The following is a 144179-nucleotide window of genomic DNA, read 5'->3' as shown; positions in this document are numbered from 1 at the left end:
TCAAGTTGCACAGCTGCATTAGAAGCCGCTCTGCACTGTCATTAACATAGATATCTGAAATAGCTACTAAAGATTACCCCGTGAAAAAAAAAAAAAAAAAAACTCCATAGAGAAGGTCTCAAAGGCACTATATATATAGTGAGCTCAAGTTATGTTTGGATACCATGTGTATTTCACCATTGCGGCGCAATTAGTTTAGAGGCTCATGGATTGTTTCTTTGGCGTATATCGTTGGTTAACAAGTGAATAGTGCTTGTTTTCTGTTCTTGTTATCTGTGGACATGGACAAGCTGTTCTGATTGTACACCCTCGATGTTGCCCCGTCAGCCCGAAGCTATCAACGCCGGTACCACTGCAGCCTTCATTACCAGTGGCAAGCAGCATCAATAGGATGAGGTGCTAACAGAAGCGACATCAGCTGGAAGAAGCTTACTTCACATCAAATTAGGTGTCAAGTACGAATACGCGAAAAAACAAGACAACCGAACACCAAGAAAGACTCCGCATGTGCACTCGTGGATACATCGCACAGGAGGACCAGAATACGTAAAGGGAGTGATGCCTGTGCCAGAAACTGCGTCATGAGCCACCGTGAACATGATAGCTCCAGAAGTTCTGCAGCGTTGCATCATTCTCCCCCGGTGATGTAGAAGTGACGTCATGCTGTATCCCAGGATCGCTACGAGGACGTATACATATAGTATCGGGGATGATCTTGTTGATGCTCGTCAATCCTTCACGTCGGGATGGTCATGCAGCCGCGTCAACAACAAAACACAAACACAACATGCGCTGTAGAACCGAAAAGGGTTATGTATATCACTTATGGTCACAGAGAGGGCAACTACAGTCATTGTTGACATGCCGAAGGCTTTCTGTTGAGCCTCTGTGGACTTCAATGTCATGTAATAAGAGAACTGCGTTTATTTTTAATAGGAAACATTTTATTGAGCTTTTATTGCATCGAGTTCTTGTTTGTTTTACTGTCCTATATAGATGGCCACTGAGAATTGTTTTGAAAAGATATTCAGCTTCGTCGTAAGCTTCTGCGAGACTCTTCCCGAAAGTCAGTCTAAGGGGACGAAGCGAAACCATTTGACAGCTCCAGAGTCCAGCCAAATTTCCAACATGATAGAATAATCGATTCGGCATCGTGTGGGCATGCAGTGTATTTGCGTATTTTGCGTATTATTCTGAATCGTGTATAAACGAGCACCGTTCCGAATTTCAGGCAGGAATAGCCAATAGGAGTAGACGAGACAGACAGAACAAGAGCCCTCTTAACTGGGATTATTGAGTCATGTCACAGCATGCACATACTGTTAAGGCCACGTTAAAAATATGTTTACATTCACATCCTTTCTCACAGCATTCTAACTCGCGTATGCGGCGGCACGCTAAATGTGGAACACGGATTGTTTCCTTACAATAGCACAATCGTTCAACAGAAAACTTACAACGCGGCGAGTGTACAGGAACGTGTAACATATGTAATTATTATACATATATGTTTAATAGATTGCATATATATATATATATATATATATATATATATATATATATATATGACATATCATCATCAGCCTATGTTTATATCCACTGCAGGACGAAGGCTCCCTGTGATCTCCAATTACCCCTGTCTTGCACTAGCTGATTCCAACTTGCGCCTGGAAATTTCCTAACTTCATCTCCCCACCTAATTTTCTGCCGTCCTCGACTGCGCTTCCCTTCTCTTGGTATCCATTCTGTAACTCTAATGGTCCAACGGTTATCCATATGACATATATTTAACCTTAACTCGCAGTTGTTGATTTGCATAACTCTCAAATAACAATTCAACAATCACAGAAGATAGATGCCGGTTATAACAAAGGCCAAATTAAATTCATTCATGAAATGAGGACCATGCAATGTTCCTATTTCTATTTCTAAATTTTCTACGTACCTCTTGCAGTTATTTTAATTTAATCTTTTTTTCCTGTGTTTTGTATGAGATCTTTTTTTCTTAGTCGGTTGACTAACTGTCTCCAAAGCAGTGGTACTTTTTATTTTGTTGTCCTTTGATAGACACCAACGTTACAATGATACCTGCTGCATCGTCATCAGAGGTGTCACCTACGGACATGAATGGTTTTACCGTCTCTTGCTGCTGCTGTTAGTTATTTAATCGTATGCAAATAGTGAGATTGCACATTAGAACATAACGCCTTCAAAGTTGTCGCACGCCAGTTCGCTTAGATCACAATGACGCGTTCTGCTACTTTTGACACCGCAGTGGTGTTCCTGTCTCGCTCCCTATATGAGTAGTTCTCTCCTTTTCAGCGATATGTACCACTGAGGCCACGCCAAGGACGTTCTACAGTAAAATACTTGCCTTCAACGAATGACAGAAATTTCGTTCTTTTTTTCCCCGCTTTCTTCTTTTGTTTAGCGTGACCAGCTGTAACCTGTCTGCGAAATGTCTGTGAAGACTTGAAGGTGTTTTTTTTTAGAGTCCATACGACAGACTGCGAAGAATCCTATATATATTCTCTCTATTTGCCATTTATTTATTATGGTTATTATTTAACTGCAATGAACTGGCCCGTGTCTGGCTGTGAACTGCTACATTGTTGAAATGCAACACTTCCAATTATCATCTTTCATTTAGCAATTTATAGCTGTGGGGAATCCGGCGTCATATTGCGCTTGTTGGTAACATTTCCAATAAATAAATGAATGAATAAGTTAATTAAATAATTTAATCAGCACTCTCGTTGACACACGCGAAAATCTGTTCGAGTCGCTTCCTTCGAGTCGCTGAATATTGACCATCAGCAATTTTATTTAAAAAGCTATGGTGGCTAAGCTAATGCTGCTTCCACAGGTGGTCTATCGGCTTTGGTGGAACAATTACAGTAAACAAATACGCCATTAACAAAAATTTGTTTTGAGTTTCGCGACTGCGCAATGTACTTATGGTACTTCCAGAGCACTTCTATTTCGAGGTATTCATAAACAAATTTGACAATCGATACGCTAATTATGCATTCACAAGCAGCAGTTTCGGCACAAAGACTAACTTCCCATGTGATGTATAGCTTATTACATATAGGAGACTAATCTGGAAGCCGGAGCGCTTAAAAACAGTAGTGTTTTTAAGCGTGTTCAGGCGGGTTATGATTGATCCGCGAGCTTCACCAACCACGTGATGTTGCAAAGCACTGCACTTTTTAAGTATCTACCTGCGACCAGACCTTACAAGACGGGGAAAAGTAGCAGGAGAAGATGGAATAACAGCCTATTTAATTAAAGATGGAGGAGATATTAGGCTTGAAAAGCTTGCGGCCTTTTATACGCAATGCCTCACTACTTCAATTATTATTAGCTTGCTTTCAGTATCGTATAAAATATTCACCAATGTAATTTCCAGTAGAATTAGGGCAACACTTGACTTCAATCAACCAAGAGAACAGACTGGCTTCAAGAATGGATATTCTACAATGCATCACATCCATGTCATCAATCCGGTAATTGAGAAATATGCGGAATATAATCAAGCTCTCTATATGACTTTCGTAGATTATGAAAACGCATTTGATTCAGTAGAGATACCAGCAGCCATGGAGACACTGCGTAATCAAGGAGTACAGGAGGCATACGTGAATATCTTGGGAAATATCTACAAAGATTCCACAGCTACCTTGGTTCTCCAAAAGAAAAGTAGAAAATTACCTATCAAGAAAGGGGTCAGGCAAGGGGACACAATCTCTCCAATGCTATTCACTGCATGCTTAGAAGAAGTATTCAAGCTCTTAGACTGGGAAGGTTTAGGAGTGAGGATCAACGGCGAATATCTCGGCAACCTTCGAATTGCAAATGACATTGTCCTATTCAGCAACAATGGAGATGAATTGCGACAAATGATTGAGCACCTTAACCGAGAAAGTGCTATTGTGGGGTTGAACAATAATATGCAGAAGATAAAGGTAATGCTCAATAGCCTGGCAAGGAAACATGAATTCGTGATCGCGCCAGTCAGCCTCTAGAGTCTGTACAGGAGTATTACGTTTATGTAGGTCAATTACTCACAGCGGACATTGACGATGACAATAAAATGTACAGAAGAATAACAATGGGTTGAGTGCATACGGCAAGCATAACCAAATCCTGACTGGGGGCTTACCACTGTCGGTGAAAAGTGTACAATCATTGCATTCTGCCGGTGCTGACATATGGGGCAAAACTTGGAGGCTAACAAAGAAGCTTGAGAACAACAAGTTAAGAACCGCGCAAAAAGCGATGCAACGAAAAATCTTAGGCCTAAAGTTAAGAGACAGGAAGAGAGCGATGTGGATCGGGGAGCAAATAGGGATAGCCGATATTCTAGTAGACATTAAGAGAAAAAATGGAGCTGAGCAGGCCATGTAATACGCAGGCAAGTTAACCGGTGGACCATTAGAGTTGCACAATGAGTGCCAAGGGAATGGAAGCGCATGTCGAAGACGGCAGAAAATTAGGTGGTGTGATGAAATTAGGAAATTTGCAGGCGCAAGTTGGAATACGCTAGCGCAAAATAAGGGTAATTGGAGATCTCTGGGAGAAGCCTTCGTACTGCAATGGACATAAAAATAGGCTGATGACGACGATGATAATGATGGCCTCCGACCAGGCAGCCGAAATTTAATCAATCGATCAGTCAACCAATCAAAAGTTTATTGACCAGACATATATAGGGCTAAAGAGCCAGTTGAAGAGACTGTGGTAAGACTGTGGTATTTTCCGGCGGCATGGCGAGATTCTGGTCAAAATAGGCGACAGAGACGCAATAGCTCCCACCGATCTAAAACACTGCGACATTGAATGACACGTCTGCAATCCTGTACCTGACAGTTAGGCATAAGTTCTGCAGCTGTTGGGGCGTCATCAGCATGGCCATAAGGCAAGAAATGGGTCTTGTACCGCGAGCATACAATAATTAACAAGCAAATGCACAAAATGATTCTCCGCCATAGCAAAGCAGTATGTTGCGTATTTTGGACGCCTTTCCACAGTCTCTTCAACTGGCTCTTTAGCCAAGCTCAACCCTTTATATGTCTGGTCAATAAACTTTTGATTGGTTGACTGATCGATTGATTAAATTTCGGCTGCCTAGTCGGAGGCCATCATTATCATCGTCCTCATCAGCCTATTTTTATGTCCATTGCAGTACGAAGGCTTCAACCAGAGATCTCCAATCACCCCATCCATACGTACATTCAAGTCGCCGCTTTAAGGATGCACATCAGACACTTCGCCCGACTTCCATCGCATCATCTAACCTCCCTTGCCTGCCGCTCGACCTCATTCAGCGTTTAGCAGGATTATTGCCGCCAGCCATGGAACTTTACCATCGAACTTCACGCCTGCAGCACGATCATCTCTACCACTGTGGTGCCTGCATCCAATCCAAGCCCTTCTTGTAATTCCCGGTATCAAAAAGAAAACGGAGATGTCGTCATTCGCCCTCAAACAAACCGTGCTTTCATTCATGCATGAAAAGCACAGAGAACGCACCCACGTTTACACGGATGGTTCTGTCTCCTCCAAAAGTTCAGCTGGAGCAGTGGTAATTCCCGTGAAATCTGTCACCATCAAATTCAAGACGTCTCACATTACATCATCGACGGCTGCAGAACTCGCAGCTATCCGAGCTGCTCTGGAAGTTATTGGTCCCAAATCACCACAATCATGGTCCATCTTTTGTGACTCGAAGGCAGCTCTCCAGTGCCTGCTGTCCCCTTTCAACCACGGACCTAACGCACAATTAGTCGCAGACATCCGGCTACTTCACCATCACGCAACCGACAAGGGGCACAACATCATCTACCAGTGGATACCGGGTCACTGCGGAATTTCGGGAAATCACAGTGCGGATGACGCTGCCCGATCGGCCCACGATGGTGCCCCTAATGTATCGATACCACTGTCGAGAACAAACGCAGCCACAAAACTTCGTTCCCTCGCACGCGAGCTTACGCAGACTCTGTGGAACACCAGTGACTTCAGCAACGCACGCCTCCACAGATTGGATCCACGTCTGCAACTCCGTCTTCCACCCCACGAGCGGATGCAACACTTCTGTGCCGCCTGTGGCGCTCGGCGTGGCATTCACGAACGCCTATTCCTTCCGCATTGGAATGGCTGACAGCCCTACTTGCGACAACTGTGGCTGCGAGGGACAATCAAGCACCTCCTCTGTGACTGTCCCCGCTACAATGTGGCAAGAAAAGAGCTCGCGACTGAACTTGAAAAACTGGACAATCGCCCCATCACCGAGGAAAAGTTTTAGGACACTGGTCTAGACGGGCTTCGGCACTCAAGGCCTTAAGGGCTTTGCTGAAGTTCTTAAGGGCTTGTGAATTGTGCGACCGGCTTTGAACGTTGTAGCGCGTAGGGTCGCGTTATTGCGCGAATTTTCTTTCAATTTTTTTTCTTCTATCACCTTTTATTCCCTTTACCCCTTTCCCCAGTACAGGGTAGCAAGCCGGTATTTACACTGGCTAACCTCCTTGTCTTTCCTTTCTTTCTTTCTTTCTTTCTTTCTTTCTTTCTTTCTTTCTTTCTCTCTCTCTTTCTTTCTTTCTTTCTCTCTCTCTCTCTCTCTCTCTTGGACGCCTTTCTAAAGTAATTTTGGCCTGGCCTCGCACGCCATCGGCCTCTTCATTTCAGGCCGTGCTGTAACAATGCTGTGATCGTGGCCGAAAGCAGTATAATATTGCGTTTACAATTCCCTCCTTATTTTCACTCTGAACATTCCGGCCGAAACGACACTGCACAGTCATCACGCAGCATACAACAGACGCATCGACGCGGACATACGTCGGAAACGCGCTTGATTCCTCAGAGCGACTTGGGATATAACCACACGTTTCTGATCCTATGCGGAGCTCGAAGCTTCCATCCCATACGCTTACTTCAATTACTTCTGTGCGCTAAAAACGACACCATTAGAAAGGTAAAAGTTGCCGAAGCGTGTCAGGTTAGGGTGAAGACACACTGATCCCGTGACTTGGCTTCGCAATAGAGAAGTTGCGAGCCTCCCAAGAAATCCGGATATTAAATATTTTAAATGTTTCATTTCATTTCATTTATTCCACCTTAAGGGCCCATAGACATTACACAAGGGGCTGCTTAAATTTGTGGTCCAGTCATGGCATAACGGCAAGAAAAAAAAATAAGATAGCTGTCCCCGCCTAAGAATGTTTGCTGCAAAAAGTGTTTCACTTTCAAAATTTCGTTGAAATTCAGGGAAATCAAAAGACAAGTATGCAATAAATCGACCTAGTTGGTTTAAATTAAACCGCTAAAGCGCTCTGAACCGTAGATCGGAACACGAATAACAGTGACCGAAAAATGTTGACCGAGGCATAGTCGTCTCCTGGGCCCGTGCTTCGATCTGTCACTGTTTTTCGGACTCTCATCTAGGCTTAAATGGGATTTAAGAAATTATCAAAGGACAGTTACAGTGATCGGCGTCTCCGTGGCATTCAAGCCTGAGCCGACGGCAAACAATCTGGCCACACTACGCACGACACAAGTATCGAAAGTACAGGTAATGACAGCACCTAATGCTAAAAAAATAAAAAAATACCAGACTCCCCAAAGAGTTCAGCCTGCGATGAGAAACGGGAGGCCTCGGCCGCACGTCAAAAGTGATGGATCGACCGAGGCACGCAGATCAGCACCGTGCTCGGGTCATCACCACGGAAGAAGACGATTTTGCGGCTTAAGGACGCCAATTGTGACCCACTGCACCACTCGTCGAACGAGAGGAAACGCGTCGCTCGAGGGAAACGTATAATCACACGCCGAACAGCTCGCGTGTGTACGGCGAAACGCATTTATGCTAACGGCGCATGGTAATGCAAATTGTCGCCGTGCGCCTAACGCTATCCCAGCCCCAACTCCTCCTTCTAAGTGGACTGTACGAAGCACGTAAAAGAGATGGGCACGAAGCGAGCTGCTCGGAAAAGAAAGCCTCCCGAGTGAAGTCGAAGATGTTGTTTTCATTCTCATTTTTGGTGCAAGCGATATATGCTTCCTCTTGAGCGAGACCTTTTACGCCCGCGAGTTTTGGCGCACGCTGTAATTCACCGCCCTCAAAGTACACCCCGCGGCAAACGAGGGCACAAAAAGCGGATATTACACCGTGCCATCCTCAGTGGTGTCGTTTTCTCTTGAAGAGTCTTCCATATAGCAGAGCGTGTTAGGTCGGGTATAGTTGGCCGCCCTCTGTATTATGGCCATTTCAGTGCGCGGTGATCTACGGATGCTCTGCGAATGTGCAGAAGGATCTGTTCCTTCCACAAAAAACATGAAATCCTGGTAGCGATTGTCTGATGTGTCTGCGTGGTTGAATCGTGGTGAGTGACTGACTGAGAAAACGTGTTACAAGAGAAAGAGAGATTTTATTTACAGTCATGTTACAAAGTCAATACGCGAAGGATTGATTCGATAGGTGATATATAGGCAGCGAGAGATGCTGTGCGTCAGCGAAGAATGCCATCTCGTGAGTGCGCAAGTGATGTAGGAAGTGAGAAGTTGAACGAGACGCTGTGTGAATACGTAAGCGTGAAGGGGTCAATGACCATTCGTGATTGCATGAGTGATCGAACTAGTGAGCTTGCGTGTCATTGTGCGAGTACAAGAGTGCGCGAGGCTGAGTACAAGTTATCTGAACGAATCGCTGGAATGGGTGACTCTGCGAAATCAGTGAGCTAGTGACGAGCCCTAGTTTTCATGAAGTTGCAAATGCAAAGAGTGAGTGAGTGAGTGAGTGAGTGAGTGAGTGAGTGAGTGAGTGAGTGAGTGAGTGAGTGAGTGAGTGAGTGAGTGAGTGAGTGAGTGAGTGAGTGAGTGAGTGAGTGAGTGAGTGAGTGAGTGAGTGAGTGAGTGAGTGAGTGAGTGAGTGAGTGAGTGAGTGAGTGAGTGAGTGAGTGAGTGAGTGAGTGAGTGAGTGAGTGAGTGAGTGAGTGAGTGAGTCTGCACGAGATGCTCGTTAAGTCGATGTGCGAACACGCGAGTGAATGGCAAGTTGTATAAGGCGCATGCAAAGTATACACATGTAGTTTGAGTGCGTGTATTAGTGAGCGAGTATGAGTGTGCGAACGAGAGAGAGGCTGCGTGGTCCTGCATACAAGCGAATAAGGACGAAGAGACCAAATGAGTGAACTAGGAAGTAATGAACTGACACATCAGTTTTGTGTATCAGTGGGCGAGTAAAGGAGTGCTTGAGGATGATCGCAAGTGATATAAACTACCGCGTGAATAGATGATTATGTAAAATCAACTTTTTTTCCCCAGGGGCGTTAACAGCGCTTGCGCGGATGTGCTAACGTGGGCCACTAGCTCACGTGGTGACAAATCCGATCGAGAAGCAAGACATGTCTTCGAGCTAGAAAACATGAATTAATCAAATAAATAATTAATGGATTTAATGGATTATTTACAATTGAATGTTTATTAAGGATGCTTTATTGATCACCCGAGTCACTACCTCAAATTCAAACATGACCACACGTCCTTGGACCACTTTGAGTGCCAAGGTAAGCCATGTGAGGGCACGCTGTGCCTACGCAGAAGCGATGTGGCACTTTTTTCCGCCACCACATCTTTGGCGTCATTTCTCATAAAAAGGGCTCAATGTGACAGCCCCGTTGGCGAAGCAGGGCTGACGCTTGCATTGCTTGGAAAGCGATAAACTGCGTATTTTTTGATCACTATAGAGAATTTATTGCAGTGGGCACTGAACCAGTGTGTTATCTCTGGTAATGGCAGCGCGGATGAGGCTGCCTGACCTGTCCTTTGTGTACCAACACCAGTCAGGAACAGATCTGACTATACAAGTCATAGCTCGCTATCGCGCGAGCTTACAATGGTGCATTGGAGCTAGATAGAATTTGCCACCCCATTGCTAAATCTGCATCTGCAAAAGTTTCTTCCACCTTGGATACCACGAGCTGGAGCAGCACTTCTGTGCCGCCGGTGGCTTGGTGTGGCATTCGCAAATAATTATTTATTCCCTCATCAGAATTACTGTAAACCTTGCGTGCGACAACAGCGGTTGCGAACTGTCATCTCCTCTGTGGCTTCCATCTCTACAGTGTGCAATAAAAAAGAGCTCTAGACTGCGCTTTATAAACTTTACTCCACCCCTTGCCGAAGGAAGAGATTCTGGGACACTGGCGCAGACAGTCCTCAACATAGAAGACTTAAAACGCGCTGCTACTTTCCTTGAAGGTCGTGTAGACTGTGTGTTTATGTGCACACCTTCTTTCTTTTACTTTTTATGTTATTTCGTTTATCCTTCTATTATATTTATTTCTAATTACCCCTTTTCCCAGAACAGGGCTGCTAGACACTTGCTAACCTCCCTGCCTTTCCCTCTCTTTTTTCTTCCTCTTCAGCATATATTGCGCAGCTGTGCTCGTTCTTACCCCGTTCCGCCATTCTTCTTTCGGAATAAACGCCCTAGCAGTACATATTTAATTACATTATGCTGAACGATCCTAACACGTCATCGCTGCCCGTATCGCTGTTTTGATAGAAGCATTTAGCGCACCTGGACACCAGCAGCATAGAGCGTGGGACCTATTGCTTTAATGTCGCTTGTGTTGAAACTGTTAGCGAATACTAAAAGTTATCCCGCCTGCCGTGCACGTCACTATACATCTATGCTAGTTGAGCAGTAGTATCGTCTTGCACTGGTTTCTTGTTAAGAACCAACCGAGATCTTAGTGGTGGTTCTCATCAACCACAGGGGTATTGTTACTACTAAACAATTAAATAACGCCGGACAGACACCGCAAGAATCTTAGACGTCATCAGGAGCTATATAGAGGTGGAAATCCGAGGTTATGTCGCCACCAGATCTGCATTTCTGCGTGAGTTTTGGCTTATGAAGCCTCCACTCACGATAAGAATGAATCGTGTTCGTTATTCCAAAAGTTTACTACCATGATTAGTTAGCTGAACAATTCAGCTTAGATTCAGAGCATTTGTGGAGTGTTGACAACTACCCTTTGCCCGCAAATGCTCTCTCAGTACTATGGAAGGACCATCGTCGTAGACGGGATGTTCTTAATGTCATTGGCGAATTCCTGTACGAGTGGGGTCTCGATTTAAGACCTCGAATAGACTTCAGAGTTCATGCTAATTCAAAACAGTCATTTCTGTCCACGTCGTAACCACTTCTCTCTCTGTCTCTCTCTGTTCGTATCTTATAGGAAGGATTTAACAATGGTTTCTTGCATGGGACTTGGCGCCCAGCCCTTTTAGAACGCACCTTTGTTGAGAGCCAGGCGACGTCCCTGACTCCGCGGCGGTGGTACTGCCCCGAGGCGTTGTCGTGATCGCTGCCGCGCCAGCTCCTTCCCCCTCTCCCTCCAATAACCGTGAATCAAATCTCGCGAGCAGCACATCGGCCCCGGTGTGCCTTGGCGAGAGCGAGCCGCGTCGCTAATATCGCTAATATGCCTTCGTGACGCGCCACCTGAGCCCATCTTGCGAACGCGCAGAGTTGCTGCCGTCGAGGAATGCTTTCGCTGAACTGGATCGGTCCTTTCCCGAGAGCCTGTACAGTCGCACGAGGTCTCTCGCATTACTTCGTCCGCGTAACTACACCCTGTATATGTATATATATGCCCTGCCGCGACGTCACAACAAAACAACAAGCGAGATGAGGCACCATATATACCGAGCGACCGACACGACGCGGCTACGAAACGACAGCACGGGCAAAGCCGCGCAATTTAAAGAAGAACCGAAGCCGCAGATGGAGCGAAGAGGCCGGAGGAGAGAGGGGAGTGAAATATACCCGTGCGACGAGCCACCGCAGCGAGTTAGACGTCGCAAACGAGATCGTGTGCATCGACGGAGACGACTGCACGGTGTTCGGGTCACGCGTGCGAAGCTCGGGATAGGTCCACTGTGTATAGTCGCGAGGCATGCGTGGCCTTCGCTCTATTATCGCACATTACTCGCTGGCATCCCGCGGAGCTCCATCTTTGGGATCGTTTCCACGCTCGGTCTCGGTGGATGATGCAGCACTTTAGAGTCGTCTCGTCGAAGAAGCATCGGTCAGCGTGTGTAGCGTGCCTATTGTTGTGTTCGCCAGAACGTGCGAGCAGGATGTACGCGATGCGGTGCATCTGTCGCGACTGAAATTATCACGTTCGTCGGAAGCCCGGCGGATATAATCGCTGCTCGTGCGTGGAAGGTCGGTGCGAAATTTGTCTGGGACGTGCGCGTGGCGGTAAAACGTGCTTTAGGTGTTCGCGCGGCTGCCATTGCGACGCATTGGTCAAGGCAGCCGATAGGCGCTCTCGAGCGAGACACTTGTACTCTTTTGATTACAGTGAAAGTGAAAAGATATTTAAATAGTATAGTATTAGCTGATCCTGCTGCTGCTGCTGCTACTACTACTACTACTACTACTACTACTACTACTACTACTACTACTACTACTACTACTACTACTACTACTACTACTACTACTACTACTACTACTACTACTATTGGTACTGCTGACACTACTACACTCTAAGAAGTATTCCGGGGAAAACGGGAGTAACTGCACAGTTAGTCCAAAAAACGGCACTTTCGTCCCTCAAAGGAGTAACTGCAGGAGTGTGCGTGGCGTGTGCAAATTTTGGAGAGTAAGTGTACGATCCCTGGTCCGAAAGAGAGCAACGGCGAGGACGAACTGCAACAGTTACTCCCCATGCACTTTGCTGTTTTCGTCCGTCTCGTCGAGTGATGCGGCGAACGCGGTATTGTCTATATATCATGAATAGTTGGAAGTTCGTGTACTGTCTATCTGAACTAGATGTAAAGCAGCACTTTGCATCTTCGTGAGAAAATTGCCTGAAATTTAAAAGGTGGAATCTGAAGAGCCGTGCACTTCGTGTGCGTGCACACCATAAGTGAACGATACGCATTAAGCGCGCAAGTCAAATGGATTGCCAGATTTTCTTGGCCAGTAGTACCTAAGGAGTTCCTTTCGTTGCAAGGAGATTATAAACTTAACTGAAGCGATGTGTAGCTCAAAAGGGGCACGCTAAGCGATAGAGAAATTGTCCTCTGTCGTCTTGCGTGCCCCGTTTGCGCTCGCTATATACACGAAGATCACGTAATGTCTCAGTTTAAGTCACCGTAAGAATAATCGGGCAGCTTTCTTTATGTAGTCGCTTAGATTTGTAAGTATGCGCAACGTTAGACTCTCCCGGCATAGCATACACCAAATGCCGAGTCTCTTCTGTTATTGCCGCACCTGCGTTAAGCTGGTTAACCTCGACTCGGTAACCTGACTTGTCAACCGAGCTGCCATGGTGAAGTGGTTAGAGTACTTTACTTGTAAGCGAGAGGACGTGAGTTCGAATCCTACTTGCCGGTGCGTTTTTTTTTTTCGCCCAGGTAATTTTTTTATTAGCGAATAAATGGTTAATTTAATTAATTCCATCTTCGAGTAGCACCGGAACGAATAACCGTTACTCCCTTGAGGAGCATCGGAAAAGAGCAACTGTTAGTCCTCCGCATGGGGAGTAACAGTTCATCCCCTCTCACTTACCCCCTAAAGGGAGGAATGGTTGTGGCAGATCAGTTCCTCCCCTAAAGGAGTAACCTCAATACCCCATTTCCTCCTTTTCTTCTTAGAGTGTACTACTAATAATAATAATAATAATAAGAAGAAGAAGAAGAAGAAGAAGGAGACGAAGAAGAACAACAAGAGCAACAATGCATACATTCCATCAATGTTATGGAGAAATTTGTGGGCGAAAGCGGTGCTTTGCGTACCAAATGCCTGACAAATGTCCACAACCATCTCCATACACGGTGTGAAAGAGAATAAGGGGTCAAATTATATGAAACAATAGATTTGCAGAAGAAAAACTTTTAAAAGAAAATCGATATATGGTTCAACACCGCAGATCTGGGATGGTGCTGGTCTCTGTATGGACGGCTAGGTAATAACCACGCGTATTTCCATCACGTTCGGTGGGCTCGGATGCTTCGGACCACATCAACCCATCCTGTTCTCATACGATGAGGGAGCTTAAGAGAGAGAGAGAGAAAGAGAAAGAAAGACAAGGAGGTTAGCCAGTGTGAATACCGGCTTGCTACCCTGTACTGGGGAAAGGGGCAAAGGGAATAAAAGATGATAGAAGGAAAAAAAAAAAAACATTGAAGTAAGAAAATTTGCGCAATAACGCGACCCTACGCGCTACAACGTTCAAAGCCGGTCGCACAATTCACAAGCCTTTAAAAACTTCAGCAGAGCCCTTAAGGCCTTGAGTGCCGAAGTCCGTCTACACCAGTGTCCTAAAACTTTTTCTTCTGTGAGGGGGCGATTGTCCAGTTTTTCAAGCGCAGTCGCGAGCACTTTTCTTGCCACATTGTAGCGGGGACAGTCACAGAGTAGGTGCTTGATTGTCTCCTCGCGGCCACAGTTGTCGCAAGCAGGGCTGTCAGCCATTCCAATGCGGAAGGAATAGGCGTTCGTGAATGCGACGCCGAGCCACAGGCGGCACAGAAGTGTTGCTTCCGCTCGTGGTAACCCTGGTGGAAGACGGAGTTGCAGACATGGATCCAATCTGTGGAGGCGTGCGTTGCTGAAGTCACTGGTGTTCCACAGAGTCTGCGTAAGCTCGCGTGCGAGGGAACGAAGTTTTGTGGCTGCGTCTGTTCTCGACAGTGGTATGGATACAATAGGGGCACCATCGTGGGCCGATCGGGCAGCGTCATCCGCACTGTGATTTCCCGAAATTCCGCAGTGACCTGGTATCCACTGGTAGATGATGTTGTGCCCCTTGTCGGTTGCGTGATGGTGAAGTAGTCGGATGTCTGCTACTAATTGTGCGTTAGGTCCGTGGTTGAAAGGGGACAGCAGGCACTGGAGAGCTGCCTTCGAGTCACAAAAGATGGACCATGACTGTGACGATTTGGGGCCAATAAACTCCAGAGCAGCACGGATAGCTGCGAGTTCTGCAGCCGTCGATGATGTAGTGTGAGACGTCTTGAATTGGATGGTGACAGATTTTACGGGAATTACCACTGCTCCAGCTGAACTTTTGGAGGAGACAGAACCGTCCGTGAAAACGTGGGTGCGTTCTCTGTGCTTTTCATGCATGAATGAAAGCACGGTTTGTTTGAGGGCGAATGACGACATGTCCGTTTTCTTTCTGATACCGGGAATTACAAGAAGGGCTTGGATTGGATGCAGGCACCACAGTGGTAGAGATGGTCGTGCTGCAGGCGTGAAGTTCGACGGTAAAGTTCCATGGCTGGCGGCAATAATCCTGCTAAACGCTGAACGAGGTCGACTGGCAGGAAGGGAGGCGAGATGATGCGATGGAAGTCGGGCGAAGTGCCGGATGTGCATCCTTAAAGCATCGACTTGAATGTACGTAGTGATAGGGTGATCATGCGCGATGGCTATTGTTGCTGCCGTGGATGCACACCTGGGAAGGCCAAGACATATTCTCAGAGCTTGAGCTTGCACAGACTGGAGGACCCGGAGGTTGGTCTTACCGGTCCCACTCAGTACAGGTAAGCTATAGCGTAGGAGACCCAGGAAGAGTGCATTATAGAGTTGGAGCATCGCCCTCACAGATGCACCCCATGACTTTCCCGCGAGAAATCTGAGAACATGGGTTACCATGGTCAGCTTCTTTTTTAGGTAGGAGATATGAGGACTCCAGGAGAGGTCTCGATCGATTGTCACTCCTAGAAAACGGTGCGTCTTCTCGTAGATGATTGGCTGTCCATTAATTTTGACAACATACGGTCTCATTGCTTTGCGCGTGAAAGCGACCATGGAGCACTTCTCCGATGACACCTCCAGACCTCGTGCTCGGAGATAACCTGATGTAACTGTGGCCGCTTTTTGGAGTCTGGCGCGCACCTGGGGACGCGTAACTCCTGATGACCAAATGCATATATCGTCCGCATAGATCGACACGTGGACGGATTGCGGAAGGGAATGAACTAGGTCGATGAGCGCTAGATTAAATAGAGTGGGGCTCAAGACTCCACCTTGCGGTACGCCACGGTAGGTGTTGTGCTGCGATGTCATACCATCCTCTGTTTGCACAAAGAATGACCTGTCCTTCAAATAGCTGATAATCCATCGAAAAACAAGGCCACCCAGGCCAACATCGCCCATAGCGTCCAGGATGGCTCGATGAGTTACGTTGTCATAAGCGCCTTTAACGTCCAGGAACATCGCCGCTGACAGTCTCTTTAGGGTTTTTTCGTGCTGAACCGACGAGACAAGATCTATGACGTTGTCTATAGAAGAACGTCCGCGTCGGAAGCCTGCCATAGCGTCAGGGTATATCTCGTATCGCTCTAAGTACCACTCCAGACGTGTAAGCACCATCCTCTCCATCACCTTTCCTAGACAACTGGCCAGAGCAATGGGACGATACGACGCCACGTCTAGAGGTGATTTGCCTGGTTTGAGCAGAGGCACAAGGCGGCTGGACTTCCATACAGCAGGAACCACTCCTTCACGCCACGAATTATTGTACACGTCCAGAAGAGCTTGCCGAGCTGTTTGACCGAGGTTGGCAAGAGCTGCGTACGTCACCCCGTCAGGTCCAGGCGATGAGGAACGTCTGCACGCTGCCAATGCCGCTTGCAACTCCTCGGTCGAAAACAGATTGTCCATACGAGAATCCCTCGAGATGGGAACGTCATAGGAATCATGCGCGGTGAACGAGGACGGTTGGCCGGCAACCTTCAAACAGAAGTCCTCCGCTACGTCGATCTCTCGGCGACCTTGGTAGAGAGCCAGGCATTTGAAGGGGTGGCGCTGTTGCGGCGATGTTCGAAGACCGCGCACCGTCCTCCATATATATGACAGGGGTTTATGGGGGTCAAGAGAATCACAGAAACTCTTCCACCTTAGAGACTGCAGTAAGTTGATCCGACGCTGGATCTTCTTCTGTATGCGTCTCGACTCCCTTAAGTCGTAGATGGACTTGGTGCGCCGGTAGCGTCGTTCAGCGCGACGGCGAATTGCTCGGAGGCGTTCCAATTCCGCTTCGAATTCACAAAATTTTGGTGTAGGCCTAAAAACGCTTGTGGCCTTTTGAGCAGCGTCATTAATTAGCTCCTCGATGTTTCCAGGCACACAGTTCTGAGAATTTTCACACATCTGCTCCATGAGGAGCGTGTACTTCGGCCAGTCGATGCGTTGAACTGTGGTGCAGTGTGACTTGCCGATGCCTTCGACCTTAACATATGTTGGAACATGGTCACTACCATGCGTTTCGTTGTCCGGGAACCATTTCACACTGCTACTGAGGGATCTTGAAACAAAAGTTAAGTCCAGGCAGCTGCTGTAAGTCAATCCCCGCAGAAAAGTGGGACTTCCATCATTTAGGCAGCAGAGTGCATGGTTCGACGCGAAGGCTAGTACATGTCGTCCTCGGCAATCCATCTTTAAACTTCCCCATAGCGGATGATGCGCATTGAAATCGCCGGTAATAATCCACGGTCCAGGTGTCGATTTTAAAATTGCACTTAGTCTTGCGTTGTTAAATCGGCTCGAAGGTGAAATGTAGGCACCTACGAGCGTGAGTGTGACGTTCTTGCATTTTACGGTCAAGCATACGTACTGGTTGTCGTCATCAGGTGCCACTGGGTGTAACACATAAGTGAAATCACATCTGATGTAAACGATGACTTTGCTGCGGTCGCTACAGGTGCCAGACATGAAAGCTTCATATCCTGATAAACGTATCGCGCTATCAATGTTTGGCTCACAAATAACGATGATTGGAAATTTGTTCTTAAAAACAAAGGCACGAAAGTCCGAAATGCGGGACTTAAGGCCACGGGCATTCCACTGGAAGATAAACGCTTCCTTGACTTGTTTAAGGAACGAGTGCAGAGGAGCAGCCATGGTGCTTCTCAAGACTGGCCAGTACCGGATTCAGCGCATCCAGTATCTGAAGCGCACCTCGAGCCGCCGGAGTGTGTATGGACGTCAGGAGAACACGGAACGTGTTCATAAGGGCCCTTATCATGGTGACAACTTGTTTGTCGTCTTCGTGGCTGCTGTCCGAAGGTGAAGTATGATTCGGCGAGCGTGCGTCATGTAGCTTCTCCGCTGGTTGGTCTAGCCTCGGCAACGGAGGCCACTCTTCGCGTGAGGCAATGACAGCTTAAGTAGGCTCGCGTTGTGTACGTGATAATTTTTGTGGTTGTTTGTTTGCTTATTTTTCTTTTTCATTTTATTTCTGATATTTTCGTTTTACCTGTATCCTTAAAGGGAAAGCAGTAGCCATCACCACTATACAGAGATTACACCTCCCTTTATATTTTCGTTGCAGCAAAATGGCAGAATGTAGCGTAACATCAACTACGGTAGGGGTAAGAAACGCAAGAAAAAGAATAATGCAGGAAGCAAACTGAAAGTCAGACGAACCCAATATAAGCTAGCAAGAGATATTAAAGAGAAACTAAATAGAGAGATAAGTTAAGATGTTTAATTACTAATTACTAGCTAATTACCCTTCTATAATACAAGAAACAGCCATTCTTTCCCGGGGAGGAAACCAGAAACTACACAAGAACCAGAGACGGGTGGCGTCGTTGCCTTCAAGTTCCCGAACCAGTTCACCGTGACGTCATGGCTTCTGATTGCGTCTGCCCGGCCCTAGCTAGATTTATTATGGGTAAAAATGAACGACATTGCATTTTATAGAAGCCAAAGTCTGAATTTCGCAGGTTTTCAGAACATTTACTGAGCCAAAACAATTCAAATACGAGAAAATATATTTTAATCAGGGACGACACACCAACTTAACGACGATGTGATGGTTCAAGAAAATTGAACTTTGGCCTTCATTACCTTTCTCTCTCTCTCTTCCATTTTTTTTTTCTTTTTCAAGAAATCGACGCCTTGAAGCTAAGTTAACGAAAATGGAATTGCGAGAGAATACCTTTGACAGCCTACATTGATCTTCTGTTTCTCTTTAGTGTCCGTTTAAAGAATGGGAGGTAATTAGAGGGCTGTTTCACTAAATACGCAATCGGTGCTCAGTGTGCAGGCAGGCCTTCCCGGTTGTCCGTACATACAGGCAGCGACAGCGGAGTTGCCGCTCTGCAGCGCTGAGCGTCCGCCGTCGAGTTGCAGCGCAGCGGTGGCAGCGACACGAGCGGGCCACCGGCGGCACCAGCAGCCACCACGGGTCACCGGGGCGCGGCCATGGTCCAGGCCTGCAGTGCTGGGCCGGGCCACCAGGCGGAATGGGACATCAACGACAGCCACGTGCCCAAGGTGCGTGCTACTTATATATGCACACTCGCTATATACAACTATACCATACGTGCTCGAGCAATACGAAAGAGAACACCAGAATTGCTGTCGAAAGGTTATACATGCCTTGCAAAACGGCTGTCGTGCAATGGGAAAGCTACTAGATGAGATTTGATTTAGATTCAAGAAATGATATTTTCGTTTTACCTGTGAACAGCAAATAATGTCCTCCTTTAAATGTTTGCAGAAAGCTACAGTGCAGGAATATTTCCTAACAATAAGTGCAGGACTCTCCAATGTTCTAACTTCACGCACAGGTACTTGTTACAGTATGGTATTAATTAACATATGTGATACTCGAGTCCGCACATCACGAGTAACCGTTGCTTAATGGATTCAGTGTTCCCTCTGATATTGCTTACGACTGCACGCTGCTGCGGTCACCAAAGACGACGTCATCTAACGGAGGCGAAGAAAGACCTGTATACTACAAACTGAGTACGCAGGGCACCCATGATCCATCCAATGTCACTTAGTATGGTGCTTGAACCAAGGCCCGTTACAGGGCTTTAAAAGACAGCTTTCATTGCCTTGAAAGATTCCTCTCTCAATGCGCACATTGTTCTGTGTGCCACGGACGAGCCTGGACAATGTTACTCGCGTTTCTTGCTGTTCCGAGACCTCGAATGAACGCAATTCCTCTTGTCGAAACATTGGCCCCAAAGGCATCCCTTGTTCGACCATCTGCTGGGCACTTCCACCTTCCTGTGTACCTCTGTCCCGTTTAGATAGGGAAGGGTTATATCAAAGAATAAACTGGGAATACCTCGCCGCCCTATGGTTTGCAGATGAAAGCGTCTCTTTGGTAACGCTGGGGCCAATTTGTAGTAAGCATCTGAGGACCTTAACCGACAAGTAGTAAGGGTAGGGTTAAAGATCAATATGCAGAAAATTACAGTAACCGTCAATGTTTTAGCAAGAGATCAAAATCGCGTGGTTAGTAGTCAGCCTCTTGAAGTTGTGCGACAGCACATTAATCTAGGCTAAGTATATATAACATAGTCACAGTGGCACCTGAACAAAGAACAAAATTTGCAGCCGGAAAATTATTTACCTGGTATAATACGTCGCTTAGGGTAATTGCTACAATAAAAACGTGTTAATTTCTATCTCGCATAAGCACCGAAGAATTGTAGCGAATAAAATGAAAACAGACTGCGAGCGTACACTCGCCTCCGCCGTATATCCTCCCAGACAAACATTCACTTACTCATGAGCCAGCTCTCTTCTTGAGCACATTTCATCTGGCTCCCTTGCTTCGCACGCTTCATCTCGCTTTTCACACTCGATCCGCCGCAGCGCTCTCCTGCGGCGCCTCAAGTGAAAACCAGAAGCGCGAGACGGTCTCGAGCGGCGGCGGCGCGCCCCGGCTTTCTCGAAGACCTTAGTAAAGGCGCGATGAGCGGCGCACCCCAACCCGTCGTCGTCGGTGGCAGCGCGTATACCGGCTTGGCCTCAAGCGTGCGTACGTGTGTGTGCCCAGGGGTGGCCCGAGCGCGTAATGGACGACGCCGCTGTCGACAACCGGTCGTTACGTCTTGTGTACGTATGTGCATATATCCACGCGCCCGGCCGGGCGGCACGGCGTGCCGACCTCCCGAGTGTTGTAGCCATCGCCGCCGTTTTGCAGCGGCTACGTGAACGGCCGGAGCGGGAGAAGCAGCAGGGCCACTATGGGCGCGACCGCGACAGCCAGCTGAGCTTGACCACTGACCGCAGGAGCAGCAGCAGCTCGGCCGTCGGCAACGCGCGGAATGATAGCGTCCGTCGCTTCACGGTTAGGCTTAGCTGTCTCGCGCGTGCCGCGTTCCTGGACAGACAAGCATGCAGCTACTTTGCGCTGCATACTCCCTCGAACCATACGGAGGCGGGAGCTCATGCGGCGGGTTATGACGCATGGATTCTGCGGTCTAAAAGAGGGAGCGGGATTTAAGTACCATTCCGAAAGGGTAGGCTTCGCAGGGCATGTCAGTCAGTCCATGACAAGTGGGAGGAACCGAGCTGGCCGCTGACTGCGCGTCGTCGACGATCGCATGCGTGGAACGGAGCCCAGCTATACAAGTGCGGAGAGAGCGCGCACTCTTATTGCATGGTACTTTGCGTTGGGTGCGTGCATGCATAAGACTTGGCGGATTCCGTGAACGCCTCTAAAAAAAAAAAAAAAATACGGCCATTTCACGCGCGGATGCACTTCGAAGATGGCGCGATAACATGGCCCTGTAAGTTGTATGGCGAGAAACAGCGTGTATAGTATATGTATGAGCGATTGGCGCACGCTCCTCGTCTTTCAACGCGAACTTTCGACACGCTCTTTGGCTTGCCGAAGCGGAAGACGCGTTAGAATCGTGGCTTCAGTTTCCGGGCACGGCTCTCTATACGATGGTGAAAACAATCGTTTCGGATGCGTGTGCGTGCAGATATTCTGTTGCCACGACGTAGTGTACCTTGTATCAACAAGGCCATGATGGGGGCCTAAAACCAAGATCAGTAAACACATTTCTTTTTTTTTTCGTATTGTTGTTTTTTGGGAGTCGTTCTTCGTGAATATTTTTGTGCTTTATAGTTTATAAAGAATGTAGCGGGTGAAACTTGTCTTCGCAACAGTCTCGTCAAAGCACCAGACACTCTTTTAAGAGGCAAAATACTTTAAGCAGTTGAACCCGTAGGATCGCATTCCGTGCATGCATGATTGCAAGCAACGCACCAACACTCGTGTTGCTAATTCTATTACGTCCTCGTTTTGTTTAGCGCTGTTTTCTTTCATGCGTTCTTGTCAACTCGCCATATTTGTCTTATTCAATGTTTTGTCTTGCGTTCCTGTGAAGACGCTGCATTGTTATTGGAATCACACAATGAGCATGCCTTTATTAGCATAATTAATTCTGAAGTGGATCAAATCCTCTGTCAGAGAGCACCGCTCTCTGATCCGCAAATTGATTAATCTCACCACCCCACCTAGTTTCTAGAACGCCTCCGACTGCCGTCTGCGTGTATTTCCTTGACACCCATTGTATCGCAATAACAGGCCGCCGGTATGCGTTATATATTACCTGCTCCTCTCAACTTGAATCTCTTCTCGCGTCCCAGTGAAAACCCATGAGTAATCTGCCCCTTTGCGTAATGCCTGTTTCCTTCCCACCGATCCCTGCCAAGTCAGTTTATGTTCAATGTTATTCTCATGTTCCAATTTTCAATGTATGTGGTTTGTTATGGACTTTTCTTTCCAAGAATGCTCGTAAGCCGCCGTTGATAACTTCTTTTGCAAGTTTGTACAAAGTAACATCGTTCGTAGTAGGTCGAACCAGTCTGTCACTTAGTTACCGCGCAACAAGAGCATTAAAAATCCGCATGGTCCTAAAACATATGTAATCTCGCCTTCCAGCAATCAGCCGGCTATTATGACACGTTCGTTTATTACATGTTGTGACTGACTAACTACACATACTGACATGCAGAATATTCGTGTTTACTTGCACAGCAGATGTCGAGAACGGTTCTTCTCGTCGCTGAAAACCTCGTAGCCATAATAGTCACCAGCAAACTGGATATCTATCTTCCGGTTAACCTCCCTGCCTTTCGCATCTCATTTATCTCTCTTTCTCTCTCTCTCCCACATTCCTGGGCAGCTATACCGACAACGACAAGTCTTATATATACACAAGCAGGCCAACACTCCATGCACTGACCAAGGACCAACACTGACCAATACGGACATGCAAATAACAAAAAAAGTCAGCAACGACGATTCGCATGCCGAGATGTACCGGCGACAGCGAAGTTCGGTGTGACTCTGTGAATGTCAGTATACGACCTCCAATGTGCGGCGACCCCGGAGGAGAGGCGAGCGCACCGAGGTTTTGGGTGACAGTTTGTCGACGGCTCTCCCACTGCTTGTCGCGCCTCGTATCGGACCATTCTGTTCGTGCCACTGATGGCGCGATTCCCATCGCGCGCCCACGCATTGTTCCGATCCGCCGCCACCGTTTGGCGCCGCGGCGGACGCTCCCCGCACTCCTCTAACAATGGGGTCTGACCCCGTCAACCTTGGTCCTTTCCACACTGCTCCCCTCCGAGCTTCCCATTGCCTTATATAGGTTTAGTGGTTGGAGGACCGGTTGTAATCCCTGGGGAGATCATACGATGAAATCACCCGGCAGCTTCGTTTTGCGTCACTGCGGGTTGAAGGGGGATGACGTTAAGCGACAACTTCGGTGGACACCGAAACAGTCCGGGAACTGTCGGTGACGTCGGGAGTGCGGAAAAAAAAAAAAAACAGCCCGCCACAACGCTTACACGTGTCTTTCTGGAAGCTTCCAATTGATGCTCAAAGTTTAGAATGGGAAACAAACGCGGTTCGCCAATGTCATGCCAAATGTGACGCGTAAACATGCTTCTGGTGCGGCAAGAAGTTGTTAGCTTTGATTGAAGATTCCCTGGAGCAGGAAAAAAGGTTTCTTCGTCGCGTTGTCACTCTTAACTGGTGTAAACTCTCTTGACTGGTGACTCTTAACTGGTGTAAAATCTTGTCAATCTTAACAATCGGCGCTTAACGTCCGGGAGCAGCGCAGTACTATGAGGGACACCGTGCAGAAGACATTCTAATGAACATTCACAACGTGTTATGCTTCAACATCCACTTACAGCTACGAGTGCATGTATGTATACAGCGCTTCCACCGACATGTGGCCTCCGCGGCCGAGAACCGAACCCATGACCTCGTACTCAGCAGCAAAACGTTATATATATAGCCACTCAGTGACCGAAACTGGTCGATGAAGTCACGTTCTCGGTTGCGATTTGTAATTTGGGAAAAGAGAGTACTCTATTGCGGATTAGTTGGTTCATGCTCAACAACGAACTGCGTTTTAAATGCAAAGAATGTTTAAAAATATAACGAGAAAAGGGGCATAGGACAATGCAGCGCTTTCTCCTATCTCTCTCTTGCACTTTTCGTTGAATTTAGTGCAGTATATATCATACTTGTTTTGGAGAAAAAGAAGATGCGTGATCTCTTTTTTAAAAGGAGCCGCAAACGTTTTTGCTCAGATTCTCAATTTTTCATTACCCCCGAACCCCGATCAGCTGCCGTGAGCTGAAGATGTTGACAAGTCCTCTTGAGATTTTTGGCGGATTCGCACCAGTTGGTAACGTGCACACCAATCTTGTGCCGTGCTATGCACGTTTACGTGTGAAGCCATTTACAATATTCACACAAATTGAATTAACGGGCCTTCAAGTTAACGCTATATAAACGTCTCCGTGCTTTTGCACTCATCGAAGTGGCCACAATCAAAGGTCCACACTCCCATAAATGTGAAGGTGCTTCAGGCGAAAACCAGCAACATGCAGCATGAAAGTGCCTTAAAGCCCTTAATGACAGCAAAATATGGCTGTCACATTGATCTGTAGCAAACATAAGGTATAAGGTAAAAAGATGCCTCAGTGAGGTATCAAAGTTTCGCAGCCTTTTCTCCACCATTGGCTGCTGTGTCATCTCTTGCGATGAATTCATGTCACTTACCTCGCGCTCCTCTCTCTCCCCAGCATAGGGTAGCAAACCGGATCTTCCCCTCTAGTTGGCCTCCCTGCCTTTCCCCTTTCTTCTGTCTATCTCTCTCTCTCTCTTGCGATGAATGATCGCTGTAGCCTTATACGAAGACACCTTATTTTACCCAAACATAGTCAACGGAATCTGAGTTCCCCTTCCGCTGTTCTCTTGTGTTTCCTATGCAAGCCTCCATCTTCTAATACCGTTTATGCTTTAGATAAAAATAATTAGTCACATGATGACACACGTCGAATGCAAATCGCAGCGGAATTCAGATTCGAGGTGCATATACACAATAACAAATTGAACGGCAGCCATACATAAAAACCATATAAATGACAACTACATTATTTCCGAAAAAAGTCGGGTACAAGACATGTCGACTAAGGATGTTATCATACAGTCGTTAACGGTGAACCAGTAACAATACGATATTGCAGGCGTTGAAAGCAAATAAAGTCGCGACTGCTGCTATACGCGCGTTTTTGTGCCATCTTCAACTATGCCTTTGCCGGTCCGTGATCGAGTCCCCTTTCTGGCTACCGCAAATCCGGTTATTGTAAATCCGGCAATTGACTACCTTGACGCTATTTAAACTCAATGAATAGTGCAAACATCTCAGAGGACAGGAAAGGTGGGGCTGCGGGCTCCGCGGTTTGCAAACATCGTGCGATATCTGTCCAATGCCTTCTATGGACCGGCTCTATCCTGCCGGTTTTGTCAGGCGGAGCGACCCAGCCGGTGATAAATACGCATTTGACAGGAGGCTTTCGTCAAAGCCGTCATACGTTCAAGGCGACGAGACATCGACTTCAGATACTGCCTAACGACAAGTCGGTGAAAACACACACACACACACAATGCCTGTTCTCCGTTTGATCGGTGCGATTTCTGCGTTCCATACATTTCACCGTTCCGTGCTATTCACTGATCCATTCATTGAGCTTGTTGGCAAACTCGATGCATCGTTCGCTTTTTACCTGGCCGCATTCTGCCGAGTGCTTTGTCGGCTGTTCCAGCTTTCTCTTCCTTGGCGCTGATTTGACTGCATGGAATGACCAAGATCGCATTGAGGACAACTGGGAATGGGAGTTAGAAGACGAACATTCAAAACGCTAAAGCGCCGTTGCCGCCTTCATAGTTAGCAATTATAGACACGCGTAGAGAATTTATGCTGGCTGTAGATGGTCTATAAATTCATGTTAGAAAGAGGAAGCGTGATGACACGGACACAAGTAAGCGGAAACAGAAACGTTTCCCTCTATACTTGGTGTCCGTGCCTGCACGCCCATCGTTTTCTGAAATGAATCCCTCTGAACTAGTTCACCTTTCTATCATTCCAGTCTATAGACGTAGTGTAACTGCTTGGCCCTCCTATAGACTTGCCCTTTTAGTCAAATAATGCGCCCAGGCCAAATAATGTGCATAGAGAAAAAAAAACCCTGTCTATAACTTCAAAGGTAACTCTATTTCAAACACTGTTACATTTTAATAACTTGTGGCACCGCATGCATTGTTATAGTACATTACAACTAACGTGACGATACAAGACAAATCTGACAAGAGAGGCTACAACATTTCCATAGCTTCTTTCAGGTTGGGTACACAAAACAATGATTAAAAGAAGCACAAGCGGATGTTTTTCTTACACAGCCGCACCCTGGCTCATTGCACTTCCCTCTTTTGTTATCGCTAGAAATGTGCTCATTTTCGATGCTTTCATGTTTTGACGTTTTATTTCAAGACGTAATAATCGCAGCGCATAAATGGAAATAAAGCCTGATCACTGATGTTGTGAGTGAAATGTGTCACAAATATATCACAAAATAAAGTCAGTCAGCATTAACACAAAGCTTTGCACATGAGTCTGGGAACCCACATAGGATGAGCATGTAAACACTTCTACGCGTAAACACAAGTACTTCAATTTGTCCGAGAACACACACCGTATTTCACAGTTTCACAGACGAGTGCATGGATGGTATTACAGCGAAAGCTGTATATGGCTAGGAGAAAGGAAAAAACACCGCCTAAGCAATCCGTACAGATGGTTAACCAGCGAAGCTGAAACGTGCGGCCCCGGTGTGGAGCAGTGGGTTAATCCCGACGCTGTACTGAAGCGTTTCTCAATTATTGGTTACATGCTTATGTTTCTAGTGGAACGCAAGCGCTAATGAAGGGCGGATGCTGCTAACCACGACGCCTAGCTTACTCGAGATATCGAACGCATGCGACAACGGCGACGCCCACTTTCGGCGGGAGTTTCTCGACTGGCACTTTGGCTTCGGCTGCGACGAAACGTCCACGTTGAAATCGCAAAGTGGAACGCAAGGTCATATGGCGGGCGGATGCTGCTAACCACGACGCCGAGCAGTTATAACTCGCGAACGCATGCGACAACGGCGAGCCGAGGAGGCGGCGTTGCGGGCAGAACAGCGTCAACGTGGCAATGGTGGGAGCACGTTCACTGGGGCCAACGCCGGCTTTCGGCGGGAGTTTCTCGAGCGGCACTTTGGCTTCCTGGGACGAAACATCCACGTTGAAATGGCGAAGTGGAACGCAAGCGCCAATGTTGGGCGGATGCTGCTAACCACGACGCCGAGCTAACTCGAGATATCGAACGCATGCGACAATGGTGAGCCGAGAAGCCGGCGTTGCTGGCATAGCAGGTATGACGCAGAGAACGACGTCACTAACAGTGCTGCCAATGGCGCGCGCGCTAGAGAACGACGTTCGCCGGGGCCAACGCCCGCTTTCTCTGGGAGTTTCTCGAGCGGCACTTTGGCTTCGGTTGCGACGAAACGTCGCAACCGTCGCAGCCCACAACGCCGCCTCCTCGGCTCGCCGTTGTCGCATGCGTTCGATATCACGAGTTAGCTCGGCGTCGTGGTTAGCAGTATCCGCCCGCCATTGGCGCTTGCGTTCCACTAGAAACACAAACATGTAACCAATAATTGAGAAACGCTTCAATACAGCGTCGCGATTAACCCACTGCCAAACACCTGGGCCGCACGTTTCAGCTTCGCTGGTTAACCATCTGCACAGAGTGCTTGGGCGGTTTTTTTTTTTTTTTTTTTTTAAGTATACCCGTACAGTCAACCACACAATATCACGGACCATGAAATCTGAGAAAAAGCTGCATATATCCGCAGCCTCATAGTGCAGCCTGGTATTTGCATTTCGGGTCTCGACTACAATATGCTAACAACATTGTCGTATGCAGTTTTACTGGCTACTGCTACAGGTTGCGCGGAAATTGAACGGTTTCTGAGATCCCCTGGTCCGTAAACTTTTGGGGTTGACTGCATAACATACTACATAAACATTTGGGAACTATCTTTTGCCTATAGTACCCTACTAGAAGAAGCAGTATCTGGTGCTGCGCAGGTGAGCCGCTTCGACGAGTACCAGGAGTGGGCGGACGGTCACTGCCGCTACGTGTACCGGCCCGACTGCGACGAGGCCCGGCGACACGCTTCGGGCTGGGCCATGCGCAACACCAACAACCACAACGTGCACATCCTCAAGAAGTCCTGCCTGGGCGTGCTCGTGTGCAGCCTGAGGTGTTCATCCGAGACTGGTCACCGCGTTCACCTGAGGCCCGCCATCTGCGACAAGGCGCGCAAGAAGCAGCAGGGTAGGTACTCAACCATGTATGAAAAAGGTCATGCTTAACAAAGCCGCTGCTGTGCTTTGGGTGTGCTTTAAGAGGAAGGTTTAGCTCAAGCTCGCCGACTCTGATTTCCCTATTCAAATAGATGTGAAACGCAGAAATGCTTTTATGAGACAACTGCTTGTACTGCTGATTGTATACTGCTGCTTTTGTAATTAGGAGGTGAGAGCTTTGTCAAGATGCATAATGAGCAGGGGTTTTCTTTTTTTTCACCTCCTTTGTTCTGTACTTTCAGAACACAAAATAAACTATTTGTCCATATAACTATTTGCTTAACTCTCCTCGGATCCACCAGCATGTTGCCCATTTCCAGTGCAGTGCATAGTGCAGCTTCCAGTGCAGCTTCGACACCAGCCTTAGAGCTATTATTGAAAAGATGTGTCAAAGAAACGTTACCTGCAGCCAAGTTGTGGCTGCACTAAGTGAAACATTCTTTATAGTGGTCGACATTTACATATATCAATGGTACAACGATACGCGAAGTGGTCGCGCACTAATATCATTAAAGATTCCTGGTGAGTAATTTTATTACCACAAGTGTTCGTTGTCCTCTGATACTTAGGGAATGAGGCATGTTTGGTTGCCTAAACTTAAGCAGAATGAGTGGATGTGATATAATACAGAAGACGAGACCAGTACGTTTCCTGTGCTCTGTTCGTGAACATATCAGTGCAATAGTGCTTCACCCAGTGACGTTTCTTCAGTTATACATTTCTATTCGGTGTATCGTTATGGCTTTCTTCCAGTTCATTTAGACCTTGAACCAACTACGCGCACTATATAAAATCAGCAGCATCGGCAACACGCAGAACTGTTGTCGACGCCAACGGCGTTTTGCCCGCGTTCGCTCAAAATGCGTGCGGCGTTGGTGACTGTTGCCGGAGCCTCTGATATAAATAGGCACTGCGTTCCGCAGCTAAACGTCGCCTCCCTTCCCTCCCCCTCCCCCACGGCCTCTCGCTCGTCTGAAGAAGGCGCGTTTGCTCTACATACATGGTGATTGTGAAGGAGAACAGAGACGCCTACTTCTGCAGCCCTTAAGCGAGCACGGCGCAGAACGCGCGTTTGTTCTCCGCCGTGCGTTCACTCCCCGTGAAAGAGGCGCCCCTCGCGCCCTTTCACTCGCACATACAGCGTTCGGCGCGCGGCGACGATTTCTTCTCCAAATGACGTCATACGGAACCTCACGGCGACGGCGACGGCGACGGCGACGGCGACGCCGACGGCAGAAATCTGCTTTTGAGTGTCCATATAATTGCTATCGCAATAAAATACCATTAGCCAGTTCCTCGACACTGAAGTCCTTCTGCTTTGACCATCAGAAGCGAATAAGACACACGAAGGTTAACGTCTTACTTCGACATTAGGTTTAGTATCACTGCAGTATAGACTAGTCCCTGCAGTACACTACTCTCCTAGCTATAGATTTAATCACTCATTTGCTTATTTCACTTCAGTGTCAGCTGACTACATAGTTTATTGTGCAAAACTGAGGACAGGTTATCTAGACTGAGATGAGCGTTGGCACCACGTGAAGAACCTCGTTCAGTGTCACTAATCATCGTTTGGCTGCCTAACTTGTTGGAAAATCTGCTTGCGAACGTACTGGTGAAAAAGTGCTTCAAACCGCAATGTAACCCTACATAATAAATATCGATTCACGTCACTACGCAGGCAAACCTTGTCCAAACCGTCGCTGTCCTGGCCGGTTAGAGGTGCAGCCGTGCCGAGGCCACTGCGGATACCCAGTGACTCACTTTTGGCGCCACACCGAGCAGGCGGTGTTCTTCCAGGCAAAGGGTTTGCACGACCACCCGCCACCCGAACCTAAGGCGACGGCCGAGGCTCGCCGAGCACTCAGGGCCAAGCGTGCGGGACTGCCTGACCCCACCAAGGTGAGCCATCGGTCCGTAATGTATAGCGTGGAGACACACGTTCACTTATAGCCTCGGTTTTCGTTTCGACACCGAAGTGTCCTTGTACTTCAAAGGAATCGTCCCATCCGCGGTCAATCTTTATAACATTTGCATGAGGCGCACAATTTCTTGACTTCCGTTGCACCGGTGTGCATTGTTGCTTCGTTGCTGATGAATCCGCATAAGTCGCAGTGCTGTAACATGCAGTTGCAAGGCGGAAGTTGTTGTATTCTTATATGATAATGATTTAGCCTTGTTTATAAAGGGTATTGAATAAAATATGTCTCCAAAGAGATGAGCACTGCGGTAAGGATATATATATATATATATATATATATATATATATATATATATACATAACTGTTGTTAAGACATTTTGTGTAATTTGCAGCCACTGGTGCTATATATATAGACATACACTTGACTACAAAAAGGTGGATGGGTAGAATAAGGCTCTAAACCTGCAGAAGGATCAACCTGCACTGACGTACCCTTCGTTATTCGCACAGGCACTGACGGGATTACCACGTTTCTTTCTTTTTTCAGGATATCTGTGCTCAAAAACTCACCAGTGGCTGCAAATTACACCAAATAACATAACAACAGTTCGCGTAGCCAGTATGTAACTAATTTATGCCAGAGAGCTTGCTCGCCAAGTAGCTTGATACGTCATATATAGCAAGTGCAGGTCAGTGAAGTGTCCTCGGGCCTCAAGTATATATGACGTGCTCGTTACCCTTGTCTCCTTATTTGACGTGTGCAAATATGTGTCACTGTCGTTAACATGCACTTTTCTGTGTCTATATTATTTTCTGCTGCATCCATACTTATGAAAAGAGAGCGTGTGCTCTGCGAATTAAGTCTCAGTGACTCGTCTCTTTCGATTCATTATAAACGCCCATTACGTTTTCCCTCCACCTTTAAGCGGAATCTCTGGAAAGAAGAAAACAAGCAAACAAGCAACACCTCCCAACCCCCTCCCCGTAGTCTACTTTGTAGAAATGCTTCCGGCAAACTGTAACTGCTAGAAAGACACCGCGATTTGAACAGCTAAGCCCGTCCGTGTGCTCACACAAGCCTTTCCGAAAGCACGTGTCATTACGGGCAAGTGTCCATTACAGCGATTTTCGAACGACGCCACAGATCTGGCCCCCGAAGAAGACCGTCTTCGACTTGGCGCGCAGTAATGGTGACCTAGCCGGCGGATATCGACCGGCGCGCGACCTCCGCTCAAAGTGGGCAAAGGGCGCCGCCGACGCCGTCCCGGGTCCAGGAGACCTGTCCTGGATGGGCGAGGGGCAGTCGGCGCCGGCGTTCGAGGAGATCGCGCGCGAGCAACTTGACTTTCGAAAGCCGCGGCGGCGGTGGCTGGATGGGCGCAGCTGCTTCGGTCGCTCGGGTATATTACTCCACTTCAGTAGATACGTGCAGCATTGCGAATGTTACTACAAGACATGCTGAGGCAGTCACTCGCTCGTGGGAGAAAGTAACATGCATAGTATTGTAGAAAACAAGTCAGGCATTATACTGTCCGAGCTTCTTTAATGCAAGCGTCTGTACATGCTCTGCACATGCTTAATGCAGCTGAAGGCACTAAGACGCAGTTTTTTCGGCTACGGGTATCGCTCACTTCTGATTTCGTTGTTCGCGTATGAAGTGTCTCATTTGTGTTTCAATCGTACTTAACGAGCCATACGTCCTCCAAGCGGGAATAGAACATAAACAATATGCGCTCGCATACGCATATCTCTACGGGCTTCTTAAGAACAATGTGATGTAGTTAGGATAGTCGGTGCGAAAGAATTTTGAGGGAGAACGTCGCAAATACTGGGCTCGAGGAGAGAAGGGCACAACGCAGTGGTGCTGTGTACTTGTGTTGCGTACTTCCGTCCAAAACAGCCCTTCTTGCCCTCGGGATCTAGTCTCTCTGTGTCGCTCGTCTTAAACATGTTCCACAGGCTCTGCAGTACTGCACGATTTTACCGTGACGACGCCTTATAGGTCTCCACCGCAGCGTATTTTGTTGCTGCGAGGAAGCTGCGGCAACAGCTCGTCGCCGTTCGTCGAGCGAGCAGCGATCGGCGGTGGTCGCCCGAGCTCCATTTGTCAGGAAGGCGGGAGGGGGGGTTCGGCCCGTCTCACGCGCGGAGGGGGCAGACGACGCGCAAACAAGCGCCCATTTGCCTCTCAAACGGAGCGGCTCCCGTTGAAAAATGACCGCCTTCCCATTCCCGGTATAAACGGCCTGCCGCCGCGTCCTCGCTCTCGCCTTGTCTTCGCCGAATAGGCCCGACCGGAACGTCGTCAGTCGATCACTCGGCCTTGCCTACCGACGCGATCTCGCCCCGCCACTCACGACCCTTCCCCCCATCGCTGCATATATGCCCTCTTGGTTCTCTCCTGGTCTCGCATCTCCGCTCACGCCTGTTTCGTTGCAAAAGTGGCGCGTGTGTGCGCTGACGAAACTGGGCGGCAAGGATAGAAAAAAATAATTGTCACGGTCTGTTTGTCCGCGCATCAGGATGGTGAAAAGAGCGGGAAGGTGGTGTCGTGCCTGACGACGTGCGTTTCGCTTCGAGCGTATTCGTGGGAAGGGAAGCCCACTGAGGTCGCAGTATCAATCTGCGCTGATCACTCTGCGCGGCTGTTTCCGTATAGTGACGGACGTCGCCGCGCGCCCTCACGTTTGTACGCTATACGGTGATGCCGATTCAGGGTCGAGTTCCCTACCTCTGCTTGCGGAAGTAAACGCGTGTCCCGTGATTTATTTCATTTTCGAGAGTCACATACTCCCCTTTCCCGTGCATTACATTTACTTTGATTGGGCACGAGCAACTGCCGAAACTGTCATTCATTGGTCTATCGTCTTGGCTTATTGCACACACACACATATACAAGACCAAGGAAAGCCTGTAGGAAATTGAACTATTTTTGATTCGAAAGCATCAAATTGAGCAAAAACTCCGGCGTCTGTAGCAGCGAAATGGCACCTAAATTCCCATTAGCTGCGACGCCACGTCACAAGCGCGCCTCGACGGAGCAGAGCGGGCGAAAGGGAACACCTGCTGGGTTGTTAGCGCGCCAGGTGTTGCGCGAGGGGAGAGGGCATCGCCGCGACGCCACGTCACCCTTGCACTCGCTCTCGGAAGCCAGCTCGCGGTCCGTATCTCTCGCTCCCCTACTGGGCTTAGCTGGTTCGTGCGCCAGCCGGCCTTGGTGACCGCTGCGGCTTCCTCGGTCTCTCGTCGCGCAGGGCGACGGTGCTATGCGGCGTTGGCAGCGCAGGCTGCTTGCTGGCTAGGGGAGCACGTACTGCTATGGTACATTATACTCGCAGCGCAAAGCTCGAAGGACTGCTCAGCGGCGTTCAATTGGACATTAATGCTTTCACATTCACAACTCATAAATGCTTACGTGACCGCGTATTTCTTTATTTTACCGTCTAATTAATTGTGCTATTTAAGTTTGCGATAGGCTTTATAGAATTAAGAAAGGAAAGGGGAAGTGAACGCACCAGGCTTGCGGCGTGCGATACTCCGCCAATCGAACTACTGCGATGGTTTTCCTTCCTTTAAAATTCTCGAGTGCTTATGTCCTAGGAGCATAAATACTTATGTGTACTCACTTATGTAGCTTCCTTGTGTACTTAGTGCACTTGTGCACTAATTAAAGATATTATATCTTTTTTTACTGCGTAGAGAAAGTGATGCCAGCTGGAGAGTCCCAGGGTATCTTAGCTACCGTGGGCCAAGCTATTCAAAAAGCTGGATTTTTTGCACGAGCGAAACTAAAGACGTTTTTTTTTACGGACAAATTAAGGAGCCACCAGTATATTTTTGTTGACCATACTCAATTAGCTAAGTAAAGATAATAATCTAACACGTTAGTTACTGTCCTGATTGAGAAGACGTCAATTAAGTAGCTATAGACAGCAATAAGATAGACCGGACTGTGATGTTTTCAGAAGCATACAGCACACATACAGCAGCATACAAGCATCATGATTAATTTCTTTCAGCTGAAAAAGTACCCCGGTGAAACATGAAAACTACCACGTTACACGGCCACGCGCTCTAGAAAGCAGCGCCCTAATACAGGCTCACTGGCTACGAAATGTATTGCGAAAGGCAATGCGGCGTAAAAGATAACTGCGCTCGCACTCTTTCCACGACGCACGAAGAGCTATCGCGGCGTTCTTCCGTCCAACACCAAAGCGAAGCGCTATCTCTGGAGGGACGCAGCAGATAAAGCGGTAATTCTCCCACTGAGGGATAGAGGTTCAATTCCACCACCTTACTTAAGTATGAGCTATTTGGCAAGACAGCAGCAACACCTAGCAGCCCCCGCAGCCCCGGTCAGGAAAGTCCGAGAGGAGTAGGAAAGAAAGGGAGGACGCAGAGATGTTAGCCAGAAGAGCGTCTCGTTGGCTACCCTACCTTGGGGATGACAAAAAGGGAATAGAAAGATGAGAGAGCGAGAGAGGTGGGGGAGAGGTCCGGGAGGGTTCGCAAAGAAAGCTTCGCTTTAAAATACCAAGACACATACAGGATGATGCGCAATGTGTGTGATCGCGCTTCTTTGTTCCTTGCGTGCTACGTAAGAACTTCGCAGCACAACTTAGTCATGTTCAGGAACCAACTAACCTACACGCAATCGTTAGCCAGTTGTGGGCGTGGCCACAACTTTGGAAACAGACTCTCAAACAGACTTCGCACTCGATAATGCAGAATGCAAGCTTTACCTTACAAAAGCCATTCCGATACGAAAGGAGTACGCATTTGAAAATGCTACTCCAAGCCATAGACGGATTAGAAGTGTGCAGTCCCGTCGTGGAAGGTTGAATGGAATACGAAGCTGTAAATTAGGGTCCAGGGCATGAAGGCGTGCACTTGTGAAATCGGAGGAATTCCATTGCATCAATGTTAGTTCACGCGCAAGCGCGGAAAGTTTTTTCGCTGCGTCGGCTCTCGAAAGAGGAATGGCAACGCAGTTGACACCGTCATGAGCAGATCGGGCCGCTGCGTCCGCTCGATCATTGCCATGTATGCCACAGTGACTAGGCAACCACTGATATATTATATTGTGCCCTTCATCAATTATGCGATGGTGTACTTGTCTTATCTCTGCGACGAGCTGCTCATGTGATCTATGGCGCAGTACTGAGAGTAAACTCTGTAGGGCTGCCTTGGAGTCACAGAAGATTGACCATGGATGGGGTGGTTCCTCCAGAATGAAATGAAGAGCCGCACGGAGGGCTACCAGTTCAGCAGCTGTTGTTGATGAGACTTGTAACTCTCCCACTGAGCGATAGAGGTTCAATTCCGACACCTTATTGAAGTGTGAGCTATTTGGCAAGACAGCAGCAACACCTAGCAGCCCCCAGCAGCCCTGGTCAGGATGTCCGAGAGGAGAAGGAAAGAAAGGGAGGAGGCAGAGATGTTAGCCAGAAGAGCGTCTCGTTGGCTACCCTACAGTGGGGATGACAAAAAAGGGAATAGAAAGATGAGAGGTGGGGGAGAGGTGCGGAGGATTCTCAAAGAAAGCTTCGCTTTAAGATACCAACACACATACAGGATGATGCGCAATGTGTGTGATCGCACTTTTTTGTTCCTTGCGTGTTACGTAAGAACTGTGCAGCACAACTTAGTCATGTTTAGCCTACACGCAATCGTCAACCAGTTGGGGGCGTGACCACAACTTTGTAAACAGACTCTCAAACAGACTTCGCACTCGATAACGCAGAGTGCAAGCTATACCTTACAAAACCACGGAAATCGCACTTAATTTATGCTCCATCTTTCTTAAAGTATTTCGTTAAAATATGGACGGTCGAAAGCAAGATTAGCCTTGATTTAGTATTGCCTTCGACAGCCTCTGCATGTTAGCAGTTCTGTTAGTAATGTGCGTTTGTATGGGTTGGTATATGCGTTGTATGGGTAAGCTTGCCACCTGGTTTTCGGCGGAAGTTCCTCGCATGAATAATTGTGAAATCCGAGGTCAAATGGAAATCTTAGCGAGCGAAAAGGATCGCGATAGTGCGAATACGCACGAAAGTCACTTTTTTGTTGTTTTAAACGGCAGCGCGACCACAAGCTACAAGCATGTGACATCGCACGCTGTTGCACTCACCGTGGGGCTTAAAGTGGGGCTTAATAAAGAAATAGATTGTAAGCATCAATTATCTTTTAAAGATCGTATTATTTATTTTCATTTTTATTTTATTCGCTTTTATTTTCTCAGTCAACGTTGAATTAAATGCACACATTTGTAGGACCAATAACAAAATTTTATCTTAATGGTCCAATCAGGAGGACATGATACAGCAACTTCTGTAGCTTTAACAAAAATGTGTAAAGTTATTACAAAGCCATTAATCAATTACGTCAATGAAAACAATTCGCACAATTTCTAAAGAATAACAGCGTAGTGAAAGTAAAATAATATACCACTGAAAACGACATCTGCCATCAAAAACAGATCACTACTGTGTAGTGAACTGTAGTATAGGTGTGTATAGATGAAACAAGGAAAAAAAAAACGCACTGCGTTGAAGGTTACTCCAAGATTGTGGCGAAAGTAGAACACGCGTAAGGACAAAAGGAAGAAAAAGAAATGCAAAAGGGTAAAAGCTATCTTAATCAGAATGAACATCATTATAACTACGCCGCTTCTTGAAGATAGCGGATCTCGTTGTTGCAACACCGTTTTCTGGATCTGAGTAGCTCTAAGTTGTATACGACCTGTAACTCTGTACATGCGCAGCGAACAACAACAGGCGCATAACACAAGCGCTGGGTAAAAGCTAATAACCGCGCACTATAATGTATTTTCCTTCTCCCGGACTTTCAAGATCAGCATAAACATGAAGTTTGAGAAAGCAAACGCTTCTGGGAGCGCGATCTGTGTGCATGTTGCTCGAAGCCGCAAAGAGGATGGAAAATTGGGCGCGTCAGACTGCGCACAAATGGTGTGCGCACTTTACATGCGTAAAATGAAAGCGCGTTGTACTAGAAACTGCGAAACGCACAGACTGGGCAGTAGGACTTATTACTCGTGTAGTTGTTCCTCTCGTTTCAAGTTGATTATTTGCGCCTTCTTGCGTGTGTTCCGGCGCTCTTAGACCGCATTCGAAGCCTTTTGAAAGACGGCAGCAGCGGTACACTTCGCCCATGACAGAGGATTCACGATCGCGGTGTTCCGTGAGCGAATTCCTCTGTACGATGCGCACGCACACACAGGAAACGCTTCTGCCGCTGTTCTCGCTATTGGGAGCTGCGCGGACGCACGCGGAGACGGCGGGAGGCAGAGGGCAAACTAAATTGCCACCCATTAGCATTATTAGGTTTCGGTCCGGTCCACCCCCCCTTCCACCCCCCACCGGACCCCGCGACTAATGACGCCAAAAATGGGCCACTTAGCAGCGAATGCGCGCCACGCAGGCGCCGCGGAGCGGCCGCAACCGGCGGCGTCGGCGCATGCGCACTCCGGTCCTCCCGCAGCGCCTCCCGCGGCATCTACGTGCGTTTGGTTCAGAGTCGGGCTGATCGTTGCAGCGCTTGGGCGTTACGTGGGCCTATACTGGCGTCTCTGCCCTATCTTTCTTTTATATGCAGGCGGGAAAAACACAGTGGGGCGAGCCTATTTGCGCATGGGGTGCAATTAGGAGCCGAAAATTGACGTGTTCTATGACGCTTAGATCAGGCCATATTGGTAATTTATCTGCGGTGTTCGGCAACGTGACTCATAATGTTGGGTTCAATATGCGACACAATATGTAACCGACGTTCAACCAATGATTGCTTCATAAGTACGAGTCTGGACTAGAGCACTGCACGGGCCGATTTTTGCGGCCCGGGCCCGGCCCGGGCCCGTTTTTACATTGGGCGGCCCGCCCGAGCCCGATCAAAACTTTTATGGCGAGACCCGGGCCCAGGCCGGGCCCGGAAATAATCTACGTTACCCGCCCGGCCCGGCCCGCCACCCCTTTACCTTAAGCCCGAGCCCGGCCCGAGCCCGGCTCGAGACCGGCCCGAACCCGGCCCGAGACCAAAAAATACATGTTTTTCAGAGTTGAGAAGCCCGAGAATAACTCGCAGAAAGCCCGAGCCCGGCCCAGGCCCGCGTCAAAAAACCCGAGCCCGGCCCGGGCCCGGGTCAAAAAGCACACGCCGTGCCCGAGCCCGACCCGAGCCCGGGAAAAAAACTGCTCTACCCGGCCCGGCCCGGGCTTTCGGGTAAGCCCGAGCCCGTGCAGTGCTCTAGTCTGGACTTTTCTTGGCGATGATCACTACGAGGTTTGCTTTGTTGGAGGATAATGCTCGTAAGAGCATTCGATTCAGTGGTTAGGCCAATTCTGGCTCTTGAATTCAATCCTGGTCACGACATGTTAAACTGAACGATGAAGCTCTGGAGACTGTTTATTACGACTGTGGGAACAGGACTGGTGCATGCGCACCTGGTGTGAGCCTCCTCTCCGGCTCGCCGTCTTCTTCCCGTTGTCTCCAACGATGAGTGTTTCTTGTCATATCTTACCTCAGTGTACCAAACCTTGTGCCTCTTTGTCTCACTGCACACCACCATTACCATCGTCGTCATAATCGCAATCATCATCATCCCAAATCCAATGCTGAACGAAGGCATCTTCTCCAAATGCCCAATGGTGTATGGACTGTTCGCTTCACTTTGCTGAGCGCTTGTAGCCTTAGCCTTACGGGGGAGGGGGGGGGGGGGGGGAGCCATTGAATTTTTACTTGCTTAGGGTCTTATGAGCCACTGCTGATGATGGAAAATTTTGTTCACGGACAGGACACGATAAATGCCGACCGCCGAGAGGCCAACAGCTTCGCTGTAAAACTGCAAGGCCTCACACAACTCCTCTAAAGAGATAAAACACCAATCCGGGGCTCTCATTTCAAATCACCTCAATCAAAGTGCCGAAGTGTCTCGGTGGAACCGGGCGAAAATCATGCCGCAATAAAGCATACCGAGCGAAAGATCGCAAAATGCCACTCCAGTGACTAAAGAAAAGAGCAGAGTAATTTATCGACTCAAGCGTGGTATGGATGTGCTTTTGGAGCAGTGATTTCTCAATTTCGAGGCCTTTCTACTGAGATGAAATTAAATAAAACGCGCCGAAGCGGAGGACGAAGCATCGCCCGTCCAGCTGTGCTTCTCACAGACATCGTGCACGCCGCCGCTCCATGTGAACTTCAGAACACACAGAGCGGCGTCTGATCGCTGATGAGGTGCAGCGTTACTGAAGCTATGAGGTACGCCGACGCGGTCTCTTCAGCGCGCAGAAGAAAATAGCGCCACATTTCGGAGCGGGGTCTTTAATACTAAATGGGAATACTCGTGCCACGCTGTTAGCTGTTCTTCCGCACTAAAACCTCCCCAGGGATGAAAACCAGTTGGGGAAGGGCGAAAGAAGATCGTCAAATACAAACAGTGCAGAAGGAACCGTGGACGAAAGATCTTGTCAGCTGTGTTGTCTCGCGTTGCCCGATTCTTTCGTCCACTCTTCTTTTCGTGCTGTTTGTTTTCTACGATGTTAGCCAAGCGACTCGAACAGCTTGCTGTTTTCAAAAAGAAAAGAAAGAAAGAATAAGGTCCAGTTAATACAGTTAAGCAATTTCTGAAGGTTATGGGACGCATACAGTTTGTGTGTAGAAGCAGCCATTGGTCGCCAAGCTCGCGCCGCCACTCGCAAGCTTCAGCTGCTTGTTTATCGGGGATGATGCGAGGGTTTGTAAACTCGACATCGCAAATTTCAACCCGCTCGGGTTGGCAGGGGCAGTCCGCGACAGGGTCTTTCCTCTCTTATAACTAGAGAGGAAATCTCGTAGTTCGTGTAATTCGCTTGCAAACCACAATTACTCGCGTGCGTGCGCGTACTCTCTATTATATGTCGCACTTACGTATTGACTGCATTTACTGCTCTTAGCGACAGCAGACGAAGTAACACACAGCTAGTTCTAATAGCCCCCGCTGTCTTGATTGCCCTGCATCGGGTACAGTTTTCGTACCGCTGCACGGAATAAGCGCGACCGAGATGGCGCGCTGTGGTTCGGCGCGCTGCCGCTTGCTGCTTGCAGTGCGGACAGCGTCAGCGTCGTAGCGTCGCAGCGACCGATGGGGTCGCGCGAGCGCTTTGATCTCTCGAGCGCCCGCAGGGTTATGTTTGCTCAGCCTGATGAGCTGGCCGTGTCTCCTTTCTCCACGCCGACCGAAGAGTATAGCGCTCCGCTCGGCTCTTTCCCATAGTACGCTCGGCTACACCGCACAGCTGACGCTGCCGACGCCCATACGAGGCCGCTGCTGTGTAAGCGCCCACGACCACGTATAAGCGGCAGAAACCACATGGAACGCCGTTCGCGACGTGTAATCGGTACGGCGTCTCGGCGCGTCCATTTTTACATTGAGCAGTGGTTATCGTACTATAGGCTAAGCGCGTTGTGTACAACAAGGTTCACGCTTAAATCCATAACCACATAGAACTCATTTCAGCCGCGATCAGAAAAGCGCCTGTCCCATCACAGAAAATGGTGGCGCTCAAGTCGGATGACGTCACGCGGGAAATACGCCACAAGTGCATTTCTTTGATGCCTTTTGCAAATTATTTTGTACATATGCCTTGAGGCAAGTCCGCCGAATAAAATTAACGTACATTTCTATATGGTTGGCTTTCTATTATGAAAAAGAAAGTAGTTTATTCGATTCCAGGTTGTTACGGTACAGGCAGACCATGACATTTTCGAAACGTATTCAAGGTTATACTAGAGTCCTTCGATTTTCACTGCGCGCCGAAGCGGACTGAAATTTGTCTGGAAGGACTCTGGTTATATAAAGCAAATCACACGAGGCATTACTACAATAGTAGCGAACAGCGATAATTGGTATTGGTTCATTTGGGAAAAGACCAGAATCGCGTAATACTGTCTGCATTATAACATTGGTTAATTGCTTTCTAACGCTAAAGCACACAGGGCATGAAATTTTTGGGTGTGTGGCATTTCGCTATACGGTTTACCAGGTGCAATCTTGCGTAAATCACTGCATCTATGCACGCAAAGCGATTAAGGCGGTGCGAGCGACGGCACAGAAAGGCTTGCAAATATAAATTTGTTGCCATTTGCAAAAATGTGGCTAAATCACAAATACACTGTAAATGCATCTTACGAGTCCTGGATTGTCTAGGAACTAGAAAACAGTCAACGTTCAAAAATTAAATAGAGAGAGAGGAAAAAAAGGAGGGGGGGGAGGGTGTCACGGATTTATCCATGATTATGCAAGCAATAGAACTATAGCTGCGGGAGAAAACCCCGTATTTTGTGGTTTTGTATTTTCAGTTAAGGCGTTTTCCAAGACTGCGCTTGAATATAATGCCGCACTTGCTTCCTCATGAATCACGTGACCTTCCATTTCCAACGCGGGGCATGCAGGTCCAGCGCTCGGCGAGGGAGTGGCGCAGCCCGCTGGACGGGCTCCTCAAGGTGCCCAAGCCGGAGACCGCAGTGCAGCCATTCTTCCACCGGCAGGCAGCGCCCATTGGTTAGTGGATGTACTCACGCCATTTATGGACGCACATTTCACAGGCCGATAGAAGAAAGACTTGTCCGAATTGTATTCGGTTCTACAATCGCATATTCGAAATATTCAAATATTCTTTTCTAGCAAATATAGCACAGGCTATCTGTGGTTTTTGAAGAATTTTTGGTGAAAGACCTCTGCGGGTGGCGACTATATTGACACGCGTACATTATCTTTTTCCAGTGACACTTTTTCACCGGCTGTGGTAACTGCTGCAAAGTTATCGCTCAGCGCATGCAAGACGCGCCTTCATGTATCGGAACTCTCTCGAACGCGATTCTATGCATCCATTCTCTCTCTTCTTGTATAGCGAGAGACCCTTCGACAAATCAGTAAGCAAGAAAGCTGTTGCATGTGTTTTCCTATTTTTAGTTTTCTTCTTTTTTTAACACGCATGACAAATACCCGAAGTAGGCCTCTGTCACTCTGAACAAAACTGAATGCCTTTCCTCGGCTGTCCTATCACAGATATGTCTTCCTAGATACTTTGCGACCTTTTTCGTTATTTCTTTCTAGTAATACAGTTGTGGATTTCTAATGCGTCTGGTCCTTCAGCAAGAACGGTAAGCAAACAGTGCTGCTGTCGCGCTTTCCAACTCATGTGCGTATATAGTGCGTAGCGCTATTTTCTCGTAGTGATCGGTAAGTCCGCGTTGTGCCACGTTAGGGAGTGTATACTCACTGCCAAAATAATGTCGTACTGAAGTGTGTGGGAAAGTGGCGGTCCCGAAGACCCACAGAGGGTTTCCTGCTGAAATTACTAAGGAATCATTGCCATGACGCTGCAATCGTTCAGCTACCATGGCAATGATGGTTATTACATGAATTTGCCTGATCTTCGAGCCACCATAATTTAGACGTTATTGTGGCCTTGTTTATTAAGCTTTATCCGCTGTTGGTCTGAAATTTCGAAGCAATCCTACTTATTGCGCACATGTATAGCCGAATTGTGGCATTTAAAACTCACTATATCTTGCTGAAAATGATGAATTTGCAAAGTCACAAAGTCGCTTGAAACCGTAAGGTTAAAGTTTAGGACAAGTACGTGTACTAACAATTTCACGCGGGCTGAATCGCCATGCTTACAGCACTCATGAATACTATAGCGCCGTCTAGTAATTTTTTGCCGGACAATTTGAAGACCCAGCCACAAGGCCCCAATCCTGGCTAAGCGTTCTTCTTTTTGCACGTGCCACAATACCACTGGGGCTGACCGCTCTAGCAGAACGTAGCACCTTATTCCTACAACTGGAATGTGCAAGTAATGCTCGGGCGCTCGAGAGGTAGTGAGCAGGGCACACTGACTGGGAGGAATACGCGGCGTAGGGTGCAAGTGGATTCTCATGATCGCGCTCCCGATTGGCCAATGCCAGCTGTATGATTATCATCATGTAGTTTCCTACACTAATTACTACAGGGAACTCTAGCGCTAGTGTCTACGGAAGCTGCAAGCATATATGACAGTTATCCAGCTTACGAATGACAGGTGGTACACGGACCTGCCTATAATTATTTTTTCCTTCTGGTCTCAAACAGCTTCGTCACTGTGCTTTTAACTGTGATCATTTCCAACAAAATATCGCATTATAAACGCAACACTCTCCAATAATTATGCATAAGGTGCAGAAACTTATGGCCTTCATACGTTAGGGAAAGATATATCTCTTTGAAACTTACAGAGATAAAGCATATCAAATAACGCTACAAGAACATTTGGAGCTACAAGCATGAACATTAAACAAATCCATCACCAACTCATCATTCGAATGAGCGCTGAATGATCGCTCCGCTAGAGTTCACTCTAGTAATTTTTGTAGGAAACTCTATATGGGTTCCACTCTATGCCCAAACATTTTGAAACCGAGCCTGGAGAAGTGTTTCGTCCTGACTCCTACGAGAGGAAAATACCACTTGTTCATGTGGCATTGCTTCATATATCTCGCTTCCAGTGACGTCACCCGTGGCCCCAGGAGCAGGAAGTGCCAGCCCTGCGGCTAGCGTGTGGCAGTGTTCGTGCCCTCCGTTCGAGTGCCTCTGCGGTGTCTCTACGGCAACGGCAGCGGCTACGGTGGCTTCGACGCCAGACTACCGGCAGGTACGTCACGACATCGTGGGTTCAGGAAAGTAAAAGGTTACATACGAAGGAGTTGAACGCATACTCGAGAAATACGAGTGACTCAGAAACAGCATCATTGGAAGCAACATCTCATTGGGAAGCTATGTTTTCTGTAGGTAGCCGAAAGTCATCATCATCAGCCTATTTTTATGTCATGCACTGCAGGACGAATGCCTCCCCCAGCGATCTACAATTATGACATGTCTTGCGCTGATTGATTCCAAGTTATACCGGCAAATTTCGTAATTTCATCACACCATCTAATTATGTGCCGTCTCGACTGCACTCCCCTTCTCTTTGCGCCCATACTGTAACTGAAACATACCATCGGTTATCTGCCCTACGCATTACATGATGTGCCCAACTCCTCCTAATCTCAACTAAAATAACGGCTAGCCCCGTTTGAGCACTGTCTAATCCACACCGCTGTATTTCTGCCATTTAACTTAACACTTGCCATTTTTTCGCTCCATTGCTCGTTACGCGGTCATTAACTTCTTATCAAGCTGCTTTGTCAACGTCGAAGTTTCTCCCTGATGTGTTCGCACCGGTAGAATACTAGCTTACGGAAAGTAAGTAAGTACTACAAGCTAGTACTATCGTAGTTCAAAGTGGTCCTTTCAGTTCTTTAATTAAACACACATATTTATCGATTGGGTGCTTGGGCCTGCTTGTCTCTTACGGTTGCATGCATAGATATAAAGTTTTTCAAACTTCAGTGTAAAAGACGTAATTTTTCAGTTGCTGCTTTCGTCGCTTGCTTCTGATTGAGGGTCTCCAATGCTTCTGTTATAATACGGCAGGCGCCGGACCCGTGCAGTATGGCGACCATGATGTCCTCGGCCATAGAGATGCATGCGGACACGGTCTTCCAGGTCATCGACAAGATCCTCTCGGTCGACGGCAGGCCGCCAGAAAATCGCCACAGCAGGTGGGTACCGAACGCACGCTTTATGCATGCGACATCCCGAAGACTACATATTTCACGAAAATGACGACGTGAAGGGCACGTACACACTTACGGGAACATACGTTTCTTCCCAACGTTCGCTCTCATTTTGGATGTTGATTAGCTATAGAGGCGTCAACGGTGAGTTAGACTTCACGTGTAAGTTGTGAAGCGTTCGAGGCGCACATCGCCATGCGGCCTCAGATTAGATTTATGTACCTTTTTGTTAACTTTTAAGATGACGTTAGCCTTCTGCTTGCAGTTGATTCGTTGACCGCGGTCCACGTACCGAATTGACCCGCAACACGCGCTCGGACCGCGAAGCCTGACCCTCGCTGTGTCACAATCTCCGCAGGCAACCGCCGGACGCGCCGCAGCCGCAGCCAGCGCTCACCGAAGCTGGAGAGGAGGACTACGTACTTACGTCGCTGGACGACCCAGATATTTCCCAGAGGTTTGTGAGAAGATCACATAGATGTATATTTATTCCGAAGAAGCGATCAAGTTGTGTTGTATACATGCAGTCGTGGACTAATGTAGCACGAAGAGAATGAATACAAATCTTTGTGTTCTTTCTTGTATTATGAGCGCATGTGTGCACGTCATCTCTTTCGCGTGTAGCTATAGTTCATCGTTTCGGGTCGAGTTGACTTCATTGTTTTCACACTTAAACGCAATCATTATCGCTCCTTGCCTTCGTTTTCTTCGCGTTCCTCTCGTGCGACATTTACCGATAGAGCGAGCGGTCGGCTATTGTCTTGCAAGTGGTGGAGGTGCGGGAGTTTTAACGTATGGTCCATTCTTCTGATAAGTTTTTTCCTGCTTCTGCATGTGTCAATCGCTGACTCCTATTGCCAGCACTTTGACGTGAAGTTTTCGCTCAGTCTTGAAGCAAGAACATGAAATATTTAAGAGTACCACTGAGTGTTGTCGCTTCTGCCACTGACGCGTACAGAACTGTGTATGACACGAGAAAGGTCGAAGAAACAACATTAACACTGATTTATTCATTGTTCGTAAAAAAAAAAAAACGCTTAACCTTGCACTCGGGCGCGCAACGCTTCAAAACAGTGAAGCTAGGCGATCGTAGCCCAGCATTTTGCGGAAGTGCGCGGGAACTTTTCATCTTATTACTCATGATGATGATCAGATCGTAGCCCAGCATTTTGCAGAAGTGCGTGCGAACTTTTCATCGTATTACTCATGATGATGATCATTTCTTTTCGCGCGTCTCGGACTTAAGGCCGTCTCTGCGCGTTGCATAGCGCAGCTTGCAACACCGCGTTGCAATGCCGACAAGACGTTCCAGCAGACCCACTCCGTGAATGCGTCTCTCTCTCTCGCTCGCTCTCATAGCGCGCAAAACCTCTTCTTCACCTCGCAGAGCACGAGCGTACGAACACGCCAGCTGTGCACGAAGACGACGACGCTCGAACGCAATCATATGGTTCGCATAAATGCATGCACTACAGGCGTGGTTGTATAGTCTAGTGGTTACGACGCTCGCTTTGGGACCGGGGGCACGCGGGTTCAAATCGCGCCTCGGCAAGAAAGTTCATTTTCTTTTCTTTCTTGGTATGTTTCTTACTATGCACCACAAATTACGGCTGGCTTAAACAGCTTTGCTGTTCAAAAACAAATATATATATGGAGCAAGTGGGTGTAACAACGACGGCTACTGCGGCTGCGTCGTTGTAAATCGATCGAACTATCTCGCGACCAGAGAGGAAAAGGAACGAGAAATCTTGCGGAGGCATACGGCAAATGAAAACAGAGTGCAGAAAAAGAGGTTGAATATGTTATGTATACATAATGATTCTGCGCATTACGGACTCTATTCGAGGCCGCCACCTTCGAGCGTGCCTGGCTGCATGACCTCGGTTCTTGCTGCTGCTTTGTCTGCCACCACTGAACCAAACCCAACTACCACAACTCGAAGCCTCAGTCAGCTCCTGTGTCCTTTGTACGCAGGTTCTTCGCAGCCATCGACAACATCCTGCAGGATTACGGCGGTGGCAGCAGCAGCAGCACGGAACACGCTGGCGGAACGCAGCACCCCTACCCGTCGATGGCCGTGAGCCACGGTGTTGCCGTCAGGGTCAGGGAGCCGTCGTCGTCCTCCGACTGCTTGCAGCATCATCACCACCACCACCACCACCACCCACGACCTCCATTCTGGCCACCTCACACCACCGGTTACCCGGGCTCGCAGCTACAGTGACGGCGACCGGTGCTTCCCGCCCGGATCCCCCACCTTAATTCCTGAAGCCCGTCCTTGCCCACCTCTCTTGTCAGTCAGCAGCGCCTGTCATATTGCGCCTCAATAAAGATGCGTTAAGTTTGTTACGAGCGGCCGTATACAGGAACAGTCTGGAGGAATCGCTGGAACACTTAAGCGGGTGCTCCAACCGACTCTGCAGTGTATAGCCAATGGTATAGCTATGTTTGCGCCCACCGAAGTGGCTCAGCGGTCACGGCGTCCGGCTGCTGAACACAAAGTAGCGGTTCGACTACCGGATAATGCAGTCACGTGGATGGCGGTGATGGAGTGCAATAACGCCGACGCACTGAGGGTTCTGCCCTTTAGATGATACCCAACTCAAAGGCAGTATTTCAGCGCTTAGTAGGGACGAGGACAAAGAAGGAGACGTACAAACACAAATAATAGAAGCCTATTCACTACAAAGCACCTTATGACATGGGCACAACTTGAGGACGCGGGAAATCATCAGCGATAATGTATAGGTCGAAAGAGCAAAGCTTTTCATTGGCTGCTCAACTTCGAACGTATCATAGCGGAGTCTGGTAGCTTGGGTTTTGTTACATTCGCCGCCCTGTTAAGTCAGGCTCACCAAATTTATCAGATGTGTTCGGCCTCTACATATCTAGTTTTGTCTTTCGTGTCTTGCTATGCTAAACGTGTTACCTGATAAAGGCTCAGTTTATCGCAACTAGCACATTCACAGAAAGGAAGTAAAAGGCATACGCATAGCGCTATCATAGCGTATCATGTTCTTCCTCTATCTACGTGCTAGTAGCGTTACATCGAACGCCTTCGCGATAACATAAGCGCAAGTCACAACCCTGAGCTGACAAAGTACGAAGATTAGTGCCTACTGGAAAACCTTGCACCGAATGCGTACAACTATACTGCCTGTTTATCCAGGTCTGCAACTATTACACTTGAGCCTTTTGTTTAGTTGCAATTTATCTATTCGCTCAATAACAAGTTTCACATAGAAGGTAGCAGTGAGAAGCGCTTCTGCGGCGCTGGCATTTGTTTCTTTCTCTCTCTCTCTCTCTTTTTTTTTTTTTTTGAGAAGCTCTTCGAAATAGAACCCCCCCCCCCCCCCTCCCCAGAAAAAGACAAAGACAAAATAAAACGCTGTCCCGGCCATAAACAAGCCACGATAAATTTAACTCGTGTGCAATACTGATTCGAGTGCTTCTAAAACGTACTATTAATTTTTGCATAAAAAGAACTTGCAGTAATCTTAACAGAAAAATTTCCCGTCAAGTAACCATTAATTAAACCAAAAAAATTCGTCGGCCCTTCCACTCCGTGGAGATGGCTAACCAGCGAAGCTGAAACGTGCGGCCCCGGTGTTTATCACTGGGTTAATCACGAGGGTTCATTAAAGTACTTCTCAATTATGAGGTTACACACACGTTCTGATGCGACGGAAGGACGTCACTGAAGATATGCCTGCAGTTCGCCGTTGTCGCTTGCGTTCGATGTCTCGAGTTTGCTCGGCGGCGTGGTTAGCAGCATTCGCCCTCCCATTGCCGCTTGCGATTCTTCGAAATTAAACTGCTTCAAAACTAAATCTGTCCGTTACGCAAGACAATGAATGGCTCATACCCCCGTAAACGTGGCCTCCCCATTACGCCGACAGAAGAGAAGTGAAATTCTACGCTGGAATGATGAGCGGCAACGAAGCCAGCTGTGGAAGACGACGACGATGAACGCGGGAGCAGTGGCACGAGCGCGTGCCGAGCACGAACACGAGCGCAACCCGAGGGGCGCCAACGAGCCAGCTGCGGAAGAAGACACTCGAGCCAATGCTGATGATGATAGTTTTCTGTACACAGGCGATTTCGCCTGGCCATATACGATCTCGCCTAGACATATAAAGCTTCGCTTTAAAAAGAACACCGATGACAAACTCGCAGCGAAAGTAGTTACTTTCACTTGCCGCTGAGCCAGCCTTCAAATATTTTTAAAGCGCGTGTACATACATACGTAGTTTTGATGCACGCAAAGCGAAAGCAAATCGTAGCGTGCACTAACTCTCGCGCCGCCAGCTCCTTCCGAAGCCGGAAGCGCGCACGAGTATCGGGAGACCCGGTGATGACATCTTCGAAAAATCCGTAGGAACCCTTGGAGCTGAAGGGTGTCGTGTTACTCGTATGCGGTGGCAGTGACGCGTGCGCGCGCCATTACTGGACACATCGAAGCAACGAGCCCGCCAGCGCGACCAGCAGCTGTAACCTAGGTTTCGCAATTTCTGCTTTAGAACGATAGTTACGTCTTCCGCTTAAATGTACACCCGTAAGCAAAAGTACACGGACCAGGGATTGCGCGAAAAAGCCGATTTTTTTCAACTGCCTGCGAATGAAACTTGAAATCAAGGACTGCAGTCTAAACTTCGCATTGCGAACTTTCCAGTGTACTCGTCAATTTCAGTTTATGCGTGTCAATTACGCAGAAATTCAGTTTTTTCGGCGACCCTGTGGTCCGTATACTTTTGCTCACGGGTGTACATCTTAGTTTTTTTTTTCTCTCTCTCCCAGAATCACATGCGTGGATCAGAGCCGGAAATAAATTGAAAGCGGAGTAGCTCTGCTGCCTACATCACTACGACAGTCAGAATGCGGAGAGCACCTTAGCTAACTGCTCGATACTTTTGGAAACTCCGGCTCTTGGCGGTGCTAGAGAAAGTCAAGAAATTTAAGATTGCACCTCGCTTGCTACCCTTTACTGAAAAGGGGGAGGGTGGGGGTCGTGAAAAGGAAAAGTGTGAAGAAATGATGCGCGCGCGCCCACTACGTCACTGCGCATTCAAAGATGACCGCGCAACCAAGTCTTTGAAGGGTCTTGAACCGTGCAATTTTTTCACCACCATCTTCATCCTCATAATCAATGTCTTCTCTATTCTTTCTTTCCACACCCATTCCCCTTCCCCCTAACGTCGAGTAGCAGGTCAGAATATTGATTCAGGCCGACCTCTTAGCTTCTCATAATATCTATCTCAGTCATCTTTAAATCGCAGCAGGGGTCTGGTGGCTTTTTGCTCAATGTCTGTCGAGTCCACAGTAGCGACATCGCTTCTTTGAGCAGCATCGTGTCCAATCGGGTTAGGGTTGCACGCAGAAATTGCAAAGGTTTAGCGACACAATGGTCATTATTCCGATAAGGAAACAGCAGGCAGGCGTTCGTAAACGCGACACTCTGCCACAAGTGACAGTAATTTTGTCTGGCCACGAGACAAACCAGACGTCAGAACGGCAATCGCACTTCTCGCCAAGAAAATCAAATGAACCGGTATACAAGAAACATAAAAGGTGAGCATGGTTTATTTCACACAATCACGTACTGCGTTGTGCACAATGATGAGGGCATTTGATTGGCATGCCTCTATATTATACAATCAATGATTCGTGAGCTAAATAAACGTCAACAGAACAAAGCACATGAACAAAAAAAATATAGAACATATCACACCCTCAATCCTCCCCCACTCGCCCTCGCCGCGTAGATTGACCTCGTTCTACAGGAAGACAGGCATGCTGTGGGTCTTCTTGCATTATAGACTCATTTATACGGTCTTAAGTTGCCGTTATAAAACATTCTAAAACATTCTAAAACAAACAACTCTTTCCGAACGAAGGCAGATGATTCTCGCGTGCTATAGTGTACAAGATGTACAATCTAGCCCACTCTTAAAGGTAACAGCCAACTATAATTTGTCGCAACCAATTACAGCGGAGAGTTGGCATAAAGATCTGCAGATTGTAGCATATGCACGCACGTATAGTATGCTGTCACGTATACGAGACATTATTTTGCAGCGAATATGATGAGCATTTGCAGTTACATTGACTCAATTGACATTCAGGCGTTCCCTTTAAAAATGGACTATCCTGTACTTTCCAGGGTGGGCTGTGGACTGTTCGGCTGGCTATATACATGTATATGCCACGGCAATGACACTTTGTAAATGCTCTCGCCTGGCGCACTTGAGCACTCAAGTTACGCAGCCGGTTAAGCGTGAAAGTGTGCGTAACACGCCGCAAGCGGCTCTCACTTCGCCGAATCAAGCGGCTTTGAAGACGTGCCTCCTCCGCGCAGCTGGACTCCCTGAACTGGCCAATCTGCACAGATGGGGTAAGTAGCACTTCTCCGGGAGAATCGCGAAGTTTTGACCACCACTGCTGCCATCTATTTACATGGGCAAGCAACGGACGTCGCTCTGCCCTTCTTTATCCGTTACCTGTAAGTAGACGGGACAAGAAAGGCCCGATTAATCTTCCGCACATCATGGAGTCCAAGGAGAGAATTTTGTTGCAGTACACACTCAGTTTACTCGAAAAACTACGTATAATCTTCGTATACTTGTGGCTTGATGTGATTAACGATGGTAGAACAAGGAATGTCTCTGAAGCAAACGTTTCGACAACGGCACTTGTCTTCGTCAGGCCAGCAACGTCCTGACGTTGCCTTCTACCACCCTTAATCTCATCAAGCCTACATCTTCTGTGAACAGCGCTCTGGTTTTGGGCTTTTGGACGTTCTTGTGGAGCTATTTATTACGCTTTCTATTTCTAAATTTCCAAGCAATCTTGCGTTTTACAAACACAATGATATAAGCTTCCATTCGCATGTGTGGTCACTGGAAATAGTTGCATTTATAATGCAGTATTTAGTTGAGAATGATCAGCTTGAAGTATCACAAAACCGTACAACACCAGAAAGGTGAAGTTCAAGAGAACATACATTTGGGCAAGTTGGTTAAGCTTCATGTTAAGAACAGCGCAAAACACATGGACAGAAAAAAAGACGACCACGGGACAGGACTGCGCCCGTCCTGTCGTGTTCCTTTCCGTCCATGTGTCTTTGCGCTGTTCTTAAGACAGAAGGACGAAGTTTAGGTTAATGCATGTACTGCTCATCATTCCCATGCTGTCAGAACCGCCATACTTTCAGCTCAAGTAGATACTAGCACCAGAATTCCCTCTAGCAATTCTGGTGAGAAACGTTACTGAGTATACATCGTGGCCTCCGATATACGCGCGCACCTTTGTTTTCGCGATCTCGGAGGTCACGAGTGCACTGAACTTCTAGCAGACGCTTCCACGCTCTTACCCTTTCCTCCTCAGATGCGCGACGTCTCGTCTTCCTCCTCGCGCAAGATGGCGGGCCGCACGCTGGCGCGCGACATCCGCCTTCTCGGCTCGGCCACGGGAGACACCGAGAAGCGAGACGGCCAGTAGGTGCTGCGCTGCTGCACCGATGACCGGCGCCGGGACAACTGGTGCGGCTGGCCGGGCATCGCACTAGAAGGCGGGCTCAGCGCGTCCCGCACGGGGCTCGGATTGTCCTGCGGGCACGGGACAGCTTTAGCGCTGCTCTATTTTCTTGTGGAGAGCTCACGTGGCCATTACACTATTCCATTCAAATAATTTATTTTTATTTGTTATTTGCACAATTTCTGCAACGCCGGAATGGCATTTCTACAAGGGAAGGGGGGGGGGGGGGGGGTTAAACATATTACTTTAAACACATTGCTAGAATATAATACGAAAAAGAATACACAATATAGCAATAATAGCATATCACTAAGCATTTGTACAATACGCAAATGGCAAACCAATTAACACTTATATTACGCGTGTCACAAATCACAAAGATGAATAAAACACGCTGTCATTGGTGATATGTTTACTGTGTCTTTATTTTATTAATGTTTTTAGAATCGTTCCGAGACTCTTTACCATTTCTTTTTCGACCCAGGAAAATTTAAAGTGCATTGCACTATTCCCGGGAGTCTACAATAAACTTCAAATATTTCTATCTGGTAAGATGCACGTGCAAGAAAGCTGTGGATTAAAGTGTTACCAATTAAAATTACAAATCGACATTGCAGGGCGATTTAGTGAGCGAGTTGATCCACGCCGCATTACCATACGGAAACGGTAATCTTACGATATGGAATACGATTAAACGTTAGCGCATTAGGCATATGTGAAAAAAGTGATACTGGCTGCGCAGGAACACAGCCCGCGTTTGGTTTGGTCCCAAATAAAGATAATCAATTTAATAAAGGTTGACAAATGTCTAGCCCTCAAAACAAGTCCGAATAACTGACAAGCCTTCTGTATAAACATTCTAAAGCAAGTGGTATACTTAGTCCATGGCGTCCATTTAGAACTACAATTTGTACATTTGTTTGATATATGCTCGTGGGAAAATGTACGACTTTGTTTAGTATATTGGAAACGTTCGAAGTGCTCTAACGGTTTTATTTTTATTATAATCACTTGCAATGATAACGTCGATCTACGTGCAAAAAAAAAAGTGCGTGTTTGCGGCTACATCACAGTGGATTCCCTACTTTAGGATAAAAATTTTTGCAGAAGGCAGGTTCAGATGCGAATATATGAACAGACGTTTACACCACCACTGAGCAAAGGTGAGGCCTCGATTATTTGAACTAACAGCGCGAACGCAATACTTCGCCACCAGAGAAGAAAAGGGACTAACACGGTGCGGACTTTCGACTGGTTTATTCTTTTTGAAAGAGGTGCTTTTATACGGTTCACGCCAAAACTACAAAAAGTCGTGAAAAAAATGGAAAATAAGTACCATAGCAACGCACGCGTATCATGTCGAAATTTTTGTGCCTTTCGTGCAGATTTCGTTCATATCGTTTTCATACTTTTCATTTTACTGCTTAGTTTTCTTTTCACATTCTTTTAATGCGAAATCATTATCTGCGCCATTAGGCGAAAATTCGGCGCCATCGTCGGTGGCTTGACCGAGTGATGGTATTAAAAATGTTCCGACCGAGGGAGGTTCCCGTAAACAAAGTAAATTAATGGCTTTGAATGAGCCAATTTTGCAAATTTCGGTCTAGGTGGGAATCGAACCCAGGCCTCCCTGGTGCGAGACAAGCAAGCACGCTTCCCCGATGCCTCGGCGGCTCCACGGTTCTGGCTGACTGAAGGTGCGCCTAGTGCGTGCGTCATTGCACACGTCACGTCAAAGCCATCAGGCTGACTAAAGGTGTGGCCTATTTCCCCAAATTGACCATAAGGCCTTCTCATTCCCATACGTAAGAAGTCTTAAGTGCCTCTGCCGAATTTTCTTTTATTTATCCTATTATATTTATAAGAACAACTGTTTCGAAAAGAATAAACCAAGTGGTAGTCAGCACTGCGTTTGGAACTTCTCATTTCTGGTTTCGAAGCCTTGCGTTCGCGCTTTACGTTAGTTAAAATTTCTGCAACCAACTAGCCCAAACGCATTCTGCTTCCATTTAGTCCGCACTGCCAAAGGGAACACCAAGCACTCGCAACAGCTATAGGGAAGGCAGGCACGACTCAAGATCGTGTGACGACATTCAATCGTATAGCATACTCACGTAAGCGTACACGCCGAGGTTTTTGCTGCTGCGCCGTTCGAAGTTGTGCAGCATGTTGGACACGAGCTGGCTGTTCCGACGCCACCGCAAGCCGGACTCCGGGTCCGCCGGATCGGCGCAGGGCTGGAGGCCACCACCCGGCAAGGCTGCCATCGTCAGTCGCCGTGCCAGGCTCTGCGTATGTAAGTAAATTAATTAATCAGTCGTTGAATCTTATCGCCCAACCGATAACTAGCTAGTAAATCCTGTCATTTCTGGGTTTCACACGTGTAGGAACTGAAACGGTGTGTGTGGTCCACAAGCGTGCGTGCGTGCTTGTGCGTGTGAACAACGACAAGATGTCAACATGACGACGATGGCGACGACAATTCTGTAAAAGTCCAGTGGGGTAAGCTTTTAGGAAAGCAAGAGTATGCTTTACGTGTGAACCGTATTTCATTTGATTTTTCATCGAAACACCTCAGTGAGTGACGGTAATTTCAATGGGGAACCCCGGAATGAAGCAACATCCTCAGTAATTTCTCCCTTTCAATCCACTAACCCTCTTTCTCATGAGTAGGGTAGCAAACCGGACGTGCATATGATTGACCGCCCTGCCTTTGTTTCTCTCTCTGCGTCTAACGTTTTCGTATGAAGTGGTAGACAGCAAATAATTATCAAGAGAGTCAGCTGTATCCTACACTCAGCATTGCAGCATCCAATTGATATAGAAACATGTTACCCTTCTTACAGTTACATCGTTTCCAGTTAGCATCAAGGCCTGCTTTATGAGATTTCCCCACCGCTTAGCTGCAAAAGAGTACGAAGGGGAAGAAAAAGAAAGCAACAGGACACAATAAACGTTGGACGAGCATCCAGCATTCCTTATGTCCTTGCTTTCTATTATTTTGCCTTCCGTCCTCATTTACACTAAGAGGTAGAAAAAGTCTCTGAATGCCACTGTTCTAACTAGCCCAACCTTTTATAATATAAAGACCTGTAAACGCTGTCGCGATTGAACCCTTTTAGATTGTCATAGAGCTGGCCGGTGTTCTACAACTAAGCGACTTTTTTTTTTCAGGTTACCAGAAAGTGCACACTTACAGCCGGTTGGTTACCCAAATGCCTTGTGACCGTCTGGTAGACATCGTCGTCCTCAGCATCCTGTGGAAGAAAACGATCCAGGAAAGAACATGCATATGATTTACATTATTATACTATAAAGGAATAAAGTAATTCTTTGGATCCAGAGTTTAACAAGTCTCAAGTGCAGGCGCACGCACAAAAACAGCCGTTTTGGTTTGTTTCATCGTAAATGGCGCTGCTTTTTACCTTAACCACTGATTTAACTCTGTGAGATGGCTACCATTGACTTGTGCAAAAGAATTCATTGAAACAGTGAATACCATTGGATCAACCAGTGAAGCCATAATGGTCTTTTTAGCGTTAAGACATTGCAACAGCAACACAGTATGATCAAATAAAAAATATAGCAGTGATTGTAAATACTTAAGAAAACGAAGAACAAGCAAAAACTGTGCATGTTTTCCAAGCACGAGCACCCACCATAAGGATGTCTTGTAGCGTTTGGAGCTGCGCCAGCCGTGACTGCGGGTCACTCGACGACATTAGCTTGGGATCCACGCCGCTAACTTTCTGCGCATTCACAAGAAACCACTTTAGAAACAATGCGCATAGGATCACCGGGACCAGAATCACTGCGAAGGTCGAAATTTAGGATGCAGTGTTAATGCTACTATTTTTTGCTTATTTCTACAAATTTCAAGTGCAAATACAGGCAGCCAGCGTGACTATAAATCTGCAGTTGAACCATCAGTGACAGGGGATACAACTGAAATTATTGGTTTAATTTGAGCACACCCTATACTTAGATTCTTTCACAGTGCATGTAATACGTATACTTTGACGCGGTTCGTTTCGCTATGCACACTACGTCAAAAGTACGCGGGCCAGAAAACGCGTTACCAGAGCCAACTTCAGATCCCTTAATGACGCTGGCCATATAAAAATATAAATAAGGAGGTCATTTGATCAAACAAACAGCTTTTATTTTTTTAAACTTACTCAGACCTGCATGAAGACAGCTCAGGGGCGTGATTCTTTTTATTGACCGGTATGTTACGAACGGGAGAAAGAAGCTTTGTTTAAATATGCCGGTTAAATGCTGAAGGCAGCATCTCCATGGAAATGGAGAAAGTGACGGTCTCATGATTCATATTATAAAAATCGTTTTATTGGCCTAAACAGAGACGCAAATGTAACATCGCGTAGTAAGCTGACACATTGATGTTGCATCCTGAATTTTCACGTCAAATGCACTTCGCAGGTTCTCTTCGTCGTAGGGGACGACGCAATGGCCTAAACCAAAGTGCTGTAAATGTTTATGAATACTGACGGCAATAATGTGCTTAGACTACTTCCATACAGTTGAACACACATCCGACTTTTTATTCGGAATGAATATGTTACGTAATCGCGTCCGAGTTAATTTTGAAAAGAATTAGAGCAGTGCGCTGAATGAGGTAAGCAGACTGAGGAGGTTAGGTAAGAAAACGCGCAAGAGAACGAATGAAATTCATTCTCATGAATGAAATTCCTTTGTCATCATCCGGCTGTTCTTCAATCTGCACCTAAATTAAGCACAGAAGCATTTTTGCATTTCGCCCCCGTGAAAATGCAGCCGCCGTGACCAGGAACCGAACCCACGACCTCATGCTCGACAGCAGAACCCTATAACTACTGCAGTTGGTAAGAAGTGATCGTATAGTAGTTTGCACACTGTTCAGAATGGAGAAAGAAAAAGATAAGGGGCATAAAAATTATGCGTACACACACTGATCGCAAAAGATCTGTTTGCGAAACACGTTACTCGCACGTAGTCGGTTGCTGCTCATCTAACCCCCAAAAGCCCAATGCTTAGTTTGATACCTCACAATTACGATTTAAGGGATTCCGCAGAACTGACTTGGCAATTACGATATAAATGCGGGAAAATAACGCACAGCCCATAGTAGCGTTTTTTGATATGGTGGAGAGAGTTTTCTGTTGTAATAGGTAAGGGAACTAAAGGGAACTACGCTATAGTGCATAATTGCTGAAATAACGTTTTTTTTTCGATTCTAATTTTCGAGGCTAGAAAAAAAAAACGAAGTGAACAAATTGTTCTATTTTTTCTTAGTATGGAATGGTGTTTTGGCTTTGTGTAGTTAGCAAACAGCATACGCATTCCTTGCGTCTGAAATTTTCCGCACAGCAGCACTGCGCTGTCATAAAGCCTGATGGTTCCTTTCTACGCAAAAAATGAACCTCGCCTGTGTAACACGCCACGTGTACAGAATAGAGCGCAGCGCTTTACCCCGAGAAAGAGATTAGCCTTTTCAGAAGCGGCCGCTGTTGAGCGACCTGCGAAACTCACCGCCCATTCTTGGAGGAACTCCTGTCCCAAGTCGGACTCGTGAAGGGTCCTATTGTAGTCGCGCGCAACCTGCGAGGAAACGTATGGAGGGCACCGGTGGCGACATTAATGAGACTTCGTCCGCACGGTATGCAAGTCTCATATTCAAGATGACACTGCAATCACAGCTCCCATCACAGCTCCGCACGTAAAACTTGCTTCGCAACCCTTTCTCTACCGCAGCATCTCGGGAAAGCATTGAATTAATCTAACCAGAACGTGTTTTCTTTTCTCATAAAAATTAGCGCTATGTTAAAAACGTGTTTACATAGGTCGGCTGGAAGTTTCAAGTCTTTAAATAAGTTCTTAGGACGATGAAAGCAGTTCCAGGTTCGTGCTTTAAAAATCCGCGCCACCGAAATCCGCATCGACAGTTGGAAGAAGTCGATAAGGCAGTTTTCTTTCACTGTAGAGCGGCGCGTCACTTACCGCAATGTTATTATTATTTGTTTAAAAACATATATACACTAGAGAATAAAGGGAAAGCCAGGAGGAGAGAGAGAAGTCATGAGGGAAAGGCAGGGATGTTAACCAGGCTGAGCCCGGTAAGCTACCCTGCACTGGGGAAGGGAGAAAGGGGATTGAAAGAAAAGAAGAAAGATCTCACTTTGCTCATTTACACAGACAAGGGTTCATGGCTGAGTTAAACACAAGCGGAGAAAGCTCAAAGAATAAAGCAGAACACACACACTCACTACAGGTCACGCACAGGTCACGTTGCTAAAAGAACGTTAACAATAGAAGAAATAATGTCTGAGGTCTTGTCACCGCTTCGCCGAAAAATGACCAAATTAACAAGAAAAAAAGTGGCAAGTTACTCTCCAGCAAAACTTCTGACACTGGTAGAAGGATTCGCGCATCGCTGGAATAAGTTACGACGTCGCCATATACTGGAAGTAAAAAAATAAGCAGTCGATCCGCGGACATTAGGCGCTCCACCGATATCCATTGTGTGGCCAGCTTTTGCGCAAGCATGCAGCTTGAAACAAGTAAGCCTGGAAATATACGAGACTGACCTTGATGTCGTGTTTCCAGAAGCGCTGCGTTCGTGGCATGCTGGACTCGGGTGCTATTTCCTTGATCTGAACAGAAGAAAAAAATAATGGAGAGCGTAACTTGGATTAGGCTGGTAAATGCAGCGACATACAGCAGTAGACGACACATTTATGTCATCGCCGTCTCAGTCAACTCACAAAAACCTGCTGGCAGCCACTAATAAATATGAACTTTATCGACATGCATACTTAAAGGGACACTAAAGACAGGCACTGAATTAGTTCAGGCTGATAATTCTTTTATAACTCCTTCCTTAATTTCGTGGTAAGGGTTTCATTACTAAATGCGGGAATGAAGGCTACTTTTTTTTTTTTTTACGCAAGAACCCAAGAACCGACACTTCATGTGACGTCGTGGATTTCAAGGTATCTTGCACACTGAGCCTTTAAGGCACCGTAAAAACTGTTCTCGAAACTTGCCACGTTCAGCATCCTATCTCCTCTAGAGTACAGTGTAGTTCGACTTAATCGATAAGAAAAAACTAAGCCCGAGAATACGCCGTCAAAATCTTTGACGTCACGACGAGCTGGGGCGGGACCATTAAGACGGTGTCGCCAATAGTCTTTCGTTGCCGCCTATCTTTCTGGCTGACCAAGCACGCTCCTCGCGGTATGAGTCGATTTTGGCATTTTAGAAGCGTAATACAGCTCAACTATTTAGTGTGTAAAACGCTGCTCCGCTCACTTGCCTTGAGCAGCAGTGTTCCTGCGATGATAATGCAGAGGATGTTGACGACGGTGAGACAAAAGGAGTTGATGGCCATGACGGCGCACTCCTTGTGCATGTTGGCGTTGTCGAAGTAGTACGCCTGAAAGCCCGGGTACGCCACGAAGGCAGGGTACGTCTGTACCGTGCGGTTCAGGTCCGTGCCCGGAATCGGCACGGTCACCTGCACATGCCCAACGTACAGCAGTTCTCTTCAGAGCTTTCGATTGTACAGCGAAGCAGCTTCGGTCCACAGGATAGAAAGTTTAGTGGGATGGCACATCAATGCCGAATAAAGAACAGCTGAAGACAGATAGGAACAGAATGAAGAGCGCGGATACTCATCGTCTCTCAACGTGGTGAATCATTTCATGCCTGGTACATAAAATAGGAGCATCCCTTTTCATGCTTTTGTTCGATGTTAGCAGCATGAGCAACTGTGTGTCTTCGTGTGCGTTCGCATCAATGCGCGTACGTCACCTACACGTGCGAAATGTTTAAATTGAAGCGGCTGTACTACCGTAAGCGTTAATCACCAGAACCGCTGCACACGATCTGTTCTTCACTTTGTGTCCGTTTTTTCTTGCGCTCTGTTTCAAGATGAATCCATTGCGACTTTCCCAGTCCGCCGTTGTCCAAATATGTCTGTCGCATATGGAGCCCTGTCAGCATCCTCATATAATGTAGATATGTTTTCCTCTCGGAGCCATGGCGTGGTGAGACTTATTGAGCAGAGAGAAAGAACAAAAGGCCGAGAGGTTAACCAGACTAAGTGTCCGGTTGGCTACTCTGCACAGTGGGATGGGGTAAGGGTAGAAAAGATGAGAAAGCAAGCGAAGATAAAAACATCTCCGTCATTGAACAGGCATAGAAGCGCGATTCCCAGAGGCCGCTGCGCTACGGATGAATGAGATCAAGGATCACTGTATACGCAAGGTACGCGCGGCGGAAAACGACGTAGGCTTTCCGTTGACACGTATACAGAAGTAGGCAGGTCAGAAGCGTGGCGCTGTCTATGGTGTAGAAACTCGGGTAACGAGGTTGTCTGACGGTAAAGGTTACCGCCGGCCCACTTCTCGTATATGTATAGTTCTAAATGAAACCTACACGTCTTGCCCTGGCGTTTCTTTGTTGTTCTTGTTCTTTTGTTTTTTCCCTATAAGAACTAGCGAAGTCCTTGTAGCTCTTGTTGCTCATGTAAGCGTTTCTCACATTTATTTTCATTTCTGAATCAGTTTTACAACGGAGTACGTTCACTCTGCTCGTATCTGTGCACAGAGAACGCGCACTATTACTCCCCCAAAAGGAACTGCCAGTGCTTTCTTTGTAGAGTACTATGTACGCCCGATAAATAGCCTGCAGCAGTGACATAATCAGAATTTCATAAATCAATCTTGAGAGTTCTTATTTGAAATGCGCTGGCGTACTACGTATATCCGACACAAGCATAATTACCCATGACAGTACGACAGTCTGAGTAAAACAGTGTTTATTCTGTCAATATTCTTGAGTAGAAGTACGAGGGATAGAGTTTAGACCCCAAACGTTCCCCATTTACACCATGTGCCGTCCGGCTAGAGCCCTGTGCGACCAGCTTTTCTTTTTCTTTTCACAGATTCTTCTAGGAAGGCCCGTAGCAGGTAGCGCAGTTTTATCATTTAAAGATAACTTCCTTCACGTGAAAAGGTGGAAATTACTTCCACAAGAAATTACAAAGTACAGTTCGCTAATAGAAGCCACTCTTTCATCCTATGCTGTTCAATAAGTGACCGAAGAGATTCTGCACCCGAAACGTATACAGTCGCCTGCAATATGAGCTTCAATACGGTGGTCATGGTTATAATGGCCGCAAGACTGCATGCCACTTCCGACATACGAAAAATTGTTTTCATAAATGCCAGTAATGGTACGATCTTTACTTTTCCAAGCGGCACGCCAGTTCCGACATACGAAAAATTGGAAACGTAAACACCATTCCATTACTGGCATTTATGAAGAAAAAATTTCGTATGTCGGAACTGGCGTGCAGTCTTGGGGCCCCTTCAACCATGACCACCGTATTGCAGCTCATATTGCAGGCGACTATACATGTGTGGAAATTTAAAAAGCCCCTGTCTACAAATTTGGGGATAATGTGCAGATTTAAGATATAAATATTGTAGGTTTGGCGACACTGCCCCATGATGTTTCTACGCTCTTCGTGAATCAGTCGATTTGGACCTGAGGCTTCTGTTGGTTTCCCGTTCCCCTAGTGCAGAGTAGCCAAACGGATAGCCTCTGCCTTTCATCTCTACTCTCACACCCTTTTTTATTTCTAGGCTGGACTATTTAAAAAGCCAAGGCACCAGGGTGAAGAATTCTCACATTGCTGCTCGATGTTATGTGCAGTAATACGTATTGGCACAGGGTAAAAAGGGCATTTTCTGTGGTTAACGCTCCTGTAATTTATCTTACACCCTTCTTCCTTTATCCCGTAGTATCTGCCCGGAATGGGCCTGAACGCTTTTGATTTATGTTGTCTGTCATATATATGACAGACAACATAAATATATATGACAACAAATTTTCCCGAGGAAGATTCCTCGGGAAAAATTGTGCGACTTACTCAAGAACGCAACAGAATCGCAAGGAGAAAAGTACTTACATTGATAGGATCTTGGCCGAGAGACTTGAAGACTTTCATGAGGGACAGAGCCCACAAGGACCCCTGCGAGGAAGTCAAAAAACCTGGTCACATACGGACTTGGTCAAAAGCTGGAGCCCACATTGGCCTGTGTAACCACACGCGAAACTGATTAAGCTGCGTAGTGGGTATTGTATTGACATAGATGTGCTCGAAAAACCTGGAGATGGTTCATGCGATCATATTACAGCGTTTCAGCGTGCTAGGAGGAAAAATCCAATGTTTTTCGGCATGACTTGCCAAGGTGAAACTAAATCTATGCAAGCCGAATGCAGGAGGCTCGTGCTTACGCAGTTGATGGAAGGGGGCAGCAGCGAAGCAGAGATGGCGACTCCCACAAGACACGCCGAGTTGCCACCCAGGATGGCCATGGCCACGCCGGCGCCAGAGGGTAGCGCTACCAGCGCGCCGACCCACAAGCTGCGCCACTGACCCCTGCGATTGTTCGATGTACGACATTGAAATGAAGTGCATGATAACATGTGCTGGGAAGAACGCGTTCTTGACACCGCGCGCGGTAATAACCACCAGAGGAAAGAAAGGTCCGCAAGTGTTTTTCCGAATACGGACACAAACATGTTGCCCGCTACAGCGGTCCAGCCATTACGGGGTTCTCTTGGTCACTTGATCAGAAGTTTGCTACCCAGCGGTGACGGCAGCCACTTTAGTATTAAAATGCAGTAAAAAAAAGGCGCCAGTGCGCTGAGGCTTCTAGTGGCCAAAATTATTCCATTGCGATCCACTAAAGTCTTGTAGACAAGGGGCTGCTTTCGGACATGGAACCGCTTCAGTAGTTCAGCAAGCCCACACGGTGCAATTCATAATCATACCAGTGGATGCGGCCAGTTTCTAACGTCAGTGCCATTTGCGCATGGCTGGCTTTCTTTTGTCAGAAGTGGGGATAACTTATAGCAACTACGTAATGACGTTCCAAAAGCCTCTCTGATGCCACGGACGAAGAAGCTTAATTTTCTCAGCCTTGCAATGTCATACGGGATTTACATTAGGCGCACGGGGCAATATAGGTCTTATATGGTCTCGACGGCGCATAATGAGAAGTACTACCAAGTTTCATCAAAAGGTCTTATCACCGCATTCATGTTGCGAACAGAATACTATCGATGTATCAGTACAACTCGGTGTAGAATAGAAACAAAGAGCCCCTTGTTGGGAGTTACTGAACACGTGCAGCGCCGGCAACTTACCTGGCCGTCTGCTCTGAATTGGGCCACGTGTTGGGTCCCCAGCCTCCTGGACCCTGAATGTCTCCCCAGTAGGCCATGATCAGGCCGAAAACGAACCCTGCGACATGGCCGAACAAGAACCAGTCATTACGACCATGGTCTTCAAGTCACGGCTTTATTATTAGGCTATAGAGCTGCAGTTTTGCGAACATTAGCATGGTAAACTATTGTTACTGCAAATTCGTATTTACCGGTCTTCAGTAATAGCGTAATTTCAATAACGGCAGCTCTCTAAAATAGAGTAGTTTCAAGGCTAGACTTTGATATTGGAAATGTATTGCGTATGTGGAAGAACTGTGCAAAGCTACTCTAAGAGTGAACGTTATGTTCGCGAAACGCGACGAGGCACATAAGGTTATTTGGAGAGACATTGCGTCTGGACACAATGCTTGCGTACTGCCGTTCAGTCTTGCTCACTACCTTCTTTTTCGGATAGTTCTTACAACCACATTCTTAGCTAAACACTACCAGTATTTGAAATTCCCGTAATTACGTCTCCCTTGTGATGACAGCTATATAATAAAATATGCAGTGCCCAAATATAACTCTCGTTGATAAAGTCGAAATAAGGATTGCTATTGGTATATGATACAATCTGAGCGGAATTGCAGCCTTGATTATAGTCTTTCTCTTAGGGGAAAATACGTACGCAAATAATTGGCATCGTAAGCATTCCGCGTCGTTATATAAGGGTACTTACCTTCCCAAAACAAAGCCAAATTGTGAGTTAAAGCTCGCCAAGGGAAGATTAATGCACGAAAGGTAGCGATAAACTAGAGGATGCAGGAAAAGTGGCGGAATTGCGATATATTTGTCAAGGCATGAAGGAAATTGAGCTCACAGATCTGGGGCGGCCTCAAAGTATTTATTTACGACAGTACTGACCACGCTAGCTGAAATGTCGTGCTGTTCTTTCCTCAGTGATTGGTAACAACACAACTTAGAACGAAATTCAGCTAATTCCCGCACCCAAATAGTTGTGCTTATTTCTTCAAAGGACATTTTATCACACGGGCTCGGGCACAATACTCGTACAACCAGTCAACTCATCCCTTTGTATGTGTCACATACGAGAGACAAAACGCGTGTCGCACGAGAATATAAAATATCAGAATTACAATAACATGCAGTAAACGTCGAGACGGGATAAAATGTAACACAGGTATTCATTTCCTCTTTCCCTCATCTTTCCCAATCCCGCCTATCAATGTGATCTTTCCTTTCCTCAGCAAAAAACAAGACAGCTAGAGGACTTCACCTCAATCCGGCTTCTGTAGTCTTATTGATAAGCCGAAGAATCGCATGCGGACAACATTCGCGAAAGCGTGCCGAAAGAGAACGTGACAACGTTTAAGGCCAGTGTCTTACCGAATACGAGGCAGAGCAAAAGCCCGCACAGCTCAGTGCGAAGCCCCACTTTGACCAGTGACTTGTCCCTGATGATGATGCCAAACGTGATGGCCGCGATGGGACCCTGCAAGTCGCGCAGACAAACGTCCATTAAGTGCACTGGCCACAGCGCCGCCGCTGGAGAGATAAGTCTATCGATGAAATGCGCAGCTTTTCATCGTGCTACCATGCGACACCTGTAGAACAGCATTATGGCGGCAAATGCAACGACGTGAGAAGATGACGCGGTCTGAGCAGTTGGATAAATGAATCGTACCATGAGTGGCGAGACGAGCATGGCTGCGATGATAGAGACCACACTGTTGTCCATAAGACCAAGTGCTGCGATCATCCTGCGTGAGAAAGCATACAAGACAATGGAAGATAGAAGGAACTGACTGCACCGAACAGCTAACGCATGCGCACGCGTCATATAGTTGAGCCGAGACTCCGGTACTCGTTTCCATCTTGAGAGCATGCAGTGCCGATGCTATGCGAACGGCTGGCTTTTAGGGAACGTTTCTGATGCTATTCCCTTAATGCACACAACATGTAGCTATTATTGGCTCACTTTTTTTTGTATTTAAGTTCTGTTTATTTGGTGTTCTCTATATTTGTGGCTTAGTGGAGTGAGCACGTCCGGATTTCGCACACAAGGCGTCAGTATTTTCTGCTGTGCGAATGCGGAGGTGAAAGAGGTAAAAAAACAGTCATAATGACAGAGGAAAGTAAAAATGTGCGCTGAATTGTCCTTTGGCGCGGCTAACTGACGTCCGGCGATGCATTTCCAAAGTGCGCGCTTCCACCGCTTGTCTTCTCACTTCGTGGCGCCACTAACTTGCTCTCCACCTTTATTAGTGCTCAATGTGAGCGAGGCCTTACTGGCAGGATATCGAAAAAACATCATGCAGACAACACGCACCGTGGCAATGCCAAGCATGGTGCAGTTATACTTCTATCAAGCATCATTTGGGGTTCCGCAAGTTGTTACTTGATGGCGCAACGTGTCCGTGTAGGGAAAGGTCCCTAGATAAAACTGAGCAATTGTAGGCCTGACGCATGTATCTGACGACAACGGCAAGGGGGCGGCACGGTGAATAAGGTGCAACGTCTTATTGCATTAGGCTGAGAAAACGTTAAAACTTATTCCGTAACGACCTGTTCTGTTCCGTTAGGCAGCGCACTGGATGAACTGGACCGATACCGAAGGTTGTGCAACGTCACACAGTAGGGAGCTTCCATGCAACGAAGGAAGCAAATTGTTACTTTGTGCCATGACGCACGCGCCAACCATCTCAGATCTGCAGCTTGCACGTAGGAAAAAGAGTGATAAGGCTATTCTCCCATTCCATGCGTGCGTTTGTCACCTAAAGCCCAGACCACACGTACGCTTGCGGACGCGCGTAAACTCGCGTCTACGCGCCTTGCGCCTGCCGCGCCTAGCGAGGAAAGGCGGTTTGAATCCACAAATGCGCGCGCCCACTCTCCTCACTTGTTAACGCCTTGGCAGAGGCCACTTCGTATTTCGTTGTTGACAGTGTTTCAAAATCATTCGATATCTATAAACACAACTGTTATATTTTAGAGCTGTTAGCTCAGCACAAAAAGTGAAGAAGAAGCACTTTCTTGCTTGGTATAAATCTGCTTAACTGAGAGTTGAATGTACCGCGCGGTCGCTGCGTAGCCAGGCGCGCCGACGCGAGGCAGCCCAGGCGCGCGATAACTGAGAGGAGCTGATCATCGAGATCGCGCCGCGTTTCGACGCTTACGAGCCGTGCCGCACCGTCTGCGCATGCGTGGGCGCGCAGACGCAGCTTGCGCGCGTTTGCAAGCGTACGTGTGGTCTGGGCTTAATGGGTACAATATCGGGCTTCTGCGCTCGGGGATCCTGATTCAATTCCCACAATCGGAAATGTGTTTCGGACGTGCCCTCATCGCGATGCTCAATAATCGTCAGCTGAAACACAGCAGCATCCCTATAAAAGAATCTCATATGGCACATTCGATAATCTCGTATGACAATATGAGAACGCATATGTCGCATATGTGTTCTCATATGATCATGCGATATTATTAGGTATGTGTTGTGCGTGTCATCAATTTTTTATATGGATATAGTTATGCTACGCGATTGTAGCAACCTCCGGAAGGCGATTGCTAGTTTCGGTTTCAAGGAACATGCGCGCTCCTAGCTGTTCCCAGACGTCGTAAGATCTGGTGGAACGAATTAAAGTAGATGTGGATGTTCGCATTTCTTGTCATTCAAAAGCTTTAGAAATAAGCAATGTGAATGAACGGCAAATAACTTTTTCGTTCAGTTCTTTTTTTAAAATTCTCTTTTAATGAAAATTAAATCGGGGGAAGCACGGGAAGTGGTTCACTTCGTGCGTCCATCGAGCTTGCCTCCGCTCACCCTTGCCACTCGCTCAGCGATATCACAAGTCATATCGCGCTCAGTCACCTGCTTCGGTTGTCGCGGCAAGTATGAAGATGGGAACGATAAGACAGAGGCACTTGATCAGGCGTGCAACGAACCGAAGACACGAGAAAGCAGGTCAACCAAGCATTCGACGAAGATGGCTAAATCGGGGCATCGCATGTGTTGCGCAACTCTGTGGTGTTCGAACACCTGGATTTCCAGTCCTGCGAAGTTTTTCAGGTTTCCTAATGACAACAGGTAAGTACAAGTATTTCACTCTATTTTCTGAGCAGGTATTCATTTTGCATGAGTAAACCAGCTCTGTACCAGCCCGAGTGGACTGACCTAAGAGCAGTGTTCGACTCATTCGTCATGACGGCAGCCTGTCTGCTGCCGGTGAAATACTTGTAATGAAGGGCTTGAGTGCGCGTTTGTTGGGCTATACATACTGTTCACTCATTACTTTGTCGACATGTATAGCCACGGCTAAAGTAAAAAAAAAGTCAGCCGTGATGTTTTATCAAATTTCAAGAGCAATGACGGCAAAACGAAGCACGCACGTAATTCCATGCGACGTTTTGATGCAGCACTACTTCTAATACTGTTAGTAAAATATGTATTGTACTCAACCTTCCATAATACACAAAATATGTGTGCCGTCATAACAGACGTGATAGAGTGAAGTTCCGAGAGACAAACTCGTGATGGTTAATAATTTTCTCATTCGTTTGGATCTTCTGGAATCTATGTTCGCTTATTATGTACAAATTTCAGTTGTGAATGAAAATTTATTCTGCAGATTAACACCTTCGCACTGCGTGGAGGTCAGTCTTTTTACAGTACGAAATGTGTGACTAAAGACAAAAACGTTCAACTTTTACTCGTGTTGAGTTTTGGCTGACTGAGAAATTGGCCAGCTTTAGTTAGTTGATCCACCTCAGAAGACACGAACAAAGTTAACGAATGATGGTGCCAGGAAGTTACAGGACGGTCAGAAGTCTCACTAGCAGCTTGACGTCGACGGCAAGCGGCATTTTTTACGTCGCTGGTTACATTGTTTATATTGCTTCGTCCATCTTTAATGGACGATTTCAGTGAATTTCTTTCTCTCAGTTGTAACAACTGTGTTTCGTGTCTGCAGTTATATATTTGTACTTCAGTGAAGGCAGTCAGTTCCTGATTGCAGCCATTTATGACTGGTACTGTGAAACGGCTGTGTGCTTTATTTCATTTTTTTTTCGTGTTCCTAAGTATTATTGTGCGCTACCTTACTGCTGTACGCATTTTGCATTTTCCAGCACCTAAGTTGAATTAAATTCCCTTCACAGAAGGCTTAGCATGCCGCAGTCAATGCTCACCCGGCCAGTATGATGAAGGCTACGTAGTCGAAGTTGAGTTCCCCGTTTGACCGCACCCCTTCGACCACCTGCACAAAAGAGAACAGGACAGGCCGGTCAGTCGCCGAGGCGAAGGGTATTATGGACACTGCTTTCGAATGAATTTTGCTTTATTAAGTGCACGCAACATGATGTTGGCGCCTCTCAGAAGCGTCAGCTGCTTATCTGCTCCCACGTGAGAATGAGAGAAATGAGAAAAAAAAAAGAAAATTAGAAAACGAACAAAGGAAAAGCGACACTGATATGCGAAAAATCCCCACAGTCAAGCGAGTGATTTCCTTAATTACCCTGAACAACCGTTATGTGGCCCATATGATGCGTTTAGAGAACCCCCACATGGTTTTGAAAAAAAAAAGTACCTCTCTACTCCCGGAAGCATTTAGAGGACTATAATGACACCACAAAATCTCCTGGAAGCTCCTGTAGTGTCACCTGCAATCTTAAGTATGCAGCCGCAGACGATGGCGATTTCAAATGACATCGCCTTTGAATAGGGATGGTAAAAAATTGTGGCCTAGCCTGTGTAAGTTATACTTGCGTGATACCATATCGTAACCTAGCACTCTGCCTATCGCTGCTTTATCTGATCAAGTTACCCATGTCTATGATGACCCCAGCCCCATCTCTTCCCTGCTTTTGTTGCGATAGTAATTATATGAACACTCCAGGCGAATTTCTTGTCATCGCTGCGGTGAACTGTGCTTATTGAGATACTTGACTCTTGTTGGAGGACATCATTCACGTCGAGAAAAAGGTGTGGGGTACGGGGAGAAATGGGAAGGGGTATATGGCGGAGAGGAAGGTACTTTTAATGTATTCTATTAAGCTGCGCCTCATGTACGAACCAGAGGAGCAAATCCAATACTAACTTGTGTCACGCGTGACCTCCAAGGCGAATCCATGCCTCGTAACTACAGGGCTTAGGAATATGTGGTAGCATTCCCGAAAAGGCAAGGTCCTTGTGATGTTCCGGGTAATTGCTTAGGGTATGCTAAGTAGATGCTATATTATTCAAATCCAAAGTTGATGTGACCAGGTTTTATGGCCTTGACTGAAATATTCCTCAACATTCCTCAGCGCTCAAATAAAAGTCATGAAGTATTTCATTCACAGCGTATGCCTTCTACTTTAACCTCTACTCAGGACAATTAAGAGAGAGAAGTCATAAGGGAAAGGCAGGGAGGTTAACTAGGCTGAGGCCGGTAGGCTACCCTGCACTGAGGAAGGGTGAAAGGGGTTGAAAGAGAAGAAGGAAAAGTTCGCACTTTGCACACACAGTCAAGCGTTCGTCTCTGAAGCATAGTCACAGATGGTCATACAGGCTGGTGCATTTCAAAAAACGCAGCAGCGCCTTTGTAGCCTTGCACATAGCAGACACATGAGGCCATGGGCCCAAGATCTTCTCCGTAAAAGGCCTGTCGTCTAAGTGCTCCAAAGCAGTCCGAAGGGCACTCCTCTCATCTTATCTTGTACAGTCACATAAGAGATGTTTGGTGGTTTCCTCAAGACCACATGTGCTGCAGCTGGCACTGTCCGCCATTCCAATTAGGAATGATTGTAATTAGGAATGATTGATAACAATTAGGCGATTGTAAAGGAATCTCCTATTCGCTGGTGGCACAGTAATGTTGCTTCCCGTCGGTTAAAACTCGGTAAAAGTTGCTAAACTGCCTATGTGGGTCCATGGCATATAGGCGCCGGTTGGTAAACTCCGGTGTATTCCATTTTCGTAGAGTTATAATATGGGCAAGACCGCTGAGGTGTCGTGCTGCATCCGTTCTTGACAATGGTATCGAGGTTCTTTCATCTACTCCAGTGTGCCTCACGGGCAGCTTTGTCGGCCCATTCATTGCCAATGATGCTGCAGTGCCCAGGTAGCCACTGAAATGCAATGTCGTGGCCTCTGTCCACCACTTGATAATAGCGCAATCGTATCTCTGCTACCAATTGTTCATGTGGGCTGCCTTTGAATCACAAAATATAGCCCATTGATTTGGTGACTGTTGGTGCACATAAAGCACTGCGCTACGGAGGGCGGCAAGTTCATACCCTGTCAATGTTGTGACGTGGCTGATCTTGAACTTCTTGCAGAATGTCAATGGAGTAACTACCGCACCAGTAGAGCTGGCTAGAGTCGAAGAGCCATCTGTATAAATGTCAATTCGATTGGAGTAGGAATCGTGCAGTATATGTAGAGCGGCTTGATTCAGGCAATACAATTGCCCTGAATCTCGGTTTCAATACAACTCGGTTTCCCAGATGGCCACGCAGTTGCGGCGAATGCGAGGGCCGGCATCATCGGTGCGATGTCATCATGGGCGGGATATTGTGAACGGCCGACGATTGTGACTGGCCGAGACACAGTGATCAGATTCCCTAGTCTGGTCACCTAGCGAAGACGACTTCTTTATAAGCGGACACATTTGGTGTCCTCATGTGTCCTGACGTGTTCTGATGTGTGCTCAGACGTACATGTAGTGAGCTGAGACGTTCAAAGTGCTTCCCCATTGATAGGGACTTCCATATCTGGAGCCACTGTAAATATGTAGAAACCCTTTTTCTCTCGCTCTTACTGCCGGACGTACTCATCCCTATGGCTGAAGGATCACCGGTCTAAACGCTACCCCCAGTTCCAACAGTATGCTATGTGGGGAGAGTAACGTTTGGTGCACTTGCAACCATATGCGACTGCAAAACGAAAGCTGCCCGATTATTCTTAGGATGATTTAACTTGACGCACATTACGTAATGTACGTGTAGCGCAAACGGGGCGCGCAGGACGACAGAGAATACTAACTTCTCTGCAGCTTAGCGTACCCCGATTGAGCTCCACATCGCTTCACTTAAGTTTGTAATCTCCATGGAACGGAAGCAACTTGCGTACCATTGACCAAGGACACCTGCCAGACCATGACCGGCGCGTTTAATGGGCATCGTTCACCTGTAGTGTGCACATGAAGTGCAAGGCTTTTCATATTTCATCTTTCAAATTTCAGGCAATTTTCTCACGAAGAGACAAAGTGCTATCCTACATGTAATCCAATTGACAGTGCACAAACTTCAAATTATTTACGATTTATACAAACAGTACCGCTTCCACTGCTTCACTCGCCGACACTAAACAGTCCTTCCGACCGGGGACTAAACACTTTTTCGAAAATTCCCAACGGCATAGATTATTAAATATACAAATGTAGGTCCGTTTCGGCGAATGTACATCAATGGTGCTCGATGGTTGGTCCCGTTAATCTGGTTTAGGACTAAACACTTAATCTCCGACATTTGCACTCGGCGCGCACACTCCTGCAGTTAGTCGCCTGAGAGACGAAAGGCCAGAGACATTTTTCCGGTTCAACTATTATTGCCAACAAGAAATTGGCACATGATACTCCTCTGAATAGGCCTGACGAGGTTATCCGATTGAATGCTTTTAGTGCAGTAGTAATAATACGGACGATCGAGGAGTGTTCACGTTGTTTGAGACGCCGTCGCCATTGTCGTGCTGTCCCGCTCACGGCGCATGCGGGGATGGCGCTCGGAGGATTAAAGGCGAAGCATCGATTGCGATAGCAAATTAGTAGAATGCTATACGAAGAAAGTATAGTAGTTTTATCGTCCGTATAAACTTTAAACATTCGCTTACTAACTAAATTAAGAAGCACGGTGTCATGCGCGCACATATAAACATGAACAATCTCGTTCGATGACCGCCAAGACTCGCTGTCAAAACGCTGGAGTGAGGAAGCGCGGCCACAGTAGCGAGCGAATTGGCCTTCGTGCTGTCCCTCGCTTCAACGCGAACTAAACGTCGAAAGCACAGCGCATGCGAAGCTGCCCACACTAGTTGCACTTTGTCCACACCACAGATCGCTTTCAAGATACGCCGCTAATGCAGCTCACAGCAGCTTACATCACGGCGACGACAGAAATGCGCTTGGAGTGTCCGTATAATTGCTATCACAATAAAACCGCGAGGCGAAGCGGACACATCGTCAACGCTACCCTCAATCCCCTTGGTGGCGGATCATGGGCAGCGTTCTGCATTTCACTGCTGCCATGAGCGTTGTGCACACGCGCACACTATAAACACTAGCGCTCCTGCTGAGCTGTTGTGTGTATGTTGATTTCCAGAACGCAACATCGATGGTTTTAGTAAAGGTCGTCTTATTATGTACGCTTGACATTGGCTGATTCGCGTGGGCACTTCTGTGGGAAAAGCTGATGTAAAACTGACTTTCGCAAGCTTATACAGGTAATACAAAAAGTCAGCTATCAGTGCACATACTGACCTGAGCTACTGTGAGACGTGCCGTCACAGACTTGAGAAATTTCTGCTGGGCATTCTTGAAGCCGGACGCTTCTTCCCTGCGCAGAGCATCAGTAATTTCTGTCATGGTGTCGCGAACTTCACTCTATGTACTAGAAGTAACAATTGCAGACTTGTTTCTCCTAATGACATTGCACTCAGAAATAAAGTAGCCCTCTGATTACGGCAACTTGAACCTTATCTCATTTTCATCAACTATTCCATAGGCGGTGCTCTGACAAATGTAGAGAGGTCACGTCTTCCAACATATCCGTAGAGCTGGCTTGCTTATGTGTGAGAACATGACCTTTAAGTTTCACATGGTTTAACGACAACGAACTGTGACCTCACAGTCACGTTCTGCCTATTGTTCGCACGCCGCAGACCCCGGTGACACCTTTAGGATAGGGACGTCTTCAACGACGTTATACCTACTAGACAAAAGTTTCCTAAAACGCGGTATGGGATACTTTGTAGATGGGTATTCTCACCTTCAACACATTAAAATGGAATCGTTAGTGGGGGTCACAATGACAAAGGTAAGCGCGTAGTTTTACTAAGCTTCAGTCTCAGTCACGCTTCGCACGGCCCGTCACGTTTTCGCGGGCCCTGCTCAAGCTTCATGTAATGACGTTGAGACGCACAGAGTGAAATAGCCGTACGATGTTAAGACCTGAAATGCACTCACTCGTGGTTTTCTGCTGTGGCTTCGTCACCACCTTGGTAAAATATTGCACAAGGAACCACCCTGCAAGAAAACAAAAGATGGAGTTCAGTTACTGTACTCATATTTTAACAGAAGCCTAAGGCTTAACAGTACTCGGTCTTTGGGGGGGCGAACTTCATTTTTCTGTAGACCAACATGAAACATGAGCCACGTGTCTCAATGCACAGGTCGATATCTTTATCTGATGAGTGCGCCAAGCGAAAGCTGCTTCCTTTTAACACATGCAGCCACGCTGAGGAATAGGTTTACGGGTCCCAAAGTAGCGTTCAATTTCAGCAACTGTAGTACGCTGAAAATATGCGAGGTATTTGACTTCAACGTGTCAAAATTTGACACCATAAGTGTTATAGCCATGCGACAGTCACACAATTCTAGTGAAGCATCTAACAAGAATAAATTAAACCAATTTTTACTACGCGAATGGAAGCGCTATGACTTCTCGTTCAGGTTTTTTTTTTTTTTTTTTTTTTTGCTACATGCATTTCCTTGACAGTCAGTATAGTCGTGGGAGCGCATGAATTCTCAGAAGCAAAGTTAGCAACAACATGAGCGAAAGCTACCAATATACTTCACTTTTACGAGATCACATTTAAGACAAGAAGGGTGATAAAACACGTTAAATCACTAATTCTGCCATTAGCCTGCACATTAAATGCACACGCCCTGCAGTATATCAAGCGGAAAACACCTCCGCAGTCGCGAGGGAAGCGGAACCTACATTCTCCCATAAAGATACGGGGCAACAAGATATCTTTTGTACCGACAGGTAAGCAAATGTTTGATCCCGGTGGAGAGCTCCGCAATGTGCAAGTTGTAAACAAGACTATATCGATTGGTTTCACCACGGACTCATGACGGAGCAAACACAGACGTAAACGATAAAGTCGCCCGACAGCAAGCGTGTATGCGATATGGAAAACGGTGACAAGTGCGCTATGCCACGAGCAAACATTTTTGACACGCGAAGTATTGCAAATAGGACAAGGTGAATCATTTCGACCTCAAATTGATAATGCACTTAGCGTACTTTGAGCTTAGCGCACTTTGTACTTAGCGAAGCAGTCCGGGTAAAGCACTCGTCATACAATGGGGGGGTGTAAGATAAAACAACAACGAAAGCTAAACGGAGAGCGCAATCCTAGATGTAGTACATCGCCGAAACTACCCAAACAAAGGGGTTTCTATATTTAAGCTTCGCTTACATTGTGAAGAACAAAGTGTACAGAACAGACAGCTTCGCTAAGTAAAAAGTGTGGATGTCTCTGGTTCCCTTGCATATATCAATTATTCATATTGTCACACACTCCTCTCCCACATACTCGTATTCCTGTTCCCTGTGCCAGGCCAATCAGATCGTGGCGCACAGTCATGCAAATTCAACTTGTTATGCACCGTAGGAGCTTCGCTTCGACCGAATTTATCATTCATTCGCTTGTGCGCGTGAACGCCGTGCTGAAAGCATGGTGGCAAGCTCACCCGACGGTGGAGCCAGTGTCCAGGCCGATTCCCCTGGAGTTGAGAGACTTGAGCACCAGGTCCGTGTCTTCGCCGGACTCGCAGGGAAACATGACCTGCGCTCAGACAGAGCGTGTGCAGCCGTAGTTGAGCGTTAAGGAACGGATCATATAGTCCCACACATTTAGCGAATATTTCCTTTAGACCAAGGGTGTCAAGTTAGAGATGATTGGCACTGAATAAGCGCTTTCAAGATCACAGGCTGCTGTAGATTGTAATGACTCAAACCTGCTCTCCAATGACGATTCCTAATAATTCTCTAAGGTGACCGTGGTTTTAAATACGATTCTGAACATGTTTCTGGAGACCCTTCCGAAAAGTTCTGGGTATTCTTGTGAACAGTGCTTGATGAGCCTTCTTGGCTAAAAAAGCTTCATCGAAGTCCTATTCGCCATGAAGGATGGTAAAATTTTTTTCAGAGAAGATTCATTTGTGAAATATGCTGAACATTTACCATTACGTTGAAAGCAAACGATAATACCACGCCAAGATAGTCTTCATGAAACGTGAAACTCAACAAGTCAGCTATAAGGATTTTAAAAAAAATGCTGCCAAAATCGCTCTCCCTTTTTCTGATAACCCCAGAACAGAACCGTAAAACAAGCTTGGTACTTCCCTGCAATTTCCTATCGAAAAGCTGGTCTTTCCTAGCTTAATTTGGACAAAGTTATCTTCAGAGACTGCTCCCTCAAGTTGGGCATTGCTGGCTCTCAATGTGGTATACTGATGGGAGCTATAGGACACTGTTCGTTTCATATTGTCGTGATCTGAACAGATGCTGAGTGTTCTGAGTAAGGGGCCACAACAACTCCACTGCTTGCACTTCTAATCTGGCCTTGGCGCCTGTATACTGCTCAGTGGGATGATAACGGTAAGCATAAGTGAGCGCAATGCACGGGTAAACGTGCAAAGGTCGGCTAGAGCAGAGACGTACCGCAGTTTCCTATCGAATCCTTAGAAGTTCCCCACTCACAGCTACAGTCAAAACGGCATCTCCTGCGAAATAAAGCCGGCATTCTGCGACCCTGCTCACCTGGTAGACCTTGTCGGAACTCCTCGAGCACCACACCGCATCGTCGACGCCCAACTCTTCCAGGCAGTCTTGTAGAGCCTGCGCCACGGTGCGCACGTTTCAGTGAAGCACAACTTTTGAGAGTCCCGTCAGCTCCCAGCGCCACAAGCATATTCAATTCAATTCAATTCAATGCTTTATCTTTCTGTGAAAGAAAGGAGCAGTCACAAAAAGCTACGTAGCGAGTAGCTTACGAGGTGGCTATACCCCCTCCAAATAACAGCAACGGGCAGTTCGCAAAACAGAACAGAGTACATAGGGAAGATATTACAAAGATGGGTGAAATATTTTAAACCACTAAAGTGAGAGCATTGTAGCGTTGTAACTATGTAACATAGGAGCATTGTAAAGCCTGTTCTCACTCTGCATCAGCACAATCTTAATATTGTGTTTCAGTTAGCAAAACAATGTACAACTACCTGAAAATCTCAATTTAGGTCATTGATCAAGCATGAACAGCGTCGACAAAGCCGCAGGCTTTTAGTATAGGTATGCAACAACGCTTTGTGGCCAAGGATAGTCACGGTCAGTTCCAAAAGGCAAAGTTGCCTTTTGGGCCTATATTTTTTTTAGCATGAGCGATATCGTTTTAATTACCGGTTACGATCTAATTTATGTGAAATTCAAATGGCTTGCTTGATCTACAACCTGAAGGGAAGCAGTGTTGCTACAACAACGTGGCTGGAGGACATATACTTAACGGCAGAAAAATCCAATGTGCTCCTCCTTATGCTACTTCAATAAATGGTTGACGCCTACTTGCGAGTTTTCCCCGAAGGCATTCGTCGCAGGCCACAAGAGCTTGTTTTTCGCTGCCATTTCTTAACCAGCTGCCTTGCCACCTACACACCGACTCTTGCTGGTTGTGGTTCGGAGCTGTCAAGTTCACAAACCTACTTTCGTCCCTCCTCACCAAAAATAATTTATAAAAAGTTTATGGATAAGGTACGAGACAATTTAGAAAGAAGCACAGGTCTATATGGGCCTTTTTCTGTGAAGTCTACAAATTGCCCTCAATGTTATTTATCTTTTTCAGAACACGACTTTAAAACATATCTAAAACGCTTAATCCCGGTATTAGTAAAAACTTCATTGCAGAGCTTCAAAACTCTAAGGTTAGCTGAGAAGGTGTATTCTTTGCACTAAAATATAGCGGTACTATCACTTTGATGAACGCCCGTATAACTTATGCCCGAACTGGCTTATGCGCGGTGATGCCGAATGTGTGCTTATCCTTTTTGTATGGACTAGCCCAGCTTGTCCTCGGCAGTCAAAGGCGTAATGTCTATAAAGCTGCAGTCAATCAGATTTGATAAGTATATAACGAATGAAACACTTTTCAACGGATTGTCTGCAGGCAGTGTACAGACTTTATACGAGGAAAACGGGAAGTTCCACGAAGGTAGAGCGGTCTGCAAGAAACCTTGAAAGGAAACCAGCGAAACGGAACGACGAAAGAAGAGTCGAGAATCAAATAGGGCACGCAATGTTTGGTTCTCTGTTTTCGTCATTGTTTCCTCGGTTCGCACTTAGGTTCACAAGCACTAAATGGGTCTGCAAGATAAACTACAAGAAGCCTATATACAATCCGTAGACCTCTGAAATCCATCTTTGAAGGGCCTAACCCAGCTATACCACCCGCGACATGCTTGAAAGGAAGTGTAGAACAGAGCCAGACTGGCTGGTTGAAAAGTGAACACTCCTTTTCACGTGCCCAGGCTTGACAGCTGGTACGGTTTGCCGACTACAAAGTATGCTGTCCGGACTAGGGGCTCGAGTTTGATGCTGTCTGCATTGACGAGGCTGCACCTCGACGCATACTATAAGTGAATATATCTTTGTTTTCTATGAGCTAAATAAATTGTCAGTGTGCGATATTTCTTCCATGTTCCACATCATCATCATCAGCCTATATTTATGTCCACAGCAGGACGAAGGCCTCTCCCTGCGATCTCCAATTACCCCTGTCTTGCGCTAGATGATTCCAACTTGTGCTCGCAAATTTCCTAACTTCATCACCCCACCTAGTTTTCTGCCGTCCTCGACTGCGCTTCGCTTCTCTTGGTATCCGTTCTGTAACTCTAATTTTCCACCGATTATCCATCCTACGCATTACATGGCCTGCCCAGCTCCACTTTTTCCGCTTAATGTCAACTAGAATATTGACTATCTCCGTTTGTTCTGATCCACACCGCTCTCTTCCTGTCTTAAAGTTAGGCCTAACATTTTTCGTTCCATCGCTATTTGTACGGTCCTTAATTTGTTCTCGAGCTTCTTTGTTAACCTCTAATTTTCTGCCCCATATGTTAGCACCGGTACAATGCAATGGTTGTACACTTTTCTTTTCAACGACAGTAGTAAGCTCCCAGTCAGGATTTGGTAGTTCCTGCCGTATGCACACGAACCCAGTTCTTCTGTAAGTTTCCTTCTCATGATCAGGGTCACCTGTGAGTAATTGATCTAGATAAACGTACTCCTTTACAAACTCTAGGGGTTAACTGGCGATCCTGAATTCTTGTTCTCTTTCCAGGCTAGTGAACATTATCTTTGTCTTCTGCATATTAATCTTCAACCCCACTCTTGCATTTTCTTGGTTAAGGTCCTCAATAATTTGGTGTAATTCGTCCCCATTGTTGCTGAATAGGACAATGTCATCTGCAAACCGAATGTTGCTGAGATATTCACCGTTGATTCTCACTCCCAAGCCTTCTCAGTCTATGAGCTTGAATACTTCTAAGCATGCAGTGAATAGCATTGCAGAGATTGTGTCTCCTCGCCTGACCCCTTCCTTGATAGGTAACTTTCTACTTTTCTTGTGGAGGACCAAGGTTGCTGTGCAGTCCTTGTAGATATTTGCCAATATATTCACGTCTGCAGCCTGTACTCCTTGGTTGCGTAATGCCTCTATGACTGCTGGTATCTCTACTGCTGGTATCTCTACTGAATCAAACGTCTTTCCTCTTCTTCTTTCTTGGGTTTACGTGCCAAAACCAGTTCTGATTATGAGGCACGCCGTAGTGGAGGGCTCCGGGTTAATTTTGACCACCTGGGGTTCTTTAACGTGCACTACAACGCAAGCACACGGGCGTTTTTGCATTTCGCCTCTATCGAAATGCGGCCGCCGTGGCCGGGATTCGATCCCGCGACCTCGTGCTCAGCAGCGCAACGCCTTAGCTGACAGAGCCACCCCGGCGGGTACTGAATCAAACGTCGATCAAATCCCAGCGATATGGTACAAGTAACATCGACGTAACTACAAATTCTTCATATCACGTACCTTTTTCTGTGTACACTCATCCAGTAATTTTCGTCATTCGCAAGCGTGCAAGTCAAAAAAGATGTAGATAATTACACAGAATTATCCCGTACAGATTTTCTAGAGCAAGATTCGACCGGTGGTTCTCGACAAGTATTATCTTTCTGCTGGTCGGTTCAGAGTGGATCCACGTGCGAGGTCTGCGGCACCGAAGAAACTTTCGACCACCTGCTGTGCCACTGTCCACAATATGCCTCAGAAAGACAAAAACTTGCTAACGCGCTACAAAAACTCAACAATCGGCCGCTTTCAGCGCAGTTGCTGCTGGAACACCACCCCCATCGCTCGTCGGCCCGCAAAGCGGTGGAGGCACTTTTGTGCTTCTTGAGGACGACGGGCTTGTGTGAACGTCTGTGACTATTAGTGCAATGCCACATGCGTCAGCGAACCCACCACTAATTTCCTTTCCTTCCCTCCTCTCTCTCTGTCATCTTTGTGTTCCCCTTTCCCATTCCCCCGGTGTAGGGTAGCCAACCGGACGTTATTCTGGTTGACCTGCCTGCCTTCTGCTTTTCTCTTTCCTCCTCCGCACGTTTTCCAGTAGTCGCGTTTCGGGTCAACTTGCCCTGCAGTATAGGTCGCTTTATTTCGCCGAAGTGTCAGAACGCGTCGTTCCTCCCAATGAAAGCCAACGACAGCTTCGCGTTGGTGACATCTTCCGCCGAGAGCCTACGTAAAGCACTATGTATTACTCTTGCAAATTTAGATTAATAAAATGAAAACTCGATCCTAGCGCCCGTTCCAGTGTTTAGCTAACTTCCCCAAAGACGCTGCGGGATTCGCCGGAACATTCGCGAGCTCTTGCACAACGACGAGGTAGCGGTGTCGCGACGCGGCATGGCAACTGCGCTTAACGCCAAATCAGCAAATGCTGCGTCGGCGGTGCTGCCGTTAACAGAGCTATAGCTCAGGACGCGTATGCCATAGCCTAGGTTTAATCGTTGTATCGTAAAGGGCACGCCACCGACGAGCAAACACGCCGCGAGATCGTAAAAGAGCGGTTTCGACCGGAAGAGCTATACGCGAAATCGCGGGTCTTGAGCACATACGTGCAACGATCCCCGAGAGCTCACTGTCTCCAGCTCTTATGCACCACTTCTGTTCTTTTATACTGTCCATGCTGTAACACTTACTGTTAGGAAGGTAATGTCTTGCCGTACTGCAGCAGCGTGGACAGTAAAAAAAAAATTCCAATTCTTAAAGGGACACTAAATGAAAATATTCAGCCAAGTTAGATCGCTGGATTATTCGACTAGAAGTCTTATCAATAAATGACTGTCGCATAAAGAACTGCCCCCCAAGTTATCGCTGCTGCTCCGCTAATTGAATCGCCCGTGCCAAAACGTACGAGTTGACGTAATATTCATATGATCTCCCGCTCTGCCACTCTATGAATAGCCAGTGCTGACGTCGCATGAGAGGTATCACAGTCAAATATAGGTGGTGCCTCAGTGATTTTCCATTTTCGGCATTTTTTCGCTTACAAAAGCTCCATTATCGCTACGGATGACGAATTCGTTATTGCAGAAGCCTAAGCTTTTAATTTAGCTCAACTTAATATTTTCCTTTAGTGTCCCTTCATAAATTTGTCTTACTGCTAACACTTACCTACCCGCCGTGGTTACTCAGTGGCTATGGTGTTGGGCTGCTGAGCACGAGGTCGCGGGATTGAATCCCGGCCACGGCGGCCGCATTTCGATGGGGGCGAAATGCGAAAACACCGGTGTACTTAGATTTAGGTGCACGTTAAAGCAGCCCAGGTGGTCCAAATTTCTGGAGTCCGCCACTAAGGCGTGCATCATAATCAGATCGTGGTTATGGCACGTAAAACCTCATAATATTTAACACTCTTACCTCTTGTAGGATTAAAATGGAAACGTTAAAGCGGACAAGATTTTTTTTTTTTTTTGCGCGCGACTTGTGGCATGATGATGACCACGCGTCTGCCATATGTTCCTCGTGTTCGTCATTGCACCAACCTGCTTGGCGGAGGTCCGCGTCTCCTGGTGTCCGTTGACATCCTTGCGCACAGCACCGTTGGCTGCCTGCAGCGTCTGCTGTGGCTGCTGCTGCTTCGGTTTCGCGATTTCTGCGAGCATGAAAATGCACAATGACAATGCTGTTTATTGTCGCATCAGTACAGTGTAATGACATGAAGGAGCCTGCGGAAAAAGCTGTCAGTTTCGACAGCTTGACAAAGCCACAGGCCCCCGCATTGGCGTTACCCAGCACTCATACATAACAAGCCTGTATCATTTCAGAAACTGTACAAAATTTTACAAAAATGCGCAAATAATAAAAGGAAGTTGTGTACAAAACATACAACCTTATACAATCTTACAGGAATACATAAACTACAATCAAATATGCCTATACAGACAAATATTCTTGTACAAAGGCGAAAAAGAAAAAGCACAAGTTGTACATTATGATGCAGACATTTCTGCGTGACGCAGAGCAACAACGAAAACTAGGCAAACATACTGTTGTTGCCCCCCCCCCCCCCCCCCAAATAAAGGGGGGGGGGGGGGGGTGAATGCACCAGACCAACCACAATTCTTGCTCAGAAACAAACATTCTGCGAACTTAGTCTAGTTTAAGTTGAAATAACTACGTATGGCTTTAAAGGTAGTGTTCTCCAATTTAATCGCTGCGCTGATTAATCTATTTAGTAATCTTGGTAGGTTATTTCGAAGTGTCTGTTGTCCATATGTTCTTACTGTTGGTACTTTCAAGGATTCGTTTTTGCGTGTTGCATATATAGCAGTATTGTTTTGTAACTTGGCATGTTGCTTAAGAAAACCCGATCCAGATTTTAACTCTTGTTTATATGCTCTACACAGTCGATAATCGTATATTGTTGCGATTGGCATAACCCTATACTTTACAAACAAATTCTTGCGTATTAAGGTAACTAGGGACATCTTCAATTATACGTAAGAACTTTTTTTTGCAAGACATGAATATTGTGCAGATTTTCTTCAGTGGTAGTAGCCCAAACTAAATGACAATAATCAAGGCGAGATTGAAACAAACTTTAAAATAAGCATCAGGATATCTTGTGGCAGTATATGGCGATCGCGATGAACAATAGCAATTACCTGTGACAGTTTTACTGCCTAAAAATCGATGTGGAGGTATAGCATTATTATTAGGCCACGAGGATTTCGTGGTAGCTCACCATAAGCCACAAAGAAAGCGTGAAACAAGGACCAAGAGGTGCAGTTTATTCACACACGCTGCAGACAGGCTGGGCCTTGTTTATAGGGCGCATGATTGATCTAAACTCCGCTCTTTCTCTCTACCTATTTTCCTATTCCATCCTTCTCCACGTGAATTGTAGTGAACTGTATAAACTCGAGTTATCCCACTGCTGTGATTTCCCTCTCACGGACTCTAATTCAAACAAGGCTAGAAATATTGCCAGACACCAGCGACTCATTGCATGACTTCGAATAATTAATCCGAACAGCCATTATTCGCCCACGATTCCTGGATGCATTTAATTATCCCGCGCATTGTTGAGAAGAACACACCGCTATTTCTGGAAATGATTGAGATAAGCAAAATCACACACGTGTGTGTATACTGTGTATGAGTAGGTCGTTTTGTGTATTAATACCTTTCTCTTCAGGAGTAGCATACTAGGCCGTATGACCAGAAAAACATCTCCAGTATTCGTTGGAGAATGTTCTCTCTTAGTGCCACTGGGAGAGCTCCTGGAAACTACAGGAGAACGCTTAGCGGCTCCCCCGCTATTTGAGGAAACATGCAGCTTGTATGCAGCAACAAACGTGTGGTGCGCCCTAGCGCCATCCGTTTGCAAGCAGCACATGCGAGACCTGTTAGCGAGATCTAGACGACGTTGTCTGTTTTACTGCATGCGTTCCATCCTACTATAGTGACACTGACCAATGGCGTAGCCAGGAGGTAGCATACCGGGCACGTGCCTGAGATAACAGCTTGCTTTCCCGCCGAGACAGTTTATGGCTCTGGTATCGCGTGCGCACGGGTGCGCATTCGCGTGATACTTTTCATATATCGTGAGCTGTTTGCAGGCAAAGGTAAACACGCGATATGTATATACATCGCTGGAAACACCTCATTTTCACGTCTCTTACGGTTCTGTACAACCGCCCAATTGAAATCTTGACAATTGGAACAACTAAAAGTTAGATAATTACTTTAATTAACTAATTAGATGTAACGGATTAAAACTGGTGGTTTCTGAACAAAATTTTAAACAACAAGCACTGTTATTCGAGTAGAAGAATCCGTTTTTTTTTTTTTTTTACTCGGTGCATGATAGCAACGACGGCCTGGTAGATATAGCTCCATATTGTTTCCTGTTGCCTCTGTAATCGAAAATTTCTCTCAGTATGCGTAATCAGCTGATGCTGTGATTCCTGAGAATGAGAACGAAAATCAGACACGAGCGCACCTTCATGATGGGGGTGTGTTCCTGCTGATGACGTCATACTTAGACCACAAATCGGCACTTCATAAACGATATTGTGGGTTTTCTTTAATGGATTAACTTTCTCGTATTTGCGTGCAGCGTCTAGCGTTACCGAAAGGACCGTGTGTACTGTGAAAGGATGTATCGGTCATTCTTGCCTTATTCGGCGCATGTAGAGACACGATAGCATCACAGCACATTTCATGTCCTGCACAGCAACAGCCGGCAGTGACAGCCAGACCAGCACCGCGGGACGCAATCGGCAACAACAGCGCCGCCGCCACCTCAAAGTACTGCACTGAAATACACGGCTCACGTAATTTCGCAAAACTGCGCGTGTGCACGGAGACGCGCCGCACAATGACGAAAATACGCAATACGCGCCAACCGCGCGCGGTGAAGCTTACTGGAACGGAATGAACGAAACACGCGGATGGCTCATTTCAAGGAAGGAAAAGTCAAAGTAGCTGTGGAGAAAGAGGGTGTCAAGCACGGTGGTGTCGGCACATCGGCAACAATCATGACGAAGGGTCCACATTACAGTCTGCGCATGCGCCTGCGGTGGTGGTCCGGGTGACAAGTGAGGCAGCGAACGTCCCCCTAATAGCGGACGTCCGGTGGGGCCCGGGAAACCGCTGCCACGGCCCCGATGAGATCGAAAGAAAAGCCGTTTTCCCGTTGCGGCACCCCGACACGCGTTGCCGCGCTACACTAAAGACCTGTCACGTGCTGCGCATATCAGCATCGATATATTAGCGCGTGGGCGCGGTCGTGATCGCTCGTTGCGACCCGCTTCCCAACGTTGCGGCTTCGAAGCGTTGCTAAACTCGTTCGTATATGCCGATCCCAATGCGCGATGACATTGTTGCTCATGTTCCGACACCCGTCTGCAACGTATTGCAACATTCAAGCGGCCAAGGTCGCTGTGGCACTCTGAAGTGTTTCCGTATGGCATCGTTGCCAGGATTCAAAAAAGAAATATCGACATTTAAGTAAGGCCTGTTGTGAAAAGAGAAAAATATCCACATCATTAAATAAGCATGTCAATTAAATACGTGGTTTAGCCGCTGTAACGCTGCTTTCGTTTTATTGATTTCGTTTCGTCTATCAGCATGTAGAGCTTAGAATACGCTTTGAAACGCTTTGCGCTTGCGTCGGGTCAAATAGCAACGGCTTATCGATAAATGTGAAAGCGCTCCAGTCTACCAAATCCTTCCCTGTGGCAGTTTTCACTTTGAGACGCTATGCGAGATCGTACCTCCTTCACGATCAGCGCACTTTATGCAGGGCACTGTATTCGCGAACAGCACAAGTCTTAACAGAACATGTAACGTTTCTTCGCAAGAGAGGACTAAATCAGCAGTCATGCGATTGCCGTCGTATAGTATATCGTCGTCTCCGCGGTCGTCACCTTTTTACTGCCGTCATGCACACACACTCGCGTCACGAACAAAATTGCTCGCTTTACACGAACATGCTGCTCCACTTTGCAGAGCCCCGAACGATGGTGGATAGCCAGGCAGGCATACCTGAAAAACTAGGGTCTGTACCCGAGCTAAGTTGGTACGGCGACATTTTAAGGCAGGTAAAGCGCAAAAAACACGTGGGGGTGGTCGCCTTTTCTAGACCAGACTGTTATGGGGAATTTACGTGCCAAAACCACGATCTGATTGTGAGGCACGCCGTACGGAATAATTTAGATCGCCTGGAGTTCTTTATTGTGTGACCAGACTTATAATCAGGAGTTACACCCTCGGCCACATAAGTGGGGATGCCCTCAACACCCAACACCCTCTTCCCTTAGTAATTTAATTACTAGTGAGGAGCAGTGGGAGGCTGCCTTGCACAGCTCCAGGCACGACGTTCAGGAGGCCGTCATGAGGCGGGCTTTGAGGGTGGCGGAGGACTACCTCGAGTAGACCCCCCCCCCCCCCCCTTTACCCTGCTGCCCCTTTCCTTTTAAAAGGGATGAATAAAGTCAATACTACTACAGGGATCAGGTCACCCGAGAAATTTTTTGAAGCGTCGTGTATTGAATGGCTTGGCATTAGTTGCGTTCTGTGTCGCTCTCGAGGAAAGAGCTCGATTATCTGCAACACTAAGTGATAAAGTGCCCCATCTTCTCTGATTATTATCTTTGTTATCACCTGTCTCTTTCCTCTTCCAATAGTTTTACACATGCACTGCATTTTTGGTGCCTCGGTTTTTACAGCGAAGCTGTCTATGACTAGGATCCGGGATTTTATGACGTCCGCGCGGAAGAAGTCTCCATTAAAAGGTGAGAGTGAAAGTGCCAACAAAGTGCCAACGTTTCATTGCTTCGATTAAAAATAGTGCGGTTACAAACCAGGCACTGAGATAATTGCATTGCGGAGCACGCTTTTGGAGACTTCAAAAGAAAAAAAAAAGTTAAGCAAATCTCGCGGCTTTAGCAGTGCAACGTTCTGAACGCTTGCGTGTAACTAGGACACGTAAAGTGCGTTGATTACTCACACTAGAGGCGTCTTGAACCTCGAGCGCACGAACATTTGTCGCTTGTCCTAAGCTCATGCGCGCAATTATTTCACATGATTTTTAAATGTTCCTGAATCCTCGTCTTTGCTCATGTTCTCATCAGTGCCACCGTTATTGTAGCGAAGTGGTCAAGAAGAGTTCAACGCCTGTTTTGGTGCGGTAGTGAAGGCCGCCTCGATAGCATACCGCCTCCGCTTTACTATAGGGTCCATTTTCCGTAGCCGTGTGCGCCATGTGGAGTACATTGGAATGTTAAAGCGCCGGTGTGCTTCGCGATGTTCATCGTCTGTATTACATACATGTCGTTGTGTGACCTGTCTGCTTACTATGCCCATCGTCTGTGGAGTAATAAATTATTCTAGCACTTGTTTTTTTCTTTATGGCAAGTCAGTTCTGCAGAATCCAGAAAATTACAAGTGTAATGCAAGGAAATATTCATCCAGCCGAATGTAACACGAAGCTACAAAAATAAGGGTTTCTCGGAAAAAACGCTTCGCAGTTGAGAACAAAATCGCGGACCAGGACAAATTTTTTCTCAGCTACGAAGCTTTCTGAGAAACCCGTAAGGGTTTCCTTTTTAGCTTCGTGCTATACATTCGACTGGATGAGAATCTTCCCTTTCGTTGTTTTTAACGTGACCTAAACATCTACAGGCCTGCAATAAATGTTCTTTGCATTGTTTTTGTGAACTAGTTTAATTAGGAGACTCCAAATGAATTTAAAGATTATGCAGTTTTGAAGAACGTGTTGGAACTTGTGTGCATGTAGCGGTTAATTAAATCCCAGAAACTAAATGCGATCCGTATGGTCATTATTGTCATCATGTGCACGCAGTCTCAGGTAATGCTTATGTTTGCGCATCGCACATGTCACAACTTGTAGTTTTCATGAGATGTTCATGTTTATTCACTGCACCATTTACGAGATAGGTCAAAATGCAAACAGTGGTTGATGCGAATGTACACATGAGATGCGACGTCGACGCAGTGATGTCATGAAGGTGTTGTTTCATTTATGCATGTCCAGAAATTAATTGTGAGGACAAGTGTATGCAGAGAAGTAGGACGCGAAAGAATGCAAATGTTGGCTATTATTCGTCCGCCTAACGAAAGCTGGCGCGCGTGCTCAACACGACATGACGAACGCGCCAGTCGCCACGAAGAGACAGTTGGCGTGGGCAGGACAATCATGTGATTTGTACCATGTATGCCTGTGACTTAGTGCACCACTGTGCTGGAAGACCGAGATTCGATCCCACCATCTGACCTGCAATTATTTTATTTTTGCGAAATCTTCTTGGCGAACCCTCCATGAATTTTGGGACCGTGGCAGTGGCTGCATGTTGTTCAAGCTCTTTTACAATACAACGTCCTTTCACCAGAACCTGCGGAAACAAACCTCGTAAACCACTGTCTATGGCATCGTGTACGTCTCCTTCCAGACCGGAGCACGATGTTGACAGTCCTCTCCTTTGGTGTAACTTTTGAACGTGGTTACAAGACCCCTGTCCTCGAATGTAAGCGAGAGATATGAGCAGGCTGCAGAAAAGGGTCTCATTCCAGTGTGGCTCTTTGTATCATAGTAAAGGAACAGGGGAGTCAAACGGTCAAAGCCCTCACCGTAACCGCACCCAACATACCGCTTCGTTGCGTGCCCAAACGGAAACCCTAGAGTACAAAGACCTGCTCGCTGAACGCCGAATAGGACATTTGATTTTGATTACGACTTTGAGCGTGAACATTTATCAATCAAGCGGCGCCGCAACGCTCTCCCGAAGAGTCCTAATCTCCGCGTCATCGCGAAGCCTTCCACAACGCTTAGCTGCGACAGTTCTGAAGAGGCGCATTGCAGGATCCACTTCCCCGTAACTGCGATACAACGCGTATGCGGCGGTGACGTTCAACGGTTGCGCAATCGTTGCTTTTGTCTCGCTGAAGTGTTACATGCATAGATACTGTCGAACACGATTACATCTTCAAGCCCCCATTTTTCAAGGAGCGTGTTGCATCAAATAAACCTGACTATTACCTCGTATCGCTTACACCGCGCCTTCATTTTCTTTCCTGACAAATTTAGCAGGCTAAACTAGATTTCCGATTTGCCAGTATTGAGAGCGTCGGCATTTTGCGTCCGGCTTAAGCTCACAAGCGCATGTTTGTAGATGTTTTCAGACACTGTCTCGGCCTCAGGCACACAGTTGGAGCTAATCCCCATCTCTCTCTTCGTCAAGGCACATAAATTGTGACGCGAATGTTTTACTGTAGCTGTACCCTACGCGTCTACAAAATTTGTCCGAACCGCTTAAGAGAGCCTTTAACTTGTTCTTTTAAATGCAACAAACGTCATAACATTTGGTGCAGTGGTTGCCGAGAAAATCTATTTCCGCTTTGCCGTGCATTTAGATACGAACCCTCGAGTTAAAGCGTCCTCTTAATACGCGTTCTTCGTTCTTGCGCAATGTAGTACAGCGCACACAAAGGGTACACATTGAACTAATTCATCGCTCTGTTATCTGAGTCATACGTTGACGTGCGCTATCGTTTATAGAGGTTAGCTGAACAGCGAATAACGGTGAACAACAAACAGCTTTGGTTCATACCATCGTCGTCTCACAACGCCACCTTCTGTTCCCTCACATACTTTTGGGACGTAGAAGGCATAGGATCGCACCGGTATTTGAGTGCCTCCCGCAGAGCCTCCTACTGTTGGTGAAGCAACGTACTTTTACCTCCACTCTATACGCGTCACACAGAGCCACAGTCATAAAGCCTACCGTAAAGGATGCGGCGTGGGGCACGCTTCTCTTGTTAAAAGTACGTGGCTTACGGTTTTACGTTTGGATTAACTGCTACGCTATAGCGCCAATAAAAGCAGGAGGCTGCCCACGTGGATTACATCAGTACGCCTCACCACAACTCCCGTGTGGTCGCCACAATCACAAGATTTTGGGTAGAGGCGATCGAATGTATCCTCGTAGTCACCACTATGTTGATGGCATCTGTCGAAAATTATGGGGAAAGCTGAAGCACAACGGAACATACTCGCGAGACAGCGGAATATGAGTTATACGCGACCACCGTGGCGTATGCGCCGTACTTCGGCCTGCCTTTGAGTAAATATTAAATTGTTCGAGCTAGAGTTGTCTAATTTCTGCGACATTCCTCTGCATTTTCAATGATGGGGGACAGTCTTTGCACTCTTCCACACCTTGTGGGAATTATGAAAGCGTAGCAAGCGAAAGTGCCTTCCACAAGCGCAGGAGCATTCGCCAAAATAAGTATGCCACACGCACGTGCACGCGCGCGACGCAAGGGCTCGTCAGTCAATTTCTCTTGCCAGCTGGCTCAGTGTGCAAATTCAGTGGAAATTGCTCAAGTCAAACGGGGGCATTCAGGATCTCAGAAAAGTGGGAATAGACTTCAGCCAACACATTGTCGCTTGTTGCAGAGAGCTTTGCACAACAAGCTTTGATATACTGACGTGCGCCGCCTAAAGTAAAGGGCACATCGTTTTAAAAAAATGCTTCTCGGGTTTCACGTTACAAAATCACGATCTGATGAGGCACTCCGTAGTGGCGGACTTGGGAATAATTTTGACCACCTGGGGTTCTTTAATGTGCATCTAATGCACGGTACAGGTGCGTTTTTTTGTTTTGTGCATTTGGCCCTCATCGTTGTGCGGCCGCCGCGGCTCGAATTTGATCCCGCAGCCTCGGCCTTATCATCGCAACAAGTCCCGTTTCACTACTTTTTGTACAGTTACGCTACGCACAGCTTTGTGATCCGACATCTTGTTCTTTCTTTTCTCTTAAGATCTCTTCTTCCTATCTTCGACGTCTATTCTATCCTTTCCTTCCTAAAGAGTAGGCAGGCGTTGCGCCCCTCATGGTGGCAGTTGCCAGCCCGCCCCTTTTTCCCTCTTTGTCCTTTGCATACGTGTTTTCATATCGAATAGCAGTAATAGTAATAATAATAATGATACGCAAAGCAGACGAGTAAGTATAATTTGCTGCAGATGTCATACTTATTCGCTCTCTTGCAACTCTCCGAAAAAATATCATTTGATACAGCCATTCACCCTCGCGGTCCTTCCGATAACGCTATCTCCTGCAGTCTACCTAAACAAATTCCCTCTGTGTCAGAGCACGACTCGAGTGCACTGACGCTACTGGGAGTCCTTTGCCTCCGCGTAATCCTTCCAAGAGATCACGCCCCCTCCCCTTCATAAGGTGTCATTGGACACAGGTTTGCAACAACAACGGCCGCACTGAACCCGGTCACTTATCAGCACACTCCGCTGTACACATCACAGCGCGCACTCGAACGGGCGTGTTTGTGGGCGACCTTGTCGAGACTCGTAATGGTCGTGTTCTAAAAAAAGAAGAAAAAAAAACGTCGAAGTTCCTCCAGGAAGGCAAAGCATTGATAACAATTGATATTACAGGCAACTACACGAAATAAGGTTCGTAGTTTTATCGATGGTATGAATTCCAGTAAACAGTCACTTATTAATTAACCCACAAAGTCCAACGTATCGTTTTTGCTATACGCTGAATTTGATTCCTAAAACCAGATTGAAGGTTTGTAAACCCAACGTAGAGGCCATACTAGCGTATTCGATGTGCTGGAGGGAGTTTTCAGTTGTGGATAGTTCAGCAAACCAATTACTAATTAAGTAATTACCATACTAAGTTTTTTCGAATTATTTCGCTGTCTTCTTCGTATACGAATATACTCTCCATGACCAGAAATAAATGTGAACAAGGTGTTTTCATTTCTTTCTACGTGAATCGGTGTTCTGGTTATGTGGGGTTAAATTCACAAGCATGACGTCTCGCGCGCACAGGCAAACATTAATAGACCTCTGTCGATGACCGCGAACACCCGCTGTCACAATTCCGGCGTGATGAAGAGCACCGGCAGCGGGTAGCGAACGTTTCACGCGGCATATTGCTTCAACGCATCTCCGTAACTTGAAATTACATGATCTACAAACACTAGGCGCGCGCGCTGGAAGACAGCGCCACATGAACCTATCAGCCGTCTAAGCTCAGTCAGCCTTCGCACCCGCAGCATATTACCTCCAAGATAGGGTGCGCAGCCACGACCGGCTAAAGTGGAGACGCGTGCTTTCCTCTATCCCCGAGTGCTTGATCACGTGACACCGGGTGCGCGGGTACACAGCGCGCATAACGTCACCATGCTTCTCGGCTCACCCTCGCACCCGCAGCATACGGCGCGAGGGGTGCAACCTTATCGCACTTGGACTTCGTGGAAAACATCACGGCGACGGCGAAATTTGCCTGGAGTGTCAATGCAATTGCTGTTGCAATAAAAAAAGCGTATTTAACCATCATCCATTAACCTGATCATGAGAAAAAAATTTATAGAAGAATACAATTGGGCTGGAGTGCATACGGCAGGCATTACCAAATCCTGACTAGGAGATTACCACTGCCGTTGAAAAGAAAAGTGTACAATCATTGCATTCTACCCGTACTAACATATGGGGCAGGAACTTGGAGGGTAACAAAGCTCGAGAACAAGGACCGCACAAAGAGCGATGGAACGAAAAATGTTAGGCCTAACATTAAGAGACAGGAAGAGAGCGGTGTGGATCAGAACAAACAGGAATATAGCCGATATTCTAGTTGACATTAAGCGAAAAAAGTGGAGCTGGGCAGGCCATGTAATGCGTAGGATGGATAACCGGTGGACCATTATAGTTACAGAATGGATACCAAGAGAAGGGAAGCGCAGTCGAGGACGGCAGAAAAAAACTAGGTGGGGTGATGAAGTTAGGAAATTTGCAGGCGCAAGTTGGAATCAGCTAGCGCAAGACAGGGGTAATTGGAGCTCGCAGGGAGAGGCCTTCGGCCTGCAGAAGACATAAATATAGGCTGATGATGATTATGATGATTTAACCATCATCCAGAATAAAACGCACAAGTGGCCAGTTGGCAGTGGGACAGCAAGGGGAGACCGGCCTGGAGGATGCGCACAAACATGCGAGGCTATATACGTACAGAAATATATGTATATATGTACAGAAATACGCCGCGTTTCATGGTACGGCGGGAAGACAGTATAACAACGAAAACTGTTAAGCGCTATCCCTTTCCTGTTCTCATAGATGCTTGCCTCCTTTCGTAACACGCAGCCCTACATTTTCAGTAACCAGCCAAAACTTTAAATCTTTGTATAGTTAAACAAGGTTTAACGGACCCGCCGAGGTTGCTCAGTGGCTACGGTGTTGGGCTGCTGAGCACGAGGTCGCGGGTTCGAATCCCGGCCACGGCGGCCGTATTTCGATGGTGGCGAAATGCGAAAAACACCCGTGTACTTAGATTTAGGTGCACGTTAAAGAACCCCAGGTAGTCCAAATTTCCGGAGTCCCCCACTACGGCGTGCCTCATAATCAGATGGTGGTTCTAGCACGTAAAACCCCATAATTTAATTTTTTATGTTTTAGCGAACCCATTTAAAAAAAAACAATTCAGATTATACGAAACTTGTACAAATGACACTTGCATGACATACCGAAAATGAACGTTAGTAGAACAACAAACAATGCAGTGCACTTCTGCCATTCAGTGACTGAAATACATCAAGAAACAAGCATTGAATGCGAGACTTTTCACAAGCAAACGTTCGTTAGCTTTCTCCTCATCTTGTCTGCCCTTTCCCTCTCCCTAAGAGACTTTTATACAGTCCATAGGTCATACCACGAGGAATGGGATATCTATTTTCTATTCTTCCGTTATTTTTTATTTGCGCTTGACTGCGATCTGCTAAATAGTCGATATGTTTCACTTCACCAGTCATCATCCTGTGTTCATTTAATAATTTAACGTTGTGAAGGAGCCGGCAACATATTTTACTTGTTGCCAACATTTACTATTACTAATCATTTAAACATACATAAAGGCTAGAAGAGACAGCAGCGAGTTAACAAGTGTCTACTAACAGGGACACTACGCCCACCCACTCGCAGACGAGGAAAAAAACAGGAGAAATACAAGGAGATAAAGAACAAAAAAGAATAAAGAACACATCACATGGCCACACGTTGAGTACTGGCATTACAGATAGTCTAGTCCCGTGGCAGGCAAGGATTCCCGCACAGATTTGCGAGTTTCATCGAGCAATTCATATTAAATAAATGAAGTCAGTCAAACCGATATCCCCGACACAGGACAGCCAGCTGAACAACAGACTTCTCTTTTCCTCTTGCACGAATTTGCTCTAAATTTAAATGCTAACTACATAAAAGAAATTTCTGAGGGATTTTTGTCGTCAGACTGGTGTATAGCAACGTTAGGTTACTAACAAAATTTCACTATTTGACTGTTATTAATCCTTTTAGAGCCGATGTCCCGTTGCTGAACTGAAACCGAGAAGTAATGAAGTGATCTGCATTTAGCATTAATTTTGAGAAGTGCTTTATCAAAATCTGCGGCAAAAATGTAGCGGTGTTCCAGTTTCTGTCGCGGAATCGGAGCATGTGCTGCTGAAAACTGTTTCCTCCGCTCGCTAGTCTGTGTGTTCCTCATTGAAATCCGGCCGCATTTCAATGAGGGCAAGTTGCAAAAGTGCTCCTGTGCTTAGATTAGGGTGCACGTTAAAGAACCCCAGGCGCTTAAAATTAATCCGGAGTCCCACACTACGGTGTGCCTCGTAATCATATCGCAATTTTGTCTCTTGAGCCCCAGATTTCAATTGTTTTTGTTCTTCCACGCCACCTGACAGCCTTTTGCATTTGTATCACTACGACAAGCTCACATTGACCTTAGACATCTTGTACACAAAATACATGGCAAAAACTACACGCACCTGATCGCGTAGAAGCCCACAAGCTAGTGGTTGTGTCTGAATATACGTATACCGGAAGAGCGCTGGCAAGCCATTGGCTCCTGCATCCCCCTCAGCTCCCGCTTTCCCCACTCTTGACGAAAGCGCAGAAGCCAAGACACAGGCAAAAATTTTGCAGCGGCTTGCAGGTAAACTCGAGGCGGTTCGCGCCTTGCGCGTTCGCAAAACACGCTTGCGGCCATTCTGCGTCACCATGCGGTTCTGTGCATCGGTTGTGGCAGTCGTACCGACTGCAATTACTCGAATAACCGAGTGGGCTAGAGCTCTCACCAACAGTCGGGAAAGTTGCACCGCATGCTAGGCCAGTTCGTAATTGTCAGGAGTAAATTAAAAACTGCCTGCATTAATTTCGCGAAAAAGATTGCTTGCTAGCAGAGAAAAAAAAAAACTAACTTTCTTAAACTTCAAGCCCAAACCGCAGCGTCGGCATACGTCGGTATATGATGGCACAAACTTTAAGACATTCTTGAGTGTTCCGGCCATTCTAATGGAGAAACATTCCTCAGAATTAGCTATACATGTGTTGAGTACATGGTCACTTTCAAGTTCAGTGTGGCTCTTGTTTGTCGATAAAGAATTCAGTAGACTCCAGCAGACGTCACGAGCAGCTAGTATGGAAAGTTCAAGGTTCCGTAGCCACCAAAATTTTTGTATTTGCGTCGTTTCTGGCTCACCGAGCCTCCACTCATGATAACGGCCACCAGAAATATGAGGAATTTTAGGCAGGATGCACGTCAGATAGACAGAATCCCAGCTGATTATGGAAGCGAACAACGGACAATGCCAAAAAGTACATTCGTAAATCTCGTGAGTATATAGCATACAGTGCCTGTGTTTATGCACTGTACCGTTGGCGGATACAAAACAGACACGCGCGCAATAAAGTCGTCACAGTCGCATGCAGGTGTCACAGCTAAAGTTGGCGGCCATTCAAATTGGAAACGAATAGTGCCTAGCAAGCGCCGCACCAAGCCACACAACGCATCAGCAGCAGCCGCGACACAGTTAAAAGCCATCTGTACTAAGGCTCCTGCGATATCTTCTGTTTTTCTGTTGACGCCGGAATGAACTGACAGGTCTGATAAATATCGCAGCCAGTTGACTTACGAAGACCCATTTGCAGGTGTCACATAAATGTGTTTTTTTTTTTTCTTTTACAAACGGGCCACGTCGACGAGTACCGATGCGAAGTGCGAAGCATGGCCGTAAAAAAACGCGTGCCGCTACCGGTGGCGTCATATCGTATGTACACACAGCTGCATGGTACACGGCTTTAACGCGTCTATAAGAGCTTGCACTATCTTGTATCGTGAAGGAGTGGCTATGAAACCGCAGCTAGTGATCCGATAAGAGTGCGGAGGGCTTGTGAAGCCGCTTACGCGATAATACAGGTTGAAGTTTGCATGTGGTTGTTCGCTATATAACCAGGCGCGTTGCCATGAACAAAACCCAAGGCTATTTGTGACTGATTTATTGTACGATGGTCTCATTACTCTTAAATTCCCAAAGCAACGTCTGGGTGTCTTATGTGGCGAGTCTGGTGATGTGGAACAGTTCGAAGAGGAAAGAAAGGCCTTACTTCCCGGTCTACAGAAGAAAGGTCTTCCACACATCGGCTTTCAAGACGTATACAGTGTTTCCTAAAGGGCCTGAAATATTCAGGAAAATAAAAAGCTTTACGCCCGTTAATTATCCGGCCCCCCACGAGACAGTTGAACAGTTGGTGAAACAACTGGGATAATGTAGCATGAGATGCTCACGCGGGACCTTTGTCGGCCAAGCACGCCAGGCTAGCCCCGCCTGTTGCAACATCACCACCGCCACCTGCGTTACGAGAGGCTCCATGTGTAGGACTCCGCCTGAGTTCTGACCCCGCTCATTCCACCCCGCATTGGAACGCAGTCACCGCGACTGGGAATCGAACCCACGACCGCGCGCTCAACAGCGGAACTTCATAGACGCTGAGCCACAGCGGCTGCACACTATTGCTAAAAAGTGAATACTTGTTGAGTGACCTTACCGGCGAGGTCATTCGAAGCAAACTTACAAAAGCACATTACAGACGGGACATAGGCAATGACACATAAAACACGGCGCTACTTCCAACTGGCGTTTATTGAAAGGTTAACAGTATAGAAAGAAAAAGATAATGTGCAGGCATAACATATGATGTCTAATGACGTCTATATATTGTTTTTCTCGCTTCAAATTATATTAGCCTGTCAATAAACACTAGTTGGAAGTGATGCCGTGTTTGTTTTACCTGTGTCTTTGCCTGTGTCCTGTCTGTAACGCGGTTTTGCAAGTCTACTATGGATTGCTAACTGGCCCAAGTTCACACCCTGTCGAGGTCATTTGACTGCCCGAGCCGTCTGAGCATCGTCTCTCAAATCGTCACGCCTTAAGTCCCAGCGAATCTGAAGCCAAGGTCGAGTAGGACAGTACGTTCACCACTCGTTGTATGCGTAGTATCTGCAAATTCCGGGTCAATGTCAAAACCGTATGGCCTCCACCCGCTTATGACTTTAGTCAAGAATGATCACCAAGCTGTGTCCACAGCATCACTTCTCACTCAGACCTGCACTAGGCAGGAGTGACGACCCAACACAATCGTAGTACCTTTTCCTACTCTTCTCTTCTACTACTCGTCTACTTTTCCTACTCTCTTTCCTACTCTTCTCTTCTACTACTCGTCTACTTTTCCTACTCTCTTTTCCTACTCGTCTGACAAGGGAACAATTGTGTTGGCTCATGTTTCACCCTGTGAGCCCTAAGAGTAGGTCATAGCATGAAGGTTCTCTTTAACAGGCCAATGACACTCCTTTCAGCCCAAGCCCGTTCGGTTTAAGCACATTAAGTGCGTCAACGTGCTGTGCTATGAATCTTTGCTGCATACAAGTACGTATCGCGGAAAAATACATATCGGGACAATCAAAAGCTTCCTGCTTTAGCACAAACACTGCACACTCATTCGTACACGACACCCTTCACCTAATTGTAATGGCATCTATACTTCAAGTCTGGCGGAAGCGATGCAGAATCGGGACGAAGATAAGCAAACGACGCAGACACACACAGGGACACCAGGTTATCATCGGCGCCTTTGCTCCACAAAAGGCCCTGCTCAAGCACCTCGATCGTTCAAGAGCGTCTGATTCGATATCTGACCCAGAAAAGGCAATACACCATACGTGGCAAACACCTTTCGCGAAGTATACACATGCATGTATTCGAGCACCGCTGCCATCATTTCCCCCCTTCCCTTTCCAACGCTATATATACATTTCCGTTCAATTTTCGAATAATTTGCCGCAGCGTATTCGCCGTTCCTGCTCGTATTTTAAAATTCCAACGCAATGTCCGACCTTTACGAAACTGCTGTGCGTTGTTCGAAGCTAAGGAGTTGGAAAATACTAAGAATCTGATAACGGTGCGTCGGACACCTCTGATATGAGTGAAGGCCTTAGTTCTACATTGACGTCAGGCGTTTATGCCGAGAACCCGAAGTGATCGAAGAGGGACGACGGAGCAACTGCGCTTATCGCGTTCGTATTCTCGTCTGAGTTGCTTGCGATGGAAACTTTTGCCTCCGATCGAGACGTCGCTGTCCAGTGTACTGTCTAGTGTCTAGTAAAGGAGCTGCGATATGGTTATGATATGGTAGAAAATTATTCTTAAGATACCTCTAACAAGCGGACATGCTTTGAATGCTCCCCAGCTGCGATTCGGCGCCATGAAGTATTGAAACGTTAATTAATAAAACGTAATTATCATATTGGTAATTTTACCTATAAGTTTCCACGTCCCCTACTGTTAAGAATATTAGTAAAAATGCCGATATTCCACTAAATTTGTATTTTATAACTGGAAATATCCGTCGCTGACACACCTAGCATTTGCAAAAAAAAAAAAAAAGTTGGGCTACCCACGTGTTCTGGGAAATGTGCCATGAGTAATTCATGATTAGCATGCGGAAGCGCTGGAAGCAATTGCGAAAACGAATGCCTCAGTTCGCGTTCCGCCAGGGTCATCGGTATCGCGAATAACGGCCCCCAAAGATTTTCACCCGTGGATTGCCAGCTTCGGCTTCAATGCCCTCGCGGCCTACGTCATGACGGGCTTTTTTCGCAAGATTTTCGCTTCACGGTCGCAACGGGCCTCGCAGCCCGTGAACTTGGAAGTCGTCCTCCATGCGACATGAAGCGGGGGCGTGTGGAGGGCGAGAACGAATCTAGCTTCTTTGCATGGCAAAACATGCAAGAGCATGAGATGCGCGCCATGCCGCGAACGCCGGCAGATTTCGACGGCTCAAGGACGGCCTCGACGGCGACAGCGTCTGGGAATCGGTTGCTCGCAGACGTAGTAGTGCACGCATGGCCGGCGACAGTTGCACGAATGAGCCTCACCGGGGGAAAGTGCTTCCGAAAGAAAGCTCGCATTCCCTTTACGACTCGATCGCGGTGCGACAAGTCGTCATTTTGAAGTCAGACTGGTCATTTGGCGCACGCATTATAAAGTGTGTGCGTGCATGCGTGTGCGTTCGTCCGTGCCCTTCCCATGCACACGCGACACACACGAGAGTGCTATTCCTGGGCTTAAATGTACGGGGGTGAGTAGTAGCAATATACGATGCTTTATGCCCTTCACCCCCTTCTCCCTAAGAGGGTGATGAGCCACCTCAATCTAAATAAACATATGGCCGTATACCATGGTCGGTAATCAAAAAAATGCTGGGCTATTACGGAATGGTATTTGGTATAGCACAGCCAAACACGGGCACACGAAGAGACTACAAACGGACACAAGCGCTTGTGTCTGTCTCCTTTCTTCTTGTGTCCGTCTGTCGTTTCTTCTTGTGTGCGTGTTTTGCTGTGCTATACCAGATACCATTTCATGACGATTAACCAACAAGACCATATCACCACCCTTGGGGTTTCACGTGCCTAAACCACAATACGATTACGAGGCATGCCGTAGTGAGGGACTTCAGAACAATTTCGACCACCTGGGATTCTTTAACGTGCAGCAAATGCATGGTACACAGGCGTTTTTGCATTTCGCTCCCATCAAAATGCAGCCGCTGCGACCGGAATTTGGTGCTGCGCCCTCGGGCGAAGAACCTCAACGCCAAATCCACTACGCCACCGCGGCGGGTGTTTGGCCACAACAGTAGATTTTGACAGTTTATGACAGCAACTTACGCTTTTGTAAGCAGTTCTGCTCGGCCGCTTTACTGAGCGAATTTAAGAAAAACTGAGCATTATTCGGATCGCCAACCAGAGCAATTGCCAAGATCGTTTGCGTCGGCATTGTGATAACGTACGAAGCGATACCTCGTTTAGTTTATTATATTATTAGGTGTAATTTCTAAACACACATAGGCACTTTACAGTGAATGCTAATTACATAGCGTTTTAAAGTTGAGCTCATTTTGCCTATCTTCCCAAGGTTGGGCGTGGGTTGGCGCAGCTGGGTTTCTCGCCGAGAGAATACTAAAACGGTTGCATATTGGTGCGTCGGGTTAATGCGATACGCAGTCATGAGAACGCGCTTAACGCAAGCTTTCACTCAATAAAACTGCGCGTCCGATGGTCGGATTCGGGCCAAGGTCCCCCAATGTAGCGACCCGAAACTCCACCCATTAGGCCACATGTGCATGCATGACAAGAGAGTAACAACCTCACCCCTGCTTCCCTCGTGCAAGCTAGCGCTTTGAGGCGCCTGGCTTGTGCGTAGCGTAGCATATATGCAGCAACTTAGTTACAAAAGTGAGAGTGAGCTTTTGAGTTTCCTCTATCCTTCATTCGTAGCAGTTAGTGCAATGTGACATTATACAGCCTTAGCCCAGTTTACCAATTCCACTAGTTTCGGGATGGGCCCATGCAGATCGACGGCAGAAAGGACACCCCTGACGTTGCATAGTCTGTGACACTACTGTACACTACAATCGTATACAGTGAGTGAGTGAGTACGAGCTTTATTAAGGTCCTGAGGAGAAAGAATCGTATACAATAACGTGGTGCTGGTGTCATAACTGGAGAAGATAATGAGACGAAGCTTCGCTTATTACCCCCACTAGGAATTTAACTTCGGCCTTTTCGGAAATATTACGACTCTCTGCCTTCTTGCCTGCGCTGAGTGTCGGGCGCGCTAGCCACTTAACTACTTGCGCTATTGGCGTGCTTGGCAGTTATGAATGCGATAGGATTATAGGCGGACCTAACACACGTTGTAAGCATCCGTCTGGTGAATAAAAATGCAGTAACTCCACTGGAGTTGTATGCGCCTAAGTATGCCGAACCTTTAGTTAGCACAGCCCCAAACTTAAGTATATGCCGAAATGTTCAAGTCGTCCCGCGACAAAATGTTCAAGTCGTCCCGCGACAAAATGTTCAAGTCGTCCCGCGACAAAATGTTCAAGTCGTCCCGCGACAAAATGTTCAAGTCGTCCCGCGACAAAATGTTCAAGTCGTCCCGCGACAAAATGTTCAAGTCGTCCCGCGACAAAATGTTCAAGTCGTCCCGCGACAAAATGTTCAAGTCGTCCCGCGACAAAATGTTCAAGTCGTCCCGCGACAAAATGTTCAAGTCGTCCCGCGACAAAATGTTCAAGTCGTCCCGCGACAAAATGTTCAAGTCGTCCCGCGACAAAATGTTCAAGTCGTCCCGCGTCAAAATGTTCAAGTCGTCCCGCGTCAAAATGTTCAAGTCGTCCCGCGTCAAAATGTTCAAGTCGTCCCGCGTCAAAATGTTCAAGTCGTCCCGCGTCAAAATGTTCAAGTCGTCCCGCGTCAAAATGTTCAAGTCGTCCCGCGTCAAAATGTTCAAGTCGTCCCGCGTCAAAATTTCAAGTTGGCCCACCCCTACTATATGCTTCCCCACTCAATTTCTATGGAACCCTGTGTATCCATATGGGTATTCTCTGGGATAATTTTTTAATTGTTCCTTAGTGCTTAAAAGCTACCAATAATCTCCATTTACACTATTATAACGACTAACGATTACAACGTCATTGCTTTGCAAATTGCGCATTATTGTGCAGATACAAGGCATTACACTTTTCGCGTGACGGGGCTGGGTACTCGCCAAAGAATGCTTACGAATTAAAATGTAGGCCAATCCTGAAGGCAGTGCAGTCTGACATCGTCCCAAAGTAATAGCTGTAACGAGGGAAGATGCGACAAACTGGCACGCGACGCACGCGCCAGATGTTTACAAGAGCGACTTCGCCATGATAGAAGCATGCGTGCGACCGTGGCCTCATGGTTAGAGTACTGGACTGCAGTGTTGGAAGACGGAGTTTCGATCAGGATATCATCGGTCAGGTCATGCATTTTCGTGCAGCATTATAGGCAGACTTCGCCCACTTTGGAAGAGTCTAACAGAAAACTGGAGGTGTGTTGGGCTTATGCGATCGCGTCACAGTGTGCACGAAATCACAAAAGAGATGGAGGTATAGAAACGTCACTGATAAATGAGAGTGTGGAAGGTCGCCCATGACGCCCGCGTGCGCAGCTATTTATAGTCGGGTACAATTTAAGAAGGCAGATGACCGAAGCGCGGCAGCCGATTGCCTCCACAACTAAAGAAATAGTCGCGCTTACGTGACTCGGCCCATTTCGAAGCGCGAGCTGCCATGTTCTCCGTAAGCGGGGTCATCGGCCGTCCGGCTCATGAAGTCAGTTTAGAGTGCGCACCCATTGGTGGAGGCTCGTGTGCATCCGCCTTTGAGGGGCAAAATCCACTGCCTTCTGAAGTTGTACCCGACTATAGACGCCACAATCATCAAACTAACTACGCATACAAGAGTTAGCGGTGCCAAGGTCTGTCCCAGTTATTGCTGGCGTTATTTATAGAGCATGCGTACGCAGACTCGGGCGCGGTGGCAAATGTTATTTCAATAGCAGGAAACGATCTCAGAGTGGTGGTGGCGTATGAGCATATATTTCGGAGGCAACAGCAGGCAATGCGCCACACGCAGCTCGCGCTGTCAAAAACTCCATAAATGTAGCGTCAAGCACTCTACTTATTTGATTACATTCAATCAAATAGCTTTCTCTCAAAGCTCTAGTGGTTATTCGGAAAGTTACATCGCATAAAACGTCAGCAGTGAAGTCTAGACGACCAATATTCAAATAAGTGTATCTAAAGTGAAACGAAGATACCAAGTGACATTTTTTTTTTTTTTCATTTTCTTCTGCCCTCCTCCTAGGGCTTTTTTCTATCTTCTCCCGTTTCTTGTTCAGATAACTCGTGGCATAGAGGTGCAGTTCCCCTGCAATGGAAGTTAAGTCGGCTGGTACCATTGCTAAAGCCGGGAAAATATCCGTTGGACTTGGCGGTAAATCGCCCTATCGCTCTGGCCAGATATATCGGAAAGGTGATGGAAAGGATGATTTTTGCACTTCTTGAATGATATCTGGAGCGTTACAATATCTACCCAGCTTCCATGGCAGGGTTTCGTCGGGGTCGTTCTTCAATTGATAGCGTCACTGACCTCGCAACGGTTGTGCAACAGAGAAAATCCGTAAGCTCATGTCAATACCGCTCTTTCTGGACGTGAACAACGTTGCACATGAGGCCATCATCGACTCCTTGGAGACTATTGGAATCGGCGGTCGCATGCTTCGTTGGTTATCCGACTACATAACTCGCCGGTCGTTTTTTGTACAAACAGAAGATGGCCCCACAGCTGAACATTACACGTACTGCGACGTGCTTCAGGGAGGAGTATTGAGTCCCACGTTGTTCATGCGATACTCATTGGGCTAGCTGAAGTTCTACCTAAAGCAATCTGCCTCTCGATACACGCAGATGACATTTGCTTTTGGACTTTCGCGGTTACTCGCCGGCAGGTGCACGCGCGATTGCAACGGGCAGCAACCTTGACATCAGCATAACTTCAAACAAGGCTTGACTGTATCGACCGAGATATGCATTCACACGTAAGCATATGACGCCATACCCAGTCTCCATTAATGGACACACTATCGCCTACGCAAAGAGCCACCGATTCTTGACTGTAAAAATCGACCGGAATCGTTCCTGGAGCCCTCATTGCACGTACCTGAAGAAAAAAACTCGTCGACTGCCTAGGGTACTCAGATTCATGTGCGGGAAAACATGGAGCACATCTGTATGATCCGTGCTTTAGTTGTACACAGCTCTATTCCGAATATTTCTACACTACAGCCTTCTAGTGTTGCCCAGTACGTACAATTCAAATGTTCGCTCATTCGAGAGCTTACAGGGTCAAGCACTGCGAACATGTTTAGGGCTTTCTCACTGCGCGTCAACACCTGCAACAATCGTCCTCGCCAAAGATCGTCCCATCCAAACAGGTGTTGCTGGGGAATTGTCTCAGGGCGCATATTCGTAATCTTTTCCGCGTCCCCTATCACCACTTGGCGTTCTTGCCCTCGCAGAGACCTCGTGCCACGTTTTCTGAAGTTATAATCATGAATCCAGATTGTATTCCACCAGGCTACACACCATCAGCGAGGCCTTCATTCCCCTTGTGGTGTCACCAACAGTATCAGGTGCACCGAAGTATTCCGGGTGTAAAGAAGCCGAATCACCCAAAAATAGCACTGAAACAGATTATGCTACTATGAATGAATGAGACATACGGGGGGCCGAATACACATCTATGCCGATGGTTCAGTTTCGCCTACCAGCTCTTCAGGTGCCGTTGTCATTCCGGTATGAAAACTACAATCAACTTCAAACTGTCGCATGGGACATCAACGGCGGCAGAGCTTGCTGCCCTGCGTACTGCTGTAAAATACCTCCTGCAAGAGAGACCTCGGAAATGGGTCATCTTTTGCGACTCTAAGGCAGCATTTCAGAGTCTGCATTTTGCCCTAATCACAGGACTCGTGAACAGCTGGCATATTAGATAAGAGAGGACCACCACTGAGCTATCGCTGAAGCGCATGAAATTATATTTCAGTGGCTACCTGTACATACGTGCATCGCTGGTAATGACGTCGCCGACGAAGCCCCCCGGTCTGCCCATCTGGAAGCCCGACCAGTTCCAATCCTCTTATCCAGAACCGACGCGGCGAGGAAGCTTCACATCGTGGCTACAGTTATGACGCACAAATATTGGTCTTCGCCCAACCTCCCGAAGTGTCATCCTTCACAGCCTTGATTCATTCCTGAAGCTACAAGTGCCATCAAAAGTTTCCCGCTCTGAGGCGACAGTATTGCACCGCCTCTGCAGGCTCGAGGCGGCATTTACAAAGCCATACTCGTTCCGCATTGGAATGGGGGATACGCCCATGTGCGACTCTTGTGGAACTACAGAAACGATTGAACATGTCTTATGTCTCTGTCCCCAGTACGACATCGAGCGTGAAGCTCTCCGCACAGCATTCAATCAGTTGGACTGTAGACTATTCTCGGAGAAGATCCTTGGACCATGGCTGTACGCGTCGGTGGCACAAAAAGCCACAAAAGCGTTGTTGCATTACCTCAAGTCGACAGGTCTTGGCGGCTGTATGTAGACTCGGTGGGAACTTTCAAATGTGCGCGAAACTGCCTTCTCTCTTCATCCCTATAACCCCTCTTCCCAGTGCAGGGTATCAACCAGGCGTGCGTCTGGTTAACCTCCTTGCATTTCCTCTATTCTAGTTATATATATATATATATATATATATATATATATATATCTTTCTCTTTCTCTCTCTCTCTCTCATTTCCTAGTGGCATGTAGGCGAGTACTTCCCCCTACGCCAGCAAACCTCTGCTTTCATGTAAAGAGCTCTCTCTCACACAGCAAGATGCTTTTCCCATTCTGTTCGTGCATCGCTTGTCGCGTAGTTTTAGTTTTATGAAAATAGTGTCGGGCCAGCGTGCGTGTGCGCATATCCGTTTCATCGGTTGTCAGATTAGGTAAAGTAGGATGGTGACGATAAACCGCGGGAAGGAGGATGTATACACTTAATAATTAACGCAACAAACACTGACTTCAAACCCAGGGTTATTGAAAAGTCATGGTGAACGTACCGTTTGATAGCGCGAACAGACGAAGGACCAGGCGAGTATAGACAACACACACGGGCGCTGCTGTGTCGCATATCTCCCCTGGTCCTTCATTTATTGCACTGCTAAACGTTCACCATGATCAAAGACCAGTAAGCATAGCAACATTATTCACAGGTATACGAGTAATTTACGAAGCATACGAGTAATAACGAATAATAGGTTGACAAATGGTCCATGAAGTCCGTTGCTTTGTTTGCTTCAATGTGTCTGCCGTATCTTCGTTTGACGCCGTAGTTCAACGTATCACCGTTCAGTGTGATAAGGCATATTATTACCTCGTATTGTGAATATTATTAACCGACACAAGTTTGTGCGAGCACTTATTCACCAGTGCCGGTTATACTTCAAGTTATGAAGTTCTTTGTATTCGATGATGCCGCAGGAAATTCTGTCGCAGCCATCAATAATGAAGCAAGTTTCACCACTTGCCAGCATAGTTGATTCTTCGAGTGGCACATTGTGAGCGTGGCTTAGTAAGACCTTGCAGTTACATCAGTGACAACATTCATGAAGGCACAGGAACGACACGCTCCCGTGTTTGACTTCTGCGAAAGTGAGAAGTGACTATTTTTTACCGTCTTACCGAGCTCGCCACAGAATTGATACAAGCTCTGGTGATATAGTACGGCCAAATCCACACCGAGCGTTGCCCTCGGAACACAAAGTTGTGGCCGAGCAAGTTCAGGACATGCTGCTGCACAAGGCTGTTATTGAAGAGTCATGCAGTCCCGCGGGCGGCATTCGTGATTTTAGTCAAGATGGAAGACTGCTTTTGGAGGTGACGCCATGACCGAAAAATTTGTATATCAGCTGCCTCGGATCGCTCGTCTGAGCACACTGGCATCACAAGATCACCAAAAGTAGCTGTATGACCCCCGCCACGAGCCAGTTTCATTCCATAAATCTGACTTGGTGTGACTGTGGACTACTCAGCGCAGACGCGGCTGATGTTAATGCTGGTCCTTACAAGGTTAGTGAAGTCGCAAAGATGCCGGTCTAGCAACACTCAGCTTGGGCAATTGACGCGCATCAAACTATTTCACTCAGTCCCTCAGTCCTGACTCACCCGACGGGATTCGTCTGCGAAACGGGGCATGTAACGCCACTCTTGCGGCGACAGGAAGAGGAGGAAGACGACGGTGCTTTGGTGTTGAGTGCAGAACCCAGGGATTGCATTTCTGGGTGATCATTCTCATTATATCTGTAAACAAACGCGTCTCATCCGTAACAATACATAAGTCTCATCTCAGCAATCTCGCACAAGCAAAATGACAAACTGAAAAGCCAAATAAATCTAAACAAAGCTAACATAATAAAGTGTAGCGTTGCAGTACGTGTTCACTGATTTCGTGGTCCTTCTTCGCTCTGGTTATCCGCCACCATGCAACTTCACAAACCCGCTCAAATTGCTGCACTTATCAGGGTGAAATCGAGCGATGCAGCATACAGAACTTCTGAAGCTTCCGAGGCCAGGATTTTAACAGACTGCAGGATTGTAACATTTCTAAGCTTGTTCCGAGAAGTAAAGCCGTGATTCTGAAGACCATTATGTTCAGTGTGTACAGGTGTGCCTATGACAGATAACAGGACGCACTTTGTCTACACAAGAACATAAGCGGTCATATATAACGCGTATCCCCAATTAGCTTGGAGATTCCGCCACGATATATAAAAATGCGTGTAATCTTTTTCGTAAGATGGTCCACAGGGGACCGTATCAACTTTGATACGGTCCCCTGTTTCGTATCAAATAACTTTTTACATTAAATATTTTATAACTACAAGACTGTCCTTCATACAAGTATATGTAAGGATGTATTGACGTTTGAACACAATGTTAGGGTACAGTGGACGTTGCACCAGTTTCGTTGAATTTGAGCGTTTAAAATTTTTAGCCAGGCTACATCGCATGACTGAGCGCGTCATGGCACTGTACGGCGTTGTATTATATGGCATCGAGTGGCATCAGATGGTATGGCATGACATAGTACGGATGGCATCTTTTGGTCTGGCGTCGTACTGAATCGTATACGATATGGATACGGTGTGGCGTCGAGTTGATGTGCAGAAATGCACACAACATGCCCGTTAAATACTTGAAAATAAGATCTTATATAACCTACTGGATGCGTAACCGCACGGAACAAAGAGCGCAGAAATTAGGAGACATAAAAAACACGCGGGGGTAATTTTTTTTTTTTACAATAGACATTGTATCAAGCCAGTTGGTGCGTATCAGCTTCAGGTAAGAACTGCGCAGTAAAACGTTGACAAAAAGAAGCAAGGAAATCACAGTCCACGTTTCATTGCACAGTTTTTACGGGAAGTGCTTTTATTCATGTGTTCATTCATTCATCTATGTGTATTTCGTCAGTGCCTACCACCTTTTTAAAAGCGTTGTATTCGTATCCAGCTCTTTCATTTTGACTGCTTTTGCTAGCGATCTAATTTTTCTTTATTTTCTTTCGAGCTAGCTCTACCGGACTTGTTATCATTGGTTAAAAAAGTAAGGCCCCCATGTTTGTGTTTTAGATGTGACTTTATTCCTGTCTAACCCCTCAGTTCCGCGCCGTTTACGTCTCCATTAAAGCAATGAACCAGCTAGCCCGGACCGAAGTTTCGACATATCCTGCGTAATTTGAAGTTTGGTGTTCATATCGCAATGAAGAAAATCAAAACGGAGCACCTTTTTTCTTCTTTTCCACGCTTCGATTCAACCGCACCGCCCGAAGTTCGCCGCGATATCCAGACCTCCTCTGAAGCGTCGTGTTGACGGACGCGACAAGTCAGGTCCCGCACTGTCCTCCGGACCGTGTCATGGACGGTCTCAGTGCGAAGCCCAGCCAGCCGTGGAAGGCCATTAGCCATGTCGCGTGGTGGCTGCAGCCAATCCGCAACCACGCGCGCTCTGGCAGCGAGTTTTACCATGCAGATACAACGTATTACCACGTGCGCGAACTTAATGCTCTCCCGATCACGCTCGGGTATTCCAAGCACGACGCGGCGCCACTTTCCAAGGCGGGGAAAAGCGACGACAGCTAGCGGCATTTGAGTGAACAAAGAATACGTTGGTCTCGGGTGAAAGGACGAGCTGTCTACGCAAGATAAAGCAGAAAAAAAGGCTAGATGTGGGGCGTGTGGGAGAGGGCATAAATAAACTAAGAAGCCACTGGAAATGTTTTTCAAAATGCAACGTCGCACTTCCGCCAACTGTGAGCTCTCCGTGACACGCGCTCTAACGCGCGCGCGTGACTTTTCGTACGAGCAACTTAATGTTCAACTTTTTCCCGCGCTGAGAGATATACAACAGTAGGTAAAGGGTGAAAAGCGACTTGATATCGCTGGGAAAATCGAACGCTAGAGAGACCTGCGGCTGCACGGAGGACGACGAGGTGCCTCTGTGCTCCTGGTGTGAGCTAGTTCCCGGTTTGGTCGTTTGATTTCCCTTAACTTTATTTTTTCACTTTATTTACTCTTGTTTATGAAATTATGACTACTTTATTCAGGTATTTTATTTGACTTATCGTCGGTTTGTTTCGCATTTTGAGATATATTTTTATCATGATACCGCCTGGCACTTGGCTTATCCTCCACGGTGGGTTCGTGCCCCTTTTGAAGGGAATTATCATAACCATAGTCATTAACAACAAATCTGACCCACAAGGCTGTGCATCTACTCTGGCGGGCCTGCTTCTGTAAACACGCTCGTATCTGCACAACGAGACTGCAAACAGTCTCGCTGTGTTTGACCGCACGCAATATTTTGGTGGAGAAAGTGCGCGATCCCCTTCCTCGCCGCGCTATTACGAGACAGAAATTCAGTCAGACAGCTCTTGCGATGCCAGAACAAGTAATTGCTAACAGAATCGATGTCAAGAGAAAGATAGCACCGTCGAGGACAATACAGGATTAGACCAAGTGACGAAACTACAATTCAGATTTATTTCAGCAGATTGCGTGAAATATTTACGAAGTTCGCATACAGTAGGAGGTTCCATGGTTCAAGAACCGTAGGCGGGACTTCCTGTGAGAGTGACGAAGGAAAGTAAAAACAGTATTTTCGATTGCAAGGCGAGCTCGGCCAAAGAGGACTCGACTACAGGAGGACTAGAGTTATTTGAGATCTTTACAGGCGCCTTTGTCCTGCAGTGAACTTATTTGGTTGACTTTAACATTAGTGACGATTAATCTTTCGTTTCTTCCCCGACTGAAGGTGACAGTGAAGTCGAGGTAAAATTTTTAGACATCAAACGTGTACCGTTTTCGGTACGCTCAACACGACCGAGTGGCCGACATCAATCAGGCTAAACAGACGAGCACAGGCTGCTCGTCTTTGCAGCCTCACCTGTTTAATTTCGCACTAGGATGCGAGACTAAACTTCCCGTGACTCGGTTAACGCATTTTGAATAAAGCTGCTGATTGTAGTGAACGCGTTTAGAGACGACAGCTGGTTGGAACTGCAATGCTTTCTGCTTTATAGTCGCTCCCGGCATGTACGTGCGCAGGGAAAGATCCCAGCTGAAACATCCGCTTAGCGGAACGAAGATCGAGGCCGAGCTAACATCTCATAGCGATTGGCTGCAATGTAATTCGTGCTGGTGCGCTCAGGCATTGGCGGCTCTGTGTTCAAGCGTGCCAAAGGGTTAGAACTTAATGTGTTTGAAAGCCGCATTAAATGCCAGAACATGCACAATCCGCACCCGAGGACATCTCCGCGCAGCTCTGAATCAAGTTCAATTTAAAATAAATTCTGCAATTTTTACGTGCGAAAACCCCGATATGACTATGAGGCACGCCATAGCGGAGACTCCGGGTTAATTTTGACCACCTGATGTTATTTAACGTGCACCTAAATCTAAGTAGACGAGCGTTCTTTTTTTTTTTTTTTTGCATTTCGTTCCCATCGAAACGGCCGGGATCGAGCCCGTGACGGTGTGACCTCGAGCGCAGCAGTGCAATGCCAAAGTCATTGGGTTACCGCGGCGTGTCTGATTCAAAACCGCGTTAAATATTTTTAATTGAATTGAATTTACTTTCTTCAAAGCCTTTTAAGTACCATATTAAGACAGAAATTAAAACAGGAGTGCCTGACAGATTCCTTGCCCTCGAATAACAGGCGTAGCAGCACCGCGCATATGAACAGATGACATTTGGTTTGACATTAAATATTAACATACAGATATACTGCATATAGAAAACAAATATCAAAATTAACTTATTTAAATTCTGCGGTTTCACGTATCAAAACCACGCTCTCATTATGAGGCACGCCGTAATGGGGGACTTCGGATTAACTTTGACCGTCTGGGGTTCGTACACCCACTGCACCAAAACAAGTTGACCATCAGCGTGCATATATGTAAAACCAATACAAATAATGACAATGATGAGTACAAACACTACACTGTTACATGCAATAAATAAGTAACAACCTATAAACAAAGGAAACAATCATTAGGATCATCAAGATTCCGTCAATCGGAATGACACGATATAATTTGACGCGACATAATTAACTATGATATGTGTCAGCCTGCGTTTAACCATTATAACAAATTGTTAAGTGATAACTCCTTTATTTCTCTCCTAAAAACAGAGGAGCTGTAAGCGAAATCTACTTTTTCTTTACTTTCATTTACCATCTCAATACACTGCCGTGCCGAAATTTGCGTGCCATAATTTGTTCTAACGACAAGTTTATGATCCTTTGTTTCTCATAGCCAATAATGGGCCGACCGTTTGCAAAGTAATGAGACGTCGCGATGAATTTGGTGTTTTGTGGGGCAAGGGAATGAGACATCGTGTTTTTTTTTCGTAATTTGTAATAATTTATAGCATATTTTATCGGCTCGTATCCCTAGAGAGAGAGAATGGAGGAAGGAGAGGCAGAGAGGTTAACTAGACTTTGTATTTGGAAAACAGGCGAGCTAGCTCGTTCGCTGGTTCATCATACAACCAGAATAGTTGATGTAGAGGTGAATGACTTTTCTGTAATCAGTTTTCCACAACTTGACTTGCTGGTTGTGCCCCATACTAAAGCTCCGTAACAAAGTTTAGAGCAAAAAGTGGTTGTACAGTTGTACATTTAACCACAGTGGAACTATGTGCGTGAATTTGTAAGTGACAGCAACAGTGTGAGCTAAGTCACGGGAGAGGTACTTAACATCTACATTCCATGAGAGTTCTTCGTTAAACGAAACTCCTCAAAACTTTTGATTTTGTACTCTATGAAATATCACATCCTGAAAGGCTCCTCTAAAGTTAACTGCCTTAATTATTGGGCTAAATATTATACAAGTAGTTTTGGTCGCATTAGGCTGAAGTTTATTGCAAGTCAGCCATTGGCTGAACGATACGGTGTATGCCGTATAATGTGTATGCCGCTTCAGTCTTCGTTATAAGTTCAGCTATATTCTCCGATGTTAAATCATTTGTGTCGTCAGCGTACATTATTAGGTAAGGCGAACTTCCTACGTGTGCGATATTATTAATATAGAGCAAAAACAATAACGGGACCAATTGGCACCTTGAGGAACCCCTTGTTCGAGTTCAAGCACTTTCGACGACACCCCTTTTAAGCTATATGAACTGTTTTCTAGTAATTAAAAATGTTTCAGTTACCAAGCCACCAGATTCATACGTATTTAGCTTCTGTAATACATTCTTATATGAACAGAGTCAGAAACTTCTCTGAAATGTAATAATAATCCCAAAGTGAATTTCTTTCTTGCACTCTTGAATTGATATTCCACGCACTGCATGATGAAATTTATATAATGTATAGTACAATGACACGGCGAGTATACGCACAGTTATCAGATCTATTTTCCCCCTTTCCGCAGAATTGAACAAAAAAGTTCTTCCCATATATCGAAATAAAGCGCATCTTCTACATACAGGTTAGGTTCTTTCGCACTTGAAGCTAGTTAATACAGACGCTTTAAAGTTTAATCCCCCCTTCATCCAACTTTATTCCACAAACACTTAAGAGTGACTCACTAACAACCGGTCCTGTAACTTTCATGTTAACATATGTGACTTTTGTTTAATAACTGCAAGCCGATGGAAAAAAGTAGGCTACACAAGAGCTGTTTATACCATACGCAGTGACGTGGCGTTTAGCAAACTTTTCTAAAGTATAAACTAAAAAAAGCTACACTGAATCTGAACTTCGAGCTTAATTTTGGTTAATTAGACCAAAGATCGAATAAACCTGTATTGCCTGGGACCTCTATAATCAGCGTAACATAAACCGCGTTGAAAGAATTCCGACGGGTTGTCCTGTTTGTGTATAGCGAATTTTCCTCTTTCGATTCTCTAACTGAACTAATGAAATCTAATGACATCGCATTCTGCTTGTAATATGCAGAAGAAAAATACGGCCAGAATTTTTTTTTCTAATCACTTAGTAACAAACTCTCACTGCATATATAAAGACAGTAATTACAAGACACACTTTCCACAACAATCAAAATGCGTATAAGCTTCCCATTCCAGAGCTCACGATCAAGTGCAGGCAAATCCCCCGAATTGTAAATATCACCCGCGGAAACGCGGTTGTCATCGCGAGTCTGCCAATCAAACTCGCGACCTGCTACTGAGCAGCGAAGCCCAAAGCCGCTTCCAGAAGACTGAAGGGCAGCACTGTCAGAGATGTCCTTGAGCCATTCGGTCCCACAGTGTAATAATTTAGCACCGCAGGTGATTTAAACTGCACGTGCCTCTATGAAATACGAGCGCTGGCTTGATGTCTGTCGTAAACGGCCTGCTGCTTCGGGGCGTAAAGATCACGGACTTATCTTACAACTCGCATTTTTTTACGCTGTTCCCCTTGGTGTCCTCTACCATAAGCTATAGCGCTGCCAGAGTGAAGAAGAAACCATAAATTTCGTTTTTATCTTACGAAAGCCCATTTTCGGGCGCTGCGCACCGACTGTGCTTGTAACTTTCATGTTAGCATATGTGACTTTTGTTTAATAACTGCAAGCCGATGGAAAAAAGTAGGCTACACAAAAGCTGTTTATACCATACGGTCTGCTTGTGCGGTCGGGCGCTGCGCACCTCGACCGCACAAGCATGAAAGCACGTGACATAGCAAATCGGTGTCGAGAAACACAAAACACGCGCACCGCATTGCTGTTACGATAAGAATGAGTAAAAGCTGAAGGGCTGCAGCTTCGTGATAAACGTGAACGTCGAGTAATAGCATCGGGATGCTCAAGAGCAGCGAGTGAAGGCAATGCAGATTTAACAAGTGGAAGTGAAACGGTGTTTGAATGAAAGGTTTCCATTGTTACACCGAGGAACAATGTCGAGGTGCTAAGCAGCAGAGGCAGGAGCATCGAACGCAGCTGTAAGATTTCAACTCAATGCCGGGACACATTGAATCACTAAGCTGGAGACATTAAATCGCGCGCCGGCCTTCGCAATATACGAAACACAAGCGCGCTTTCATCGTCTTCTGCCGCCAACGCTATGCAAATGCAATTTTCAGGTGCCAACGTCATTTACACATTACGCAAGTCACGTGCAGTACCTTCGCTTTAAAATAAACGTTTGCATTTTGCGATGTGCATAAGCATGCATGCTGACGCTTCAGCCGTGTCACGTAAGGGTGAGGCAAGTGTGACGAGGAGATTACAATGCATGTCCCATTTGAATGCCCGCGAGGAACAGCTGCCCAATAGGTAGATAAACAGTGCCGAACACTATTACAGCTGATTACGTAGTAGCATAATGGTAGCTGACGAAACATTACTACAAAACTACATTTCCAAGGAAAGGTTGGCGACAGCAAATTCCGCCAGGAGAAGGCTTTGAAGCTGAGCTAGTTCCTGCGGACAGAAGTGTTTGTGTCGTAGAGTACTCATAAGTACGCACGATTACAGCCTATCACACAAAAAAGTAGAAGTCAATCATTGTCGGGAATGGGTGCATGGCCTGCCGGCCTCTTGCGATAGGATGTACTCGGGCACAAAAAATACGCAGGGGTACACCTCTTTGCGAAGAATTCGACAAAAGTAACCGTCCTCGAGTCTTACTTTTGCACTGTTCTTAAACCAATTCCAGCTGAGCTGAATTCACCACGACCGAAATATCATGCAGCAATTCGCTTCAAAGACTACAAAGCTCAGAGCACAACACATCTTCAATGGACAGACGGACGTCGAACTTCAGCAGCATACTTTCGAACACAGTGCGCCTCCTCAGAACTCTTCATAAAGGACAGCTGTCACGGATATGCCGATAGCTCGGAGGTCAGTCAACGAAGAACCTAAGCGGAACCTTTTATTTCATGCCATTCACGCCCACGGCATCGCTTTAGGGTTCCGATAGTGAGACGGCGCTCAAAGGAGTCGTTGCGGCATACGGTATCGTCCGCATAATGCCAAGTGCTTCCGCAAACACAAATCCAACACCTCGGTGTAATCTTTCGCTCCGTACAGCCTGACGAGCACGCAAGGAAAGACAACGCGCAGAGCGGGGCTGCACCGCCACAGCACCATGTGCCAGCCTGACACGCTACAAGAAAACCTCGAAGGTTGACATATCCGAGACTGAGCTGTGGAAAGCTGTGCACCTGTTAGCGCTGTTAAAACTAGCTGAAGGAAGTAAACAGACGCTACTCCCGCTCATTGGCCGCAGAGCAGGAACTTCACTTCGTAAAGAGAATTTTGAATATATTTCATGGGGTTCAATGTCCCAAAGAAACACCTGGGCTGCGGTAGACGCAGCTCCTGGAGTTCTTTAACCCGTACATAAGTCTAAGTGCGCCAGCGCTTTCGGACTTCGCCTGTCATCGATGTGTGGAAGCCGGGGCTGGGAATCGAACCCTCAACGACATGCTCTACGAAAGAAAGACATGGCCGCTGAGCCATCGCGGTGGGCGGGTTTACAGAAGCACGAGTCGGTGCAGCCACTACTCACCTTCATCTTTAGGCACGCAGACCACGAACCACATGCCCGCCATGGTCCCGGAGTCTCGTCGAAGTCGTCGGTCGCTGTCACCGTCTCCTCGGGAGCAGCAGCGCAATCCTCCTCCGCGCTCCGCGCCGCGACAAGCGATCGAGTGACGACGCGCCCTTCGTTATCGTCGAGCGCTCGCGGCGCTCGTGTGCCCAAGGCGGGGCTGTACCCGCACGTCCTGTTGCACGCCGGCTGGCTGGGCTCACACCGGCCGCTCCGTGCGCGCCGGGCCGTTCACGCCTGGGGATCTGTCTGACGCCGGTGGAAGCGCGCAGATCACTGACGCGGCCCCCGGCACCACCACCACGCCGCATCAGCCACGCCGCTCATTGCCACTCGACGAAACGTCGGCAAACAAGGTCACGTGTGCGACATCAGGCGCACTTGGCCCGCTTGCTGCTGCTCCTGCTGCTGTTCGTACTTGCTGTCTGTGCACGTGCGATGGCCGCCGTGAGAGTGTGTCATTGCTTGGTGTGTCTGTGCGTGTGCTTGTGTCTACATGCGACGCGACACATCCGATGGATGCTTCCCGTTGCGCTGGTTGCTACGACGACAACGTCACAGTAACATGGAAACAGGTTGGCAGTGTCCCACTCAAAGAATGTCAAACTGTAAGTTTGGCTTCCGGTGAATGGCGTTACAATTCGACATTCCACGAACATGACTTACTACGTGCGCATCCATAAATAACGCGACACTGTGAAGCGTTGTTTCGTGTTGGCGAGAGCTGCGATTTTGTCGACCCTACACAAGTGGCACCAATCTGCCTGCGGACTATTCTATTCTATTGATCTATTCCTGCGGACAGCGTTCCGGGGTCTGGTACACCAACACATCTTCCCAGACCCTTCGTGGTACTTCACGCGCAGTTTTATTTGGCTTGACTACCAAGAAAACGAAGCTTGCTAGCACTATACTTTCCGTTTGTCGACATTGATGAACTGCTTGCAGCCTTGTGGCAGCTCCCCTTGAGCCCCTTTTCAGCCTATAATTATTCGCGAATGCTAGGAAAAGAGATCTGCTAATAATAACTTCCGTGCATGCTACGTATCTAATGTGTTGTTGACAGTTCTGCGGCGGTGGCATTCGCGAATGCAGCTTCATAGTTCAACGGTAATCAGTATCAATGCTCCGGGAAGCCAATAAGCTTCAGAGAGGTTAACTAGCGAGGTAACCGACAATCGCTGCCTTGCTTGGACAACAGCAACGACCTCAAACATCCTCAACGAGCCACGGCGGCTCATTAGGCGTGGCGTTACTGAGCACAAGGTCAGAGGTTCGATTCCCAGCAGCGGCGGCCACATTTTCTTGGGAGCGGAAAGAAACTTCAATTTAGGTACTTGTTCAACAGGTCCCTATAGTAAAAATTAACCTAAAACCCTCTACCATACCGCCCCAGCCATGGGCCCCAGTGCAACTTTGGGGCTTGAAATCTCGTGTATCACTGCTAAAATACTCCAAAACGATGTATTTGCCGACAAAAGTCAATATGTCGGACATGTCGTTGTTCCTCATCTGTTGCACCAGTTTACATTCTGCATGCAGGGCTAACCGAGAGGAAGAAACGGAGCAGTAGCCAAAGAGACTCGTATGTTTGGCAGAGGATGGCGTGATTTAGGTGTTTGCGACCCAATGTTAGACGTTAAAATAAAAGAAATCGATTTATAATAATTTGAACCCGACATTGAGTTCAGACTTAATTTGAACTATCCAACGTTCGAATGGAAAGAGGGCCTTAGAACGCATGGACCTCTCATTTGTCTTTTGAACATGATCGAATAAAATGTCTAATCGAATTAACCGGGGTCGAAACAACATATGTTGACTCACTCTCCTGGCTGTAAGTGGGGTTCTCGCCTCTTTTGTTCTTTCTTGTCAGTCAAACGAAGCTTGTACTGCATGCAAGCGTCGATGAAGCTAGCAGACGCTCAGAAAACTCTCATCTTCCAGCTTAAGGAGCAGTCACTTGTCGCTGTGACTTGCCGCAGTGACTGAATGGCTATGTCTTTCAGATCCCGAGCATGGATGTCTCTGGTCCTATTCCCGACCGCAGCGGCCGCATTTCGATGGGGGCGGAACCACAACACGCTCAAGTAGTTAGATTTCAACGCATTCCTAGAATATCCTCCAAAAAGAGAGACCAACTATGACATGACAGTACAGTTGGGATCCAGTCGTTGTGTGTGCCACGTCTCTGTCCATCGTCTTTTGACTGGTTTAAATTCTCAAGAATATGACATGACATCTGGCACGACACGACGGACAAAATTTGACCAATTAAGGCCAAACTGAAGTGTAATCCGGAACTCTCAACTGCCGCCTCTGTCATAATTCATTTGGATGTTGAACCCAATCAGTCAATCAGTCAGTCACACACACACACACTAAAAACGGCAAGCAGTAAATGGAATGGAGACTCGAGAATTGAAACAGAATTGCGCCGGCTCTCAGCCTTGATCTTCACGCGAGCCGTTGCTGAAGAGACGACAGGAGTTTTCGGAGAAGTGAGCGTCGATCTCTGTAATCCCAAAGTCCGCAACGGCTTCGGAGGAAGTGGCAGAGCTCCGTGCGTACGAGTACACTCTCGTCACGGACAGCCCACTGCACACATGAAAGCGGTAGTGCAGTGTAACCTGCAACGGCACGTCCGATAATTGAATCATTGTCATATAGTAGTAGTCTGAGCGGCAACGTCTTGACAACGTTGCTGACAAAAGAAGAAGAAGGAGGCACAGCAACGTCCGCAAATTTATTTCCAACGGGCAGTGATGACAGGCGAAGTGTTTGCTCTTCTCGTGACGTCGCTGGCAACATTTAATCCGGCCAACTGTCTTTCATTCAGCCATCTCCGCCGTTCGGTTACTACTGAAGCATTCGTTTCCAGGCATCTTTGTTTGGATTTTCCTTCTTTCTTCTTTGTTTCTTCTCACGTGCTCTGCACACCACAGCGCATGCGGATGGTTCCTTGCCGGCGCAGGGCCACGCCGGCGTTTCCCAACTCGGGTTGTGACATGCAAGGTCGTCCGAGTAGAGGATATACATGCGCAATCGCGTGCGCGTATACGTGTGGTCGTGGTAGTGTGAGGGGTGGGGGGAGGCGATGCGGTGCAAGTGAGGTGTACGGCACATTCGCATCTCGAGGCCCTTCGCCGGAACGGAACGCCGTTTTTCTCGTTCGCTCTTTGCGCTTTCTTTATTCCCGTCATTGCGCCGGCACGTACCGCCGCCGGCTGGTATAGACCCGTGATGCGAGGCGGACGACGGGCCCATTGCCAGATGTGGCGCGAAAAAAATTGATCACCGCGCGGCAATATCGCCCTCGTTTTGACGCGTATAGGAGTACGTTTCGTCACCTGTTGTGCGCCGCCGATACCGAGAGAGAGATAACGACGGAAAGCAAGAATGTTCAACCCGTACCAAATAAATACGACGGGCAAATGTATAGAATGCCGTCCGAGGCGGCTCAGTGGCTATGGCGTTCTGGCGCTGAGAACGTGGTCAGCGGTTCGATTCGTGGCGTGGCAGCCGCATCCCGATGGGCACGAAACAACGCTCGTGCCCCGAAAGCTCCCAAGCCACTCCGCAGTCAGTGAAAAGATCTATCGACGGGCCCATGTATTGCAGAGTTCTTTGCAGCGCACTTGGTGCCCTGATGCTCAGTTCTCTTACGCTGCTGAGCAGTAAATTTCTAGCAGAGCCCCAGTACGCGGTTCTATGACATGTCCAGTCATGTACGCTCTAACTCGCAAAGTTTTGACGAAGACTGCAACGTGGCAGGAAGAAATTAAAGAACTCTGAGTGCATGGATGCCAGTTGTTAAATCAAAATTATGACCGTTAATTGTCTAGGCCGGATGAACGACAATACGGACTCGCAGCGAACTCTTCTTTCGAAACCGGGTGACTATATATGTATATACCTCCTGAAATGAAGCGGCCCAAATTCACTCAATATTTCCCATGACTTGAAGACGGAGCAAGGTCACAATCGCTTTTCAAGTAGGTCCTTATTGCCGACTAGTATGTCACGAACCTGAAAACCCCACTGTTTTGTTCAGTTACCCCGATTAGATGCCAAAGGCATGTAATCGCCATGTAAAAAAATAAACTAATCATCCCCTTATGTTGTTTGTTACGATGAAAACAGCGGTTCTTTGACCAAACAGTGAGTGAGATGAATTTTGAGCGGTGGGCAGCCATTTTCATGCTAGATCGGAGATTTTCATGTGATATCGTGGTATTCGAAATGCACTTCACTGTTTCGTTTCGTCGACTGTCGTGACAGAATGGTCTAGATCAGTGTTTCTCAAACTTTTTCAGTACCTGGCCCATTTTAGGAGTACCAAAGCTACCATGACTCCCCCCCCCCCCCCCCCCCTTACATATGCCTTCTGAAAATGTACATTTTTCAATGACGCAAATACATTACCATTGTAATTTATTTGAAAGACATTAGGCGCAGCAGATAGAGATAGCAAAAATACTTGACAATTTTTTTTTTAAAAGATTGATTTAATCACCTATTTTAACGAGAAAAAAAAACTACCTGAGGTTGGGATGCCGTGTTCGGTGAAGTTTCGTTTGTGGTGACCAAACGTTTGCATAGCGTTTACATCGTCGTTTGTCTTTCCGTTTCACTGTCCATCTTGTGGCCACTACTAATGTGACACTGAATAATAAGCATCAATTCAAGGCTATATATACCAACTATCATGCACCAAGATTTAAATATATGTAAGTGTCACGCAGCTGGACAGAACCAAGGTAATTTTATTTGCCTTCGCTTGGAGATGCTCAGATTATTTTTTGCATTCCGTCTAACTACATAATTAGTCTTCATTAATTATTCAATCAACTTCTCAAACATTATAATTAAATGAAAAGTGTCAATGCGAAAATTGTAGAGCAACATGAAAAACTACCGATACAGCTTCCTGTTGCTCAATACGTGCTACATAAAAGGGTTTTCCCGAGTGTGAAAGCAGCCCGCGAATACACGCAAAGTGCCTCGAGCGGCCAGTGGCACGGCAATTTTGAGTGTTGCTCTACAATTTTCTTATTGACACTTTTCATTTAATTATAATATTTGACAAGTTTATTAATGAATTAAGACTAATTATGTAATTAGGCCAAATGCAAAAAATAATCTGAGTATCTCCAAGTGACAGCAAGCAACATTACCTTGGTTCTGCTCAGCTACATGGCATTTGCATATATTTAAATTGTGGTACATGATAATTGGGACACCCTGAATATACAGGATGTTTCAACGAACACTTTCAAAATTTTTTTAACGTTGCTTGTCGCAGATAGCACAATTCTTGTTGATGAGCTGGTTTATTCGAAGAGGCGGGCATTACTTGCAAAAAAATGAAATGCATAATCAACTAATTAACAAATACTCACTAATTAATTTTAAGTAATTACATTATGACACATATTGCAATTCACAAATTCTAGCCGCGGAGTTGGCAAGGCTGATCCACTGGGAACGAATTCTCAGGATAACACCAGTTTCGATATATTAATTCCCGAACATTATATATATATATATATATATATATATATATATATATATATACAGTGGAGTAGCCGCCAGTATTTTTTTCGTTACTGAGATTTAATTAATTAATTGTAATTAATTCTCTAACTCGAGAAGTACTGTCCTAATTATTAAAGTGTCAATGAGAAAGTTGTAAAGCAACATGAAAAACTCCCGATACAGCTTTCCGTTGCTCAATACGTGCTACATAACAGTGTTTTTCCGAGCATGAAAGAAGCCCGCGAATACATGCAAAGTGCCTCCAGCGGCCAGTCGTGCGGCAATTCTGCGTGTATTCGCGGGCTTCTTTCTCACTCGGAAAAACACATTTATGTGGCACGTATTGAGCAACAGAGAGCTGAATCGGTAGTTTTTCATGTTGCTCTACAACTTTCTCATTGACACTTTGATAATTAGGACAGCACTTCTCGAGTTAGATAATTAATTACAAATAATTAATTAAATCCCAGTAAAGAAAAAATTACTGGTGGCTACTCCACTGCACTGGAAACAATACGCACTAGGTTGGCTTCGCATAACGTAGTTCCTCTTTTTTTAATCGTGCTGCGTGTAGCTGGGACACCCTGTATATATATATATATATATATATATATATATTACTGTTAAAGAAAACGGCGTTGAAAGAGCAGCGAGTCTGACAATTCATATCAGTTCCGGCAAGCAGAATGTGCATATAGTTGGACCCTCCAGAAAAAGGCTCATGACACGCACTTTCAAAAACGCTGGTCTAGGTCAAAGTTTCACCATTTTTCTCAGAAACTGTCTTCAAGCACATGATTAAAGCACTTCCATAAAGTTCCAATTGCCTCTGACTTTACATCCAGTGTGAATACTTTACGTGGTCTCTATTGAGATAATTTTAATAATATTCAAGGCATTTCGAATGGGTCTCAGGAGAATATAACAACGCTGGTAGAGAATTCCGCACACTGCGTTGTGCGACACCGAAGGAAGAACGTCGTCCGGTGTACCTCTGAGGAATTTCAACGGATATAAGCCGGACACTCAATTGCTCAGTCACAGCTCCTCTGAACTTCCTCTCAAGTGGAGACACCCTGTCCACTCCTACATTAAACCAGCTTTATGTCGTCTCGCTAAATTCATGCAGAGCGGTAAAAATTCCATGGTGGAAAAACAGCGCTAAAAACACGGACAGAAACGTGGCATGTAAACCACTCCCCCCCTTCCATTTTTTCCCCTTCCCCCATTTTCATTTTTTCCCTTCCCCCATGTCCCCTCCCATTTGAGGCTATATATTTGTGCACGCACAATAAAGTAACCATTGGCAGTCAGCGCTCGTCCTGTGTTCTTCCTTCTGTCCATTTATTTACCGCTGTGTTTCCACCATCGATGCGTACCAACGAGCTCGCCTTGAGACATTTTCAATGTAAAAATTAGGCACATATCGCACCATCCAGTCAGGAACGAGGAAAAAGAAAAAAGAAAGGTCGTGTCCCCTTTCCCCTCATGCCCTTTCTGTCAAAATGTTGTTACAACGGAAGAATCAGTGGCCTACAGTGTAGACAAGCCTCTCTGCTGCTTCCAACTGCCTGAAACGATCCGTACATTTACTAGGCTTCCCCATTTTTGTGAAATGGTGTATGTACTCGCATACAGTAAATATTGAACGGTACTTCCTTCGCGTGGACATTTGGTGTAGCTTCAGCCTGAGTAACAGCAGCTCGAAGAGGGACGAGAACCAGCAAAGAAGTTTTCGTCACAAGTTTATAAGTCAGAGTGTGCATGGCGGGACATGTCGTAGAAGCGATCGACGGGACCAGCGCAACGCTAGTCCCGTCGCTCATTCGTTCTTTGTATAACCCTCGTCTCTGTTTGCGCTGTGGACTTCCTCCGAAGTCGTTCGTGCTCGAGCTCAAGGCAGGGGCGCCCACGTGACGCATGCGCTACACGTTACACTTCTCGTTCACGCGAGAGCAGTGGAGGGACGAAGACTTTTACGCGCGATATCAGGTGTCGACGCAACGCGAGAGCACTGCGCTCTGACTCCTTGTCACGCAGGCGATTCTCGGAACCCGTTCCGCCATCGACGACGGCCCATCGTTCCGCCGCCTCTCTCTGTCAACATGCTCGACACACGGAGTGCCTCCACCTTTAATTGTTTCTGTTTCGACAGAAATGGATCGCGGTCCCCGACTTCCCGTAACCTCAACAAAAGGGCCAACTCCTTGCAAACAACCCGCGCGCTCCGCTCATCGTTAATTGGCGACTCGACGATGGTACTGGATGTGTCGATACACTTTGCTTTGTGACAAGAGAGAGAGAGAGCAAGGAGTGGAAAGGCAGGGAGGTCAACCAGACGAGCGTCCGTGGTTTGCTATCCTACACTGGGGGTAAGATAAAGGGGGAACAGAAAGAGGAAAAGGTGTGTCACACATCTAGAACAATATCATTAGAAGCCGACAAACAATGACACCAAGGACAACATAGGGGAAATTACTTGTACTTACTAATTGAATTAAAGAAATGATAAATTAATGAAAATTGATGAAAAAACAACTGGCCGCAAGTGGGGAACGAACCCACGTCTTCGCATTACGGGTGCGATGCTCTCACCATTGAGCTACCGCGGCGCCGTTTTCCCATCCACTTTCTTCGGCATTTATGTCTTACAACTAGAAATAACCCTGGGAGTGTTAGCCAGCGCCACCACTCACAAACCTACGCGGCGCATGGGGAACATCCTTTCTACCGCAAGCGTCACAATTACGTGATATTTTTGGGTGAATGCAACTGGTCAATAAACCCACATGTGCTACCTGAAGGCATCAATGTTGTCTGATTCGAGCCCTCGTTATGTTACGAGGGCTCGTGATCAGGTTCCCCTGTGAGTAATTGACCTAGATAAACGTACTGCTTTACAGACTCTACAGGCTGACTGGCGATTCTGAATTCTTGTTCCCTTGCCAGGCTATTGAGCATTATCTTTGTTTTCTGCATATTAATCTTGAACCCCACTCTTATACTTTCTTGGGTATTGTCCTCAATCATTTGTTGTAATTCGTCCTCAATGTTGCTGAATAGGACAATGTCATCTGCAAACCGAAGGTTGTGGCGATATTCGCCATTGATCCTCACTCCTAAGCCTTCCCAGTCTAAGAGCTTGAATGCTTCTTCTAAGCATGCAGTGAATAGCATTGGAGAGATTGTGTCTTCTTGCCTGACTTCTTTCTTGATAGGTAACTTTCCACTTTTCTTGTGGAGAACCAAGGTAGCTGTGGACTCTGTAGATATTTGCCAAGATATTCGCGTATGCCTCCTGTACTACTTGATTACGCAATGCATCTATGACTGCTTATGTCTCTACTGAATTGAATGTCTTTTTCATAATTTATGTATATTAAAGCTACATAGAGAGGTTGATTGTGCTCTGCAGATTTCTCGATTACATGGTTGATGACATGTGATCCATTGTAGAATATTCCTTCCTGAAGCCAGCATGTTTTCTTCGTTTACTGAAGTCAAGTGTTTCTCTTATTCTATTGGTAATTGGTGAATATTTTATACAATACTGAAAGCAAGCTTATGGGCCTAGAATTCTTCACTTCTTTAACGTCTCCCTTCTTATGGATTAGTATAATGTTGGCATTTTTCCAGTTCTCTGGTACACTTGAAATCGTGAGGCACTGCGTATAAAGGGCCGCAAGCTTTTCAAATACCATGTCTCCTCCATCTTTGATTAAATTTACTGTTATTCCATCTTCTCCTGCCGCTTTTCATCGGATCATGTCTTGCAAGGCCCTACTAACTTCATCGCTGTAGAAGGAGCTTCTGTTTCCTGTTCATCACTTCTTCGAATGAAAATAGCGTGGCTGCTCTGGGTGTCAATAACGTTGATGGGTACTGTAAAGGTCGGTATAAAAGTATTGCGCTGTTTTTACTATGAAATCGAAAGTGCTAATGACATTACCCTGCTTATCTTTCAGTGCATATACCTTGCCTTGTCCTATGCCAAGTTTTCTTCTCACTGATTTCATGCTGCCTCCATATTTTACTGCTTCCTCGATCTTTCCCACGCTATAATTTCGAATATCGCTCATTTTCTTCTTGTTGATCAGTTTTGACAGTTCAGCGAGTTCTATCTGCTCTCTTGGACTGGACATTTTCATGCTTTGGCGCTTCTTTATTAGGTCCTTTGTTGCTTGGTAGAGCTTTTTAATGAAGAGGGTAACACGAGGCAACACAGGAACCTGTGTGACGAGCGCACCTCGACGGAGTTCCCATTGGCTGCGACGCCACGCCACGAGAGCACCTCGACGGAGCAGAGCGCGCGGAAACGAACAGCTGAACGATAGCGCGCCAGGTGTTGCGTGAGAGGGCATCGCCGCGACACATCACCCTCGCTCTCGCTATCGGATGCCTGCGCGCGGTCCGTATCTCTCTCGCTCCCGCTGGGCTTAGTTGCCTCGGTCTTGGTGGTCGCTGCTGCTTCCTCGGCCTCTTGTCGCGCAGGGCGTTGGTGCTATGCGGCGTTGGCACCGCAGGCTGCTGCTTGCCGTCTCGGGCAGCACATACCCCTACGGTGCATTACTCGCAGCGCAAAACTCGAATGACCGCTCAGCAGTGTTCAATTTGACATTAAGGCTTTCTCAATCACAACTCACAAGTGCTTAGGTGTCCTCGAATTTTTCAATTGATTGATTGATTGATTGATTGATTGATTGATTGATTGATTGAATTTCGCATCCTTCGAAGTATGCGAACAATATTTTATGTACAGTACATATTTGAAAGAGCTGATTTTTGTACTATTCGGTTTGTTCAGTTTGGTTCACAGGTTCCACTAGTCGCATAGACCGAACTTTCCTGGCCTGTCTAGATTTACAACATTGATTAACAACATTTATGTTCTGGTACCTATACTCTACCTAGAGCACTGTAAGAGCCTGACTTTACGGCGAAGGCCCGGCCTGCCGTTTGAGGCCCAGGCCCCGGCCAGGCCCCTACTTGTATTACCGGGTCCCACATGGGCCTGCCGTAAGAACTATGTCTGTAGATACCGTAAAAATGTAAGTGCTTGGGTATTATAAACGAAATTATAATAAATCTGCAGTGACGATAAAAACATTGCGGAGAAACATTTTTTTCAGCAAAGCAAGTGAAACATGAAGCATGACATGAACAGCTAACATAAAACAATCGGCAGAAGCAAAGGCTGGAAAGTCAAGGCATTTTACTTAGCGCTCTTGTGTACACTTTATGTTGAAAACATTAAAGGCTATATACATTTTACAAACGGCTCTTGATTAATAAATAGTAGCAGTGGGCGAATAGTAATTTTGAGACCAAGTCGAATACTAATCGAATAGTGCGAAAGCGAATCGAATCAAATGTCGAATACTTTTCGAATAACGAGCAGCCGTTTTCGGCCATCAACATAACACAAAGAAGGATATCCAATATTCGTATACATTATAAAGTATCTGTTAATACACTGCACGCTTTGTCAAAACCTCGAATGGAGCCTTATAAACCAATAAGTAAGATTCGTCTGAACACTCGTGGTCGTGCATTGTCAAAATGAACCTTGTCAGAAAGAAGCTTTGTACGCCCGTTAGCATCTGTGCATTCCTGCGAGACTAAAACGGAAATGCGTGTAGGCTGCATCGATAACAGAGCGAAAAAAAAAGCACTTTTTATCTATGGTCGCTGCAGATGACGTCACTGTAACGTTGCAATCGACCTTATCCATATTTAATCCCAAGGGAACACACAGCTGCAACACAATACCCATTGCCGAACGTCATGGCTGTGCGAAATTTGAGTGCGAATGATGGCTGTTTAGCTCGCACACCGGGCTCCCTCAGCGACGCAACATGCTCTACGTAACTTCACGTTAAGTATACTAAATCGAAAAATCAAGTTTGCTTCATTTTTGCTTCAGTTTCATGTCTGATTGTGCACAGTTGGTAATGCGAATAATTCAAAAACTATTTGAAAACTATTTTTAAAAATCTTCGCAACTTGCGAATAGTTACTATGCGATTCCAGGACAGCGTCAACAAGGATAATATTCGATTTGTTATTCGAAATTTTCGAATATTCGCACACCCCTAAATTAAATCAATCTTTTTTCGGCAAGAATAATCTGGAAATGACTTTGGCTGAACAGCAAGCAAAAGCAGCTGAAGTTTCAAACGTGCTTATTCTAACTTGGACACGAAAATAATGAAGGAGGCAATAATCGTGTAAAATATGGTCAGGCTATCACAGCTATCATTATTTTCTCCCTATTTATTTGAAATTAAAGACAGCAAATTTACTTAAAAACACACACAGTTGCACAAAAATACTGTACCCGGCACGTAAATAATGATGGTGTCAAAACTCGTATACAATATTATCAAGCTATCACAATATTTATCAGGCTGTCACGATATGACCAGGCAGCTAACAGCATTCTGTCCTTTGAGGCGCACCCACACGCGGGTCATTCCTTCTTTTTTTTCTTTTTTGGTACTGTAACCACCATTACAAGGGTTTCAATCAGCAGGGTGGGATACAAAGTAAAAGAAAATGCAACATAATTGCACGAAGAAACATGCAGAGGTTACAAAATCTGTATAAAACAGGCACATTGTTACAAAAAGAACAGTACTTAAGGACAAAAAGAAAACATGAGATTGCGCTCAAAGAGCAACAACCTATGTTTCAGTTATCAAAAAAAGATGAAAACACAGATAACGAATCTGCTTGGACAACGGTGTTGCTAAGATTATTCCAGTCCCTGACTGTTCGCGGAAAAAAGAGTACTTAAAGCAGTCATTATAGGAGCGAAAAGGCACTATTGTTAGGTCGTGTTCGACGTGTCGAATAACCAGAAGAAAAAGAAACCCATTCACTAATGTCAACTTTACACTGCCCTTTATTTATTGATATAAAAGCTTTAATATTGATGAGCGGTTTCTTTCGGATAAAGGGGGTTAGGTTAATTAGCATATGTGAGAAGTGCATTAACTGAGCTGCGTCAGAAATTGATATAAATGAACTCCACGGCTCTCCTTCGCACTTTCTCAATTTTCTAAATACTACCTTTTGCATAAGGGTCCCACGTACATTATAACATCATAGTCTAAAATTGGAAGGACAATAGATTTATATGCCAATCTTCGAACAGCGGAGGCAGCTAGGGTTAGTGCTCCTTCTCAGAAAAAATAACTTTCGGTATGCGTTAGCTGTAACGTATTCAATATGTTTATTCCAACTAATTAAGATCACCAGAAATCTATGACCCAAGATATTTGTAATAAGACACCTCAGACAGAAACAAATTATTAAATTGGTATTGAAACTCCAAGGGCCTCTTTTTACGAGTGATCTTCCTAAAAACAGTTTTGTCGAAGTTAATACACGTCTGCCAACGTTCGCACACTGAAACAACACGCTCGTAATCGTACGCACCTGGCTACGCGTCACGCGACTGCGAGGCCGTGCGCGCTTGTTCTACGCGTCTAGAGAGGGGAGATACGCACTTGTAAGGCAGTGCTTGGTTTCGAGCGTGATTTTGAGCGTACGCGCCAGAAGCGGTTGCTTTTGTGCCGACATCAGTGAACGTGTGAAACCACATGCCCGGCCCAAGCCCACGCAAAAGAAAAAAAAATTACACCATCTTCCCGTAGGGGAACCCTGAGTAGTATGCGAAGCAGCCATGCGGTCCGACTCAAGTTCCCATTAGTTTTCAGTTCGTCGTTTCCGTTAGGTTGAGGTACGTAGCTACCGGCTTCGCGAGCCCGAAGTTCGGAATCGGCCTGTCGCCGCTGCCATTTCGTGGCAGCGGCTCGAGCCCTCTTCTCCGCGGCGCTGACACTGGCGTTGACGCTGGCGCTGTCCGTGGCACTCATCGCGGCGTTGCGGGGGGAGAATGAGAGCCTTTGAGAGGAGCGGAGCGCGCGCGCGCGAGCTACAGTGGCGCCCCCCAGCGGAGTATGCAGCGCCTACCGTCGCGCCTCTAACCTTAGCTGCTTCGCATTATCGCGCGCGGAGCCGCAGGTGTTGCCATTCGTTGTGCAATCCGGAGAGGAGAGGAGACAAGGAGAGGAGGGGGAGGAGGATGCGCATGCGCAGTGCGGCTGTGGACGCCGCACGGCGGATGGATGGAGGGAGGGAGAGAGTGACATAGCCCCGACCATAAGCTGCTTCGCATCTAAAAATTCGGGCAGAAGTCATCTACGATGACTATCCAAGTGTATACGAATAGCCGAAACGCGTCGTGTTTGAGGAGTGTGCTGCTGGAGCCGGGTCCATTTGTCACGCTTCCCTCTAGACAGACTGCACCATCTAGCGGCGGCGCCGCGAAGTCCGCGCATACCCAGTGGCACTTACCCAGTGACCTAAGCTGGCGTCAAGGAGATTCATTGAAGTGCGGCACATATACCCAGTGGCATTTACCAACGGGAACGGCGCACATTTTTAGACAGCACTATACTCACGGGGTAGTACCACATTTTTAGACGGCACTATCTTCGGGATCGGCACCGTAGGGCAACGTGGGCTCGACGCCGCACGAGCTTGTCAGTCGCAAGAAATCCGCAGGCGCCTTGAGCGGAGCGAGCGCAATGTGCGTCTCTGGCAAAAGAGCGAGACCGCACTTGAGCGGACCCTCACGCTATCACAAGTTTAGCCGTCTTTCTTTTAAGCATGAAATGCTTTTAGCTCCTGTTATCGGCGACCTTCAAGAGACCTTGGAACAAAAACCCAGAGCTGTTATCCGGGCACTCAAGACGAGAATGGGGCGAGAACGAAATGAGAACATCCGAGCATCGTTGCGAGAGCAAAACGAGATCATCCGGTCAAGCAGTCAAAACTGAAGAAATGCGGTCTCTGGCCCCCAAGCCCTTGTACAGGACCGCGCATTACATACACGCTAGTCTGTCGAGAAAATCGGGGTAAGCGAAGCTTGTCGTGTGTCTATCTGACCTTCGTCAGGGTAACGTAAAGTTCACGACATGTTACGGTAATAAAATATAAACGTTTATTAAATGTATACATCGAGGGAAGGAAACGTACAACGCAACGGAAGGAAAAGTTACACGAAATGGAAACAAAAGCAGAAGGAGAGGGAACGAAAAGTAGTAGGAAAGGGAACGAGAAGTAGTAGCAAAGGGAAGGAAAAGTAGTAGGTCAAGTACACACACGATAAGCTTCGCTTACCCCCCTTTTCTCGACAGGGGAAGAGCTGGCGATTTCCTTTTAGGTGCGAGAGCATCTTATGCTCGGCGCAGTGCCCGTTCTGCGCATGCGCAACTCTCCCTCATTCTCCTCTCCTACGCAGGTGTGCGCTCTCCTCCTCCCCTCTCCCCTCTCCGCCACACGTGCGGCGCAGCAAATCTTGCATATAACTCTTTCTCACTCTCTCCCTCTCTCTCTAAGGGTACGCCGGTAGGCGGCGCAAGTGTCGCGGCGCAGTATAAAGCGCGCGTTCGCTGTGCTTCCGTCATTTCTCCCTCTCTGTGCAACTACCGTAGTGCAACGATGTGCGAAACGCCATGAACGTCAACGTCGGCGCTAGTTGCAACGGCAGCGCCACCGCCGCGGAGCGGAGGAAGGCTCGGGAGGCCGAACGTAAACACAACCATCACCATCAGGGGAACGTGCATAGACCTCGTCTTCGCAAATTTCAAACTCGACCCTCTGCAGCAAGACCCATTGACGCTACCCTTCACCGACCACAAAGCCATCGTCTTCAAGATACCGCGCGCCCCGACGCTAGGAATCACGTACGATCTCTAAATAAAGACGGAACAACCCCGTACAAACGTCTCTTCTCTTCTCAATACATTCTCTCACTCTAACTTTCATTGGGTTGTGTTGCCAAGTGAAACGGATACTCGATGCGCACCCCCCGCGATGCTTTCGCATCCCACCATGGTTGCCCGTAGAGTGAGATGATGATTTTTTTCTTTACATCTCTCTATTCGCTGTGCTGTAAACACTAGCCGTTTCCTCGACTCATCGCGACGAGGCTCAGTGAAGCAAAATTGGCAAGACCATGTAGGCGCACGTCGCTTTTGTGTACGTCGCTGAGAGATGGTGTGCTGAATCTAATGCAAACGTGCGAACGCAATCTGCTGCACAATTGTACAGCAGAATTTTTAATTATTCACTGATTAATTAGAAACACCCCTCCATGCAAGCAAGCGGTCCGCTAGTCTAATTTTTTGTCAATTAACTTTCACCAGCAAACGAGAGCTGCAGAATCTAGCAGTACATGTATCAGACCAGCAACAATCTGCATAAGGCCAATAGGACCTATTAGTCTAATAGTGAAACTAGTAGACACGCAACACTGCTTGTAAAAGACTAATAAGTCTAATACACACGGCCTCTTGGTCTTATAGGTAAATCAGTACGACTAATAGAAATTTCTATTGGTCTATATAATACAAAACTTATACAACTAATGCAAAACTGACGTATTAGACTAATTATTACAAACTTCTATTAGAATGTTTGCTAGGATTGTTAAATCTGCCAAACTTAATTGCTCAGTATAAGTAGGACTAGCTGCTGCATGTTACTGCATGTTACTTGCTTTCATTTAAACTTCTGGTCACCATTTCATTTGGATTCAAACTGGAACCAGTTGCTACCAGAACAACTGGCCAATGTTTAAGTTGGTTCCAATTGCTACTGATACAACTGGTCAAAGTTCCAGTTGGAATCCAACTGGAACCAGTTGATTCCAGTACAACTGGTGAAAGTTCCAGTTGCCTCTCTACTGGAACCAGTTGATTCCAGTACAACTGGTCAAAGTTCCAGTTGGATCCCAACTGGAACCAGTTGCTTTCCAACTGGGACCAGTTTGTGTGTAACGGGGACCAGTTCATCCCAGCTGATCCCAGTTGGATCCCAGTTGGAAATTTTCACCTGGGAAATTTCGTTCTCTCTTTCTTTGTCTCTCGTCCTCTATTTTTTATCTCTTTCTTTTTTGTCCTTGGTATGTGCCATTCAGCTTGGACCCTTTCTGCACTATCACCAGGATCGGCCCACTTTTCAGCATGACACCACCACACCACCACCGCCGAATAAAGCTTCGCTTAAAAAAACATTGCTTCCGATTTCTTCCTGATTTTTGTTCATAATATCACTCAAGCTGTAAGTTCTAGTACGCTGAAGTTAGTCATTTCCAATAGCGACGTTCAAAAGGCAGATACAGTGCAACCATACACTTGATTGTCAGCTTTTGGGGCTGAGACAGGGTTGACTGCGCTCTTTCCAACGCCAGCGGTCCGTGAGTTCCGTGGCGCGGGTTTTGCGCCACCCCCGAGAGATGGCGCCACGCTGCGTGACCAGGCCGGCAGCGTCCGGCCAACATCACCTAGACTAGGAGAGGTGGTGTTGGTCCGGCGCGCCGGGGATGGTTGTTTGGCCGAGATGCGACTTGCAACGAGGTTCAGTTCAAAACAGGTTCATTTCGCCTCAGTAAGCTTTCAGGCCTGCGTCGCAGCACCAATCTGCTTTGCCGGTAGCCATTTCATGCTTACATCTACTCTCGATCACGGGAGAGCCAGCATTTTTTTTCTGCGTAATAATTATGTATGCTGAAATGAAGGCTCTTATGTCATCCTACCGACAGAAGTAATTCCTGCGCACGGATCCTTTATTCGAAATTTCTTCAAAGCTTTAGATGCCGGCGGCAGCGTATAGTTTTGCAGAGCACCGGCGCTCTCGTCAGCCTTGGGTACTTCGCGAAATAGGTTACACGCAAGGAAATAAATGCCAATGCCAATAATGCTATTTTAAATAAAAAGTGCTTTAAGCGGTCTGGCCCGGGCTTACCCGAAAGACCGGGCCCATGCAGTGCTACCTTTACGGCCATCTACATAAAGTCCCTATATAGTAACAGTACCGCCATCTACTCTTTCCTCCGCCGTCTCCTCTCCTAAAGCGCTTGTTTTTTTTTTTTTTTTTTTTTTTTTTTTTTTTTTTTTTTTTTTTTCCCTAACGAAAGAAGAATGGGAACCGAGGGGCTCGATTTTATTAGTCATAACCGCATAAAGCCAACATACAACGAAGCCAAGGAAAGCATCGGGGAAATTAAGTGTAGTTGAAATTGGAATGTAGAAAATAATGAAGGGAAATGAAAGTGGACGAAAAGATCACTTGTCGCCGGCGGGAGCCGAACCCGCAACCTCCGCATTACGCGTGCGTTGCACTACCAATTGTACTACGGCGACGACCATCAATTCGTCCACTAACTTGGGTATTTATGTTTTACTAGATACTAGCCCTAGGAGTGTTAGCCAGCGCCACTCAGAACCATGGTGGGCGGATGTGGAACATCCTCTTTAGCCCGATGGCGTCACGATACACGTGACCTTGGGAGAGCAGGCAAGTGGATGGCGTTTTTCACTGGTCGATCTGGAGCAGGATTTTTTGCTCCACGGCTGCGAATCCGCATTTCACTGGTCGAGCTGGAGCGGGTTCGCGCTTTCCACTGGTCGTTTCGGATCAACTCACTCCGCGCCGGATCGCTCTCACTTGTTCCGCTGCCGAGGCGCGGATTCGGGCGGAAATAGGACGAGAGGATACGTCACTTCCGCTCGGTGAGGGACGGTGATCTTGGTAGCCATGGAAACATGCAGAACGGAAGTCGATATTTGTGACGTGTGTGTGCAGACTTCCTATACGATCCAGCGCGGAGCATTTTCGCTCTCCGCTGGCAGATTAGGGTTGGTGAATTGCGAGCGCTCGCTCCAGGATTTCGGCGGCCGCTCCAGATCGACCAGTGAAAAACGCCATAATAAACCCTCGCATGCTACCTAATGACATCAAGGCTGCCAGATTCGAGACCCTCGTAATGAAAATACGAAAGAAGAATGGGAACCGAGGGGCTCGATTTAATTAGTCATAACGACATAACATAACTTCTCTTAACTTTTTGCTTGCGAAAGCAAGTCGACGGTGGCGCACCTAGAAAGTCCACGTTGAAGCTTTCAGGCCGGGCGCGCGCCGCCGCCGGCGATTGCGGCTGCGCAGAGTGACTTTCAACGTGGCTCCGAGGCGGGAAAAAAAAAAACGAAATATAAAGAAGTGAAAGCGCGCGCTATCATCGTCCAATCGGAGATACAGGAGAGAGAGAAGCGGCGGTGATCAAAGGATGGCGGTACTTTTCCTATATAGAGATTTTACATCTACACGGCAGACTGCGCCATCTGCTGGAACTTATGTGACATAAAACACGCCGCGCGAAATGAAAAATGACGGACAATACATCTGCTTTAACCAATGCGAGATGTGCTTTGTTGCAGTAGTCCACCAATGCGTTCGCCAGCAAGTACTTGTTGCAGCATTTCCTTTAAAATACGTTTTACAGCCTGGTAAATGATGATCGTCACTCGAACGATGACGCCTTGGGTGCGATATCGACGTAGGGTTTCCATCTAGCCGGTTTTCCACCAGCACAGTCGGTTGTTGTCTCAGTGTCCCGGCTGCCAGTCCGACCACACACGAACTCGGTTTTCCGGTTCTCCCTAAATCGGCACATGCATCGCAAGCGCCCTGTCAGGCGTTCATACATGACAGCTGAACCCCTAGAAAATCCCCAAGGAGCGACAAGGGGATTCATTCCCAATTTATTATATCGCTCACTATCATGAAACTTCCATGTTATCCGAAGTTGCGAGACTGAGAAGTTCGGGCCATCATGATGATCAAAACGGATGCACATTGTTTGCTCTCCTACACCCACACATCCCTTGGCTATGGAAACGATGTTCAGTGGGCTGTTTGCTTTGCCCACTGGTCTTTTTTAAAAGTATTTAGCTTTCTTCTGGAACTAACTGCAAGTTTCTTGCGAATGTCTAACCGTTTAGTTGGGCCGATTCCGAAGATAATTTAGTCTCACACAGCGGTAAAATGCGTGCAATGGTACGGTACTATCGTGCGGTGTTACCAGTGGTGAGGCGAACGTTCTCGCACTCTTCCCTCATGACACCTAGCTTATTGAGACGCTGTCGTTGAGATGCTGCACCTCTGGTCGAGAAGACCCAAGCGCTGTCGTTTGGGACACTGCGCCTCTGGTCGCAGACGCTGCACGGGTTCCGAAATGGTCCTTGAGGAAGTGATACTCGAAGCACCGGTTGGCTTCAATGTATGGGTAAGGCAAAGTGGTAAGAGGAGCGCCACACATAACACATAGTGCGACATAGTGCCACAAGTAACCACCTCCCAAAGCATGCTAATCGCATTCTTGGATAGATACCGAGGTTGGTTCTTTATAATCTTCAAAATTTTAAATATGAGGTGTGTTCAAAAAGAAACCGAACTTTTGCTACAACACCTTTACTGCTTATGGTACAACATTTTAAGTGCTGTCCCCTTCAAGGTAGTCCCCTCTACTGGCAATGCACTCTTCCCATCTTTGCTTCCATTTTTGGAAAGCCTCCTGAACGCACTTTCTGGAACGGCACGCAGTTCTCTTGTCGCATTGTCCTGGAACTCCTCTACGGTTTGGGAACGACGTCCTTTCAAGGTCGTTATCACCTTGGGGAATAGAAAAAAAGTCTGCTGGGGCTAGGTCCGGACAATATGGAGGGTGGGGCACAACAGGAGCATGGTGTTTCGCTAAGTAGCTGTGAACAAGGAGCGACGCGTGATCCGGGGCATTGTCATGATGCAACATCCACGCCCGATTTTCCCACAATTCAGGCCTCTTACTGCACACAGAATCTCTCAAACGTGCTAGGATTCCCTGGTAAACTTCTTTGTTTACCGTCTGACCATGTGGCACAAATTCCTGATGGACAATGCCTTTGCAGTCAAAAAACACAATCAACATCACCTTCGTTTTTGACCGACTCATGCGTGCTTTTTTTGGACGAGGAGAACCTTTGGCCACCCACTGCAATGACTGCACTTTCGTTTCAACATCATAGCCGTAAACCCATGTCTCATCGCCTGTTTGGATGTTCTTAAGAAAGTTTTCATCGTCATTAGCAGCGGCGAGCAGTTCCTGGCTGATTTAACACGGGTCTGCTTCTGTTTGTCAGTCAATAAACGCGGCACGAATTTTGCGCTGACACGACGCATCTCAAGTTTGTCACTCAAAATTTCATGACATGATCCTACGCTGATACTCACTTCGTCAGCGACTTCTCGAACAGCCAAACGACGATTTCCACGAATCACAGTTCGAACTCTCTCGACATGGTCATCATCTGGAAATGTCGAAGGTCGTCCAGGCTTGGGATCGTCACCGACCGACATTCTTCCGTCTTCAAAACGCTTGAACCAATCACAGCACTGCGTGCGACTCATACAGTCCTCCCTGTACGCTTGGCTAAGCAACTGAAATGTCTCTGTGAAAGTTTTCCCAAGTTTGTAGCAGAACTTCACACACACACGCTGTTCTTCCAATTCGTTCATTGTCACTTTGGCACCAATCCAAAGAACAGCTTGTTCATGTGCTCACTTCAGCGGCTGTAGCTCGCCAACTAACAGTCAAAGCAAAACGCGGCAAATGGCAGTTTGGTGTCTAAACCTGCCGCTACATGCACTCAGTAGCCGCAATGCGCTCCCTCTGCTGGTTGGCGCGCCATTTCAAAAGTTCGGTTTCTTTTTGAACACACCTCGTATGTTTATATTAAATATAAATAATTATACTAAATAAAGTTTAAATACTTAAAAATTTTACAGAAAGCCGTTCAATAAATTAACGTGAAAGTTGTATTTGACATGTCACCAGTGACATCATTTTTTCTTTTGTATGTATTTTTGCATACAGTGACGCACCTCTCATCTGTGCATGCCCCTGTGCACTAGCTATGCCATAATGCTTTCTTTACAAACATAAAGAATGTTTACAGAAATCGCAGTAGCAAAAGAAATTGAGTAAATATGATGGAAAGAAGTGCAACAAGATCAGATGTTTATATACAAGAAAGAGTTTGCACTGATTGGAGTTCTCAGACAAACAGTTGTTCCTCCTCAGCAAATAAACGTCACCAACACTTTATTCCTTCTGTACAATCTTCATTAACAATTTCACAAAGCCCTGCCACAAGGTACCTCTGCAGAAGCACTCAAGCAGGGTCAGTTATAAGCAGCTTAGACATGTAAGGGCCGTCCAACTCGTATCCAAGTTTGCGATAGTAGTTCCGTGTGCCCACACCTGCAATACGAAGGACAGAACAATAACTCTCTGACCAAGTTTACATGAGTACCGAACACATGAAATGAAAGACAGCACACTTCACGAGACTCAATATTGAAAGAGCATTAACACTAAAATATCAATGCCTTTATAAGAACAGTAGGCATATACACTATAGAAAAACAGTGTTGACTTGCAGCTTGCAGAGAAATTGTCAATAAGTCACAAATGAAAGATTCCTTTCTGGAAAATTGTCCTACATGCAGTAAAAGCTTTACAGTAATCCTCAGAAAAAGATAACAAAGGTGTCCAATGCAGTGAGATAACAAAACAAATAAAAAAAACACTCGCCATTTCTATTTTATAAAGTCTGCAGTCTATTTGTCACAAATAATGCTTCTAAGAATTTATAAAATGAATCTAAATATAACAATGTGATACATCAGCCAAAGACCTTGTTCAGCCCTAAATTTCACCAAAGCAAGGTTTCGGCATTTTGATAAACCACTACAGTGCACGGGAAGAAGGCACTGTGACATAATAAAACTACACTAAACAACACTAAACTCACATTCGCATACACTTTTCACGTGTGCTCTTAACCTTATTCAGCTTGTAGCTCTGCACCATTATGAGGAGCTCGGGCAGTATTCCTAAATACGTTGGAGGCTACATATTAAAAGCATGCCACCATGCCTGCACGGGGCTGAAGGAATTCACCAGAAATGACTGCCAGTTTAGTAGCTCGCCAGGTGTTAATTTACTAAAGCTACATAACTCACCGGAAATCACTGCCAGCTTGTGGGAACCATGCTCATGACGAGCAATGCGCTCCGCTTCCTCCATTAGCAGCGTTCCAAAGCCCTGAGGAGTTTGATGGAAGAGCATGTGAGTACGAGGCATTGGCAATGCTGGACTCAGTTCAATGAGATCCGATACAGTCAAAAACCAACCATGTACACAAGTGTACTGATAAAAGAATCACAGGAAACTTCATAAGCTCTGAATTTATAGCTAGAGTGACGTCTGATTTCATTTTAGGTGATTTCCATGTATTGTACGGTACCTGGTGCAAAAGGACAAAAAAAAATGTCTACTGCTCTCCTTTCAATAATACCCCAAGACAAAGTTAAGCTATCCAGATGGTGCCAAATAATTACTGTTTCTCTTATTCCAAGAAGGGCCTTGCCTCGCTTCCAGTCTATCACCAATTTCACATGCACTGGGCATGTGGAATACAGAATACAGAATATTAAAAATATGTTGAATACACAAACATTTTGACTGCATCTCCTCATTTAGAATACTGCATCAAACATCACTAGGGAATCAGAATTTGGAATACATCACAGCTCATAATCATCCCTTCATAACAGAATTTTCAACAATGTGGAGTTTGTTGCATGAAAGTGTAACACCACAAGAGAGGTGCAGAAATTTACTCAGACACAGAAAGCTTTTAAGAACTGGGATACACATTAACATTAAGACCATGAGCTTCATCTTGTTTAATGTGATTACTTGTGCTGAATACCTATGTGCCTGTTATACTGAATCCAAAACTGCTTCACAAGAAAATCTTCCAATCATCAATTCAGTCAGGAACTAAGTAACGTGCACAATGATCAGCTACAATATTCCTAGTGCCTCAATCTCTGAAAATGAATGCTTATATTTCAATGACACCACTTTTTTTTGCATAACTTGGCTGCTTTTTGACATTTGATTTTGATGCAGTGCACAGAGTAATTTGAATGAGTGTACCTGAATGCAAGTCTTTATAGCATGTAGGTCCCTTCCTAAAGGAACTTTCAGGGGCATGGCAATGTGAAGTACGTACAATACTAAGCAGTGCCTGAATGCTCACCTGGTGCTGAAACTTCGTAGGGTCACGGGCACTCACTGGTACTACACTCCCATATCTGAGTGCACTGAGTCAAGGAAGCACACCAGGGTGTAATCACAAATGAATAGAACACATGAAATGAAAGGACAACAATTCGAACATGTACATTTACACAGAAACCAATTGGTTCCTTGACATGAAGTTATGGCACCATTCATTCCTGCTTACAAAAACTGCTGCCGCATAACAAAGCCCAAATTCAGCTGCAGTGTCATTCACCTACATACCCTCCATCTACAGATATTATCTCATGAAAGCACGATTGCATTTGAACTGTCATAATGATACCAAAATTGTCTGGGGTGGTGCATAATATTATACAGAAGATTCTCCTCCCAAAAATGGGCAGTTTTAGTTGTTTCATTTTCACAAAAACTCAAGGGGAAAGCTTTCCATCTTCATCACATGCCATCACAGCTGTCAGCCATATTATTTGCTGTGAACACAAACAGCCAATACATGCCTACATATTTTTGTGCGTGAAGTTTGAAGTCACAGTATTAATGTATGCATTTTACTGCTTTATTCTACACAGACTAGAATTATTAATTTCAACCCTTTATGCTGGTATGTACATTCACACTTCAGGTCCATAGCCCACCTGAGGAAGCAGCAACTCAAACTATGTGTTGCTCTAGACAACACTAATCTGAATTATCACGTAAGAACCAATGCCTGTTCACACACAAGCTAATAAAAACAAGACAATAGCACAGAACCAACATTAGTTTACTCCATACTGTTCTTTCAAGGTAAACAATAGCATTGCATTAAATTTTCCTTGAAGTTAACCTTATACAAATCCTTGATTTGCAGTAAAATGAAATATGCGGAGTCTATTTGGGACCCATACTCTACCACGCTCATCCAATCTTTTAAACTTGTCTAGAATAACGCCTGCATGTTTCATCCTTATCAATTACAATCACACAGCCAGCGTCACATCAATGCAAACAAACTTCATTGCAACTTCCACATCTTTGTGTTTCCACCTTGCCCTTTTGGCTGAGAGGTATTACCAGAATTCCAAACTATGTGCACGCAAGATTATGCCCCCAACATATCCTCTCCTCACACATTGACCGCCATCACAAGGTTGTAATTTTACAGTGCCACCTAGAAGCTTGTTATCAGCCTTTAATTCCCAGGACTTCACAATCCCAGCAGGGCTATCCCTATTGAACAATGAAACAACAGATATGATCAGCAAATAATGCACATGACCTTTTCCTCTTTTTTTTTTCCTCTACTGTTAAACATGTATTTTTATGCTTTTACACACTCCCCTCTGTATTACCTTCGTTGATGCAGGATTGCAGTTCACCGACATTTCATTGTTGACAGGTACAAAATGCATTTAATCCTATGGGTGTTTGCCAGGGATACAAAAATTTTCATTGTCATGAGAATTTCCTTGTCACAGGATTTCGTTATAGCGGGTATCAACCATATATAATTAGAATGCCATTCATTCTAAATGCAACGTCTGCAAAGTTCAAGCACATCTACACTCAGAAATAATGCGCATTGGGCTCAAATTCATTACTTGTCAATGCCTTTGCACTGGCTTCACCCAAGAAAAATTAAAACAAAACATGAACTTTTTGATTTTTGCAGAGCACAGCCAGCGCAAAGACGTTGACAAGTACGAGTTCCTCTGGCTTATGGAACATTTTTTCGAATTTATTAAATCAGGTTATGATATCATGGGATTGAAAACATGTTCTACTCAGGTATGTACAACCAGCCACAAAAGATTGCAAAGCATGGAAGCTGTAAACAAAAGCAACATTTCTTTATGGCTTTGTTACTCAAGTAGCCCAAAATTCAAGGTTGAGACATGGCTGCTATTGGGAGTGTTGGGACTGCTGTTGGGAGTGTTGGCATTTTTTCATTCAAGCGTGGAGGTGTTGGCTGTCACAAACTTTCACTTTTTCATAAATTATGTGCTCTGAAACCCTTTGTGGTCACCAATACAGTGTTAAGCATGTAACCACTGCAGTTTATGCAGGAACAAGAAGACAATCACAACTGCGCTGTTTCTAGCACTGTATATTTTTCTTTCAAGTTGTTGTTGTGTAGAACAAATTTTGTGCTTCACCGAACAATGTGTCAAATGAATTCTTTGCAAAAGTAGCTTAAACATGCACTAGTTTAATTTTTTTGTCTGCTTCCCCAATGCTCCTCTGCATTAGCATTTTTTTTTGTGCATGTGCACAATAACAGTGTGCATATATCTTCATCTACATACACTTTGTAAGTTGTACCTAGTTTTAATAAAGTCACATCGAACACAAAAATGCTTTCACTATATCCAATATGCACATCTTGATTAGATGCTGATATTGGAGAGAAACATTTTAGATTTACTTCGTTACATCCAATAATTCGTTATACCCCCAACACACAACAGTGGAACCTCGTTATACCGAGGTTCCACTGTAATGAAATACTGCTCACAAATCTACAACTGTGGTCGATTGGCTGATTTGGCCTAATGTCGCAAAAAAAAAACACATGGGCTATGAGAGACTCCATAGTAATTTTTTTATCATTCTGGAATTTTGTCTTCTTTTACTATATCATTTGTAGCCACCATTGCATGTCTCTTGAACATCAAGGCGTAGTCTGTGAAACTGAGCAATAAAAAGGATGTTTGGAAGATGGATCATAAAGGATACACATGCAGCTCGCGCACAATGGAGCATCCACCAAGCAGCTCAGGACGGAAGGTGTCGGGGGAGCACTTGCGCAGACGCAGCAGCCCAACTAATATGTCTTGCCGGGGGTCTTCGTACGAGAGGAACGTCTCCCAGCCACCATTAGCAACATAATCCCGACGCACTAACTCCACCTGCATTAGGAGGTTCAACAACACCTGAGGTCACTGCGACACCTCATGGGAACCAGAATTGCACAATAATCATTGGCTATAGTACTAGGTGTTTAGTGTTAAGAGAAATTTTCAGATTGCCAGAAAATGTAGCACAATTTTAATCCTTGAGCTGGGTTAGCAAAGCGGCAGACATTATTTTCACAAGAAATTGAAAATTATAATTAACTAATTAATTAAATACAAATGAACTTCTTAGAGCACATATTGAAATTTACAAATTGAAGTCAGCAAGTCATCAAGGCATGTACATTTGAAACAAATTTTAAAACTAGCAACAGTCTTGAGATAAGTGCCATCAAAATTGCTGTAAAGTGCACAGTTGTTCCACTTACTTAACAAAACACCTTCTTAACATTGCAGGACAAATTTAACTGCAACTGGAAGTTTTAGTAATTATTCGATTATTCATTTCAATTACCTGTGCAAGTAATGTCCGCCTCTTTGAGTAATCCAGTTTAGAGAGTAAAATTGTGCTATCCACCACAGGCCATTTTTCTCAATTCTGTCAACATTAAATCTGCTCTGCTATCCTCGCCTCTGGAACATATTGATTTGCTAATTATGTAAAGAAAAGTAACTATCCCAGTGAATAGTCATCTGCACAGTCCATGACAGACTGAAAATAAAACACCCCATTTAAAGTAACCACTTGCATGTAGACTTGCTGGCCTTCTGAGAGTAACCATTTGTGTATAAAGTAAGCTGGAGTAATGTGCGTCAATACAGCTTATTTTTGTGAGGATGCAAAGAAGATAAATCTGCACAGCTCAACCTCCGTTTCTTCAACTGTCATTTTCACTATGAAGCAAGATGCTGTCTTACGAGACGCAGCATATCACAGTGCCATCAACAAATGAGAATGATGAATGTAAGAAATATTCCTCGTCATAGCCCCATAATTATATTACTCATGGGCTGATTTTATGTTGCTTCAATAATCGATATTGTAGACAGTATTGTAGACAATATTATAACCAGTAGCTGCAATAACCAGTACTGGATTGCCTGGGTGCTAGCAGCACCTTTCGTTCTAGTCCATCTGAATGATGTTAACGTGCCTTGAGCTACCCTCGCACACACCTGGTCCGGCTGCACTCTGTGGTGGATCTCCTGAATGCCCACTTCCCGCGTGCGCACATCTCGGCACCTCGTGCCAAAGTCCTTCATCCGGGCCAGAGCAAGTTCCCTCAAATTGCCGTGTTCAACACCAGAGGTTACGAGTGGCATCGGGATGTCCCTGCAACAGGCAAGTGGTGATGCACTATCATGCCAAACACTTTGTAAAACAAGTTTTGTTAATATGTTACGACATTCTTAATGGGACACTAAAAAGAAACACTAAATCAGTTAGGCTGATTAGGTATGTTTTCAAAACACTATTTTCATTAATTTCAAGGTAATAGTACCGTAAGATACTCCAAAATCACCCCACCCACCCCCATCCCTTTTTCCGTGAATCTCATATTTCTGTACACTACCAACTAGGACCCGGCAACGAATTTTTCTTCAACTGCGAGGTTGTCTTTCTGTGAGATCCGTACGGGTTTCCTTTGTAGCTTCTTGCTATAATTCGGGTGGATGCCAAATTTTCCCTTTTTCACTGCCAACTAAGTGCCCTCCCTTTCCTGCTGCCAGCTCGGTGTGGGCTGCCATCCCAGAAAAAGCCATTGGCCGCTCGTTCAAGGGCTGCTGCATCATGAATGCGCTCGACTAGTCTGAGGACGGTGAGCTGCACATCCAGCTTGCCGACATCAGCACCGTGGTCCCGGAAAACCGCG

At 46.4% G+C, this 144179-nt stretch overlaps 3 protein-coding genes and 1 non-coding gene across 5 annotated transcripts in view; 1 reads left to right on the top strand and 3 right to left on the bottom strand.

Moving 5' to 3' along the window:
* Positions 1-19054: 19054 nt before the first annotated feature.
* On the top strand, positions 19055-47697 carry LOC119466608 (transcription factor glial cells missing 2-like). Its single transcript, XM_037727127.2, has 8 exons — positions 19055-19309; positions 28284-28533; positions 30244-30464; positions 41927-42035; positions 44024-44169; positions 44994-45121; positions 45495-45593; positions 47111-47697. The coding sequence occupies exons 1-8, from the start codon at positions 19238-19240 to the stop codon at positions 47358-47360; spliced, it is 1275 nt and encodes a 424-aa protein (XP_037583055.2). The 5' UTR covers positions 19055-19237; the 3' UTR covers positions 47361-47697.
* Positions 47698-50699: 3002 nt separating this feature from the next.
* On the bottom strand, positions 50700-116295 carry LOC119466483 (uncharacterized). Of its 2 annotated transcripts, XM_037726996.2 has the most exons (20): positions 115888-116291; positions 82046-82155; positions 76712-76789; positions 75640-75734; positions 74125-74184; positions 73420-73495; positions 69092-69159; positions 65592-65667; positions 65294-65399; positions 63887-63983; positions 62972-63116; positions 62643-62705; positions 59982-60182; positions 59254-59319; positions 58199-58267; positions 56329-56418; positions 55867-55926; positions 54784-54957; positions 52506-52740; positions 50700-51633 (listed from the first exon to the last, which is right to left on the bottom strand). In XM_037726996.2, exons 1-19 carry the CDS (start codon positions 115928-115930, stop codon positions 52516-52518), a joined length of 1902 nt encoding a protein of 633 aa, XP_037582924.1. In that variant the 5' UTR covers positions 115931-116291; the 3' UTR covers positions 50700-51633; positions 52506-52515. The 2 variants fall into 2 exon arrangements, with proteins under 2 accessions (XP_037582924.1, XP_049513794.1); XM_049657837.1 differs by lacking the exon at positions 59982-60182 and having other exon boundaries at positions 115888-116295.
* A 7712-nt stretch (positions 116296-124007) lies between these two features.
* Positions 124008-124079, bottom strand: Trnat-cgu (transfer RNA threonine (anticodon CGU)). Its single transcript has one exon. It is a non-coding gene; the product is annotated as a tRNA-Thr (tRNA).
* A 13351-nt stretch (positions 124080-137430) lies between these two features.
* LOC119466485 (elongator complex protein 3-like) overlaps positions 137431-144179 on the bottom strand; it is a 15275-nt gene continuing 8526 nt past the window's right edge. Inside the window, 5 exon segments of the mRNA XM_037726997.2 lie at positions 137431-137617; positions 138382-138463; positions 139467-139521; positions 142187-142359; positions 143482-143638. Coding sequence (XP_037582925.1) covers positions 137529-137617; positions 138382-138463; positions 139467-139521; positions 142187-142359; positions 143482-143638 — 556 coding nt within the window. The 3' untranslated portion in view covers positions 137431-137528.

The sequence above is a fragment of the Dermacentor silvarum genome, chromosome 10 (genome assembly GCF_013339745.2).
Source record: "Dermacentor silvarum isolate Dsil-2018 chromosome 10, BIME_Dsil_1.4, whole genome shotgun sequence".
NCBI lineage: Eukaryota > Metazoa > Arthropoda > Arachnida > Ixodida > Ixodidae > Dermacentor > Dermacentor silvarum.
This window is presented reverse-complemented; position numbering and strand designations above follow the sequence as displayed.

Bases quoted from the DNA above. Each gene is read 5' to 3' on its own strand.
- LOC119466483 (XM_037726996.2), bottom strand. From the start codon at position 115,930: ATGGCGGGCATGTGGTTCGTGGTCTGCGTGCCTAAAGATGAAG. The intron at 65,400-65,591 runs GTACGATTCATT...CGCGACTTGCAG, and splicing joins TGCTCGTCTCGCCACTCATG to GGTCCCATCGCGGCCATCAC. The intron at 52,741-54,783 runs GTGAGTATGCTA...CCGTGCCCGCAG, and splicing joins ACCTCGGCGTGTACGCTTAC to GACAATCCGAGCCCCGTGCG.
- LOC119466608 (XM_037727127.2), top strand. From the start codon at position 19,238: ATGGTCCAGGCCTGCAGTGCTGGGCCGGGCCACCAGGCGGAATGGGAC. The intron at 45,122-45,494 runs GTGGGTACCGAA...CAATCTCCGCAG, and splicing joins CCAGAAAATCGCCACAGCAG to GCAACCGCCGGACGCGCCGC. The intron at 45,594-47,110 runs GTTTGTGAGAAG...CTTTGTACGCAG, and splicing joins GACCCAGATATTTCCCAGAG to GTTCTTCGCAGCCATCGACA.